Raw genomic sequence first — 125364 nt, forward strand, 5'->3', positions numbered from 1 at the left:
CCTCCAGTCTGTCATGTGCGCTCGCATGCGTGCTCAGTGCATGTGGCGGGCTGCGGCGAAAAACACAGACCCAGAGCCCGTTTTTAAACGGGCTTGGGTCTGCTAGTACATATATAATAAGCTACATACACAAATGTGATAACAGTCCGACCGCTTCAGCCAACGACCATGTGTGTATGTGTGTACAGCAGGCACCAATCAATAGTGTGTGTGTACATGTGTCATGGTGTACAGTGTGTATATGTGTGTGTGTATATATATATATATATATATATATATATATATATATATACACATATATATACATAGATATATATACTGTATGTGTATATGTGTGTGTATATATATAGTATATATATATATATATATATATATATATATATATATATCCTGGTCTACAGTGCATGTGTGAACATTGTCTGGTGTACAATGTGTGTTTGTGTGCATATGTCCTGGCATTCAGTGTGTGCATGTGTGTGTACATATGTTCTCTAGAATCACCTCCTCATATTCACGTTTACAAGATTTTTCATGTGCCTCACCCCTCCTCTGGAATCCCCTTCCAAAACATCCACCACTCTCCAACCTTTAAAATCTTTAGGCACTTCCTCAGAACTCACTTTTTAGGACAAGTATAGGGATGCTCATCCGGAATTCGCGGTATTGATATTTCCGCATTACCGGACGGAATTTGCATTTCCGTGTCGGTATGCGGAATCCGGAATTTATTTTAGGCGGAACCGGATTTCCGCGGAATTTCCGCAATTCCGCCAAGTGGTATTTTTAAGCGAATCAGTGGATTCGGAATGAATGAACCAATCAGTGTAAAAAAAAAAAAAAAAAAAAAAAAAATCCGGAATTCCAGAAAAAAAGGTGGACATTTACGAAAGTACGCTTCTGCCAAATTTACGGTATACACAACAACTTTATTGACAATACACTGTTACACACAATCTTGATGATCATCTTAAATGGCAGAAGAAACCAAAAACGATGTAGCAAATGAGCAACTGACGGACTGAGTAACACTTCCGAAAATTACGGAAATCCGGATAAAAATTACGGAAACATACATGCGGAATACCGCCAGAATGTAAAGGTAGCGGAATTTAGTAGCGTCGGTATGCGGAATTACCGCGGAACCGGAAGTTGGCATTCCGACCATGCCTAGACAAGTATACACAATTTAAAGGACAACTGAAGCAAAAGGGATATGGAGGCTGAGATATGTATTTCCTTTTAAGCAATACCAGTTGCCTGGCTATCCTGCTGATTCTCAGCCTCTAATACTTTTAGCCATAGACCCTGAACAAGCATGCAGCAGATCAGGTGTTTCTGGCATTATTGTCATATCTGACCAGATTACCTACATGCTTGTTTCTGGTATTATTCAGGCACTCATAGGCCTGGTGCACACCAAAAACCGCTAGCAGATCCGCAAAATGCTAGCAGATTTTGAAACGCTTTTTCTTATTTTTCTGCAGCGTTTCAGCTAGCATTTTGCGGTTTTGTGTAGCGGTTTTGGTAAAGTAGATTTCATGTATTGTTACAGTAAAGCTGTTACTGAACAGCTACTGTAACAAAAAACGCCTGGCAAACCGCTCTGAAGTGCCGTTTTTCAGAGCGGTTTACGTTTTTCCTATACTTAACATTGAGGCAGAAACGCATCCGCAATCCAAAATCTGCAGCAGCCCGGGAGTATGCGTTTCTGCAAAACGCCTCCTGCTCTGGTGTGCACCAGCCCATTGAAATACATTAACCTAGCGGATCCGCACCCGCAAGCAGATCGCAAACCGCAGCGGAAACGCTCCGGTGTGCACTAGGCCATAGAGCCAAATAGATCAGCAGGGCTTCCAGGCAACTGGTATTGTTTAAAAGGAAATGAATATGGCAGCCTTCATATTCTTCTCACTTCAGGTGTCCTTTAAGCCATTCCCCCTTGAACCTGGCTAAGTTATACTCCTTACTAGATAACTTAAAAATACACTGCCTCCAGGTATACATATTGTGTACTACCGCCACCTATTCCTTGTAATCTCGCAAGAGCCGGGCTCTGTCACTCTTTTGTGTATTTGCTATACAGTTTATTCAATATGTTACATTTGTCACTGTAATTACTATGTCTACCAATTCTGTATTTTGTACCAGCATTTGGTGTATAGCATTGTCTGCATTATTATGCACCCCACGTGTGTTTGTTACTTTGTGCAGCGTCACAGACTATGTTGGCACTTTGTAAAGCACTGAATTGGTGCTGGCTTACTGAACAGGAAGAGCCAAGATTTGAACCCTGGTCTCTTGGGTCAGAGGCAAAGCTAACCTAAACCCAATAAAAAAGAAAAATGAGTTTCGCTTACCTGGGGCTTGTACCAGGCATACATTTGAAATCAGCGCTGGTAGACTTGGGCCCCCTGCAGCCATTCTGTGCCCTCAACGTCTTTCCCGGATCCTCTGGTCTCCTGTTGCACCTGCAACGTGTACATAGATATGTGTTGACACCCGCTACAGTATCTTGTAACTATGGTAACGCATGCAATGATTCTCGTGGCGGCTCGCCGACTCCGAGTCAGTAAAAATGAAACTAGCTGGCAGCGGGTGTCCAGAGGATACGGGAGTGACGTTGAGGGCACAGGATGGCTGCAGGGGGCTGGCGCAAGCCCCAGGTAAGTGAAACTCTTTTATTTTAAATTGGGTTTAGGTTCCCTTTAACCACCCTGGCGTTCTATTAAGATCGCCAGGGCGGCTGCATGAGGGTTTTTTGTAAATAAAAAAAAAACTATTTCATGCAGCCAACTGAAAGTTGGCTGCATGAAAGCCCACTAGATGGCGCTCCGGAGGCGTTCTTCCGATCGCCTCCGGCGGCCAAAATTAACACGGAAGGCCGCAATGAGCAGCCTTCCGTGTTTGGCTTCTCCTGTCGCCATGGCGACGAGCGGAGTGACGTCATGGACGTCAGCCGACGTCCTGACGTCCGCCGCCTCCGATCCAGCCCTCAGCGCTGGCCGGAACTATTTGTTCCGGCTGCGCAGGGCTCAGGCGGCTGGGGGGACCCTCTTTCGCCGCTGCTCGCGGCGGATCGCCGCAGAGCGGCGGCGATCGGGCAGCACACGCGGCTGGCAAAGTGCCGGCTGCGTGTGCTGCTCTTTATTTCGTCAAAATCGGCCCAGCAGGGCCTGAGCGGCAGCCATCGGCGGTGATGGACGAGCTGAGCTCGTCCATACCGCTAAGATGGTTAAAGGAGACCTAAAGTAATAGAAAAATAAGCCAATTTAACTTACCTGGGGCTTCTACCGGCCCACTGCAGTTGCCATGTGCCTGCGCCACCACTGAGTGATGCTCCGGTTCTTGGCAGCACCCCACTTTTGGTTCGGCCATCGACTCAATGAGTCGATGGCCACAGCGCCTCCGCAGCCCTGGCTGGCCGCATGCGTCCTGAATTGTGCTCCTGTTGCTGGGAGCATCCTGCGCATGTGCAGTATAAGAAAATCTCTACTGCACATGCGCAGGACGCTCCCGGCGACGGGAGTGCAATTGAGGATGCATGCGGCCGGGGCCGCGCAGGCACTGTGGCCATCGACTCACTGAGTCTCCTGAACCGAAAGTGGGATGCTGCGAGGGACTGGAGTGGAGAAGTGCTCAGTGATGGCACAGGGTGGCTGCAGGGGGCCAGTAGAAGCCCCAGGTCACACTTTTCTGGATAACTGAAACTCACATAAATGTCATGTCTGAGCTCAATTAATTTCCTACTGATAAACTGTATTCAGGTTGAACAATTGTGGAGCCTTGTCCTATAGAAATTTGGACCTCCCGAGGTTAATTTCCATTTCCGCTGGGTTTTATCCTCACCATAGGAACGTTTTTTGGAGCAGTGACTCATCTGCAGATAGGACATGGTTATTGGAATTCACACAGGAATAACTTGTTCAGGACGAGGTCAAAAATGTAAACCTAACACCAAAAGCTACTGGACATGTCTAGCAAGTGCTAAGAAGACCATGCCCCCAAATGTAGTGTCCAGCATTTGATGATGGGTGACAGCAGTTTGAAAAGCAATGGGGCACAGGATTCTCTTCTCTCAGGCCTGGATTTAAATCACAGGAGCCAATAGGCACAGATGTCCTGGCACCCTAGACTTCTCCCTCCGCTGAACCTAGAGGAACCTCAGTATTAAGTAGCTAGAGGTGCCATCAAATGAGATCTGGTCAGTGGAATGCAAGAGCTGGGTGAGTAACCTCTCATTTATGATCTGCACAAGACTCTGCATAGGGAAGAAGGGAGGGAGGCACTAGGGGAGGGGAGTGAGAATCCTTTCCATCATCAGGCGCCTGTAGGCACATGCCTACAGTGCCCTATAGTAAATCTGGCCCTGTCCACACTTGATCTGTGCGGAACTGAGAGTTCTATGCACAGAGGGAGGTATTGCTTGTTTGGCAGTTGCAAAAAGCTGTTATTTCCCACAATGCAAGGAGATTGACACACAACAAACTGTCAGGACCATGGCCATGACATCACACTGTGGGAGGAATTTTACCATAATATGAGCCATACAGACACCCCTCCCTACCCCTATTGATCTGTTTGAGAAAAGGTAAAGATTTATCCTGGGAAAGAGGGTATCAGCTCCTGACTGGAATGAAGTTCAATCCTGGGTTAAAGTTACTCTTTAACCTATTTTGGTTCCTGGACGTAGAAACTACGTCCAGGAACCATGCGCGCTACCGTGCACGTGCATGCGCACTCCCTGCCACGGATTCGGTAGCCACGGAATCAATGTATCGGGCTATGGTGCCCGATCACTGATTCCTCTCCCCCGCTGAAAAAGCGACAGCTTCTCTCGGAAGCTGTGCTTTTTCTGGCTGTTTCCTCCCCGATGCGTCACTCTAAGCGTGTGTTACGCTTAGAGTGACGTCATGTAAACAAACTCATGGCCGCCATCTTGTGGCCAAAAAGTAATACTACACCTGAAAGTAAAAAAAAAAAAAAAATTAACACACATTTACATTATAAATCTATTGTTTACCTCCCACCCTCCCAAAACTACCCAAATAAAATGTTTACTATAAAAAAAAAAAAAAACATTACAATAAAAATAAAAAAAAAACATGTAAATATTTACCTAAGGGTCTAAACTTTTTAAATATCAATGTAAAGATGAAATATTTCTATATTTTTTTTTTATTTTAAACTTGTAAATAGTGATAGATGCAAAATGGAAAAAATGCACCTTTATTTCCAAATAAAATATTGTCGCCATACATTGTGATAGGGACATCATTTTAACGGTGTAATAACCGGGACATATGGGCAAATACAATACGTGAGTTTCAATTATGGAGGCATGTATTATTTTAAAACTATAATGGCTGAAAACTGAGAAATAATGAATTTTTCCATTTTTTTCTTATTCTTCCTGTTAAAATGCATTTACAGTAAAGTGGCTCTTAGCAAAATGTACCCCCCAAAGAAAGCCTAATTGGTGGTGGAAAAAACAAGATATAGATCAGTTCATTGTGATAAGTAGTGATAAAGTTATAGGCTAATGAATGGGAGGTGAACATTTCTCACGTGAAAACGACGGAATGCGAATGGGTTAAGGAACTAAAATATGGGAGGGGTTGCAGACGAGGAGACCGGGTTACCTTACTGACTGCGCTGTAATTGGCTGCTGCCATCCTTAGCTGTCCAATCACTGAGTTCCATAGGAGGAAAGTGCTTTGCAAATGTTGGCTCATTTCATTTCATGATTACTACACATGAAAATCAATACAGCTTTATCAGGCACTATTCAACACATATAAAGCATGGTTCAAGCAAAGCAGCTGCAGCGCCCGCCTGTGATGTGTATCTAAAAATCCATGTTAATGGGATCATTTCCAGATTATGTCAATCCCCATAAGTGAATCTGCCGCTGACTAACTGCTGTAAGTCTGGAGATGCGGCCGGAGACAGCCGAGTACTAATCTTCCCCAGGCTGCAGGGCCTGTTTATGTGTAATCCCATAATAGAGACATCGCATGTATAGAAGACTTTCACTGCCCGGGTTTATCCCTGAAGTGACGTTACAGAATCACTGTGTACATGGCTGAAAAAACGGGATAGAAAATTTTGCAAGGTGAAAATAAACTGATGAGATATACAATTGTATCTATCCTCCTTCTCCTAAAAATGACCTTTTCTTAGCTATCCCACGGTTTCATTTTATTTTTAAATCTGCTTTTTGAGTTTTTGCATTGTCTCTGCTCAATGACACATGCATTGAAGTATGCCTGAGCTAAAATCTATAAGCTATTTACCTTTTTTTTAATCTCTTTCCTGGTCTTAGAACCCATTTTCTACTAGGAAAGTGTTTAATGGCTGTAATTCCTTGTCAGTGTGGGTTATGCTATAGACCAACCCAGTTCTGAACCGGACAGAAATTGCTACTTGAATAACTGATGTTTAACTCTTTCTGGCTGAGAAAGAAAAAAAGAAAGCACATGTATATGTGTGCTTGGCACTGTACATACACATGTCTATCTCATCTAGGGCTTGATTCACTAATGGTATCGTTGCGAAACATTGAGAGTTATCAGCTGTTACGACCACTATAAAAGTAAGCATGCTTTAATTACTGTCATTGCATGCTACAAGCCCTATTGGCATCAAAGCGTGTGTAATGGGGGACCGGACAGCTGAATTGCAGCAGAGCGAACGCTATCAATGTAACACAGCTCCAATCCTCCCGGCATCATCACTAGTGGGTTCAGTTACATTAAAGGACTTGATCCCCGCACTCTGATTGGCCCAATAGGTTGTCTGTCAAGTGACATCACTTGATCCCCACACTCTGATTGGCCCAATAGGCTGTCTGTCAAACCCCCATGTCATATGTCACCTTGTGTATCCTTTAAAAGGAACCTAAATTGAAAGGAAAAAAAACCAAGTTTAACTTACCTGGGGCTACTACCAGCCCCTGCAGCCGCCCTGTGCCTGCGCCGTCACCGAGCGATCCTCCAGTCCCCCGCAGCGCCCCTTTTTGTTCTGGATGTGCAGCCTCAGTCTGCTTGCCTCCTGATCGTGTTCCCATGGATGGGAGCTCTCTGCGCATGTGCAGTACGGGGGAAATCTCTACTGTGCATGCGCAGAACGCTCCTGGCAACAATCAAGGATCTTCCCCTCTGGAAGATCATGACCTGTGGCTGGGTCAAGATTTTGTTGCACGGGTGCACCGCCCAAAGGGTATTGAACTGCGCAAGTGCAGAGTGCTCCCTGCGACGGGAGCGCAATCACAAGTGGTGCGCAGCGCGCCCGCGCAGATGATCCTGACCCAGCCGCGGAGGGGAGAGCGGAGTCCTGGCTCAGAGAGGAACTTCGGCATGGGACCTAACAGGCTTCTTTTGGAGTTATTGGAGTGCCTCCTTCACTTGCACAAAAAGGGTATGGCATTTTTGTTTTTGAGAGGCTTATGGTTTCCTTATGTGGACATAAAAATGATGAGACTTGTAAAAGAGGAACTATCAAATAAATTGTCCTTCTGTAACTCCACATACCTATAGAGCTTTTAGCCAGCAACAATAGAACGTTTTTCAGAAGTCTCTGATCACAGCCTGTATGGAAAAAAAAAACCTTGTGTATCAGCTTGTGTATAAGCTTTTTGTAACAAAGTCGGCGTGGGGGCTAGAGCTGTACCATGTAAATAGGTTCCAAATCTCTGTCAAAATTCACAGAGGAATAGTTACTGTTTGTTTCTGCCCTGCTTACACACAAACACACACACACACACTGCTTTCTCACTGATCATATTAGAACACCTGAGAGATATTTCAGCTACAGAGAAAGGATCTGAAGAGAAGGACCTGTACTTTTTTCTGTACTTGCATGCTTCCCCCTCCCCCCGCCCAATTAAAATGAGCTCTTCCTGGCTGAAATCTCTGTTTACTTTACACTGCGTGAGGAAGACAGAGACACAGGAACAGCTGATGAGTTATTCACACACTATTTGAAGCTATATTTCTGCTTTCTATCATTCTGAAGACATTTTACTCACAGGATTACGATCAGTGAAGATTGTTTCTGTATGCTGGATGAGCTGGACACAGTCCTCCATAGTAATGCCCACAGTGTAAACTGTTCTCTGTAAATGTCATATTTTCTTTACATAAAAACTGAAAAGATGGAAAAAAAAAAAGCATTTGTATTGCTATTTTCTAGTAATTACTGGAAATATACAGTATGGGGCATTTAAAATTTTAGTTAATTTTGATAGTTGTCCTTTAAAGACACGCCGCCTTTGTCTCATCTGTCCTAAAGACATCCTCCCAAAAGCATTGTGGCTCCCCAATATGTGTTTTAACAAATTCAATCTGATTTTTTTTATGTTTTCCTTCAGCAATGGAGGCCTTCTGAGTCCATTCCATTGGGCTCACTGTCCCTCAAACAGCTGGACATGGTGTAATCAGACGTTGATGGACCTTCACCTTGGAGTATATCTCTCTGTCAAGTTGTCCTTGGCTGTTTGCCTACCATGATCATTCTGACCGTTGTGAGGTTGATTCTTCTTGTGTGGCTACGTACAGGGAGGTTGGCTACAGTTTTTGGACCTGAAATTTCTTGGTAGCAGAAAATTTGCAGCTGTCGCCGCAGCAACATTGGGCTGCTTGGAGATGTTTTTATAACTTTTGATCTCAATCTGCTTTTCTACTCTGCCTCGATGGCTCTCAGCGGCGATCAGCATTCTTCACTCCCGCAGGGAGACATGGAGGATCAGCGGTAAACGACCCTGGAAGCAATCTGTTGGGTTGTCCAGGGTCGGCTCAAACGATAAGATAAATAGGGATAACAATGTGGCGTTTGTGCCGACGACATTAAACTGCGGGAAACAGCGACCATGCGGCTGGTATTTACTGCCATGCAAGCGTCCGTGTGAACTGGGCTTTATGCTGGGTTCACACGATGCGTTTTTTCGGTCGATTTTCCGTCTAATCGATTTCCCCACTCGTTTCTCTTATCTTTTCCTATCTATTTCCATTCATTTCAATGAGAAATCGAGCGGTAAAAATGATCGAAAGCAAGACATGTCGGAAATTATCTAACGAACTATCTATCTGCCGAAAAAAACGTATGGTGTATTCCCAGCATTACACATTACACAGAGTCACGCCTCATACGCATGCTTGAGGGAATTTGGCCCAAGCGGCCATTCAGGGCCATCTCGGGCGAGAATCTAGCATGTGTATGGCCGGCCTCCTGACGTCATTTAAAGAGAACCAGAGATGAAGCACCCTCATGTATTTTACCTTATAAATCAGTGGGAACATGACAGTAAACACCTAATCTGCTCTTTGTTACATTGTTCTCTGTTTAATTTGCCTGTTATCACCTCTAAGATAAGAATCCCGACTAAGCAGTCGGTCTGGCTTTGCTACAGAATAATTATAGCTGAGACTGTGTTCTTTTGTGTCTTTTCAAGTCCAAGCCTGCCCCCTGCTGGCTTTGCTCAGGAATCATTATAGCTGAGTCATTATAGCAAAGCCAGAATCAATGCTCAGTCCGGGATTCTTATCTCAGCTAGATAACAGACACTTTTAGCAGTGAGGATGGAACAGAGAGCAGGGTAGGTGTTTTCTCTAATGTTCCCACTGATTTCTATGGTAAAATACACAAGGGTGCTTCGTCTCTGGTTCACTTTAAAGATCTATAAACTGGTTCTTTAAATGACAGAAACAAATGAGCGCATTGTCGTCAACTCCAGTTAAAGTAATCTAAGGACCTGGGAGCTCCAACATCAAAGCGGACCTGAACTCAGTACGTCCTCTCTGCTCTAAAATATACACAACAGCATAATAACCTTTAAACAAAAAAAACATTTCTTTGTTACAGCTGATACAAATCCTGAAATAAATCTGCACAGTTTCTACTTCCTGATTCATTGTTTACAGCCTGTGCTTTGAAATGGGCTTATCTGCCATCTCTACCATGGCAGTCATGTGACAGAGGGGAGAGATCAAATCACAACTTGTGATTAGACACAAAAGAGTTTGAATTACACAGGCTAAACTCTTTAAATACATACAGGGTGCATTTCTGTTATGTTTTCCTTGTGTTTGTGCAAAAGTTCAGGTTCACTTTAAATATATAAAATGAACCTCCATGTAAGGCAGGTGGAAAATGGTATGGGCTTTGAGTGGAGGGGGGGGGGGGGGGTGAGGGCAGCAAGCATGCACTTACCTACAGAGGTCTGCTCTGCTCCATAGACCCCCTCTCCAATCTATATGAGAGCCTCCATTTTCTCTGTCCCTACAGTGGGTTGCAAAAGTATTCAGTCCCCTTGAAGTTTTCCACATTTTGTCATATTACTTCCACAAACATGCATCAATTTTATTGGAATTCCACGTGAAAGACCAATACAAAGTGGTGTACACGTGAGAAGTGGAAGGAAAATCATACATGATTCCAAACATTTTTTACAAATAAATAACTGCAAAGTGGGGTGTGCGTAATTATTCGGCCCCGAGTCAATACTTTGTAGAACCACCTTTTGCTGCAATTACAGCTGCCAGTCTTTTAGGGTATGTCTCTACCAGATTTGCACATCTAGAGACTGAAATCCTTGCCCATTCTTCTTTGCAAAACAGCTCCAGCTCAGTCAGATTAGATGGACAGCATTTGTGAACAGCAGTTTTCAGATCTTGCCACAGATTCTCGATTGGATTTAGATCTGGACTTTGACTGGGCCATTCTAACACATAGATATGTTTTGTTTTAAACCATTCCATTGTTGCCCTGGCTTTATGTTTAGGGTCATTGTCCTGCTGGAAGGTGAACCTCCGCCCCAGTCTCAAGTCTTTTGCAGTATCCAAGAGGTTTTCTTCCAAGTTTGCCCTGTATTTGGCTCCATTCATCTTCCCATCAACTCTGACCAGCTTCCCTGTCCCTGCTGAAGAGAAGCACCCTCGAGCATAATGCTGCCACCACCATATTTGACAGTGGGGATGGTGTGTTCAGAGTGATGTGCAGTGTTAGTTTTCTGCCACACACAGCGTTTTGCATTTTGGCCAAAAAGTTCCATTTTGGTCTCATCTGACCAGAGCACCTTCTTCCACATGTTTGCTGTGTCCCCCACATGGCTTGTGGCAAACTGCAAACAGGACTTTTTATGCTTTCTGTTAACAATGCCTTTCATCTTGCCACTCTTCCATAAAGGCCAACTTTGTACAGTGCATGACTAATAGTTGTCCTATGGACAGAGTCTCCCACCTGAGCTGTAGATCTCTGCAGCTCGTCCAGTCACCATGGGCCTCTTGACTGCATTTCTGATCAGCGCTCTCCTTGTTCGGCCTGCGAGTTTAGGTGGATGGCCTTGTCTTGGTAGGTTTACAGTTGTGCCATACTCCTTCCATTTCTGAATGATTGCTTGAACAGTGCTCCGTGGGATGTTCAAGGCTTTGGAAATCTTTTTGTAGCCTAAGCCTGCTTTAAATTTCTCAATAACCTGATCCCTGACCTGTCTTGTGTGTTCTTTGGACTTCACAGTGTTGTTGCTCCCAATATTCTCTTAGACAACCTCTGAGGCCCTCACAGAGCAGCTGTATTTGTACTGACATTAGATTACACACAGGTGCACTCTATTTAGTCATTAGCACTCATCAGGCAATGTCTATAGGCAACTGACTGCACTCAGATCAAAGGGGGCAGAATAATTATGCACACCCCACTTTGCAGTTATTTACTTGTAAAAAATGTTTAGAATCATGTATGATTTTTGTTCCACTTCTCGTGTACACCACTGTGTGTTGGTCTTTCATGTGGAATTCCAATAAAATTGATTCATGTTTGTGGCAGGGTAAAGTACCCGCATACCCGCAATGATGTTGCACATCCCTGGCTGCCGCACTGCATGCAGAGAGATGTAGTTCATTAATGTAATGATCAATGAGGCCAAGCGAGGCACTGCATCCTGCTAATGAGTAAGTTTAATCACAGCATAGGACAGACAGTGGGGGTGATGGAGCCTGACCGCGCAAAGATGCCCTTCCTCAAAGGCTACTAGCCTCTAAGGAGCTGTCAGCCTCCATCACCCCCACTGTCTGTCCTGAGCTGTGATTAAAGTTGCTTGTTTGCAGGATGCAGTGCCTCGCATGTCCTCATTGATCATTGCATTGATTATCTGCTTCCACTGAGTGCACGCTCCTGCGGGTTCAATGCAGCCTCGCCGGTCCTAGGCCACAGCCGCATCTAGTGCCAGTCTTTACCTGCTTCCTCACATAGTTCATTCATGTGAGTACATCTCCCAGCGGAGACATGCAATCACATTAATGGACTACATCTCCCAGCATGCATTGCGGCAGCTATTTCAATCTGGGGCACAGGGACAGAAGAGATAGAAGCCTGCATATAGATGGGTGGATCTGGAGCAGCATCTCCCCCCCCGGTAAGTGAATGCTCGCTGCCCCCCTAAAAGCTCAACCAACAGATTTGTAAAGCTACATACTAACCACAGTGATGTAGGAAGATGTATCCAGCAACATCCCTCCGCGACGATTGCTCCCTGATCTGCCTTCCTGCCGGCGGGTATGCGCACCATCACGCAACGTTACACGATGGCCGCAAACGAGACTTCAAGCGATCGCATTACTTTGCACTGAGTTGTCGGGGAGCTTAAAGATCCAATCCGCCATGACAGTCGCTAAAGCCGTGTGTTGCTAAACACCGTTAGCGCGCCTGCACCCACGTTACAAGATCGCGGAATCGATCACTCATCCCTTGAAAAATTGGCAATTGTCGGGAGAATCGTGTGGTGAGTACGGGCTTTAAGAGTTTTTTAACTCCTTCAGCTGGGCACTTTTAATGATGGGGACAGATGTTGGATTTTTCACTGTAGAAGCCGCATTTGCAATATATATATATAAAATGTAACATATGCCCGTTCCTTGGGTTTTTAAGAGCTAGGCTGGGTGTAAATGCTACCTTCAGCAATCCATTATTCTCAGTCAGGGCCTCCTTTTATTAATGTAATATCGCCCCCTAGTGATGGCAACGCTAAAGTTAAAATCTTATACTGTTATATATACTGCACTAAATTCCACAGCTGTAGCAAATGGACGTTTACCTAAAAAAAAAAAAAAAATCCCTTGTGTTTGCCTGGGTGTGCTCAGTGCAACAGGACATCACAAAATAACTAAGTGTATGGAAATCATGGTTCGACCCACGTGTTGGCTGCAAACTGTTTTCTTTACACATGGTAAAGAGAACCAGAGATGAAGCACCCTCATGTATTTTCCCATATATATCAATGGGAACCTGACAGTTAACACCTACTCTGCTATTTGTTTCATTTTTCACTGCTCAATCTGCCTGTTATCAACTCTGATAAGAATCTCCGACTGAGCATTCAGTCTAGCTTTGCCCCGAATGATTATTCGGCAACACCAGGGGGAGTGGTTAAACAAATGAAAAGTACACAGAAACCAAACACCAAAAATCAGTTTATACTGTATGTCCAAATCTAAACTTGTCTAGTAAATCATTTATCCACATTTCCATATGTATAACACTGTAATGTTCTAATTTTGTAAACAATATTTATCGGCTCCTTTTTCTGCTTTTTTTGCCGTATTAACGATAATTTAGTTATTAACGATAATTGCCGTATTAACGATAAAGAGTCTATGGCGGTGCCCTTTTCGTCCAGCCTCAGCCGGCGCCCTTTTTTCCTGCTACCATTTTATCACTTACTAGCCGACCCGCGTCGTAGCATACGCCGCATCTTCTATCTATCTAACAGAGTACGTGCCTCAACCTTGAAGCAAGAAGAATAAAGGTGGGTACACACATCAGATAAAAGTCTTTGGAAAATCAAAGATCACAGACCAATGTTACCCCCTTCCATGTAGTATGAGATCCATACCTACACAGTCTATTCTATGGAGCTGAACTCCCCATCAGACAGAATTCTTTGCAAGATGCTGCACACACAGATGCTGCACACATGCAACAGATCAGTATCTGCAAAATATCAGTACCTACAAAATACATTCATAGTCTATATCTGCAGATCTCATACACACTTTGTTTAACGGACAATCATCTGCAGATCAGATCAACCAGGATGGATCTTTGGATCTGCAGATGATTGTGTGACCTGCATATGAATGTCCGTCAAACAAGGTGTGTATTATGCTGGGCATACATGGTACGTTTTCTACCGTGTAATCGAGCCGCTGGCTCGATTCCCGCTCGTCTCCGCGGGCGCCCGGATCGATTCCCGCTCGTTCCCGCAAGCACTTTCTTATTTTCCACTTGTTTCTTCTTTTGTCCTGCCCGCTGGTATCGAGCGCAGAATCGATCCGGCGGGGTATTGGGCACGTCGGAAATTATCAATCGAGCCTTCAGCGGCTCGATTTCATGGTAGAAAACATACCGTGTATGCCCAGCATGAGATCTTCAGATATCATAGACTATGAATGCATTTTGCAGAAACTGATTTTTTGCAGGAACAGATCTTTTGCAGATACTGATCTGTTGCATGTGTACAGCATCTTTGTGTGCAGCATCTTGCAAAAAATTTTATCTGATGGGGAGTTCAGCTCCATAGAATAGACTGTGTAGGTATGGCTCTCATACTACATGGAAGGGGGTAACATTGGTCTGTGATCTTTCATTTTCCAAAGACTTTTATCTGATGTGTGTACTCACCTTTCGGCTTTCCATTAGAAAATGTATGCATGCTCAAACACCAAGTTTAACCCTAGCAAGTCTGGCTTTCCAAATCTGGCCTAATTGGCTATTCATGAGGCAATGCTCATGCAAATATGCATTTGCTTTCGCATGCCAAACTATGCAGGGTCAAAAAACCAATACTGCAAAGCGGTCGCCCTGCGGGAATAAGTTCATGCTACATTAGCACTATCCAGGAGCGCCACGGGGAGGATTCCCAATGCCCCCCTTTTTATACAACCGGGGGGACCGCAGGGTCCCAGGCTCTCTCACTGCCTGGAAACCACAGCGGCACCCCGGAGGGGGAGGCTGGGTGGCGCAGCCGCCCCTCCCAAGTGTGGCCAGCGCCAGGGAGAGCCGTCCGCACCCACCTCCCAATATTAAAAACAGGCACTTACCTTAACGTCCATTGCGTTCTGCTACATGCACATTAATTTTCTCATGGAAAGCATTTTTGCAGTTTGTATCCTTTGGAGGCAGGTGGTGGATGGCTTGCTCCGGCGGTGTAAGCCCTGGAGTTAGTTGTCTGTGCTTGTCCTCCCCCCCCCCCCCTCGGAGTGTTGTATATGAGCCAGCCCTGAGCGGGGTGCGTTTTCGACCAGCATCGAAAATTCATTGTATGCGGATACTTATGCCCTTATGCAGAAAAATGTCCACAATAATCCACATGGAAATTCAGTCTATGCGGACGTTTATACGGAAAAATGTCCGCAATAATGCGCAAGAAACTTCTCTGAATGCGGACGCTAATGCCCTTATGCGGAAAATGTCAGCAATAATACGCAAGTAACGTGAAAATGACTGGCATTAGGCGAAAATTGCCTATCAAAACGAAATTAGGCCAAAATTCGGCAAAAAATTGTCGAAACAAATTTTTGCATTTTCGCTCATCACTGGCATGTAGCAGGGCGACCGCTTTGCGGTATTGTTTTTTTGACCCTGCATAGTTTGGCACGCAAAAGCAAATTTGCATAAGCATTGCCTCATGAATAGCCAATTAAGCCAGATTTGCAAAGCCAGACTTGCTAGGGTAGGCCTCTTTTCCATGGACAGTTGATAGGCAGTAAAATGCCTCTCAAACTCTTACAACTGCTCACTACTGCCCGGTAACAGCTTGTTGCTGCCCGGTAACAGCTTGTTGCTGCCCGGTAACAGCTTGCTGCTGCCCGGTAACTGCTTGCTGCTACCTGGTAACTGCTTGCTGCTGCCTGGTAACTGTTTGCTGCTGCCTGGTAACTGCTTGCTGCTGCCTGGTAACTGCTTGCTGCTGCCTGGTAACTGCTTGCTGAGCACACAGCTCAACAGTCCGTGGAAAAGAGGCCTTAAACTTGGTGTTTGAGCACGCATACATTTTCTCATGCAAAGTACTTCTTCTTCTTGCTCGAAGGTTGAGGCACTTACTCTATTATATATATAGATTTTTGTTGTTACATGCTGCAGTATTGTATAAAATGTTGTAAGTAGTTTAAAACAAATGAAAAGTACACAGAAAACAACCAAAAAACACAGTTTATACTATATGTCCAAATTTATTCGATTGATAAGGAACATCGCCGCCGCATCTACGCGTGTAGATGCAGCTTTACAAACAAATTCAACTTACAAAGGGAATGCCTTAATCTGTTTTTTCTTGCAGGTTTCGCCTTGGGAACACTTGTGAACAAGTGAGTGCAATGACTCCCTCTGCTGGTCCAACATGTCATTGCAGCTGATACCCGAGAGAGAATCTTATCACAGAATACCCAGTAATCTCATGGTGACCCAAAACCACTAGGAAAGTATAGGGAACTAAAAGAGACAAAAAAGCCCTCTTAATAAAAAGCAATGCTCAGTGTAGTTTGTAATTTTCAATAATTCAGCTTTAACCAGTTGACTCAAACTGGACGTTTATATGCATCCAGGTTGATTCTTTTTAAATCAATCAGGACATATATATATATAGTGGGCACTTACCCGTAATCGCCAAAGATTGCCAGCACAATGTTAACTAAATGGCATTGATCTCACTGCTGCGATTAGCGGTGATCACAACTGTGCTACATGCAACATTTTTCTGCAATTTTAGCACGATCGCAATTGCAATGCTAAAAAAACGCTAATCGCGATTGCTCAAAAATCGCAAGTGTACAGTGAAATTTATGCCTCAATCGCGTAAAAATAACGCACGCAAAACGCTAGTGCTAATCGTTGGCGTTTTGCGTTTGCAAGTGTGAATGGGCCCTAAAACTGTAATATCGCCCACTTGAGCCATAGGGAAACAAGGATATCCCTTGCACATAGGGTGTCCTTTGGGTTATAACTGACAGCAACTGATATATTTCAGTTTAGAACTGGAAGGAATCGTTGTTGGAAAAAAAAGGTGAGCTTCTGAGAGGAACTGACGGTGAGGTTAATATGTAATATTCATTTGCAGCTACGTCATCTGTTTATTGAAAATAATTTTACTCGGTTCAGATTCACTTTAAAGTGAACCAGAGACAAGGCACCCTCATGTATTTGACCATATATATCATTGGGAACATTAGAGAAAACACCTACCCTGCTCTCTGTTTTATCCTTCACTGCTCAGCCTGCTTCTTATCAGCCCTGATAAAATCCCAGACTGAGCATTCAGTCTGGCTTTGCTCAGGAATCATTATAGCTGAGTCATTATAGCAGAGCCGGAAGGGGGCAGGCTTGGGCTTGAAAAGACATCAGAGAAGACAGACTCAGCTATAATGATACCTGAGCAAAGCCAGACTGAATGCTCAGTCGGGGATTTTATCAGGGCTGATAACACGCAGGCTGAGCAGTGAAGGATAAAACAGAGAGCAGGGTATGTGTTTTCTCTAATGTTCCCACTGATATATATGGTAGAATGCATGAGGGTGCTTCGTCTCTGATTCACATTAAGTGAGCAGCTGTGGTTTCCCATGATGCATCACTCTGGAATATGCAAGTTATCTCTTTATGTCACATCAAGAACCGCTGGTGTATAGCCCCCTATACTTTCCTAGTGGTTCTGGGTCACCATGAGCTATTTGGGTATTCTGTAGTACTGGTCTAATGCTGGATACACGCGGTGCGTTCCCGCACTCGATGCGCCGCTCAATTCCCATCGATTCGCGTAGACTCGATTATTTCCGACATCTCAGATTCGCGTTTCGATGGGTCGTTAGGTCGATTTGGCTCACTTTACATGTGAATCGACCTAACAATCATCTAAATCATCTAAATGCGATCGGAAATGCTCGGAAATAATAGAGTGGCTGGAAATCGAGCGGCGCATCGAGTGCTGGAATGCACCGTGTGTACCCAGCATAAGACCTAGTTTGCAATTTGCATATATGTATCAGCGCCAAGGAAACAAAGTGGCTGAGAGAAGAACAATGTCCAGAGTTCACAAACAGGTAAATTATATATGCTCAGCGCAGAGTCCAAAAACAAAAGACGAGTGTGAGGAAACGCGGAAAAGCCGCCGTCTCTCAGGGTGAGGCGGCTGTTTCCGCGTCCAGCATGACGTCACAGCGCGGAAAAACCGCTGCATGCCGCATAGGCAGAGCGGCGGAATCCGCATTGGGAACGGCGGAATCCGCATTGGAAGCGGCGAAATCCGCATTAGAGGCGGCTCCCACGCTCGGTTCACTGGATACATTGCAAGGCAGTACTGGTGTGGCTGGGACTGATAGTCCTCCAAGATTCAGAGTGGCACGCGCGCGCGCACTGAGGCAAAGCTTATATAGCAGCCAGAAGTAGGTCAGCTGACTAAGCTGGTCAGCTGACAATTCTGGGCCCTCTCATTGGTCCAGCACTTAGGGAGGGGCTGGAGAGTGGCTGTGTATATATACTGCTGGCTGTTCAGTTGCTGGTTGTCTGGCGTTGCGATCATTACGTGGTAGCACGCAGACCTGAGTCAGATCCGAAAGTGTGCCGGGACCAGCTGGAGCTGTAATCCTACACTTAGCTAGATTTGTTGATAGTTTAAAGTACTAGTTTGATTGTGATTATCTGTTATGACCTTCTGCCTGCCTGACCATTCTCCTGAATTCTGATCCTGTACCTTGTCTTTCTGATACTCTGTTGCCGAACCCCGGCTCGTCCTTAGACTCTGCATCTGCCTTCTGATTTTGTACCTCGATATTTCTGATACCCTGTTGCCGAACCCTGCTTGTACTTCAGACTTTCGCCTCTGCCTTCTGAATCTGTACTTTATCTGTCCGTGTGTTTACGACCTGGCTTGTCCGACCTCGAGAACCGACCTTACTGTTAGAGGCGGTTCCCAGTCCTGATAGTGACACTCCCTCTTGAGTGTCACTCTCGTTCTATCGTTCCTTTTCTCAGCCTGACTCCTCCCTCCGGGAGAGTCCAGAAGGAATTGGGCAGTACTCCTTACTGCTCTGAGGCTCAGTCCTCTCATTACTACTGTTTGCACCAAACACTCTGCTTAGGTGTCCAGAGGTTAGCTTGTATATCGGATTATCAGTGATACTGCAGATCATCTATAATCGGGTATATATCTGTATTTCCAGTGATACTGCAGATCACCGGTAATCAGATCCTCTCTGTGCTACACCGATCGTTACAGAATGCCAGACCTAAAAAACAGATGGAGGAACGGGCTGATCCTCTGGGTGTGCTTGCCACTTCGGTGGATAACATCCATCAAGCACTGGGCCAGCACAAAGCATTAATTGATGCCTTATCAGGCTCTGTGCGAACCCTCCAGACGTCAGTTGATTCGGTGCGATCCCCTCATAGTGATGACATGCGTATGCCCGTACCTGATAAATTTTCCGGCCACAAGTCTGACTTTCGGAATTTTAAGAGTAGAGTGTTATCATATTTCGAGTTGAGACCCCGATCCTCGGGGACTGAGACCCAACGGGTCATATTTATTAAAACCTTGTTATCTGGTGACTCCCAGACCTGGGCGTACAATTTGCCTGCCGGTGACTTAGCTCTTACCTCGGTGGAGGAATTCTTTAAAGCCATGGCGGTAATTTACGACGACCCAGACCTTGCCTCGACTTCTGAGCGGAAGCTCAAGTTTTTACGTCAAGGCAAGGGTCCGGTCGAAGATTACGCGGCCGAATTTAGGAGGTGGTCAGTTACGGCCAGGTGGGACACTTACGCCCTGCTAGATAGTTTTTTGTCAGGGCTGTCCGATGAGGTCTCTGACCTGATGCTAAGTCAGCCCGAGCCCAGAACAGTCGATGAGGCCATCTCAGCGGCCATCCGAATTGACCGTAGGCTGCGCTACCAAAAACAAACCAGGGGTAGTCAACGCGTCAGAGTAGTGTCTTACGCTACACCTCAGGCAGCATCATCTTCTTCAGTCTCATCTGCTCCGGTCTTACCTCCACCCGAGCCTATGCAGATAGGTCGATCAAAATTATCCCAGGTGGAGCGAAGACGGAGGATGACGGAACAGTTGTGCCTGTATTGCACTGAGGGGGGGCATAGGGTACGAAACTGTCCTAATAAGCCGGGAAACGCTACCGCCTAGGAGTTGTAGGGGGTAACACCCTAGGCGTCCGTTTTATACCCCTAAAAGAAAAACGTTTGCTCCTTCCATGTACGATTACATGGGGGGGGGACAAATCTGAAGCCACAGAGGCCTTTGTTGATTCAGGCTCAGCGGCTAATTTTATGAGTTCCAAATTTGCAATGAAGTTGAGCATTCCGCTCACCCCAGTAGAACCACCTATCCAGGTTACTGCCGTGGACGACTCCCCGCTTCAAAGGGACCGTCCGCTGTCTCAGACACCAGAGGTGGAAGTCACTATTGGGGTACTGCATGGGGAGAGATTGAGTTTTTTTGTTTTACACTTGACCACCTCCACAATTGTCTTAGGTATGCCCTGGCTGCAGCTTCACTCGCCACAGATTAATTGGGCTGCAGGACAATAACCAGTTGGTCAGACTTTTGTTCCCAGCAGTGTCTAGGGAAAGTGACATTAGGTCAGACCAAGATTCAAGTGGAGGGGGTTCCCGAGCAATACTCTGAATTCTCGGATGTATTCTGTCCCAAGGCTGCTGATAAGTTACCTCCTCATCGCCCTTTCGATTGCCCCATCGATCTCCATGCCGGTTGTATGCCCCCCCCGAGGTCACCTGTATAATTTGTCTGGACTGGAGAAAGTGGCCATGCAAGAATACATCCGTGACAATCTAGCCAAAGGGTTCATTCGCCCCTCCCGGTCGCCTGCAGGGGCCAGTTTCTTTTTTGTTAAGAAAAAAGATGGAGGTCATCGACCTTGCAACGATTACCGAGGCCTGAATAAAATCACGGTGAAGAATCGTTATCCGCTACCATTGATAGACGATTTGTTCACACAGGTCACTAACGCTAAGATCTTCTCAAAGTTAGATCTGAGGGGTGCATACAACCTGATCCACATTAGAAAGGGCGATGAATGGAAGACGGCCTTCAACACACCCGACGGGCATTACGAATACTTAGTGATGCCGTTCGGGTTGTGTAATGCGCCAGCCGTCTTCCAAGAATTAATTAATGAGGTATTCAGAGAGGTGTTGGGCAGATTTGTTCTGGTATATCTCGATGATATACTGATTTACTCTGACAATCTCTCTGAACACAGGAGCCATGTCAAAATTGTGCTGGACAAGCTGAGACAAAATATGCTGTTCGCCAAGTTGGAAAAATGTATTTTTGAGGTGACATCCGTCACGTTTCTGGGGTATGTGATTTCTACCTCAGGTCTGTCAATGGACCCTGCTAAAGTCACAGCTGTCCTGGAATGGCCGCAACCTGTGGGGTTGAAAGCCCTCCAGCGATTCCTGGGGTTTGCGAATTACTATAGGAGGTTTATAAAAGGGTACTCCACGATCATTGCACCCCTTACCAGTCTCACAAAGAAGGGGGCAGATACTACCCACTGGTCTCCTGAAGCTCAGAATGCATTCTCCACTTTGAAGGAATTGTTTTGTTCCGCACCGATCCTAAGACATGTTGACACCTCTTATCCTTTCATTGTTGAGGTTGACGCCTCGGAGGTCGGGGTAGGGGCTGTGCTGTCTAAGCGGTCAGGGTTACAGGGAAGACTACATCCCTGTGCTTACTTTTCTCGTAGGTTCTCTCCGGCAGAGAAGAACTACGACATAGGCAACAGAGAGCTCCTGGCCATTAAACTGGCCTTAGAAGAGTGGCGTCACTGGCTCGAAGGAGCAGAGCACACTATCACGGTCTTCACGGACCACAAGAATTTAGAATACATCGAGGGAGCTAAGAGATTAAGTCCCCGTCAGGCCTGATGGTCGTTATTCTTTACAAGGTTCAGATTCATAATTACTTACACTCCAGGCAGCAAAAACGTTAAGGCAGACGCTTTGTCCAGGTGCTTTGAGCCAGAGACAGCACAGCCCTCCATCCCTGAGTCTATTGTTCCGCAGAAATTGGTGCTGGCTGCAACCGATACTTGGGAAGACTGGAAGGAGACATTAAGCCCCTTCCAGCAGGACATTCCGGAAGGGAAGCCTGAAGGGGTTATGTTCATTCCCCTGCCCTTCCGTCTCCAGATCCTAGAGATGTTCCATGCGCATAAGAATGCTGGACATCCCGGAGCAGCCAGAACGCAGGATCTTTTAGCCAGGTGTGCCTGGTGGCCCTCCCTGTCAGCTGATTGCAAGGAGTTTGTTAGGAAATGTGCAATTTGTGCAAAAAGTAAGCCCTCCCGGCTGGCACCTGGCGGTACCTTACAGCCCTTGCCCGCCCCGAGTGAACCATGGACCCACTTGTCCATGGATTTTGTGGGTGAGCTCCCCAGATCTGAAGGCATGTCGGTCATTTGGGTGGTAGTCGACCGCTTCAGCAAGATGGCCCATTTCGCGCCCTTGAAAGGACTCCCCTCGGCCCAGGAATTGGCCGACCTATTCATCATCCACATTTTCCGGCTGCATGGCATTCCGGAAAACAGTGTCGGATCGGGGAGTCCAATTCATCTCTAGATTCTGGAGGGCATTTTGCCACCAAATTGGCATGAAGTTGTCTTTCTCGTCAGGCTACCACCAACAGACTAATGGGCAGACTGAACGGATTAATCAGTCTTTGGAGCAGTTTTTAAGATGTTACGTTGCGGAGGCACAAGATGACTGGGTAAAATTTCTGGCCTTCGCAGAATTCGCACAGAATAATTTTAAGAGTTCTTCTTCTGGTTTTTCTCCGTTCCAGATTGTAACAGGGAGGTCGCCCAAATTCTCCCCTTTGCCAGTTGCCTCCTCTCCGTTTCCAACCCTGGAAGCTTGGCAAAGGGCATTTAAAGACATCTGGTGGACGGTGAAGAGTAATTTGGAAAGGGCATTCCAGAGTCAAAAGGGTCAGGCTGACAAGAGACGCTCGTTAGAGTGGAGGTTCCAGCCAGGAGACTTGGTCTGGGTGTCCACACGTCACTTGACTCTGAGACAGCCCTCAGATAAGCTAGGTCCCAGGTTTGTGGGTCCGTTACCAGTGGCTAAGAAGATCAACAACGTTACGTATTCTGTTGATCTTCCCGCCAGCATGCGTGGGGTAAGGTGCTTTCACGTATCCCTGCTCAAACCAGCAGTCCATGTGAGCTCCACTCCTCCTCCTCCTGTGATGGTAGATGAAGGACCTGAATATGAGGTAGAGAAAATATTAGATTCACGCACTGTACAGAACTCAGTACAATATCTGGTGCACTGGAAAGGGTATGGCATTGAGGAGAGACAATGGGTACCTGGGAGTCGCATGCATGCGGACGAATTAAGGAAGGAGTTTCACGCCTTACATCCCGAGAAACCTGGTAGGAGTTGTCCGGAGTCCACTCCTCGGGGGGGGTTACTGTGAGGAAACGCGGAAAAGCCGCCGTCTCTCAGGGTGAGGCGGCTGTTTCCGCGTCCAGCATGACGTCACAACGCGGAAAAACCGCCGCATGCCGCATAGGCAGAGCGGCGGAATCCGCATTGGGAACGGCGGAATCCGCATTAGAGGCGGCTCCCACGCTCGGTTCACTGGATACATTGCAAGGCAGTACTGGTGTGGCTGGGACTGATAGTCCTCCAAGATTCAGAGTGACACGCGCGCGCGCACTGATGCAAAGCTTATATAGCAGCCAGAAGTAGGTCAGCTGACCAAGCTGGTCAGCTGACAATTCTGAACCCTCTCATTGGTCCAGCACTAAGGGAGGGGCTGGAGAGCGGCTGTGTATATATACTGCTGGCTGTTCAGTTGCTGGTTGTCTGGCGTTGCGATCATTACGTGGTAGCACGCAGACCTGAGTCAGATCCGAAAGTGTGCCGGGACCAGCTGGAGCTGTAATCCTACACTTAGCTAGATTTGTTGATAGTTTAAAGTACTAGTTTGATTGTGATTATCTGTTATGACCTTCTGCCTGCCTGACAATTCTCCTGAATTCTGATCCTGTTCCTTGTCTTTCTGATACTCTGTTGCCGAACCCCGGCTCGTCCTTAGACTGTGCATCTGCCTTCTGATTTTGTACCTCGATATTTCTGATACCCTGTTGCCTAACCCTGCTTGTACTTCAGACTTTCGCCTCTGCCTTCTGAATCTGTACTTTATCTGTCCGTGTGTTTACGACCTGGCTTGTCCGACCTCGAGAACCGACCTTACTGTTAGAGGCGGTTCCAAGTCCTGATAGTGACACTCCCTCGAGTCTCACTCTCGTTCTGTCGTTCCTTCTCTCAGCCTGACTCCTCCCTCCGGGAGAGTCCAGAAGGAATTGGGCAGTACTCCTTACTGCTCTGAGGCTCAGTCCTCTCATTACTACTGTTTGCACCAAACACTCTGCTTAGGTGTCCAGAGGTTAGCTTGTATATCGGATTATCGGTGATACTGCAGATCATCTATAATCGGGTATATATCTGTATTTCCAGTGATACTGCAGATCATCTGTAATCAGATCCTCTCTGTGCTACACCGATCGTTACAACGAGTCTTCAACAAAGAATAAGAGCAGGTAAATCTCCACCACAATAAGTTAGTTTGCGAAACCGGTCGGGAAGGAGACAGGCGGCACCTTTATACTGTCCTTCACTGCTGACCCATACACGTGTGCAACTTTCTCGGGGTTCCCATTGCATGGGCCCCGTATGTAAGTTTTGTTTTTATGTTATTTTTAAGCTGTTTTTACTATAAAAACCTCTATATTAAACGGTTTACACTTAGAGTTGCCGTTTGTTCGTTTTTTATGATGTTTACTGATATCCATTCGTGAGATGAATCATTGCTGAATTGGTGGATCCTGGACAGACTGTTGCTTCCTGATGTCCTACCAAATCATTGATACAACCTTATAATGTGGGTTGTCACCAGCTGGTAAGCCTCTTTCCTTTTTGTGGGTATCCATGATTGCAGAGCTGTGCCGTAACCCCCATACTTATTGTGGTGGAGATTTACCTGCTCTTATTCTTTGTTGAAGACTCGTCTTTTGTTTTTGGACTCTGCGCTGATCATATATAATTTACCAGCATAAGACCTAGCCCATAGAACCATATCAATCCATGCCATGGACTGAGGAGGAACAGAAGGTCTGCATGTTACAATACAATACAATAACATTTCTATAGCGCTTTTCTCCCATAGGACTCAAAGCGCTTAGGCTCTCTCAGATTCAGTAATTGGTAGTAGGATGAAGTATTCACACAACAAAAGTTATAATTCTGCAAATGCCAAACTGAACAGGTGGGTTTTCAGTCTGGATTTACACACGGCCAGGGATGGAGCTGTCCTGATCTGTTGAGGTAGGGAGTTCCAAAACGTAGGGGCAGCATGACAGAAGGCTCTGGGACCAAAAGTTTCCAAGTGGACTCTGGGTATGACTAGATTATTAGAGCCTGTGGATCTGAGAATGCGGGGATTGCTACGCAGCTGCAACATATCTTTCATGTATCCAGGGCCCAGATTATTCAGGGATTTAAATGTCAGTAGGCCGATCTTGAATAGGACCCTCCATTCTATAGGTAGCCAGTGAAGGGAGTGCAGGACTGGCGTTATGTGGCAGTGACGGGGTTGGTTGGTTAGCAGTCTGGCAGCAGTATTCTGTATCAGCTGTAGGCGGTACAAGACATTTTTTGGAAGGCCAGTGTAGAGAGCATTACAGTAGTCCAGTCGGGATGTGATGAAGGCATGGACTAAGGTTGGCAGATCTTCTGGGGGGATGAGGTGCTTGATTTTTGCAATGTTCTTCAGGTGAAAATAGGATGATTTCACCACAGCAGAGATTTGAGTTCTGAAGTTTAAATTCCCATCAATTAGAACTCCCAGGCTACGCACATGATCAGAGCTGTGTAGATCCGTGCCTCCTATTCCCAGTGATGAAGACTGCAAGTTAAGTTGTTTTGTTATCATGCTCTGCCCTCCAATCAGAAGGACTTCAGTTTTGTCTGCATTTAGTTTCAGCCAGTTGTCATTCATCCATTGCTGTAGTTCACGTAAGCAGGCGTTTATAGTTAGAGTTGGGTCAGTCACACCAGGCTTGAAGGAAAGAAATAGTTGGGTGTCGTCTGCATAGCAGTGGTATGTCAGGCCATGTTTTTGGATTAGTTTTCCAAGCGGTAACATGTAAATTGTGAAAAGCAGGGGAGAGAGGATTGAGCCCTGGGGCACCCCATACTTAAGTGATACAGGGGTGGACAGGAAGGGCCCCATAGACACTTTGTGGGTTCTGCCACTCAAGAAGGATTGGAACCACTGAAGAACTATGCCATCAATGCCGCAGTATTCCTGTAGCCTGTTTATCAAGATGTCATGGTCAACTGTATCAAAGGCTGCAGAAAGGGCTAGCAGTATGAGGATCGAGCACTCTCCTCTGTCTCTTGCCATGAGCAGGTGGTTGCATATTTGGATGAGGGCAGTTTCAGTGCTGTTGTGTTTCCTGAAGCCAGACTGGAATGGGTCATAACTGTTGTTTTGTAGGATTTTGGCTTCTAGCTGGAGGTAAACCGCTTTTTCAATTAGCTTGCCCAGAAAGGGGAGGTTAGAGACAGGTCTGTAGCTGGTCATTGCATCTGGGTCCAGGGAGGGTTTTTTGAGGAGAGGCCTGATGATTGCTTCCTTCAGTAAAGCAGGAAATATCCCTGATTGTAAGGAACAGTTAACAATTTTGAGGAATACCGGTACGAACAGGTCAGGGCAGTTCAACATGAACTGTGTTGGGCCAGGATTCAGGTCACAGGTAGTTAGGCGGAGGTGAAGGAGGATGCTTGATGTGACTTCTTCATCAATTTCTTTGAAGTTTGACCAATGTGTTATGTTGTCTCTGCTAATGGTCTTCGGCGCTATATTAGGCTCAGATGCTGTAAGTTGGATGGTGGACCTTATAGCGGAGACTTTGTCTGTGAAGAAATGGGCAAATTGGTCACAGAGGTCCTTTGAAGACTCGATATTAAGTTTTTGACATGCCGGGTTGCAGAGTTTTTCCACTGTGCGGAACAGTTGGGCTGGTTTGTTAACTGCATTTGCAATCTCTTGTGATAGAAAGGATGATTTTTTTCCCGTGATTACCTTGGGTTGATGTCGCTCCGTAAAATATATGAGCTATAGGCTGTCTATACAACAGCGGTTCTGGATGTACAGCCTGGCTTCAGAGGCAGAGAGAGATAATTTGCATATTCAGTAGTGATGCACTGTGGGAAAACACAGTTGCTCACTTAAAGCTGAATTATCACAAATACCATTTGTTTTAAAGGGAGGATTTCCTCCATCCCCATCCGCTCGGATCGCTCCCACGTTGCCGTCCTCTGCTGGCTGCAGCTTCGGGAACCGGGTCCCGTCACTGTCGTCAGTCGCGGCCAGCTACGCAGGAGAAGTGCGCCCTCTACGTATCTCTCCAGCGGCTGCCAGGGAGATACGCAAACAGCGTACTTCTCCTACGCTAGACTGGCTCCGACTGACGGAAGGGCGGGGACTCGGTTCCTGAAGCTACGGGCAGCGGAGGACGGCGGCGTGAGTGAGATCCGAGCGAATGGGGATGGAGGAAGCCCCAGGTATGTATCTTTTTAATATGTAAGCTCTGGTACACTTTAAAGGGACACTTAAGTAAAAAAAAATGAGTTTTACTCACCTGGGGCTTCCAATAGCCCCCTGCAGCTGTCCGGTGCCCTCGCCGTCTCCCTCCAATCCTCCTGGCCCCGCCGGCAGCCACTTCCTGTTTCGGTGACAGGAGCTGACAGGCTGGGGACGCGAGTGATTCTTCGCGTTCCTGGACACAATAGCGCCATCTATGCTGCTATAGCATATATCATATACCATATAGCAGCATAGAGGGTGCTAATGTGTCTTGGAACGCGAAGAATCACTCGCGTCCCCAGCCTGTCAGCTCCTGTTACCGAAACAGGAAGTGGCTGCCGGCGGGGCCAGGGGGATCGGAGGGAGACGGCGAGGGCAGCGGAGAGCTTCAGGGGGCTATTGGAAGCTCTAGTTGAGTAAAACTATTTTTTTTTGTTTGACTTAAGTGTCCCTTTAAGAAGGCAAATTACACTGATCATTATACATCAGAGATAGCTTACACAGCACACAATTAAAAAATAACCACTGCTTCTCAGCATATAAGCAATCCAAAAAAATGAAAGTTGATACACTTTCCACACATATCCCCCTATAAGATGGCTGCTATGCTATTCTTTCTATAAAGTAAATAAAACAAAACCAGCAAGCATGAATAACCAAGCAGTGTACTTTTTTTTTTACAAATCACACAGATTTAATCTCCTCACAGATTTACAAGGCAGCATGTTTAAAGTTTTTTGCACAAAACTATAAAAAATTTACACACAAAATACGACTGAAAAATTATTTCGGCGCATATTTGGTCCCTGATTTTTCAGCTATGGGCGGATGCTGGCGAGCTTAGATTTGTTGCAGATTTAGCACAATTCTCCGCTAGCTTTGCCCATTTTGTGAAATAAATGAAAACTACCTCACTTTGGCTGCTATAAGTAGGCGGAGTCGGGAACTCTGGCCGGGAGAGATCACCACTTAATTCATGTGATACATTGGAAGAAAGTGCAGATTGGCACATGCAATTCTCCTTTGTTAAAACACAGCTTTATTGTGTCCGGCTGTACATCGTTAAAAAACAGGATAAATTCCTAGTATTGATAAGAAAGTTCCTACCCAGTCCAGTATCCGGTGGGGTGAAGTGGGAGCGGTGGCTTGCCTGACGCACGTTTCGCTCGTAAGAGCGTCTTCTGAGGTGTGCGCAGAGCCTCAGAAGACGCTCTTACGAGCGAAACGTGCGTCAGGCAAGCCACCGCTCCCACTTCACCCCACCGGATACTGGACTGGGTAGGAACTTTCTTATCAATACTAGGAATTTATCCTGTTTTTTAACGATGTACAGCCGGACACAATAAAGCTGTGTTTTAACAAAGGAGAATTGCATGTGCCAATCTGCACTTTCTTCCAATGTGACATATATATTCTGTATCTTTTGCGGATTAGAGCACGCTATCCTTGACTATCGCAGACCCAGCCAGTGTTACAGCATTCCATTCGATGATACCTATTGAATTTCTGTTATTGCAGTGCCTGTTGTTTTCTTTATCTGTGTCTACATTTAATTCATGTGATGTTGGCCAATGACTCAGCCATCCACCATCTACCATAACTTAAAGAGAACCAGAGACGAAGCACACTCATGTATTTTACCATATATATCAATGGGAACATGACAGTAAACACCTACCCTGCTCTCTGTTTTATTCTTCTCTGTTAAATCTGCCTGTTATCAACCCTGATAAGAATCCCGACTGAGCATTCAGTCTGGCTTTGCTTGGAATGATTATAGCTGAGTCAGTCTTCTGTGAGGTCTTTTCAAGCCCAAGTCTGCCCCCTTGTGGCTCTGCCTTGCTGCTACGAAGATAAATAGCAGGAAATCAAAGCCACAAGGGGGCAGACTTGGGCTTGAAAAGACATCACACAAGACAGACTCAGCTATAATCATTCCAGGCAAAGCTAGACTGAATGCTCAGTCGGGGATTCTTATCAAGGCTGATAACAGGCAGATTTAGCAGAGAAGAATGAAACAGAGAGCAGGGTAGGTGTTTACTGTCATGTTCCCATTGATATATATGGCAAAATACACGTGGGTGCTTCAACTCTGGTTCACTTTAAAGGAGAACTTTGTGAAGCGTCATTTATTAGGGCCCTGAATAGGAATATGTAATGTATTTTAAATAGTTTGATCCTTCCAAATTCTAAAAGAGGCACTGTAGAGAAATATAGAAAATGCAGTAAATTATTCAGGAGTCCAGGTAGATTTTGCACTGGCTTCAGAACTCTCAGTAAACTTACATTTCGCAGAGCTGCACCTGACAGGACTAATAATGTCACCACGAGTGAAACATTTCTGAATGCAAATAAGGGTAGGGAGAGATTTTACAATAGGCAAACACTGATTAAATCATTTATAAATGATTCTTGTAAGCGACATTTGTATTCATTGTGTTATTGTCACCACACATCCTCTTTAAATTCAAAGTGCTGTAACTCATATAACTCAGGATTTACTTGTGACACCCCCAGAGTTCTCCTTTAAATAAATGGTCAATGAGATGCTAATAATTACGAGTTGATGCAAATTGTATGCAGCTTGGTAATAAACCAATTAAATACAGCGGGTCGATTTCCAAGCTGCATAACTTTGAATACAATTTTCATAATATTGATATCAACTCAAGGCTATTTGCCTTTAAAGGGAACCAGAGACGAAGCACCCTTGTGTATTTTACCATATATATCAGTGGGAACATTAGAGAAAACACTTACCCTGCTCTCTGTTTCATCCTCACTGCTAAAAGTGTCTGTTACCAGCTGTGATAAGAATCCCTGACTGAGCATTCAGTCTGGCTTTGCAGGGAATAATTATAGCTGAGTCATTATAGCAGAGCCACAAGGGGGCAGGCTTGGGCTTGAAAAGACACCAGAGAAGACAGACTCATCTATAATCTTTCCGTAGCAAAGCTAGACTGAGTGCTCAGTCGGGGATTCTTAATAGAGGTGATAACAGTCAGATTAAACAGAGAACAATGAAACAAAGAGCAGATTAGGTGTTTACTGTCATGTTCCCACTGATTTATAAGGTAAAATACAAGAGGGTGCTTTATCTCTGGTTCTCTTTAAAGAGAACCTGAACTGAAAATGAAAAGTCAAAATAAACATAAACACATCATACTTACCTCCCCTGTAGTCTACTCCTCAATCTCTTTCTCCTCTCCTGTGTCCTGTTTGTACACTGTGATTAATGGAATTCTCTGTCCTCCATTTTGAAAATGGCCATTACCCCATAACAGCTTCCTGGTCAGCACACTGTTAAACTGTAACATCGTCCACTTGAGCCATAGGGAAACATGGACATTACCTTACACATTCAGTTGTAACTGACAGCAACTGATATATAACTGACAGCAACTGGTATATTTAAGTTCTGACAAAATATTGTCAGAATTGGAAGGGATCACAGTAAGAAGAAAATGGTGAGCTTCTGAGAGGAACTGACGGTGAGGTAAGTATGTAATATTCATTTGCAGCTACGTCATGTGTTTATTTTAAATCATTTTACTCAGTTCAGGTTCCCTTTAAGGAAGTTTGCAGTCACCCTAGCGCCCCCTACAGGGTGGGCAGCAGGAGGGCAGTGAATATGAGGTTGCCTCCGTTACACAACAAGGACAGCAGGTTGCACAGAGACGAGATGCCGTGGTAGCGCAGGAAGCTTTTCCGCAAGGCCTGGTATTTCGGATCCTTCTCCTTGAGACGCTTGTAGCCTTCAGCATCAGCGCTGAGCCCCACCCCCTTTCCCAGGCCGTGCTCCCGCTCAATGCTGTACATCTTATGCATGATGCTGGTGGTGGCGGGCGAGAGCCAGCGGGCGTTCAGAGCAGACGTGATGAGCGATGTGAAGAAGAGAGCGATCTGTTGGGGGGAAATAAAAAATAAGCGTAAGACAAGGAATCAGTGTTGCCAACTCATCCCTTTAAATACGGACACTTATGAATTATACATGTTTGTGGCTAGTTAGAGGCAGTTTAGGCACTGATTATGTGTGAGAAGCCCCAGAACCTGTATAACTTAAATGTGTAAGTATTTAAAGGGATGAGTTGGCAACCCTACAAGGAATCTCAGAAGACCAGGAATGGTGAGACACAATAGAAGTAAGAGGAATTGCTGTGACATGAAAATCCATCTTTAGATATGCATGTTTATTTAGATACAGGGCTGGATCTACCAATAGGCATGGTAAGCAGGTATACAGGGTATACAGGGCTGGATCTGCCAATAGGCACAGTAGGCAGGTATACAGGACGTAATCTTCCAATAGACGCAGTAGGCAGGTTTACAGGGCTGGATCTGCCATCAGGCACAGTAGGCAGGTATACAGGGCTGAATCTACCAATAGACGCACTAGGCAGGTAAACAGGGCTGGATTAGGCTAGGATAGAGGGCTTGCTCTGCCAATAGGCACAGAAGGCAGAAATACACGGCTGGATCTGCCAATAGGCACAGTAGGCAGGTATACAGGGCTGGCTCTGCCAATAGGCACAGTAGGCTAGGATAGAGGGCTGGCTCTGCCAATAGGCACAGTAGGCAGAGATACAGGGCTGGATCTGCCAATAGGCACAGTAGGCAGAGATACATCGCTGGATCTGCCAATAGGCACAGAAGGCAACGAATACAGGGCTGGAGCTACAAATACACGCAATAAGCAGGTGTCTAGAGGAAACTGAATAAGGTCAGCCCCGCCTTCTTCTACTCCTTTGTTGCTATCTGCCTGCTCATCTCACATTTCAGTTTAGAGATGTAGCAAGGAAGCACACTGAGCTGTGCACAAAGACTCAGTGCTACTGCAGCATAAGTAATGGCTTACTGTATGTATTACAGTACACTTTCCTCTTCTTTTTAGTTAATTTATTCCAGCTTAAGATTTTGTTGTGTTTATAAGGCCAAAGAAGGCATGACTAAGGCTACTTTCCCACCAAGACGTTGCGTTTTAGGGGACGTTATGGTCATGGGCGCCGCGCCGAAAGTCTGGGGTGGTGTATGTGCGCCCAAAAACGGGGCTACGTCATTACGCGCGCCGCGCCGAAAAATGGGTGTGGTCATGAACCAGAATGTGGGTGTGGTCGTGGGTGGAGACAAGTTTACATGAACTAAGCAATAGTGGGACTATAGATTAGGACAGTGGTGGCGAACCTTTTGGAGGTCGAGTGTCCAAACTGCAAAGTCACTTTACTATCACAAAGTGCCAACAGCAATTTAAACTAAATACAAACGTTTTAACTCATACATGAACATTATGGAAAATCCAAGTTGAAAATAAACTGTGAAGATAAACAATTTCATCCATCGTACTCCTGAAAAATGTATTCATTTTTTTAGAACTCCCAGTTTCATTTTCTGTTTTAAAAAGCGGAAAAAGTAGGTTTAATGCTATTGTCTCATATGATGATGATTCAGCTTTTTCCATAGTCTCGCAGTTAGCAATCATGTGACCTCCAACAAGACAAATTCAGCAATCATGAGGCCCCCAACAAATCATGAGGCCTCAACAAGACAAAGTCAGTAACCATGAGGCCCCCAACAAGACAAATTCAGCAGTCATGAGGCACATAAATAGACAGCATTTCACATAAATAGGCAGAATGCCCCCTTAATATGGTAGACACCTCTCACCTGGCAGCAGTTCCCCAAAATATTATTATTATTATTATTTAGTATTTATATAGCGCCGACATATTACGCAGCGCTGTACAGTGTATGTATATATATTGTCTTGTCACTAACTGTCCCTCAAAGGAGCTCACAATCTAACCCCTACCATTGCCATATGTCTATATTACGTAGTGTAAGTACTGTAGTCTAGGGCCAATTTTAGAGGGAGCCAATTAACTTATCTGTATGTTTTTGGAATGTGGGAGGAAACCGGAGTGCCCGGAGGAAACCCACGCAGACACGGAGAGAACATACAAACTCTTTGCAGATAGTGCCCTGGCTGGGATTTGAACCAGGGATCCAGCGCTACAAGGTGAGAGAGCTAACCACTACGCCACCGTGCTGCCCACTCAATCTGACAGCAGTGGTTCCCCAAAAATAGGTAGCCCCAGGTCTATAGGTGTCCCCAGAATAGGTGGCCAGGGGTATAGATGTCCCCAGAACTGGTAGCCAGGGGTAAAGATGTCCCCAGAACAGGTAGCCAGGGGTATATGTGCCCAGTATATGTAGGCAGGGGTATATGTGCCCAGTATATGTAGCCAGAGGTATATGTGCCCAGTATATGTAGGCAGGGGTATATGTGCCCAGTATATGTAGGCAGGGGTATATATGCCCAGTATATGTAGGCAGGGGTATATGTGCCCAGTATATGTAGGCAGGGGTATATGTGCCCAGTATATGTAGGCAGGGGTATATGTGCCCAGTATATGTAGCCAGGGGTATATGTGCCCAGTATATGTAGCCAGGGGTATATGTAGCCAGGGGTATATGTGCCCAGTATATGTAGCCAGGGGTATATGTGCCCAGTATATGTAGGCAGGGGTATATGTGCCCAGTATATGTAGGCAGGGGTATATGTGCCCAGTATATGTAGGCAGGTGTATATGTCCCAGTATATGTAGCCAGGGGTATATGTGCCCAGTATATGTAGTCAGGGGTATATGTGCCCAGTATATGTAGGCAGTGGTATATGTGCCCAGTATATGTAGGCAGGGGTATATGTGCCCAGTATATGTAGGCAGGGGTATATGTGCCCAGTATATGTAGGCAGGGGTATATGTGCCCAGTATATGTAGGCAGTGGTATATGTGCCCAGTATATGTAGTCAGGGGTATATGTGCCCAGTATATGTAGGCAGGGGTATATGTGCCCAGTATATGTAGTCAGGGGTATATGTGCCCAGTATATGTAGGCAGCGGTATATGTGCCCAGTATATGTAGTCAGGGGTATATGTGCCCAGTATATGTAGGCAGCGGTATATGTGCCCAGTATATGTAGGCAGAGGTATATGTGCCCAGTATATGTAGGCAGAGGTATATGTGCCCAGTATATGTAGGCAGCGGTATATGTGCCCAGTATATGTAGGCAGGGGTATATGTCCCCAGAATAAGTAGCCAGGTGTGCCCTAGCAGGAGGGGAGCAGCAGAGAGAAGAGAGAGAGCTATGGGCACAGTGGGGAAGGGGGGTCATCTCCCCCCCTTCCCTCACCTTAGGGGGCTCTCTCTCCCTCGCTCGCTCTCCCCTCCGGAACGAAGTGTGCAGCGGCTGGGCAGTGGGCGGAACTTACCTCGTCTCGTCGCACGCGCCGGATGGATTAGCCGCTACTCTGGTCTGGTCCAGACCAGAGTGCGGCACCGGAACTTCCGGCGCAGGAGCGAGATGAGGTAAGTTCCGCTCGCTGCCCAGGCACTGCACACTTCGTTCTGGAGCGAGGGAGAGAGAGCCTCCTAAGGTGAGGGAAGGGGGGGAGACGTCCGCCCTTCCCCACTGTGCCCATAGCTCTCTCTCTTCTCTGCGCTGCTCCCCTCCTGCTGGCTGCACTGGCACGCGGCCAGGGGGGGGGCAGCGGGCGGCCAGGGTTGGGCAGATGCCCGGTTTTGCCATATGTGCGGACGCCCATGGTTATGGTCGCATAACGTGCCCCTAACGCAATGCATGGTGGTGTTGAAGTTGGACTTCAGATTGAGCTGCGTTATGCAGCTCTCAAAGCAGCCACTCCAGGTTAGTGATAGGAAGTCCGGATCTTTTTAAGGATTTGGATCATTTGAACCGGATCATTGAAAAGATCCGGATCTTTGAACCAAATCGTCTGAATCATTTTGCTAGGGAAGCAGACTGGGTGAAATGACTAGCAGGACAGGACTTTCCCTGCACTGTACATTCTGTGTTCCTGTTTCTTCCAGACAGACATCCACTGTGAACCGAATCTTTCATTGTGATGATCCGGATGATTAGACTCACAAAAAAGATCCGGATCAAATGAACGATTCGTTCATGATCCGGACAACACTACAGTCCCACCACAGTCACCACAGTGCAGTGAATATTAATTAGCCATGTGGCTCGCCGCGGAGGAGGAGGGGAGACCTCCTCCTCCAACATTACTGAACATGTGCAAACAGTCTAACTTGGCTTAGCCCAGTATAACTACAGCATGCAGCACTTTGTTTAACCACTTGCCGACCGCCCACAGCCCATGGGCGGCGGCAAAGTGGATGCCTTAAGGACCGCAATACGCCTGACGGCGGCGGGTCCTTAAGGCGTGTCCGGGGAGCGATCGCGTCATCTATGACGCGCGCTCCCCGCGGCGAAAGGTCCCGCCCACCTTGCCCGATACCCCGCCGGCCAATTAGCAGCGCCGGCGGGGTTTAAAATTACGATCTGGGCCAATGAAATAGTATAATACACTTTGTTTACATGACAAACTGTATGATACTGGCTGCCTCCTCCTCCTCTGCACTCTTCGTCGCACGGATCTCGGAGGAGGAGGCAGCCCTGTGCGGGAGCAGCAGAAAACAGTTTGTGAACCCACAGATCCCCCCGATCGCCCACCCCAGCCCTCAGGACCCCCCCTGACCACCCCAGCACAGCAATAGTTGCACCCAAGCACCCCCCAATAAAGCCATCAATCACCCCCTGCCACTATCTGCCGACGCTATCATTTAGGTTAGGTCCCTAACTGCCCCCTAGGGTCCCTTGATCACCCCCCCTACCCTCAGATCCCCCCAGACCCCCCCCCCCCAGACCCCCAGCCCTGTATACTGTATACTACTGTATACATCTGCCTCACCCACTGACCACCTGTCTATCACCTGTCTGTCACTTGTCTATCACCCCTTGTCACCACCACCCATCAGAGCAGACCCTAAACTGTCCCTTGGGGGCACCTGATCACCCACCCAGACCCCCAGATTGTCCTCAGACCCCCCCCCCCTGATAACCTCCCCAGTGCATTGTTTACATCTATTCTCCCCTGTAATCACTCACTGACCTCCCATCGGTCACCCCCTGTGTCTGCCACCCATCAGATCAGGACCCAATCTGCCCCGTGCGGGCACCTAATCAACTCCCCTCACCCTCAGATCGCCCTCAGACCCCCCCCCCCCCCCCCCAATCACCTTCCCAGTGCATTGTATTTGATTGTGCTGTCATTGTATTTCATTGTGCTGTCATTGTATTTCATTGTCCCGTGATTGTATTTGATTGTCCCGTGATTGGCCTGTGATTGTCCCGTGATTGGCCTGTGATTGTCCCGTGATTGGCCTGTGATTGTCCCGTGATTGGCCTGTGATTGGCCCGTGATTGGCCCGTGATTGTCCCGTGATTGGCCTGTGATTGTCCCGTGATTGGCCTGTGATTGTCCCGTGATTGGCCTGTGATTGGCCTGTGATTGGCCTGTGATTGTCCCGTGATTGGCCTGTGATTGGCCTGTGATTGGCCTGTGATTGTCCCGTGATTGGCCTGTGATTGTCCCGTGATTGGCTGTGATTGGCTTTGATTGTCCCGTGATTGGCTGTGATTGCCCTGTGATTGCCCTGTGATTGGCCTGTGATTGTCCCGTGATTGTCCCGTGATTGTCCCGTGATCACAGCTTTCTACCGCTCAAATACTCCCTTTCGCTAAGTAGGTGCTCTTTTTTCTGGGTAGTCTCAGAGGAATACCCCCTAAATTTAGCAGTCCACCATGGCAAGAAAGGGGTATTCCGATGATGAGGTTCTCAGGTACATGGCCCAGTCGGATGAGGACGATTGGGACGAACCATTCGACGAATCATCTGGGTCAGAGTTTGTACCTGAATTGAGCAGTGGCTCACTGACCGATAGTGATGACGAGGTTGAGGTCCCGGCTAGAGCCAGCCGTACCACACCCCATGTCGTTGGACCGCAGGTGGCGCAGGATCAGCCTCAAGGGCAGCAGAGTGGTGCTCGTGCTGGTCTGAGATTTCATGGTGGGGCAGGCAGCACAGCATCTCCTGGACCTAGAACCAGTACTTCCGTACACCCTGGTGAAGTGGCGAGCACCAGCGTGGAAGTTGAAACTGGTTCGGTGGCACGTGTAGTAACACCCCAGTCGCAGCCATCAAGTAGACGGGCCCGTACTACCCCTAGTTTACCAGAGGTGCTGGCAAATCCAAATTGGCAATCCCCTGATACCGCCGCACCCGTACTGCCCCCTTTCACCGCCCAGTCTGGAGTCCAGGTGATGACAGATAATCTAGGATCGCCCCTAGACTTTTTTTATCTGTTCATCACCCAGGATCTCTTAGACCTAGTCGTGGCAGAGACCAACCGTAAAGCCACACAATTTCTAACCGCCAATCCGAATGTCTTCCTTGCCCAGCCATTTCGGTGGAAACCAGTCCAAGTTTCCGAACTTAAAATTTTTTTGAGCCTTCTCTTAAACATGGGTCAAATCAAACAAAATGTGTTGCGGTCTTATTGGTCTACAGACCCATCACAACATGTTCCCTTGTACTCTGCTGCCATGTCCAGGACACTATTTGAGAACATCCTGCGCTTCCTGCACTTCAATGATGATGAAACCTGTCATGAAAGTGACCACCCTGCTTTTGACCGGCTCCACAAAATGCGGCCCCTCATAGACCACCTGTCATCAAAATTTGCAGATGCTTATACCCCTGAACAGCAAATCTGCGTAGATGAGTCCCTCATACGTTTTACCGGGCGCCTTGGCATCAAACAGTACATCCCAAGCAAGCGCGCCCGGTATGGGGTGAAACTGTATAAGCTCTGTGAAAGGGCCACAGGCTATACATCTTATTTTAGGGTCTATGAGGGAAAAGACTCCAAATTGGAGCCGGTCGGATGCCCTGACTACCTGGGGAGCAGTGGAAAGGTTGTGTGGGACTTGGCGTCACCCTTGTTCCAGAAGGGGTACCATCTTTATGTGGACAATTACTACTCAAGTGTGGCCCTCTATCAGCACTTAAAGTTAGAAGGAATCCGATGCTGTGGCACCGTGCGGCATAGTCGCCGGGGCTTCCCCCAACGGCTCATTACCACCAAACTTCAACGGGGGCAGAGGGCCGCATTGAGTGCTGACGACCTGCTCGCGGTGAAATGGAAGGACAAGAGGGACGTTTACTTTCTGTCCACCATTCACGCAGACACGACAGTCCATATTCAACGGCGAACTGAGGTCATTGAAAAACCCCTTGTCGTCCACGAGTATAATACCAACATGGGAGGGGTGGACTTCAATGACCAGAGGTTAGCGCCCTATTTACTATCCTGCAAAACAAGGCGCTGGTATAAAAAAGTGTCCTTTTATTTAATTCAATTGGCAGTTTACAACAGCTTTGTTCTCTACAGTAAGGCTGGGAGAACTGGATCGTTTCTACAATTTCAGAGACAGATCACTATGGAACTCCTGTATCCAGGAGGTGCCCGGGCCCAACCCCAAGATGCAACTAGCAGGCTGCATGGAAGGCATTACGCCTATCCGATTCCAAGTACCCCAGGTCACCGAATCCGAAGAAAACGCTGTCGTGTCTGCAGCAGGGCTGGAACAAGGCGTGACACCACTGTTTATTGTCCCCGCTGCCCTGACCAGCCTGGACTATGCCTAGGGGAGTGTTTTGAGAGGTACCATGAGCAGATACACTATTAGAGAGTAGGGAACTACAGACACAGCGGTAGGCACACAAGGGTCTCTCAGTGCTATTTCACACTGCTGTGATGCGTTAGGGCAAAATGCCTAGCGAAAGTCACACTTTGCGGTCCCCCCCTACGCCGGAAGTGCTTGACTTAACACTAGTGCATGCCTACGTTACTGCGTGGCTTCTGTGGCAATTTCGATCGGCCCGGAAGTCATGTTAGTCTATGGCGACGCAGTTCATTACTAGGCCGAATGCTACTCTTGTGGTATTCCCTGAAGGTCTGTTTTGGACGATACGGTGCGGCGGGCTCGACCCACCGGATATGTCAATATGCAGTGTGAAACCAAACATCTGGTTTTGAGAGAGCGTAATACACAGGGCTGCCAGAAACCTCTCCTTTCACTTGGGACAAAATGCGTAATGTACTTCGCCACAACTCTGTGCGATTTGCACTTCGCACATTGTCCCATGGGGGAGGAGAGGTTTGTCCTCGGGAGGTAAGTTAAAAAAAACAAAAAAAAACAAAAAACAGGTAAGCAAAGAAGCTAATGTTTAGTTTGCAATGTTAAGGTTTTTATTAAAAAAAGTTCAGTTTATTAATGTTAATGAAGTAATTGCTTTGCTGCTTGCCTGTTTTTTGTTTTTTGTTTGTATTTTTTTTCCTTTTTCCATCCAATAACCTTCCAGGTGGACCGAGCGAACGACTAACCAGCTGCAGCACTGATGGTGCATCCTGACAGAACATTGCGCGTCTGTCAGCTTACACATAAGTCGGTGCATGCAGCGCTGCAGGACGAGATTTCTCCTCCGCAGTCAAAAAGATACATTTGCCAAGGCATATGGGCCGAAGAGTGGTGTTGGGGATTCATATGCTTTGGCAAACACTTTGTATCAAAAAAGAACTCTGGCAATGATTTGTTCATCCACATCGATCGGTGTGAATGGATAAATCAGGTTTGCCAGGGCATACGAGCTGGTGGGTTCGGATTTTTGGGGCGGCAGCTCCTATGTCCTGGCAGACGCCTTCTCCTCCTTTTTGTATTGTTTTGTCTTTTTTCTTCTCTCTTTTTTCTATCCAGACCGACCAATCAGCTGCAGCACTGATGGTGCATCCTGACAGAACAATGCGCGTCTGTCAGCTTACACATAAGTCGGTGCATGCAGCGCTGCAGGACGAGATTTCTCCTCCGCAGTCAAAAAGATACGTTTGCCGAGGCATATGGGCCGAGGAGTGGTGTTGGGGATTCATATGCTTTGGCAAACACTTTGTATCAAAAAAGAACTCTGGCAATGATTTGTTCATCCACATCGATCGGTGTGAATGGATAAATCAGGTTTGCCAGGGCATACGAGCTGGTGGGTTTGGATTTTTGGGGCGGCAGCTCCTATGTCCTGGCAGACGCCTTCCTCTTTTTTTTTTTTTTTTTTTTCTCCAAAATTTTTTGGCAGATATTTTTTCATCCACATTGATTGATTGTTTGACGTTCATTTTTCCTTTCAGCCCACAGTGCATTACCCTTATGCCCAATATAAGGAGTATAGCAGAAACTCCTAATACTGGCCATACATGTAATGATTGCAGAGACCCTAAAATGCCAGGACAGACCCCACGAATGATGCCATTTTGGAAAGAGGACACCCAAAAGTATTCCGTGAGGTGCATGGTGAGTTCATAGAATGTTTTATTTTTTGTCACAAGTTAGCAGAAATTGTGGTTTTGTGGTTTTTTTTTTGTTTTTTCACAAAATGTCATTTTCCGCTAACTTGTGACAAAAAATAACATTTTCTATGAACTCACCATGGCCCTCATGGAATACCTTAGCGTGTATTCTTTCCAAAATGGGGTCATTTGTGGGGTTTGTTAACTGTCCTGGCAAGTGGGCGGGGTGCTAAATTTTGAGCACCCCTGTAAAGCCTAAAGGTACTCATTGGACTCTGGGCCCCTTAGCGCAGTTAGGGTGCAAAAAAGTGCCACACATGTGGTATCGCCGTACTCGGGAGAAGTAGTACAATGTGTTTTGGGGTGTATTTTTACACATACCCATGCTGGGTGGTAGAAATACCTCTGTAAATGACAATCTTTTGATTTTTTTACACACAATTGTCCATTTACAGAGTTATTTCTCCCACCCAGCATGGGTATGTGTAAAAATACACCCCAAAACACATTGTACTACTTCTCCCGAGTACGGCGATACCACATGTGTGGCACTTTTTTGCACCCTAACTGCGCTAAAGGGCCCAAAGTCCAATGAGTACCTTTAGGATTTCACAGGTCATTTTGCGGAATTTGATTTCCAGACTACTCCTCACGGTTTAGGGCCCCTAAAATGCCAGGGCAGTATAGGAACCCCACAAATGACCCCATTTTAGAAAGAAGACACCCCAAGGTATTCCGTTAGGAGTATGGTGAGTTCATAGAAGATTTTATTTTTTGTCAAAAGTTAGCGGAAAATTGATTTTTATTGTTTTTTTCACAAAGTGTCATTTTCCACTAACTTGTGACAAAAAATAAAATCTTCTATGAACTCACCATACTCCTAACGGAATACCTTGGGGTGTCTTCTTTCTAAAATGGGGTCATTTGTGGGGTTCCTATACTGCCCTGGCATTTTAGGGGCCCTAAACCGTGAGGAGTAGTCTGGAAATCAAATTCCGCAAAATGACCTGTGAAATCCTAAAGGTACTCATTGGACTTTGGGCCCTTTAGCGCAGTTAGGGTGCAAAAAAGTGCCAACATGTGGTATTGCCGTACTCGGGAGAAGTAGTAAAATGTGTTTTGGGGTGTATTTTTACACATACCCATGCTGGGTGGGAGAAATAACTCTGTAAATGGACAATTGTGTGTAAAAAAAATCAAAAGATTGTCATTTACAGAGGTATTTCTCCCACCCAGCATGGGTATGTGTAAAAATACACCCCAAAACACATTGTACTACTTCTCCCGAGTACGGCGATACCACATGTGTGGCACTTTTTTGCACCCTAACTGCGCTAAAGGGCCCAAAGTCCAATGAGTACCTTTAGGATTTCACAGGTCATTTTGCGGAATTTGATTTCCAGACTACTCCTCACGGTTTAGGGCCCCTAAAATGCCAGGGCAGTATAGGAACCCCACAAATGACCCCATTTTAGAAAGAAGACACCCCAAGGTATTCCGTTAGGAGTATGGTAAGTTCATAGAAGATTTTATTTTTTGTCAAAAATTAGCGGAAAATTGATTTTTATTGTTTTTTTCACAAAGTGTCATTTTCCACTAACTTGTGACAAAAAATAAAATCTTCTATGAACTCGCCATACACCTAACGGAATACCTTGGGGTGTCTTCTTTCTAAAATGGGGTCATTTGTGGGGTTCCTATACTGCCCTGGCATTTTAGGGGCCCTAAACCGTGAGGAGTAGTCTGGAAATCAAATTCCGCAAAATGACCTGTGAAATCCTAAAGGTACTCATTGGACTTTGGGCCCTTTAGCGCAGTTAGGGTGCAAAAAAGTGCCACACATGTGGTATCGCCGTACTCGGGAGAAGTAGTACAATGTGTTTTGTGGTGTATTTTTACACATACCCATGCTGGGTGGGAGAAATACCTCTGTAAATGACAATCTTTTGATTTTTTTACACACAATTGTCCATTTACAGAGTTATTTCTCCCACCCAGCATGGGTATGTGTAAAAATACACCCCAAAACACATTTTACTACTTCTCCCGAGTACGGCAATACCACATGTGTGGCACTTTGTTGCACCCTAACTGCGCTAAAGGGCCCAAAGTCCAATGAGTACCTTTAGGATTTCACAGGTCATTTTGCGGAATTTGATTTCCAGACTACTCCTCACGGTTTAGGGCCCCTAAAATGCCAGGGCAGTATAGGAACCCCACAAATGACCCCATTTTAGAAAGAAGACACCCCAAGGTATTCAGTTAGGTGTATGGTGAGTTCATAGAAGATTTTATTTTTTGTCACAAGTTAGTGGAAAATGACACTTTGTGAAAAAAACAATAAAAATCAATTTTCTGCTAATTTTTGACAAAAAATAAAATCTTCTATGAACTTACCATACTCCTAACGGAATACCTTGGGGTGTCTTCTTTCTAAAATGGGGTCATTTGTGGGGTTCCTATACTGCCCTGGCATTTTAGGGGCCCTAAACCGTGAGGAGTAGTCTGGAAATCAAATTCCGCAAAATGACCTGTGAAATCCTAAAGGTACTCATTGGACTTTGGGCCCTTTAGCGCAGTTAGGGTGCAAAAAAGTGCCACACATGTGGTATCGCCGTACTCGGGAGAAGTAGTACAATGTGTTTTGGGGTGTATTTTTACACATACCCATGCTGGGTGGGAGAAATAACTCTGTAAATGGACAATTGTGTGTAAAAAAATCAAAAGATTGTCATTTACAGAGGTATTTCTCCCACCCAGCATGGGTATGTGTAAAAATACACCCCAAAACACATTATAGTACTTCTACTGAGTATGGCAATACCACATGTGTGGCACTTTTTTGCACCCTAACTGCGCTAAGGGGTCCAAAGTCCAATGAGCACCTTTAGGCTTTACAGGGGTGCTTACAATTTAGCACCCCCCAAAATGTCAGGACAGTAAACACACCCCACAAATGACCCCATTTTGGAAAGTAGACACTTCAAGGTATTCAGAGAGGGGCATGGTGAGTCCGTGGCAGATTTCATTTTTTTTTTGTCGCAAGTTAGCAGAAATGGAAACTTTTTTTTTTTTTTGTCATTAAGTGTCATTTTCCGCTTACTTGTGACAAAAAATAATATCTTCTATGAACTCACTATGCCTCTCAGTGAATACTTTGGGATGTTTTCTTTCCAAAATGGGGTCATTTGGGGGGTATTTATATTATCCTGGAATTCTAGCCCCTCATGAAACATGACAGGGGGTCAGAAAAGTCATAGATGCTTGAAAATGGGAAAATTCACTTTTTGCACCATAGTTTGTAAACGCTATAACTTTTACCCAAACCAATAAATATACACTGAATGGGGTTTTTTTTTATCAAAAACATGTTTGTGCACATTTTTCGCGCTGCATGTATACAGAAATTTTACTTTATTTGAAAACTGTCAGCACAGAAAGTTAAAAAAATCATTTTTTTGCCAAAATTCATGTCTTTTTTGATGAATATAATAAAAAGTAAAAATCGCAGGAGCAATCAAATAGCACCAAAAGAAAGCTTTATTAGTGACAAGAAAAGGAGCCAAAATTCATTTAGGTGGTAGGTTGTATGAGCGAGCAATAAACCGTGAAAGCTGCAGTGGTCTGAATGGAAAAAAAGTGCCTGGTCCTTAAGGTTTAGAAAGACTGTGGTCCTCAAGTGGTTAACCAGTTCACCCCCAAGGGTTTTTATCCTAACGGACCAGAGCAATTTTCAGTTGTCAGCGCTCCTCCCTTTTATTCCCTAATAACTTTATTACTACTTATCACAAGAAAATGATCTATACCTCGTTTTTTTCGCCACCAATTAGGCTTTCTGTGGATAGTACATTTTGCTAAGAATTTTTTTATTCTAAATGCATTTTAATGAGAAAAACAGAAAAAAAAGAAAAAAAATCATTATTTCTCAGTGTTCAGCCTTTATAGTTTTAAAATTAAACATTCTCCTGTGGATAAAACAAACACGTTTTATTTTCCCAGTGGTCCCGATAATTAAACCGTTTAGATTATGTCCCTACCACAATGTATGGCGACAGTATATTATTTTGAAATATAAGTGGTTATTTTTCTGTTTGTTCTGGCCATAATTACAAGCCCCTATGTAATAAATTAAAATTAATTTTCCCCCATAAAATATAGAATAAAAAAAGCTGAGTCCCTAAGGCAACTATTTATTTATTTTTTTTAAGCTGATTTTTTTTTTACAAGTGTTTTTTTTGGGGGGGAGGGTTGGAAGTGTAATTTTATTAATGATGTGTATATACTTGAAAATGTATGTATTTTGTAGGTGTAATATACTTTTTGGCCACAAGATGGCGCTAGTGAACACTCAGAGGCCGTGTTCATTTTTTTTTTTTTTTTTTTTACACTTTATTAAACTGTTACATTTCCTGTTTATGTGAATGGACGTAGCCGCTGTTCGCGGTCACGTCCATTCACTCCAGGCACTGCGATTGGGTAGAGGACTGTTCGGTCCTCTTCCCCAATCACCCAGCACGGGATCCCGACGGTAATGGCGGCGGTAGCGGCGGACACACGGCGGTAGCAGCGGCGGGAATGCGCGACGTATTAAAACGTCATGTTGCTGTTAATAGCGGTAAGCATGACGTTTTAATACGTTAGGATGGCGGTAAATGGTTAAATGTGCTGCGTTCCAATGTAACGCAACGTGGGCACTGTGAACAGCACATTGATTTTACAGTGCTGTGAGTTAGGCTGCGTTACTCGCTGCTGTAATGTCCCACTGGGAAACCAGCCTTAGGGTGTGGGATCCATTCACCCTTAACGGACAACTGAAGTGAGAGCGATATGGAGGCAGCCATGTTTATTTCCTTTTAAACAATATCAGTTACCTGGCAGCCCTGGCTGCAGTAGTGTCTGAATCATACCAAAAAGAAGCATGTAGCTAATCAGATCTGACAATAATGTCAGAAACACCTGCGGTGAGGGCACAGGACAGCTGCCAAGGGCTGGAGGAAGCCTCAGGTAAGTAGATTTTTATTTTTTAACTACCTTAAATGTATCTTTTAAGGGCTGGTTCGCACTCGGCTGATTCTTCATCGCTTTGCTGATCGCCGGCGATCAGCAAAGCGCTGCTACAATGTATCTCAACGGATACATTCACACAGCAGTGATTTCGATCAATCGCAAACGTGTTTCGGGGCGATTGCTCTGTGATTTCCTTCTATCACAAGCGCAAATCGTGCAGAATCGCAAGATTTTGTTAAAACCGCAATCGCGGAGCCAAACGTGATCATGGGCTAGCGGCAGTCCAAGCGGCGAGTATGAACTTGCCCTAAATCAGTTGTCAGTTATAACTGAACAACCGGTGTGCAACCCAGGTACAAGGAATGCCCATGATTCCCCAAAATGCACTGCTGCAGAACAACCGATTAGTTACAACTTAGTTTTTCAGCGATCATTGAAATCCAGCTCAAAATGCATCTCAAAAATACTGTGCAAGATATGAGTTACATTACTTTTTAAAAGACAACTGTAGTGAGAGATGTATGGATGTTGCCATATTTATTTCCTTTTAACCACTTGAGGACCACAGTCTTTCTACCCCTTAAGGACCGGCCACTTTTTTTCCATTCAGACCACTGCAGCTTTCACGGTTTATTGCTCGCTCATACAACCTACCACCTAAATGAATTTTGGCTCCTTTTCTTGTCACTAATAAAGCTTTCTTTTGGTGCTATTTGATTGCTCCTGCGATTTTTACTTTTTATTATATTCATCAAAAAAGACATGAATTTTGGCAAAAAAATGATTTTTTTAACTTTCTGTGCTGACAATTTTCAAATAAAGTAAAATTTCTGTATACATGCAGCGCGAAAAATGTGGACAAACATGTTTTTAATAAAAAAAAAACCATTCAGTGTATATTTATTGGTTTGGGTAAAAGTTATAGCGTTTACAAACTATGGTGCAAAAAGTGAATTTTGCCATTTTCAAGCATCTATGACTTTTCTGACCCCCTGTCATGTTTCATGAGGGGCTAGAATTCCAGGATAGTATAAATACCCCCCAAATGACCCCATTTTGGAAAGAAGACATCCCAAAGTATTCACTGAGAGGCATAGTGAGTTCATAGAAGATATTATTTTTTGTCACAAGTAAGGGGAAAATGACACTTTGTGACAAAAAAAAAGAAAAAAAAAAAGAATCCATTTCTTCTAACTTGCGACAAAAAAAAATGAAATCTGCCACGGACTCACCATGCCCCTCTCTGAATACCTTGAAGTGTCTACTTTCCAAAATGGGGTCATTTGTGGGGTGTGTTTACTGTCCTCGCATTTTGGGGGGTGCTAATTTGTAAGCACCCCTGTAGAGCCTAAAGGTGCTCATTGGACTTTGGGCCCCTTAGCGCAGTTAGGCTGCAAAAAAGTGCCACACATGTGGTATTGCCGTACTCAAGAGAAGTAGTAGAATGTGTTTTGGGGTGTATTTTTACACATACCCATGCTGGGTGGGAGAAATATCTCTGTAAATGACAATTTTTTCATTTTTTTTACACACAATTGTCCATTTACAGAGTTATTTCTCCCACCCAGCATGGGTATGTGTAAAAATACACCCCAAAACACATTCTACTACTTCTCTTGAGTACGGCAATACCACATGTGTGGCACTTTTTTGCACCCTAACTGCGCTAAAGGGCCCAAAGTCCAATGAGTACCTTTAGGATTTCACAAGTCATTTTGCGGAATTTGATTTCCAGACTACTCCTCACGGTTTAGGGCCCCTAAAATGCCAGGGCAGTATAGGAACCCCACAAATGACCCCATTTTAGAAAGAAGACACCCCAAGGTATTCCGTTAGGAGTATGGTGAGTTCATAGAAGATTTTATTTTTTGTCAAAAGTTAGCGGAAAATTGATTTTTATTGTTTTTTTCACAAAGTGTCATTTTCCAGTAACTTGTGACAAAAAATAAAATCTTCTATGAACTCACCATACTCCTAACGGAATACCTTGAGGTGTCTTCTTTCTAAAATAGGGTCATTTGTGGGGTTCCTATACTGCCCTGGCATTTTAGGGGCCCTAAACCGTGAGGAGTAGTCTGGAAATCAAATTCCGCAAAATGACCTGTGAAATCCTAAAGGTACTCATTGGACTTTGGGCCCTTTAGCGCAGTTAGGGTGCAAAAAAGTGCCACACATGTGGTATCGCCGTACTCGGGAGAAGTAGTACAATGTGTTTTGGGGTGTATTTTTACACATACCCATGCTGGGTGGGAGAAATAACTCTGTAAATGGACAATTGTGTGTAAAAAAATCAAAAGATTGTCATTTACAGAGGTATTTCTCCCACCCAGCATGGGTATGTGTAAAAATACACCCCAAAACACATTGTACTACTTCTCCCGAGTATGGCAATACCACATGTGTGGCACTTTTTTGCACCCTAACTGCGCTAAAGGGCCCAAAGTCCAATGAGTACCTTTAGGATTTCACAGGTCATTTTGAGAAATTTCGTTTCAAGACTACTCCTCACGGTTTAGGGCCCCTAAAATGCCAGTTCAGTATAGGAACCCCACAAATGACCCCATTTTAGAAAGAAGACACCCCAAGGTATTCCGTTAGGAGTATGGTGAGTTCATAGAAGATTTTATTTTTTGTCAAAAGTTAGTGGAAAATGACACTTTGTGAAAAAAACAATAAAAATCAATTTTCCGCTAACTTTTGACAAAAAATAAAATCTTCTATGAACTCACCATACTCCTAACGGAATACCTTTGGGTGTCTTCTTTCTAGAATGGGGTCATTTGTGGGGTTACTATACTGCCCTGGCATTTTAGGGGCCCTAAACCGTGAGGAGTAGTCTTGAAACCAAATGTCGCAAAATGACCTGTGAAATCCTAAAGGTACTCATTGGACTTTGGGCCCCTTAGCGTACTTAGGGTGTAAAAAAGTGCCACACATGTGGTACCGCCGTACTCAGGAGAAGTAGTATCATGTGTTTTGGGGTGTATTTTTACACATACCCATGCTAAGTGGGAGAAATATCTCTGTAAATGACAATTGTTTGATTTGTTTTACACACAATTGACCATTTACATAGAAATTTCTCCCACCCAGCATGGGTATGTGTAAAAATACACCCCAAAACACATTATACTACTTTTCCTGAGTACGGCGGTACCACATGTGTGACACTTTTTTGCAGCCTAGGTGCGCTAAGGGGCCCAACGTCCTATTCACGGGTCATTTTGAGGCATTTGTTTTCTAGACTACTCCTCGCGGTTTAGGGCCCCTAAAATGCCAGGGCAGTATAGGAACCCCACAAGTGACCCCATTTTAGAAAGAAGACACCCCAAGGTATTCCGTTAGGTGTATGGCGAGTTCATAGAAGATTTTATTTTTTGTCACAAGTTAGTGAAAAATGACACTTTGTGAAAAAAACCCAATAAAAATCAATTTCCGCTAACTTTTGACAAAAAATAAAATCTTCTATGAACTCGTCATACACCTAACAGAATACCTTGGGGTGTCTTTTTTTCTAAAATGGGGTCACTTGTGGGGTTCCTATACCGCCCTGGCATTTTACGGGCCCAAAACCGTGAGTAGCCTGGAAACCAAATGTCTCAAAATGACTGTTCAGGGGTATAAGCATCTGCAAATTTTGATGACAGGTGGTCTATGAGGGGGCGAATTTTGTGGAACCGGTCATAAGCAGGGTGGCCTTTTAGATGACAGGTTGTATTGGGCCTGATCTGATGGATAGGAGTGCTAGGGGGGTGACAGGAGGTGATTGATGGGTGTCTCAGGGGGTGGTTAGAGGGGAAAATAGATGCAATCAATGCACTGGGGAGGTGATCGGAAGGGGGTCTGAGGGGGATCTGAGGGTTTGGCCGAGTGATCAGGAGCCCACACGGGGCAAATTAGGGCCTGATCTGATGGGTAGGTGTGCTAGGGGGTGACAGGAGGTGATTGATGGGTGTCTCAAGGTGTGATTAGAGGGGGGAATAGATGCAAGCAATGCACTGGCGAGGTGATCAGGGCTGGGGTCTGAGGGCATTCTGAGGGTGTGGGCGGGTGATTGAGTGCCCTAGGGGCAGATAGGGGTCTAATCTGATAGGTAGCAGTGACAGGGGGTGATTGATGGGTAATTAGTGGGTGTTTAGGGTAGAGAACAGATGTGAACACTGCACTTGGGAGGTGATCGGACGTCGGATCTGCGGGCGATCTATTGGTGTGGGTGGGTGATCAGATTGCCCGCAAGGGGCAGGTTAGGGGCTGATTGAGGGGTGGCAGTGACAGCGGGTGATTGATGGGTGGCAGTGACAGCGGGTGATTGATGGGTGGCAGTGACAGGGGGTGATTGATGGGTGATTGATAGGTGATTGACAGGTGATCAGTGGGTTATTACAGGGAAGGACAGATGTAAATAATGCCCTGGCGAATTGATAAGGGGGGTCTGAGGGCAATCTGAGCGTGTAGGCGGGTGATTGGGTGCCCGCAAGGGGCAGATTAGGGTCTGATCTGATGGGTAACAGTGACAGGTGGTGATAGGGGGTGATTGATGGGTAATTAGTGGGTGTTTAGAGGAGAGAATAGATGGAAACACTGCGCTTGGGTGGTGATCTGATGTCGGATCTGCGGGCGATCTATTGGTGTGGGTGGGTGATCAGTTTGCCCGTAAGGGGCAGGTTAGGGGCTGATTGATGGGTGGCAGTGACAGGGGTGATTGATGGGTGGCAGTGACAGGGGGTGATTGATGGGTGATTGACAGGTGATCAGTGGGTTATTACAGGGAAGGACAGATGTAAATAATGCCCTGGCGAATTGATAAGGGGGGGTCTGAGGGCAATCTGAGCGTGTAGGCGGGTGATTGGGTGCCCGCAAGGGGCAGATTAGGGTCTGATCTGATGGGTAACAGTGACAGGTGGTGATAGGGGGTGATTGATGGGTAATTAGTGGGTGTTTAGAGGAGAGAATAGATGGAAACACTGCGCTTGGGTGGTGATCTGATGTCGGATCTGCGGGCGATCTATTGGTGTGGGTGGGTGATCAGTTTGCCCGCAAGGGCGGGTTAGGGGCTGATTGTTGGGTGGCAGTGACAGGGGGTGATTGATGGGTGATAGGTGATTGGCAGGTGATTGACAGGTGATCAGTGGGTTATTACAGGGAAGGACAGATGTAATTAATGCACTGGTAAATTGATAAGGGGGGGGGGGGGGTCTGAGGGCAATCTGAGCGTGTGGGCGGGTGATTGGGTGCCCGCAAGGGGCAGCTTAGGGTCTGATCTGATAGGTAACAGTGACAGGTGGTGATAGGGGGTGATTGATGGGTGATTGATGGGTAATTAGTGGGTGTTTAGAGAAGATAACAGATGTAAACAATACATTTGGGAGGTAATCTGACGGCGGGTTTGCGGGCGATCTAATGGTGTGGGTGGGTGATCAGATTGCCCGCAAGGGGCAGGTTAGGGGCTGATTGATGGGTGGCAGTGACAGGGGGTGACAGGGGGTGATTGATGGGTGATAGGTGATTGGCAGGTGATTGACAGGTGATCAGTGGGTTATTACAGGGAAGAACAGATGTAATTAATGCACTGGCGAATTGATAAGGGGGGGTCAGAGGGCAATCTGAGCGTGTTGGCGGGTGATTGGGTGCCCGCAAGGGGCAGATTAGGGTCTGATCTGATAGGTAAAAGTGACAGGTGGTGATAGGGGGTGATTGATGGGTGATTGATGGGTAATTAGTGGGTGTTTAGAGGAGAGAATAGATGTAAACAATGGATTTGGGAGGTGATCTGATGTCGGATCTGCGGGCGATCTATTGGTGTGGGTGGGTGATCAGATTGCCCGCAAGGGGCAGGTTAGGGGCTGATTGTTGGGTGGCAGTGACAGGGGGTGATTGATGGGTGATTGATGGGTGATTGATGGGTGATTGACGGGTGATTGACAGGTTATCAGGGAAGATAGATGCATACAGTACACAGGGGGGGGGGGGGGGGGTCTGGGGAGAATCTGAGGGGTGGGGGGGTGATCAGGAGGGGGCAGGGGGGGGGGGGGGGGAAATAGCGTTGACAGATAGTGACAGGGAGTGATTGATGGGTTATTAGGGGGGTGATTGGGTGCAAACAGGGGTCTGGGGGGTGGGCAGGGGGGGGTCTGAGGGGTGCTGTGGGCGATCAGTGGGCGGGGGGGGGGGGCAGATCAGTGTGTTTGGGTGCAGACTAGGGTGGCTGCAGCCTGCCCTGGTGGTCCCTCGGACACTGGGATCACCAGGGCAGGAGGCAGCCTGTATAATACACTTTGTATACATTACAAAGTGTATTATACACTTTGTAGCGGCGATCGCGGGGTTAACATCCCGCCGGCGCTTCCGTATGGCCGGCGGGATGTTACGGCGGGTGGGCGGAGCCAGTTGCCGGGGGAAGCGCGCGTCATCAATGACGCGATCGCTCCCCCGGCATGCCTAAAGGACGCGCCGCCTGAAGGCGTATTGCGGTCCTTTAGGCGTCCACTTTGCCGCCGCCCATGGGCTGTGGGCGGTCGGCAAGTGGTTAAGCTACACCAGTTGCCTGGCAGCCCTGCTGATCCTCTGCCCGTAATACTTTTAGCCACAGACCCTGAACAAGCATGCATCAGATCCGGTGTTTCTAACATCACTGCCCGATCTGACAAGATTAGCTGCATGCTTGTTTCTGGTATAATTCAGACACTACTGCAGCCCTATAGACCATCAGGGCTACCAGATAACTGGTATTGCTTAAAAATAAGTAAATATGGCAGCCTCCATATACCTCTCACTTCAGTTGTCCTTTAATTTTACAGAATGATTTCACACTATTTCTATGACATTAGGAGACAATTTGCGAGTTCAGTCACGGAATAGGAGAGATGCACCATGGGAGATCTTTCTTGCTCAAATAAAGCTGAACAATTGCTAATTCCTTCTGTTTTAAGAAGATGTATATTTAGCAAGGATTTTTCCTCATTACTTTCTGCTGTGGCAAAGTCATGAGGGGTCCTTTGTAAAATGGCAACTAAAGGGTTCGTGTTAGAAGTAAGGATCTTTTGCCCCGATGGCCGGTCTGTCTGATCCAGCGTCTTGTTATGCTCGTATGATCTCATTATTGTTCAGCATACTGCTGGGAACATGATGACTAATCTGACTGGTAATACAGTCAGCAATGCGAGCATCATTAAGGCTGGTTTCACACCAGGACGTTGCGTTTTAGGGGACGTTATGGTCGCACAACGTGCCCCTAACGCAACGCCTAGTGCTCCCTGCTTTGGACGTCAGAGTGAGCTGCGTTGTGCAGCTCACTCTGGCGTCCGTGATGCCGTGATGCGCACTCTTGGACGCATGCGGCATCACGTGGTCCCGCCGGCCAATCGGACGCTCCAGGAAGTAAACACTGCACGTCACTGAGTGCAGTGAATATTATTAGCCATGTGCCTGGCCGCTCTCCGCTCCTCCCCAACGTTACTGAGCATGTGCAAACAGTCTTACGCGGCTCTGCCGCTTACAAAATACTGCATGCAGTACGTTATATCATGGCGCAGCGTTACACTGTAACGCTATGTGGGCACTGTGAACAGCCCATTGATTTTTCATTGCTGTGCGGTGGGGTGCGTTACAGGCTGCTCTAACGTGCGCCTGTAACGTCCCACTGTGAAACCAGCCTTATCCCTGTCTAAGGCCCAAGTAAATGGCTGCATTTCTGTCAGCTCTTTACCAGGACTGGGGAAACTTTTTTGGCTGCATGCCCCATTCTTCTTCTTCAAGTGGCCCACATATCTCCCCGCCTCCTTCAGGCCGGCTTCACGCTGCAGTTTGGGGGGCCGCACTGCCAAAAACAGGCCCTCAGGGATCACTGCATTAGTAACTGGTAATCCACGTCTGGCATGCAGCCAAGTGACGCTCGCTTCCCGTTGGGCAATCGATGACGTGCGCAGAAGCGTATCTCTAAAATATGCTTCCGCACCTGTTGAAAACTCTGTCTGTTTTTTTAAAAGATAGGCACGTTGCCATAGACTTACATGATTTCCGGTCCGACGCAGGTCACCGGAGGAGCCGCACGGGAACGCAAGTTTGTAAGCATGTGTATTGAAGAAATTCTGAGCGCCCCCTCCCTCACCTCGGGGTTCTCCTCTCTGCGCTCCCCTCCAGCTGAATGAGTGTCCGGGCAGCAGCGGGCAGCGGCAGGGAACGGCTGATACATACCTTCCGTCTTCCGTGTGCTCCAGCATGCGTTCCTCACTCTAGTGTCTGACGCGACTTCCTGTTTTATACAGGAAGTCGCATCAGAGACTAGAGTGAGGAACGCACGCTGGAGCGCACGGAAGACGGAAGGTATGTATCAGCCGTTCCCTGCCGCTGCCCGCTGCTGCCCGGACACTCATTCAGCTGGAGGGGAGCGCAGAGAGGAGAGCCCCGAGGTGAGGGAGGAGGGGGACCATCCCCCCTCCCCGCCGACTGTGGGCATGTCTTTCCCCTCATGCTACGACCCCTCCAGCCCCCCAAAATGGCCCCGAGCGGGCCCCGCGGGAGGGGGGTCTCATCCCCTATTGTTGCACCAGCGAGTGTAAACTCCCCAATAGACTTTCAGTAGGCTGCAGTGGGGTGCAGTAAATTTACTGCACTTGGTCTACAATTCAGTTGCAGCCTATGAGCGCTGTCATTTGTTTGAAATGTACCGCACTGCCTCAATGTGAAAGGGCCCTCAGAGTTCTGAGCATGCGTAACTATGGGTTTAACTCAGCTTCCAGCGGTGATCACCATGGCAATGGTGGAGTCATGTGACACGCTGGTACGTACTGACGGGGCTCACATGATGCTGTCATTGGTAATCATGCTCTAAAGTTTTTGAGAAAAGAAGGACCATTAAAGTTCTCACCTGCACGCTCTCAGTGGTGGACAGCAGCTCCCGCGGGTGATACACCGCATACACCGCCAGGTTCACAAAGGCGAGGCCCATGACTATGTGATTATAGAATGGGAACAGCTTACTCTGTACCAGGCCAAATGTGTGCCTATTCACCCCTCTGATCAACACAAACCCTGCAGGAGAAACACTGAGAGTTAGAACGTACAGCCCACTGAGAAATGAGGAGAAAGAGAACAAGTAGAGTAGGTTCACACTTGTTTTAAAAACGTATCCGTGGCTCCGTTTTTTGGCCCGGATCAAAAACGGAGCCACGCATACCAATGTCAAAAATAGCAGCATTCTACACTCAGTTTCAAAACGGATCCGTCTGTGTTCCGGGGGATCCGTGTCCGGATTTGCAAGATTTTCACAGACCCCGGAAACACAGAGGGGTAGTGAACATCAATAGAGAAACGGATCCCGCTCTACACAGGCAGCTTTGGACACAGAAACTGATCCTTTTTTGTGTCCCAGCCAGTGGTCCCAGTTGCTATAATGTAATGTATGCAGCGAGCAGGGAAGCTTACCTTCCTTACTTCCTTTGCTTGCTTCGTCACTTCCTGCAATGCCGCCCTCCGAAGTATAGAGAGCGGCATTGCAGTAAGTCAAGCGGTGGAACGCAAGGAAAGAAGGTAAGCTTCCCCGCTCGCTGTCTACATACATTATAACAATTTTTGCGCAAGTAACTGGAGGGGGAGCAGGGACGGGGGACCCAGGTGAGGGAGGGGGGGCGACCCCCTTCCCGTCGCCACCACCATTCCTGGCTGTTACCCCTTCCAGCATGGCGGGCCCCCTCCCCACCCCCACGGCTGGGCATACGTTTCCACGGACTGGAAACGCATGCGGCAAAAATGCATTTTTAGGAAAAACGGGGAGAAATTGTTTTTTACAAAAACGGATCTGTTTGTAACGGATCCAATCTGCAAGCGGACCAGTGTGGACCTAGCCTTACAGTACAGCACCCCTGAACTGTGCCAAAAAATGTGACTTTTACTTCCCTGAGGCCGGTTTCACACTGTAAACTGGCGGCATTGATGCGGTGTGTGTCGCTTCCACAACGTTTGAAACATGCCTTTGCGCACTTGTAATGATAAAGACAAACGAAATACAGAGAGCCCAATATAGTGTAGTATGCAAAACAAAGGGTTGGAAATGAAAAGTATATAATGTATATACTCACAAACGTGGGTTACCTCCTAGGTAACCACTGTATAGGCAGGTGAGGAGATTAGACCTGTCCTCACTCAGGATTAAAAGTCGCTCTCTGTAGATAAGGAAATAAGGGGCAACACCCCTCCACCAGAGGTGGATATTGATAATGTAACAGTGAACAGAGGCGCCAGCAGGATAAAATGTTCTAAAAGTCTTAAAATCCCTCAGGAGGTGGTGGTGGACTCACCTCCACGAAGCAGACAAGATACCGTCAGTTTTATGACAACAGGTTTATTAATATACTCCAAAACAAACAGTGCAACGCGTTTCACGGGTATGTTCCCCCTTCCTCAGGCAATAAACAGATAGGAGTACACAGTATAGTCTCAAGGTCACGAATTGCGCACTTGTGGTCACTTCCTGCTTCGGGGTATGCAGAAGTGCACGGAAGCGTATTGTAAAGATGTGCACACGCGCCGTGGCAGCGCGTCAGTAATTTGTTAAAAATCCCAGCGTTGCCATAGACTAACATGACTTCCAGGCCAACGCAGCTTGCCATAAAAGACACACGGTTGCATAGTTCTGGAGCTGCGTCAGTGATGTGGGAAAAAAGTCACTTCCATTGCATCGCGCCGTAATGTGGAAGTATGAAAGTCTCCATAGACTTTCAATGCCGTAAAAATACCGCCCCACCGCAATGTGAAAGAGCCCTGAGGCTTCTTAACTCTATTGTGCTGCTGTCCCCCAAAGAAATATTTCCAATTCTTAAGGCTGGTTCAGATGGATACCTGTGTGTTAAAAGCCGCAATTTCATTGCAAGTCGAAAGCGTCATTTAAAGGGGTCTACCGCCATTCCATTCATCTAAATGTGAGCGTTTTTTGCATGCATTTGCATGCTTTCAAAAAAATCTGTGGATGATCCTGTCATCTCATCTCCGCTTGGACCCTACACATAGCTTCTACAAGTCATTTCTGCAGCGTCACCGCGTCCCCCTGCGGGAATGAAAAACGCAGATCACCGCAGAAAGCCGGCAAAAACCATCAAATGCTTTTCTGCACACTTGCCGAAAACCATTTGACCGAGATGCCGCAGGACGCCCAGCAGTCGCCCGTGCGAACCAACCCTTGGTCACAAGCTACTGAGCATGCACAAACCCCATTTGCGCACCTCCACAATCACCGTCCAGTCTTCAGAGCGTTCTTCTCAAAAGAATTGGACTGCACAAAGGAAGAACACTCCTGGGCATGGGAGCGTGATCAAGGAGGCGTGTATACGGGACTGCACATGCACAGTACCCTGCAAACTGAGTATTGTCGGAGATCTGTCTGAGGGGGAGAGCGGGAGAATGGAGTGGACAGAGAAGAAAGTGAAGGACATGAAAGACTACAGGAGGGCTTGAAGAAGCCCTAGGACCCTAGGTAAAAAAAGTCAAATTTTTGGCACAGTTCAGGTGTGCTTTAAAGAGAACCCGAGGTGGGGTTCTGACAATGCAATCCACATACAGAGACTGGGTCTGCCTATACTGCCCAGCCTCTGTTGCTATTTCAATCCCCCCTAAGCCCTCCCCCCGTGCTTTGCTATCCCCCATAAATCACAGCCGTGCTGTCGACACACAGCGTGTTTATCTCTGTACTGTCAGTCTGCCGCTCCCCCCACCTCCTGCATAGCTCCGGTCCCCGCCCACATCCCTTCCCTCCCCGCTGATTGGAGGGAAGGGACGCGGGCGGGACCAGAGCTATGCAGGACGCGGGGGGAGCACGCAGATTGACAGTGCAGATGTAAACACAGCCCGCACAGCGCGGCTGTGATTTATGGGGGATTGAAGAGCGCGGGGGGAACTTAGGGGGGATTGAAATAGCAACAGAGGCTGGACAGTATAGGCAGACCCAGTCTCTGTATGTGGATTGCATTGTCAGAACCCCACCTCGGGTTCTCTTTATCAGTGTTCCCCAACCCTGTCCTCAAGGCCCACCAACAGTGCATGTTTTGTATAAAGCTACAGAGGTAGGTAATCAGCTCAGCTGAGACACTAATTACCTCACCTGTGAATGTTTGTGGTTTCCTGCAAAACATGTACTGTTGGTGGGGCTTGAGGACAGGGTTGGGAAACTCTGCAAGGACAACTGAAGCGAGAGGGATATGGAGGCTGCCATATTTATTTCCTATTAAGTAATACTAGTTGCCTGACTATCCTGCTGATCCTCTGCTTCTAACCCCTGAACAAGCATGCAGATCAGATGATTCTGACTGAAGTCAGACTGGATTAGCTACATACTTGTTTCTGATGTTATTCAGACAATCCTGCAGCCAAATACTGTAGATCAGCAAGGCTACCAAGAAACTGGTGTTGTTTAAAAGGAAATAAATATGGCAGCCTCCATATTCTTCTCACTACAGTTGTCCTTTAAAAAACACATATTCAAGAAAGTAAAAAAGTGCAGTTACCTGCTACAAAAGTGACCCAGCACTGCATCCCCCATGATGCTGAAAGTACAAGAAGATAGAAGACTTTCACCAGACTTCCTGGCTCTCCTTCTGTCACCATCCTGCAGAGACACAAACATAGGGACAGTGATTACCCCAGCTTCCAGGAGCAGGTTAGAGGGGTCCCCAGGCTACTCGGGGCCCCACTGTAGCTAGACCCAGCCCTGTAACCTAGCTCCTGGGTGCCTTATTACCCTTGTGGCATTGTAGATGGAGAGTGAAGCTCCAGGCAGCCCCCTGCCCAGTGTCTGGATATGGTGTTATGAGATCACAGACAGCCAGGAGCTGCTGAGTCATCTCCCCAGATGGAGGACTGGCCCACAGATAAGGAGGGAGCAGTTACCAAATACACATAAAGGCTTTAACAAGCCCAGCCCATGTACTGTGACGCCCACATTACCTGGATTATTCCACACATAAGGTATGTGATTTCAAAATACAGGAATAATTACAGCAAATTATTCTCATTAGATGCTGTTCTGCACCTTATGTGTCAAAGCACCGTTATGCTGCTCCTCCAGAGGCAAGTCTGGTACACACCTTCAATATTGGCCAATCACAGACCAATTTTACCGCCTGACTGTAGAGTCAGTGTCCAATGGTTATACACCTCTAGTGTCAGTGTCCAATGGTTATACACCTCTAGTGTCAGTGTTTAATGGTTATGCACCTCTCGTGTCAGTGACAAATGGTTATACACCTCTAGTGTCAGTGTCCAATGGTTATATTCCTCTAGTGTCAGTGTTTAATGGTTATACACCTCTCGTGTCAGTGACAAATGGTTATGCACCTCTAGCTCAGTGACAAATGGTTATGCACCTCTAGCTCAGTGACAAATGGTTATGCACCTCTAGCTCAGTGACAAATGGTTATACACCTCTAGTGTCAGTGTTTAATGGTTATGCACCTCTAGTGTCAGTGTTTAATGGTTATGCACCTCTAGTGTCAGTGTTTAATGGTTATGCACCTCTAGTGTCAGTGTTTAATGGTTATGCACCTCTAGTGTTAGTGTTTAATGGGTATGCACCTCTAGTGTTAGTGTTTAATGGTTATATGCCTCTAGTGTCAGTGTCCAATGGTTATAAACCTCTAGTGTCAGTGTTTAATGGTTATATGCCTCTAGTGTCAGTGTTTAATGGTTATACACCTCTCATGTCAGTGTCCAATGGTTATACACCTCTAGTGTCAGTGTCCAATGGTTATATACCTCTAGTGTCAGTGTTTAATGGTTATGCACCTCTAGTGTCAGTGTTTAATGGTTATGCACCTCTAGTGTTAGTGTTTAATGGTTATGCACCTCTAGTGTTAGTGTTTAATGGTTATATGCCTCTAGTGTCAGTGTCCAATGGTTATACACCTCTAGTGTCAGTGTTTAATGGTTATGCACCTCTAGTGTCAGTGTTTAATGGTTATATGCCTCTAGTGTCAGTGTTTAATGGTTATACACCTCTCGTGTCAGTGTCCAATGGTTATACACCTCTAGTGTCAGTGTTTAATGGTTATGCACCTCTAGTGTCAGTGTCCAATGGTTATGCACCTCTAGTGTCAGTGTCCAATAGTTATATTCGTCTAGTGTCAGTGTCCAATGGTTATGCACCTCTAGTGTCAGTGTCCAATGGTTATACACCTCTAGTGTCAGTGTCCAATGGTTATACACCTCTAGTGTCAGTGTCCAATGGTTATATTCCTCTAGTGTCAGTGTTTAATGGTTATACACCTCTCGTGTCAGTGTCCAATGGTTATACACCTCTAGTGTCAGTGTTTAATGGTTATGCACCTCTAGTGTCAGTGTCCAATGGTTATGCACCTCTAGTGTCAGTGTCCAATGGTTATATTCCTCTAGTGTCAGTGTCCAATGGTTATGCACCTCTAGTGTCAGTGTCCAATGGTTATACACCTCTAGTGTCAGTGTCCAATGGTTATACACCTCTAGTGTCAGTGTCCAATGGTTATACACCTCTAGTGTCAGTGTCCAATGGTTATATTCCTCTAGTGTCAGTGTTTAATGGTTATACACCTCTCGTGTCAGTGTCCAATGGTTATATTCCTCTAGTGTCAGTGTTTAATGGTTATACACCTCTCGTGTCAGTGATAAATGGTTATGCACCTCTAGCTCAGTGACAAATGCTTATACACCTCTAGCTCAGTGACAAATGGTTATGCACCTCTAGCTCAGTGACAAATGGTTATGCACCTCTAGCTCAGTGACAAATGGTTATATTCCTCTAGTGTCAGTATTTAATGGTTATACACCTCTAGTGTCAGTGTTTAACCACTTGAGGACCTAGGGCTTTCTACCCCTTAAGGACCGGCCACTTTTTTTCCATTCAGACCACTGCAGCTTTCACGGTTTATTGCTCGCTCATACAACCTACCACCTAAATGAATTTTGGCTCCTTTTCTTGTCACTAATAAAGCTTTCTTTTGATGCTATTTGATTGCTCCTGCGATTTTTACTTTTTATTATATTCATCAAAAAAGACATGAATTTTGGCAAAAAAATGATTTTTTTAACTTTCTGTGCTGACATTTTTCAAATAAAGTAAAATTTCTGTATACATGCAGCGCGAAAAATGTGGACAAACATGTTTTTGATAAAAAAAAACCCCATTCAGTGTATATTTATTGGTTTGGGTAAAAGTTATAGCGTTTACAAACTATGGTGCCAAAAGTGAATTTTCCCATTTTCAAGCATCTCTGACTTTTCTGACCCCCTGTCATGTTTCATGAGGGGCTAGAATTCCAGGATAGTATAAATACCCCCCAAATGACCCCATTTTGGAAAGAAGACATCCCAAAGTATTCACTGAGAGGCATAGTGAGTTCATAGAAGATATTATTTTTTGTCACAAGTAAGCGGAAAATGACACTTTGTGAGAAAAAAAAAAAAAAAAAAAGTTTCCATTTCTTCTAAATTGCGACAAAAAAAAATGAAATCTGCCACGGACTCACCATGCCCCTCTCTGAATACCTTGAAGGGTCTACTTTCCAAAATGGGATCATTTGTGGGGTGTGTTTACTGTCCTGACATTTTGGGGGGTGCTAAATTGTAAGCACCCCTGTAAAGCCTAAAGGTGCTCATTGGACTTTGGACCCCTTAGCGCAGTTAGGCTGCAAAAAAGTGCCACACATGTGGTATTGCCGTACTCAGGAGAAGTAGTATAATGTGTTTTGGGGTGTATTTTTACACATACCCATGCTGGGTGGGAGAAATATCTCTGTAAATGACAATTTGTTAATTTTTTTTACACACAATTGTCCATTTACAGAGATATTTCTCCCACTCAGCATGGGTATGTGTAAAAATACACCACAAAACACATTATACTACTTCTCCTGAGTACGGCGATACCACATGTGTGGCACTTTTTTGCACCCTAACTGCGCTAAAGGGCCCAAAGTCCAATGAGTACCTTTAGGATTTCACAGGTCATTTTGAGAAATTTCGTTTCAAGACTACTCCTCACGGTTTAGGGCCCCTAAAATGCCAGGGCAGTATAGGAACCCCACAAATGACCCCATTTTAGAAAGAAGACACCCCAAGGTATTCCGTTAGTAGTATGGCGAGTTCATAGAAGATTTTATTTTTTGTCACAAGTTAGCGGAAAATGACACTTTGTGAAAAAACACAATTAAAATCAATTTCCGCTAACTTTTGACAAAAAATAAAATCTTCTATGAACTCACCATACTCCTAACGGAATACCTTGGGGTGTCTTCTTTCTAAAATGGGGTCATTTGTGGGGTTCCTATACTGCCCTGGCATTTTAGGGGCCCTAAACCGTGAGGAGTAGTCTTGAAACGAAATTTCTCAAAATGACCTGTGAAATCCTAAAGGTACTCATTGGACTTTGGGCCCTTTAGCGCAGTTAGGGTGCAAAAAAGTGCCACACATGTGGTATCGCCATACTCGGGAGAAGTAGTACAATGTGTTTTGGGGTGTATTTTTACACATACCCATGCTGGGTGGGAGAAATACCTCTGTAAATGGACAATTGTGTGTAAAAAAATCAAAAGATTGTCATTTACAGAGGTATTTCTCCCACCCAGCATGGGTATGTGTAAAAATACACCCCAAAACACATTGTACTACTTCTCCCGAGTACGGCGATACCACATGTGTGGCACTTTTTTGCACCCTAACTGCACTAAGGGGCCCAAAGTCCAATGAGTACCTTTAGGATTTCACAGGTCATTTTTGTTTCAAGACTACTCCTCACGGTTTAGGGCCCCTAAAATGCCAGGGCAGTATAGGAACCCCACTAATGACCCCATTTTAGAAAGAAGACACCCCAAGGTATTCCGTTAGGAGTATGGTGAGTTCATAGAAGTTTTTATTTTTTTGTCACAAGTTAGCGGAAATTGATTTTAATAGTTTTTTTTCACAAAGTGTCATTTTCCGCTAACTTGTGACAAAAAATAAAATCTTCTATGAACTCACCATACTCCGTACGGAATACCTTTGGGTGTCTTCTTTCTAGAATGGGGTCATTTGTGGGGTTCCTATACTGCCCTGGCATTTTAGGGGCCCTAAACCGTGAGGAGTAGTCTTGAAACCAAATGTCGCAAAATGACCTGTGAAATCCTAAAGGTACTCATTGGACTTTGGGCCCCTTAGCGTACTTAGGGTGTAAAAAAGTGCCACACATGTGGTACCGCTGTACTCAGGAGAAGTAGTATAATGCGTTTTGGGGTGTATTTTTACACATACCCATGCTAAGTGGGAGAAATATCTCTGTAAATGACAATTGTTTGATTTTTTTACACACAATTGTCCATTTACATAGAAATTTCTCCCACCCAGCATGGGTATGTGTAAAAATACACCCCAAAACACATTATACTACTTTTCCTGAGTACGGCGGTACCACATGTGTGACACTTTTTTGCAGCCTAGGTGCGCTAAGGGGCCCAACGTCCTATTCACAGGTCATTTTGAAGCATTTGTTTTCTAGACTACTCTTCGCGGTTTAGGGCCCCTAAAATGCCAGGGCAGTATAGGAACCCCACAAGTGACCCCATTTTAGAAAGAAGACACCCCAAGGTATTCCGTTAGGTGTATGGCGAGTTCATAGAAGATTTTATTTTTTGTCACAAGTTAGTGAAAAATGACACTTTGTGAAAAAAAACCAATAAAAATTAATTTCCGCTAACTTTTGACAAAAAATTAAATCTTCTATGAACTCGTCATACACCTAACATAATACCTTGGGGTGTCTTTTTTTTCTAAAATGGGGTCACTTGTGGGGTTCCTATACCGCCCTGGCATTTTACAGGCCCAAAACCGTGAGTAGTCTGGAAACCAAATGTCTCAAAATGACTGTTCAGGGGTATAAGCATCTGCAAATTTTGATGACAGGTGGTCTATGAGGGGGCGAATTTTGTGGAACCGGTCATAAGCAGGGTGGCCTTTTAGATGACAGGTTGTATTGGGCCTGATCTGATGGATAGGAGTGCTAGGGGGGTGACAGGAGGTGATTGATGGGTGTCTCAGGGGGTGGTTAGAGGGGAAAATAGATGCAATCCATGCACTGGGGAGGTGATCGGAAGGGGGTCTGAGGGTTTGGCCGAGTGATCAGGAGCCCACACGGGGCAAATTGGGGCCTGATCTGATGGGTAGGTGTGCTAGGGGGTGACAGGAGGTGATTGATGGGTGTCTCAAGGTGTGATTAGAGGGGGGAATGGATGCAAGCAATGCACTGGCGAGGTGATCAGGGCTGGGGTCTGAGGGCATTCTGAGGGTGTGGGCGGGTGATTGAGTGCCCTAGGGGCAGATAGGGGTCTAATCTGATAGGTAGCAGTGACAGGGGGTGATTGATGGGTAATTAGTGGGTGTTTAGGGTAGAGAATAGATGGAAACACTGCGCTTGGGTGGTGATCTGATGTCGGATCTGCGGGCGATCTATTGGTGTGGGTGGGTGATCAGTTTGCCCGCAAGGGGCAGGTTAGGGGCTGATTGATGGGTGGCAGTGACAGCGGGTGATTGATGGGTGGCAGTGACAGGGGGTGATTGATGGGTGGCAGTGACAGGGGGTGATTGATGGGTGATTGATAGGTGATTGACAGGTAATCAGTGGGTTATTACAGGGGAGAACAGATGTAAATATTGCACTGGCGAATTGATAAGGGGGGGTCTGAGGGCAATCTGAGCGTGTAGGCGGTCGATTGGGTGCCCGCAAGGGGCAGATTAGGGTCTGATCTGATAGGTAACAGTGACAGGTGGTGATAGGGAGTGATTGATGGGTGATTGATGGGTAATTAGTGGGTGTTTAGAGGAGAGAATAGATGGAAACACTGCGCTTGGGTGGTGATCTGATGTCGGATCTGCGGGCGATCTATTGGTGTGGGTGGGTGATCAGATTGCCCGCAAGGGGCAGGTTAGGGGCTGATTGTTGGGTGGCAGTGACAGGGGGTGATTGATGGGTGATAGGTGATTGGCAGGTGATTGACAGGTGATCAGTGGGTTATTACAGGGAAGGACAGATGTAATTAATGCACTGGCGAATTGATAAGGGGGGGGGGGGTCTGAGGGCAATCTGAGCGTGTGGGCGGGTGATTGGGTGCCCGCAAGGGGCAGATTAGGGTCTGATCTGATAGGTAACAGTGACAGGTGGTGATAGGGGGTGATTGATGGGTAATTAGTGGGTGTTTAGAGAAGATAACAGATGTAAACGATACATTTGGGAGGTAATCTGACGGCGGGTTTGCGGGCGATCTAATGGTGTGGGTGGGTGATCAGATTGCCCGCAAGGGGCAGGTTAGGGGCTGATTGATGGGTGGCAGTGACAGGGGGTGACAGGGGGTGATTGATGGGTGATAGGTGATTGGCAGGTGATTGACAGGTGATCAGTGGGTTATTACAGGGAAGAACAGATGTAATTAATGCACTGGTGAATTGATAAGGGGGGGTCAGAGGGCAATCTGAGCGTGTGGGCGGGTGATTGGGTGCCCGCAAGGGGCAGATTAGGGTCTGATCTGATAGGTAACAGTGACAGGTGGTGATAGGGGGTGATTGATGGGTAATTAGTGGGTGTTTAGAGAAGATAAAAGATGTAAACGATACATTTGGGAGGTAATCTGACGGCGGGTTTGCGGGCGATCTAATGGTGTGGGTGGGTGATCAGATTGCCCGCAAGGGGCAGGTTAGGGGCTGATTGATGGGTGGCAGTGACAGGGGGTGATTGATGGGTGATAGGTGATTGGCAGGTAATTGACAGGTGATCAGTGGGTTATTACAGGGAAGAACAGATGTAATTAATGCACTGGTGAATTGATAAGGGGGGGTCAGAGGGCAATCTGAGCGTGTGGGCGGGTGATTGGGTGCCCGCAAGGGGCAGATTAGGGTCTGATCTGATAGGTAAAAGTGACAAGTGGTGATAGGGGGTGATTGATGGGTGATTGATGGGTAATTAGTGGGTGTTTAGAGGAGAGAATAGATGTAAACAATGGATTTGGGAGGTGATCTGATGTCGGATCTGTGGGCGATCTATTGGTGTGGGGGGGTGATCAGATTGCCCGCAAGGGGCAGGTTAGGGGCTGATTGATGGGTGGCAGTGACAGGGGGTGATTGATGGGTGATTGATGGGTGATTGACGGGTGATTGACGGGTGATTGACAGGTGATTGACAGGTGATTGACAGGTGATCAGGGGGATAGATGCATACAGTAAACAGGGGGGGGTGGTCTGGGGGGGGGGTCTGGGGAGAATCTGAGGGGTGGGGGGTGATCAGGAGGGGGCAGGGAGCAGGGGGGGGGGATAAAAAAAAATAGCGTTGACAGATAGTGACAGGGAGTGATTGATGGGTGATTAGGGGGGTGATTGGGTGCAAACAGGGGTCTGGGGGGTGGGCAGGGGGGGGGTCTGATGGGTGCTGTGGGCGATCTGGGGCAGGGGGGGGAGAAATCAGTGTGCTTGGGTGCAGACTAGGGTGGCTGCAGCCTGCCCTGGTGGTCCCTCGGACACTGGGACCACCAGGGCAGGAGGCAGCCTGTATAATACACTTTGTAAACATTACAAAGTGTATTATACACTTTGTATGCGGCGATCGCGGGGTTAACATCCCGCCGGCGCTTCCGTATAGCCGGCGGGATGTTGCGGCGAGCGAGCGGTGACAGGCGCCGGCGGAGGATCGCGTCACGGATGACGCGATCGCTCCGCCCATGCCCTTAAATGGACCGCCGCCTCTGTGGGTGAGGCCGTCCTGCAGGGCTCCACTTCCCCGCCGCCCCTGTGTAGTGGGCGGTCGGGAAGTGGTTAATGGTTATACACCTCTAGTGTCAGTGTTTAATGGTTATACACCTCTAGCTCAGTGACAAATGGTTATACACCTCTAGTGTCAGTGTCCAATGGTTATGCACCTCTAGTGTCAGTGTCCAATGGTTATGCACCTCTAGTGTCAGTATCCAATATGATAAAATCCCAGACTGAGCATTCAGTCTGGCTTTGCTCAGGAATCATTATAGCTGAGTCTGTCTTCTCTGATGTCTTTTCAAGCCCAAGCCTGCCCCCTTCTGGCTCTGCTTTCCCCTTTCTGTATACTTGCAGCATCACAGAGAGCTGTGATGAGATGGGAGGAGCTGCTAATATAAGGGTTTATTGAAAAACATTTTTTTTAATCTATATTTGTTAGTCATAAGAGGTTTTTAGAAATGGTGATTTAATTTTGCACAAAGGCCACTAAATAATACGCTTTTCTGATGAACTGTGTTTTGCATGGAGTTTTAGTAAAAAAAAAAAAAAAAAGGCACACCAGAGCAGCAAAAATACCAGATATAGTATTTATTTTGGAAAATCTATTGGGAGATATGTTTATTTTGTGCCAAAGCGTTCATCTCTGGTTTCCTTGAGGGCTCGTTTCCACTATAGCGAATCCGCATGCGGGCACTGCATGCGGATTCGCATACTTAATGTTAGTGGATGGGGCTGTTTCCACGTGTGCGGCGGCGGCGGCGTTTTTCGGTGCGGGGAAAATCTGCACGACAGGGTCGTGCAGATTCGCGTGCGGCAGGAATGCGGGCGAATCGCCGCTAATGTATTCAATAGGGAAATTGCATGCGGCTTTGTCATGCGGATTTCCCCGCGATTTCGCATGCGATTTCGCATGAAAGCCAATGGAACTTAACACAGGCAGTGACATGGTTAAATTCGCATGGCTCCTTGCGATGCGAAATCGCATGCGAAATCGCGGGGAAATCTGCATGCGGAAACGCAGCCGCATGCGATTTCTTCAGCGGTGGAATCCAGGCGATTCCGCACCGCTACAGTGGAAACAAGCCCTTAAAGGTGGCCATACACTGGTCGATTTGCCATCAGATTCGACCAAAAGATAGATTCCTCTATGATCGAATCTGATCAGAGAGGGATCTTATGGCCACCTTTACTGCAAACGATTTCAGCCTGAAACCGATCACCATCTGTGGAGCTGCCGCCGCCCCCCGCATACATTACCTGTTTCGGCCGGCGCGAGTCCCCTGGTCCACCGCTGTCTTCTCCGCTGGTCCCGGCATCTTCTCCGCATCGGCTCCCGGGTGGCATCTTCTCCCATCGACTTCCGCATCACACATCCGGCATCCGCGTATAACTTTCTGTCACTCCAGTGACAGCGGAAGTTCAAATAGAGCACCCTCTATTTGTACTTTCGCTGTCACTGCAGTGACACAGGAAGTTATGCCGGATGCCGTGATGCGAAAAAGATGCCAGCCGAGAGCCGGGAGGTGACAGCGGGGACTCGCGTCGGCGGAGCAGGTGATGTATCTCCGCTGTATTGCGTCGGTAGTCGGGCATACGAACGTCGCTATCGAAGCACTCCCGACCCGCGGGCGATCGAGAAAAATCTTCCGCACGGATGGATCGACGGGAACGATGGATTTCGGACGGAAATTGATTGTTCTGTCAGTGGTGTGCGCGACGATTTCACGGCCGTTTCGATCACTGTGATCGAAACGGCCGTATTTCGGCGGGAAAATCGTTAGGTGTATGGGCCCCTTTAGCGGTGTCCATGGGACCGAAAAAATGTGTAGTGACTGGGAGATCAGCAGAATTGTTAATGGTGAACCAGGGTCTGTTCATCCGTTTACACAGAGTTTGTCCAGTTTCTCTCACGTAAGTTCCTTTGGAGCATTTTGCACACATGTGAGACTATAGCTGATACTAGCTTATAATTACAGTGGTCGCACCTTCCTCACTATGCCCACACCCTACAGATCAGGCTCACTTCAAATCACTAACATAATAATTAAAAAAAAAAAAAAGGCACTATAATAGTTCAAAATAATACCACGATAACATAAAGAGTACGCATGGCAATTTATTTTCACTACTACACTTAAAAGCAAACGTGCAAGGGGGAAGGGGAGTACTACTACTGACTACTTACCTCAGTAGTGAGAAGCCTTTGGATGGTCCAGTGGTTTTCCAGGTGTGAAGGAAAAGACCTCTTTGACCCCATGGTTCCTCCACTGGACCCTCTTCTTGAGGCTGAGCTCCCACCGCGAACAATTCAATGCGTACTGGCCATGCACAACTAAGGGCCATGTATACCCAGTAGAACAAAGCACTCATGCGCAGAAGAAAAAAGCCACGCTCGAGTGGCTTTGTTCTTTTGGGTATGCACAGTATGGATGCGCTGCCACAAAAAGCGTATCCAACAAGGGACCCAGTGCTAGAACGGGGGCTGCAAGAGGGTCAGGAAGCCTCTGGACTATCCAGAGGCTTCCCACTACTGAGGTAAGCTGTAGCCTGTATATACTCGAGTATAAGCCAAGTTTTTAGGAACCAAAAAGTGGCCCAAATGTCTCTGTTTATACTCGACTCACTAACTGCAAATCCCCTAAGTGCACCCCCCATAGGCACAGCCAAGCTGAGCAGTGACGGCTATTGCACATGCAGATCTGTGAGCTGTGTGCCGCCGTCCTGTCCTCAGAGCAGAGCAGCATGTATAGTTGCTATGGTGATGGAGTGTATGCCTGCGGCGTGTAGTGAGGAGAGGCCTAGCGACATTGTTGGCTGCTGCCCGGGCCTTGGCATGTGCTCTACTTCTCCCGCGGTGTCTCTGCTCTTCCTGTGCTCCCTCACGCCACTCTTCCTCGCTCTGTCAGTGAGTCAGAGCTCCTATGTAAAGCTGAGTACACACGTACGATAACGATCGTTCAAAAACGAACGATAACGACAATCGGAACGATAATCGTGCGTTCAAAAAGTGTGAACGATCGTTTTTGTGAACGATAACGATCGTTATCGTTCAATCGGACCGATCCAACCCGGCGGATTTTTTCGAAAGATAATCGTTCAATCGTTGCAGTGTGTACAAAGATCGTCCGATAACGCATGTTCTTATTGCCTGTCATAACGTCACTTCCGTTTGCGCACGCATTTTTTTATCGTTCGTCGTTCAGTACTTTATACTTATATCGTTCACGTGTGTACACAATCGTTCATTACGAACGATCTTTTCAGTCTAATTTGAATATCGTGTAAACGTCACGAATCGTTCGTAACGAACGATCTTTATCGGACGTGTATACGAACCTTAACTGTCAGTCATTTATTTTGACTATTGAAACTCACCAGTAGCTGCTGCATTTTCTACTCCAGGCTTATACTTGAGTCAATCTTTTTTCCACTTTTTTAAGGTAAAAGCTGGGGGTTGGATTATATTTGAGTCGGCTTATACACAAGTATATATGGTATATAATTTTTTTGTTTTATTCTCATTTCAGGTATGCTGTAAAAAGAAGATATGGTTTTAAAAACTGTCTTAGCAAAAATAAATTTTTTAATGCAACTAGGGCTGATTTCTCCTTTGTATTGTATTGCAGAAGGTGTGGAACATGGAGGAATCATGTGCTCCTACTCATACAACTTGGATGAAACTTAAAGAGACTCCGTAACAAAAATTGCATCCTGTTTTTTATCATCCTACAAGTTCAAAAAGCTATTCTAATGTGTTCTGGCTTACTGCAGCACTTTATACTATCACTGTCTCTGTAATAAATCAATGTATCTTTCCCCTGTCAGACTTGTTGGCCTGTGTCTGGAAGGCTGCCAAGTTCTTCAGTGTTGTGGTTCTGCTATGAACTCCCCCTTCCAGGCCCCTCTATGCACACTGCCTGTGTGTTATTTAGATTAGGGCAGCTTCTCTCTTCTCTCTTATCTTTTACAAGCTGGATAAATCGTCCTCTGAGCTGGCTGGGCTTTCACATACTGAAGAATTACAGACAAGGGCAAAGCTGTTTGCAGGAAGAAAAGAGCAGCCTGAAACTTCAGTGCATGAGAGATGCAGGGGGAAAGAAACACACAAATGATCTCTTGAGATTCAAAAGGAATGCTGTATACAGCCTGCTTGTGTATGGATGTATTTTCTATGTGTGGACATGCTGTACTTCAACCTACTTCTTGTTTTGGTGGCCATTTTGTTTGTTTATAAACAAACTTTTTAAAACTGTTTTTAACCACTTTTAATGCGGCGAGGAGCGGCGAAATCAGAGGGTAATAGGAGATGACGCACTGGTATGTTTACTTTTGAGCGATTTTAACAATACAGATTCTCTTTAACCTCACAAAACCCTGTATTACCACCCGCACCACTGAAAGCAAAGGAAATACCTTACAAAACTTTGTAATGCCACCAGCACCTCTGAAAGAAAACGAAATTCCACTATATCAGTGTTTCTCAACATTATTATGATGCATATACTCCTTTATTAACCTCCCTGCCGTTATAAAAAAATTGCTGCGCACGGCAGGGAGGGTGTTTTTTGGCTTTTTTTTTTTTTTTTTTTGTAGCATGTAGCTAGCCTAGCGCTAGCTACATGCTTCCCCCCTCCCTGCGGCGTCCCTTCCGAATGCGCCAATCGCCGCCGGCGCATTTACCCATCCGGAAATCCCGTTCTGAACGGGATTTCCAGGAGGGCTTCCCCCGTCGCCATGGCGACGGGCGCGATGACGTCACCGACGTCATCGACGTCGTGACGTCAGAGGGAGTCCCGAACCACCCCTCGACGCTGCCTGGCACTGATTGGCCAGGCAGAGCACGGGTCTCGGGGGGGGGGGGGGGGGCACCCTCTGATGCGGCGGGTGGCGGCGAATCGGCGCGGAGCGGCGGCGATCGTAAGTTACACGCAGCTAGCACTTTGTAACAAAAAAAAAATTATGCAAATCGGCCCAGCAGGGCCTGAGGAATCCTCCGCGGCAGGTTACCCCGAGCTGAGCTCGGGATAACCGGCAGGGAGGTTAAAGGACATCTGAGGTGAAAATAAACGGATGAGTAAAACAATTGTATCTATCCTCCTTCTCCTAAAAATGACTTTTTAGGGCCCGTTTCCACTAGCGCGAATCCGCATGCAGTCAACGCATGCGGATTCGCATAAGCAATACAAGTGGATGGGACTGTTTCCACTTGTCAGTTTTCATTTGCGTTTTTATGTGCAGGATTTTTCTGCACGGTAGACCCTGCAGAATTCGCCTGCGTGTGGAATGCAGGCGAATCGCAGGCAATGTATTTAATAGGGAAATCGCATGCGTTTTTTTGCATGCGTTTTTTCCCGCGATTTCGCATTGAAAGTAATGTAAATTGACACAGGCAGTGACATGGTTAAAATCGCATATACCCTGCCTATGCGAAATCGCGGCAAAAAACGCATGCGGAATCGCATCCGCATGCGATTTTGTCAGCGGTGATACGTAGCGATTCCGCACCGCACTAGTGGAAACGGGCCCTTAGATATCTCACGGTTTTATTTTATATTTGAATTTGGTTTTTAAGTGTTTACTGTTTTATTGTCTCTGCTCAATGACACCTTCAGTGAAGTATGCCAGAGCTCATATCTATGAATTATTGACCCTTGTTATCTCTTTCCTGCTCCAGGAAGCCATTTACAGACAGGAAAGTATTTTATGGCTGTAATTACTTATCAATGCGGGTTATGCTATAGTCTGACCCAGTCCAACCCAGACAGAAACTGTCACTTGCATACCTGATTTTAACTCTTTCAGGCAGAGAAAAAAAAAACACACAGCCTAATTATTTGTGTGCTTGGCACTGTGCATACACATGTCTGTCTCATCATGTCACATGTCATCTCGGTTGTCCTTTAACCACTTTACCGCCACTTGTGTGGATATCTCCGTCCCTTTTTCCATCCTTTCACCCCCAGGGACGGAGATATCCACACCTCCCACGCTACCGCCGCTGTCCGCGCTCCCGCTCACTCGCGCGCGCGCTCCTGCCGCTCGTGCGCGCCGCCGCCCGCTCGCACGGAGATCAATGAACGGGAAAAAACGTTCCCGTTCATTGATCTAAGCCCCTGCAATGATCGGCTGCTTCTATGAGAAGCAGCGCGATCATTGTGATTTTCCCAGCCTCATTGTGCATCCTGCAAGCGTACTTCCGGACGCTTACAGGTCGCATGAACAAAAAATCACTGTGGCCATCTTGTGGCCAAGTAGTAAAACTACACCCTAAAGCATTTTTCATATACACATACATTCGTTTTACACAATAAATTAACTCATTACCTCCCACACTCACCAATTTTTTTTTTTTTTTGTAATTAAAAAAAAAAGAAAAATTACAATTAAAAAAAAACTATAAATAGTTACCTTAGGGACTGAACTTTTTAAATATTTATGTCAAGAGGGTATAACACTGTTACTTTATAAACTATGGGCTTGTAATTAGGGATGGATGCAAAACTGAAAAAAATGCACCTTTATTTCCAAATAAAATATTGGCGCCAAACATTGTGATAGGGACATAATTTAAACGGTTTTATAACCGGGACAAATGGGCAAATACATTTCATGGGTTTTAATTACAGTAGCATGCATTATTTAAAAACTATAATGGCCGGAAACTAAAAAATAATGATTTTTTTCCCCACATTTTTTCCTATTTTCCCATTAAAACACAGTTAGAATAAAATAATTCTTGGCATAATGTCCCACCTAAAGAAAGCCTAAATGGTGGCGAAAAAAACAAGATATAGTTAATTTAATTGCGATAATAATAACGTTATAGACGAATGAATGGAAGGAGCGATGAAAGGTGAAAATTGCTCCAGTGTTCAAGGGGTAAAACCCCTCAGTGGTCAAGTGGTTAAAGACAGTGCTGGGGAAGTAACTCCTTCTGTGGGTAACATCATCATCATCGCAAGCATATGTTGTATATGTGTTAGGTATGGTCTACAACTGCATGAATTCTTTTCAAACATTCCTTTAGGGCTCTTTCACATTAGGGCAGATTTTCTGCGTTTCAACGCAAAGGGTAAAGTTTGCGTTACCCAAGGTGAAATGAAAGTCCATAGACTTTCATTTTAGCTTTCACATATAACGCAGCCTTTTTGTGCGTTGCGTTACACTGCACCCAGCCGCAGTTTTTCGGCCGACACTAGGTTTATGCGTTACAATGTTAGTCAATGTAAAACGCACACTATGCGCGTTTTTAATCCGTTAATGCAGGCAATCAGTCCCAGAATGCAACAGAGGAACAATGTAGAAAGTTGAAAACTAAAAGAAAAAAAAATTACTTATGTTTTTCTATGTGCTGTAACGCATTGAAAACTGATTAAAAATGCACACTCACTGCAGTGCAACGCGCATTAAAACGCATACAGCAAAACGTATGCTTTGAGTGTTCTCCAACGCAAGCTCTGATGTGAAAGAGCCCTTATGCTTTCATGTTTAAAAAGCAAAATGCTTTGGCCTCATTCCACTGGGTTCTCATGATCCTGTTTAGCTATTCTGTGACACTTTATAGAGGTTAATAAAGTTTAAAGCAGCATTACACTCTGTTAGAACAGGCGTCTTTCCACATAGCAGAGCAAAGTGCGCCTATTACACTGCGCCCTTCAACCTACTATGCTAGAGGGTTGGTTGTAGGTGTGTTATTTCATGAGGTGAACTGTAACGCTGGCCATAGACACAATACCTCAGCCTGGAAGAAAAAGAAAAACTGCAATGACTACTGAAACTATTGACCATAAAACCTCAGCGCCATCTGTGATGAGGTAGAACTAGAAATCCACTATTCAACCACTAGGTGGTGCTGTCACAGAAATGCAACGCTCAAGGCTTGGTCAAAAGAGTTCACCTCAGCAGAAATAAATTTGGGGCGGAGAATTGTGCTGTGACTGTAGTATTGGCCAATGGCTGCAGACAGTTTATCTTTCACCAGATGAGGGTAGAGATGGGTGAACTATGCTAACAAGGAGAGAATGGTCCCTTTCCTGACTACCTCATGTGAGGGATGATCGGATATGGGGAGGAGTCTGGACAGCTTTGTCTCCAGTAAACCTGCACTGCTGTGCAGGTCATATTAATACATTTATTGCAAAAAGAACAGACAATTTAAGCCCAAAACTTTGTGCACTGCTAATAACTGCAGAGTTAATTTGCAGGTTATTTACTAAAGCAAGTACATCACAAACTTTCCCTGTGTTTATGTCAAACAAGCAATCAGGTACAGAGACAAGGGAATAAGTTATTAGCTACATGTGACAGTATGTTTAAAGTAAGAGCCTTTTTGTTTATTCAACCGCTCAGATACAAAAAGTTATATACCTAAGAGGAACTGTAGTGAAAATAACAATGAATAAAATTGCTTTTTTTTTTTTTTTCTTACAATATTCATTTATAGATTACCGTATTTAGCCAGAGTTTTCCCATTGTAAAATCTTTCCTCTCTCTGATTTTCATACTGAAATCCATCACTGATAGAGGCATCTTTAGTTCTGCCAGGTAATCTGTACGGAATGTTCGTTATTGAGAGTTCTAAGCATAGGAGGCTATACTGCTTGTTTGGCAGTTGGAAACAGCCGTTTTTATAGTATTACGACACCTCCCTCCCCCTTTTATCTTCAGGAAATGGCTAATGCAATTGCACCGTGGCTAACTGCAAGCATGCAAAAATTGCACAGAAACACACCGAACATTGAGTTTGTAAATACTTTTAAACTGTGATCAGATTGCAGCCCGTTTGTGAATATGATCGTAATTATGTCGTGCAACATTGCTCTTAGCTTGGGTCATACATGTGTGGTGTGGGCCATTCCAACATAAGTGAATGGGGACCACCCATCTAAAAGGTAAGAATGCAACCAACTGAATTTTTTTTTTCTGTAACACTCTTTGGGCTTGATTCACAAAAGGGTGCTAACTTAGTTTGAACGCCTAAAAGCCCCTTAGCACGCCTAAACCCATTTAAGACGTGCAAATTTTTGCGCGCAAAGTTTAAGCGCTGCAAGCGAAACGACGCACCAGGTGCGCCTAAAACGTCGCACCTGGTGCGCTCGTAACGGCGCATAGTGCAACGTTTTTAGGCGCTCCCGGTGCAACGTTTTGCGTGCATCGTGCAGCGCTGAACTTTGCGCGAACTTTGGCAGGAATTGTTAAAACTGCTGTGCAGTTCATGGATGTGCTGGTGCTATCTACATATAATAACTACTGATCAACCCGACAAGCAGTTTTCACGGACTACTTTTGATTACTACACATTTTCTCATCAGGCCACTTTAAGGCACCCCTGCCACCTATACAGACTGAGTATAGGTGGCAGGGGTGCGGTGCGGCCCCGCCAAAAACAGGCCTTCGGGGATTACCACGTTAGTATGGGTCTGCTTTAACACATTACCTGTAAGGATAAGCGAGTCCAGTTTCATGAAATATGAAACTGCTCTGAGGTGTATGGGAGCCAGTGCCGCAGCGGAGATGGTTAACTCACCCGTGTCACCGCCTTTTGCCGCTGCTCTCCATCTTCTTGACATTTCCGCCTGGTGGAAGTGTCAGGAAGATGGAGAGTAGGGCTGCACGATTTTGGGTAAAAATCGAAATTGCGATTTTCCTCTCAGAAATTGTGATTTCGATTTATTCACGATTCGTTTTAAAAACAAGCTTTAGCGGGGGCGGGGTCAGTGTCTGTCACTGTCAGGTTGATGGGGCGTACGGGACTCTGCTTATGAGCCGGGCAGGGGGTGGGACGGTTAGTGTCAAGACGATCTGATCGTCAGTATCCTCGTTTTTTTTCTGTAGTGCCCGCACACTTCTCTGGCCCGCCTACCACTGCGCGCGGATTGGCCAGAAGCAGTGAATATGTATTAGTGGTAATGAGCGGGGGGCAGATCCACTCAAGCGAGCGGCCGGGCACACACAACTTTACCAATCGCTGGATAGCGATGGAATGCCGGCAGCGGTAGGTGTAGCTGTACGCAGCAGGCGGGCACTATGAAAAAAACCGAGGATACTGACGATCAGTAGATCGTCTTGACACCAACCGCGGTTTCTGTTTTAAACCGAAAAACCGTCCAGCCCTAATGGAGAGCACCATGCAGTGCCTGGTGGAAGTGTCGGGAAGATGGAGAGCACCATGCAGCACCTGGCAGAAGTGTCGGAAAGATGGAGAGCACCATGCAGTGCCTGGCAGAAGTGTCGAGAAGATGGAGAGCATCATGCAGCGCCTGGCGGAAGTGTCGGGAAGATGGAGAGCACCATGCAGCGCCTGGTAAAAATGTCAGGAAGATGGAGAGCACCATGCAGCGCCTGGCAGAAGTGTCAAGAAGATGGAGAGCACCATGCAGCGCCTGGTAAAAGTGTCAGGAAGATGGAGAGCAGCATGCAGCGCCTGGTAAAAGTGTCAGGGAGATGGAGAGCACCATGCAGCGCCTGGCAGAAGTGTCAGGAAGATGGAGAGCACCATGCAGCGCCTGGCAGAAGTGTCGGGAAGATGGAGAGCACCATGCAGCGCCTGGTAAAAGTGTCAGGAAGATGGAAAGCACCATGCAGCGCCTGGTAAAAGTGTCAGGAAGATGGAGAGCACCATGCAGCGCCTGGTAAAAGTGTCGGGAAGATGGAGAGCACCATGCAGCGACTGGGGGAAGTGTTGGGAAGATGGAGAGCACCATGCAGCGCCTGGTAAAAGTGTCGGGAAGATGGAGAGCACCATGCAGCGACTGGGGGAAGTGTTGGGAAGATGGAGAGCACCATGCAGCACCTGGTAAAAGTGTCAGGAAGATGGAGAGCACCATGCAGCGCGTGGCAGAAGTGTCAGGAAGATGGAGAGCACCATGCAGCGCCTGGCAGAAGTGTCAGGAAGATGGAGAGCACCATGCAGCGCGTGGCAGAAGTGTCAGGAAGATGGAGAGCACCATGCAGCGCCTGGCAGAAGTGTCAGGAAGATGGAGAGCACCATGCAGCGCCTGGCAGAAGTGTCTTGAAGATGGAGAGCACCATGCAGCGCCTGGTAAAAGTGTTGGGAAGATGGAGAGCACCATGCAGCGACTGGGGGAAGTGTTGGGAAGATGGAGAGCACCATGCAGCGCCTGGTAAAAGTGTCGGGAAGATGGAGAGCACCATGCATCGACTGGGGGAAGTGTTGGGAAGATGGAGAGCACCATGCAGCACCTGGTAAAAGTGTCAGGAAGATGGAGAGCACCATGCAGCGCCTGGCAGAAGTGTCAGAAAGATGGAGAGCACCATGCAGCGCCTGGTGGAAGTGTCAGGAAGATGGAGAGCACCATGCAGCACCTGGTAAAAGTGTCAGGAAGATGGAGAGCACCATGCAGCGCCTAGCAGAAGTGTCAGGAAGATGGAGAGCACCATGCAGCGCCTAGCAGAAGTGTCAGGAAGATGGAGAGCACCATGCTGCGCCTGGCAGAAGTGTCGGGAAGATGGAGAGCACCATGCAGCGCCTGGTAAAAGTGTCAGGAAGATGGAGAGCACCATGCAGCACCTGGTAAAAGTGTCAGGAAGATGGAGAGCACCATGCAGCGCCTAGCAGAAGTGTCAGGAAGATGGAGAGCACCATGCAGCGCCTAGCAGAAGTGTCAGGAAGATGGAGAGCACCATGCAGGGCCTGGCAGAAGTGTCGGGAAGATGGAGAGCACCATGCAGCGCCTGGTAAAAGTGTCAGGAAGATGGAGAGCACCATGCAGCGCCTGGTAAAAGTGTCGGGAAGATGGAGAGCACCATGCAGCGCCTGGTAAAAGTGTCGGGAAGATGGAGAGCACCATGCAGCGCCTGGTAAAAGTGTCAGAAGATGGAGAGCACCATTGAGCGCATCGGTGAAAGGAGGTGACACAGGTCAGTTAACCCTCTCACCCCAGAACAATTTCATATCTTGTAAAACTGGTCTCGCTCATCCCTTATTAGCAATAAGTTATTACCTACATGCATGGCCGGTCTTTGATGTCGCTCAGGGTGCTTCCAGGGGGGGCACACGTTATGTGCATTCAACTTTCCCTGGCCGCATTTCTAACTGCTGACTGCGGGCTCCTGGGTCCGTCTGTGGCTGCTGCGTGTGGTAGCTCCACCCCGTGGTGCCGATGGGGTTGATGGGGGCGAAGACTCCAGGAACCTGCCTCTTGCTGAGTCTGTGTGACCCGTGTGTGCCAGTAGCGCCGCTCCTCACTCACAAGCGCTGTGTGCGCTGTGCACTAATTAGAGAGAGAACTGCTTGTCACTCCTGGCCATCTTCTGTCCCCAGCTACAAGCAGAAAAGTAAGATCCCCCAACTGTCTCTCGGTTGGGGAAGTAAAACAAAAGTTTGCTTTCCTAAAACAGAAAGAATTTGCGATAATTCAGGTTGGAGTGAGCTCGAGATGTCTCCCAGGCACCACTGCTGAATATATGCAAATTAACCATTGTACCCTTAGAAGCTAAACACACCTCCAGAACCGCTGGAATGCAATGATGTGTCAGCTTGTTAATATGTACAGAGCCATAATAATCCAACATGCATACAGACTGTTTCGGATTGTTTGATCCTCATCAGTGCATGGCATGGATTAATTTGGCTCTATGGAGTAGGGCTTGTAAATCCGAGAGGCACAGACTAACCAGCAAGCTCATGGTGACCCAGAACTCATTGGGGTGTGTAAGGGACTACAATGGTCCTAAAAGCCCCCTTACTAAGATGTTAAGAAAAACAAAAGTTTGCTTTCCTAAAACAGAAAGAATTTGCGATAATTCAGGTTGGGGAAGTGAGGGGGGGTGCCTATATACGCCAAAGGAGGATCTGCTTGTATGCTATACACTATTTATCTGCCTAGCTATATACACTAAAAGGGGGATCTGTTTATATATACTAAGGAGGGGGGTCTGCCTTTATACACTAAAGGAGATCTTGCACATGGGTGTGTGTGTGCGGGTGCGCGCGATGAGGATGAATGGGGGAAGGCGGCACCAAAATCTGGTTATGCTCAGGGCGCTGTGAAACCTAAGGCCGGCCTGCCTTCATGGACACAACGGTTTGACTAACACAACAAGTGAATGCGCCTATTTATACTGTATAGGGATGAACCAGTAAATATATAGATAAAATAAATATAGTGCAATTTCTAATGAAATAATGCTATTATTCAGATTGCTGTATTCATGAAAAGAGTCATTTTTATAGTCTAATTGGCAATGGAGATGCAAATGATTTCAGCTGGCTAATCGCCCCTTTGTACATTATGATCTTATTATAAAAGCAGTGGTCACATGAAGAACAGACAAGTGGCTAACTGATAACACATCATCATTTTTATGAAGGCCCCTCAGAACTAGCTGGTATTAATACACAATGAGATTTGTAGGTACATAATGATGCACATTATAACCAGGAACTATTACCTACACTGTGGGTACAGTGCCCACACATTGCTGGGACACCTTATGCAGGCTGTTATTCACATAACATGCTCACTGCAACATTAGCAGCTTGATACAGGCAGCAGCACACCTTGGCATGCTGGGAATTGTAGTCCCTAGTGCATTCAAGCCAGCAGTACAAATATGTAACGTCACGATTATTTCCCCGCCCCACTTACCTCGCTGCTGTTCGCTGCACAGACAGAGCACAGTCCAGATGGGCAGACACTGACAGACACTTCCGGGTGCACAAAGGATCCAGTGAGAATATGTCCAATCACTATCCAGCACAGCTGGGCGACTGGCCGCGCCCCCAGCTGCTTGCTACGCCAATTAATTATAAGCTTCCTCAATCCTCGGTAACTCTTTTGTGGACGGAGAGCCATGTGAATCAAAATTACTATTCCTGCGGTTTTCACATCATGTGGTTGACTTGACGTTTGTTCTTCTTCAGGGAGCGCATTGTTGCAGATGAATTTGCAGGAATGATAGGAGATAAGGCTACCTTTACACGACACATTGCTTTGGACAATATGATCGGTTGGTAAACATGATGAGGTGGCCATACAGCTAGCAATTTTGCGGCCGATCGATCTTTTGATTCAGTATTGTCGAATCGGAAAGTCGGTGCCACAAAAAGTATGCCCGATCAATGATTAGACCGATGATTTTGGGCTAAAATCAGTCAAATGTATTGATCGATCAAGCTTGAAAATCCATCATCAAGGTCGATAGGACCATGTGTGGTGGTAACTAACGGCGTGTGATATCGGGATGAGATGAACACGACAGAACTGGCCGCTGTCCCCCTAATCCCCAGAATCCCCCGTAACGCTACCCCTTCCTCAGTGTCCGTGCATTAAGATTCAGCTGCTTCTGCATATTCGGGTCCCACAGGGCTGCCACACTGGCAGCCATGTGGAAGGGACACGAATGATACAATTTGGTTGCCAGTTTTTATAGCGCCAACATATTCTGCAGCGCTTGCTTTACAGAGTATATTGTGGATGTAAGAGGAAACCGGAGTGCCCGAAGGAAACCCATACAGACACTGGGAGTACATACAATCTACGGTATTATATGCAATTATTTTTGAATTGATGGCTGACTATGCCTATGTTATCCTCGAATGCACATGAACGCACGCACACACACGCGGTACAAACCCATGTATATGTTACACTTTATTTCTATATGTTTTTTCCAATTTCACATCACATACATATCCTTTCTTACTTCTTTGGTTTTGAATCCAATCCAAGCAATAGACTGCCAGACTGAATCCTCCTAGAACGACGTCCCCTCCAAGAGATGGTGTGGGCTGCATCCCGACGCAGGCTCCACTTTTCTGGGATGCAATGGACCATTAACAGCAAGGTCACAGATGATTTTTTTTTTCTTACTACCATTATGCTAACATATATTTTTTTTTCTTTATTACCCCTACAGTAGATATCATTTCTCCTAAGAGGATTCTATTAAAATACATACTTTGATAGTTGTCCTTTAAAGAGAACCCAAGGTGGGCTCAAAACATGAAAATAAAGTAGGCTACCTGATCTGCGAGGCTGAGCGGATCAGGTAGCCGCAAAAACCGATGTTTCCGTGGGCCGCAATGGCCCACTTTCACTTTTGTGACCTCTGGTTCACGACGCTGCAAGGAGAGACTGTGTGTCTCTCAGTGTGCAGGGAGGTGGGGGAGCGGTAGGGCACGCAGCCACGGAGAGAGAGCTGCCCTATGGCAGCTCAGGAAACCCTGCAGGAACACCCCTGGCAGGCGTTTTGAACAGGGAATTCCTCTCCCCTGTGTTTACCTCAGAGTTAGCCACAAATCTTGTTGCTAAACTCGGGGGTTATAGTGGGGGGGGGGGGGGCAGAGAGCAGCGGTGTGGGCAGGGACACAGAGGCATGTCATGAGGCAGAGAACATACCTCTGTGTCCCATCTGCCTCCTGAAGATCCACCTTAGGTTCTCTTTAAAGCTAGAGCCCCCAAACTCGGCAGTGTGGGTGACTGGGCTTAAAGAGACTCTGAAGTCTCAAAAAAATGTCTTTTTATTTAACAAATATGTTTAATACTGTAGCCCTAACTAAACCGCTGCATCCCCGCCTCTGTACGCTATCTAAATACCCCCTAACTCCCTGGGGGGCAATCCATGCAGCGCTTCCGTGTGAGGCAGAGCTATGACCCGCAGCCCTGCCTCACACGCGTCTATCAGCCCGGATCACCGCCTCTCCCCTCCCCTCTTAGTCTTCCTTCGCTGAGAGGGGCGGGGGAGAGGCGGAGATCCGCCGCTGACAGACGCATGTGAGGCAGGGCTGCGGGTCATAGCTCTGCCTCACACGGCAGACTAGAGGGCAGCAAAATCCACGACCAAGAAAGTTGTGGATTTTGCAGGGGTGAGGGAGGGCGAGTTAGGGGAGATTTAGATTTATAGCGGCGGGAATGCGACGGTTTAGTTGGGGCTAAAGTATTAAACATATAACACGTTTTTTTTTTGAGACTTCAGTGTCTCTTTAAAATTTTTAAAAGTGGGCAGAGCCACATACAACCAATCAGATTGATTACATCTCCAGCATTTTCAAGCAAACATTGTGTGCTTTCTTCAGAGATGACACCCTCTAGTTTGATCACATTCTTCTTTGACAAAGTCATTTGGTCAATCCAACTGGCTAAGAGTAAAACAAAAATTTTGGCCGATAGGATTGCAAGCCTGCTCACCTCAGCAAGGTAGACTCTTTTAAGGCGGAGTGGTGGATGGATGGAAGTGGGAAAGGGCAGGCGATCATAATGGGGATCCCTCTTACACTCTGGAGTAAAAAGCATGAGAAATTGACAGTCACCCGAGAGCGAAGGTTTCAGGGGTTTGTCGGGCCTTGCCAGGGCCGGCGCTACCATTAAGGCAAAGGAGGCAGCTGCCCCAGGGCCCCAGAGCTTGTAGGGGCCCCCAGTGGCTACAAGAGGAAAAAAAAAATTTCAAATCGGCCTTATAGTTTTTGAGAAAATCGATTTTAAAGTTTCAAAGGAAAAAAAAAAACACATTTAAAAACCTGCCGACTTTAATGGTTAATAGCAAATCCACCTTAAATGCTAGAAACCCTAAATTTGCAGGATACGTTAAGGAGATCATTCGGAATAAGAGGAAAAAACAATTTTTAAAAAAGACCTTATAGTTTTTGAGAAAATCGATTTTAAAGTTTCAAAGGAAAAAAGTATACTTTTAAATGCGGTAAATGTCACTTTTAGTAGCAAACCTAACGGTAGTGTAATTTTCCATGCATCAAACGAAAGCGCAATAAATTTCCTGACGGGGTTTCCAGGGGGTCTATACGCAGCCGCAGCGCTTTGGCCAGGGATCGCTATACAGCCGCAAAATGGCTGTATGAAGATCCCTGGCATTTTTTTTTTATTTTCCCAATTTTTTTTTATGATTAGAGTGTAGGAATTTTTTTTTTTTTTTTTAAATTATGTGGGGTCCCCCCTCCTGAAACTTTTTAACCCCTTGTCCCCCATGCAGGCTGGGATAGCCAGAATGTGGAGCTCTGATCGATTGGGACTTCACACCCTGACTATACCAGCTGCAAAAAAGGTCCCCTAATGCCGATTTTTGTTCCGGGGTATATGTTGGGGGGGCCCCCCAGGTTTATTTTGCTCTAGGGCCCCATTGTTGCTTAAACCGGCCCTGGGCCTTGCCACTGGATGACTGAACTACCTGCTCAGCGAGCTCCCTAAAAGCCATTCTTAGACTGTTAACAGTAGGGGCCTCAAACTTGGCACAGTCGGCCGAAGGGGGACTGGGGTCATGACTGGATTTGTGCAATGTATTTCGATAAATCTAATTGGTCCAATCACACAATGTAATTGTTCCAATGTGATTGATCCGATATTATTGGTCCAACTGTGCAATGTGATTGGTCCAGTTGTGCAATTTCGAATGGCCCAATCAGATTGGTCCAATCAAACAATGTAATTGGTAATTTCTGACTGGTCCACGCAATTTAGTTGGTCAAATCTGATTGATAGAGTCGTGCAATTCCATTGATCTAGCTTGATTGGCCCGACCATGCAATTCCATTAGTTCAATCAGATTGGTACAATCTAATAAGTCCAGTTGTACAAGCTGAGTTGGTGTTTGACGTCCGTAGAGTTGACGTAAACCCAATGGCCCACCCAGCACAGCAGGCATTACTAGCTAGTTAGGGAAATATGTTTTTATTGTTATCTTTATATTCCAGAATAGTTTAATGAGTTTTCACCTTTTCTCTGCTCTGTTTCCTCCCCTCTATAAGCTTATGTAAGGGCTGTTTGTTAGTTACCGACAGCTCCAGGCTGGAGATTAAAGAGACTCTGAAGCGAAAATAAATCTCGCTTCAGAGCTCATAGTTAGCAGGGGCATGTGTGCCCCTGCTAAAACGCCTTTATCCCGTGGCTAAACGGGGGTCCCTTCACCGACAAACCCACCCCGCAAAATCTACGACCAACTTGGTCGTAGATTTTGCTCTTCCTGGAGGCAGGGCTAATGGCTGCAGCCCTGCCTCACAGCGCATCACCGCCTCTCCCCCGCCCCTCTCAGTGAAGGAAGACTGAGAGGGGCGGGAGAGAGGCGGAGGTACGCGTCTGATAGACGCGCATGAGGCAGGGCTGCGGCGGTTAGCCCTGAACCAATGCGGAAGCGCTCCCTCGCTGCACGGAGGGGATTTGGGGGATCAGGGACCCCCGTTAAGCCGCGGGATAGCGGCGTTTTAGCGGGGGCACACATGCCCCTGCTATCTATGAGGTCTGAAGCAAGATTTATTCTCGCTTCAGACTCTCTTTAATATATACCTGCTTCAGCAATGTGTTCTGTCTTGTCTGTTCGTCCTGGCAGTCGCACGCTCTGTGCCTACTTCCCTTCTTCTCCTGATCACATGACATGTATTCATAGCCAGAGGTATGCAGCATAGAGCATGTGGCTGTCAGGAAGATCAGAGGAGACCTGAAGAAGCACTGAAACAGGAAAATATCCAACTCCTCCAGTGGGCTACTCTGCAGAAGGGGGTGGTCGCTATGGTTACACTACTGAGTTTGAGAATGTTCACTAAGGCTCTGTTCACATCTAAAATCGAAATTGCTGACGGACGCGTTTTGCGATTTTTGGGCACGATTTTTTTACCCTCCCGGCGCTTACCTGCGCACTACGATTTTGTGTAAAGTGCTTTTTCAAAGCGCTTTTGCAGAGCGATTTCTTTTTTCACTTCCTGACGAAAGTCAAGAAGTGAACTCTTTGACCAGGAAAATAATAAATACAATGGGCTTCATTCACTAAACCGTGATAACTCATATCACGGCCGTTTTCGTGTGCATTTTCGCGTTTGCACACGATTGTGAATTAACGGATGCAATCATGAATTATCACGCCAAAACATGATTCATTTTGCGCTTTCCTATACCTTCCATTGTAGCAAAATCGCCCCGAAAATGGTACAGGCAGCACTTTGGTCAGTGGAAATCTAACGCAATGCGCTAATATGAACTGTCCCTTAAAGAGAACCTGAACTGAAAATAAAAAGTCAAAATAAGCATACACAGGTCATACTTAACTCCCATGTAGTCTACTCCTGAATCTCTTTCACCTCTCCTGCATCCCATTTGTCCTCTGTGATCAATGAAATTCTCCTTCCTCCATTTTAAAAATGGCCACTACCCCATAACAGCTTCCTGGTAAGTACACTGTTAAACTGTTATATCGCCCACCTGAGCCATAGAGAAACATGGACATTACCTTGCACATTCAGTTGTAACTGACAGCTGTTGATATATAACTGACAGCAACTGGTATATTTGAGTTCTGACAAAATATTGTCAGAATTGGAAGGGATCGCTGTAAGAAGAAAATATTGAGCTTCTGAGAGGAACTGACGGTGAGGTTAGTATGTAATATTCATTTGCAGCTACGTCATGTGTTTGTTTTAAATAATTTTGCTCATTTCAGGTTCCCTTTAAGGAATAATTGCACAAGCGCTTTTAAGGCGATTTTGAAAATCGCCGGTGCTGAAAAAAATGGCAAAAACACCCTAGGTGTAAACAAGCCCTAAATGTTAAAACTTAACAATTTAGCCAACAATTTTGACTAGGTTTTAGATTTTGGCCACTTCCGCGACTGAGTTTGACACCCCTGATATACAGAAGAACACTCTGCGCTTGTTTTTTTTCTGTTAGATTTTATCCCAACTCCATTAAATTGGTTTTATCGCTTGTACAAAAAAAATTCATTTTCCTGGATACAGAGATGGCGGCATACTCTTGGGTTAGGCTCCGCCCCCTGACCCCATAGGACAGATTGCTTATAAATTAAACAACCCCCCCCCCCCCCCCGCCACTCTCTTTTTTTCTGTCCTCGTATGGACAGCTTTGTTTTTTTTTTTCTCTGCCACTTTTTGTTACCTTTTGTTTCTTTTTTTTTGAAAGGCAGTTTGGGGCGGGTTCAGCCTCTCCCGCTTCGCGGCGAGCATTGCGGCCTCTAAAGGGGGCTTACAGATGCAGGGAGGACCTTCCCTTAGAGCCGCTCGCTGGTGCTGGAAGCAGATGTTTCTGCTTGTAGCTGCGGATTCTTCCGCCCTCGCTTCCTCTCACTACATTCCTCCTTCAGGGTGACGTCACAGATCTCGCGAGACTTCGGCTGCCTACATCATTGGCCGGACATCAGAGGAGATCAGCGCATTCCCGGAAGCGACCAGAGCGGGTGTCAGCGTGTCAGCTGCGGTACCGCTCAGGCAAACATTGCAGGAGTCGTGGGGGTTCTTGACAGCCTGTCCTTTCCACTGTGCCTGGTCCTAGCCGTTGTCTGGTGTATGAAGGTAGGGGGGGCACGGAGATGACTCTTCAAGACAGGTAATATGCATTATTCCTGGTTATTTATGCCTGTATATGTGTTTTCTCTTTTTCAAAGATGGAGGATTCTCAAGAGATTCCTAATGCTCAGGAGAGGTATTTGAGTGAGGTTTTCTTGTTATTTCAGCACCAGGGTGTTTTTATAGTGTATATTTGTGCACATGGGAAAAAGAGAGCTATCTCCCTTAGAATATGAAGCAGATGTTTTAAGTGGAAACATATTCTTTTTTTATGTCTCCACAGTCCGCAAGAGGGAGGAATGAGGAGCATGGGGTCTAAAAGTCGCCAATCCTCTGATGTGCCTCGTTCTCGTTCAAAGTCTAGAAGAGAGGAGAGAGCATCAAGAAAAAAGTCTCCAAAGAAATATGACAAGAAGTCTGATAAGAAAAGACAATCGCCCCAGAGGCGTCAATCTAATAGACGATCTCCAAGTAGGAGCAGGTCTCCTAGGAGATATTATTCTAGTAGATATTATGGTTCCCGCAGGAGCCATTCACCAAGACGTGGACATTATCATAGAAGATCCCCTTCAAGGGATTATTCTCCAGAGTATAGATCTTACAGATATAGATCAAATAGACGGTCACCTAGTCCTTATCAGAGGCATAGGTCTCCAGGAGAGCAAGATCAAGCTGCTAGATATGTCCAGCCCGAAAAGTCGGCTTGCTGGTCATGTGGTCAACCGGCGATGCCGGATAAAATGGTGTGTGAATCCTGTTTTATGGAATTAGGAAGGGAGAAGGAATCTGACAATCAGCAGATAATGTCCTTCATCCAGCAAGCAGTGCAGGAGTCATTTAATAAACTCTCGGCTGCTCAAGCAACTTCTGTAACACAACAGGCCCAATCTGAGGGGGCTTCATCCTCAGCAGTGCCATCACCGGTGGGGTTTGACTTCGCTTTGATCCCAGCTTTTGTGTCTGAAATAAAATCAGCAATAGGTTGGGAGGGAGACAAAGCGACGCTACAAGAGCCTGATAAATACTATCCTCATTTGGATAGACAGCCGAGTAACTTTCCCTTTATGAAGGTAATTAAAGAAATCTTTACGAAGGAATGGAGTAAAGTTGATTAAAAGCCATCGCTTTCAAATCGCTTTGCGAAACTATACCCATTAAGTGATGAGGACGCAAAAATAATGGAATCTGCACCAGTGGTGGATGCATCAATCATGAGGCTGGCACGTCATGTAACTCTCTATGGATGACGCTTTGTCCTTCAGCAACCCTCTTGACAGAAAAGTTGATACAGATATCAAGAAGGCGTTTCTGGCGGCCGGGGCAGCTTGCAGGCCGGCTGTAGCTTTAACCTCTTTGGCAAAGGCTGCTAAAGTATGGATAGAGAATATTGAACTGGCTCTAAATTCTGGTAGTGATACACAAGATATAGTAAAGGCCTTAGATGAATTAAAATTAACCAGTGAGTTTATGGGAGAGGCGGCCATAGACACCATTAGGTCATCGGCGAGAGCAATGCTTCATAATGTAACGGCAAGAAGAGCACTTTGGCTAAATCCATGGTCGGCAGACCAGTCGTCTAGGAACAATTGGTGCAGGATACCTTTTGATGGGAAGCATCTCTTTGGCCCAGAAATGGATGAAGCAATTTTAAAAGTGACGGGGGGAAAATCGGGTTTGCTACCCCAGGATAGAAGAACCCGTCCTTTTCGTCAGCAAGTATCCAGAAAGCAAACCTCAACGAGATTTCAACAAGCAAAATCTTATAAGCCAGGAAAACAGTTCAACAGGAACTGGAAGGGTTCACAGTCATCATTTCTCAAAACAGGAAAACCAAAGTCTCCCCTTAGCTCAGGAAGTCAGAAAACATTCTGAAGGTGCGCCACCCAGTCACCCCCGGTAGGAGCAAGATTGTGCTACTTTTGGAAGAACTGGGTGGAAGCAGTAGACGATCCCTGGGTTCAAAGGACACTAGAAAAGGGGCACTCTTATAAATTCAAGAAGACTCCTCCCCGAGCAAGGTTTGTGGAAACAAGATTGCCAAGGAATATGCAAAAACGTCTGGTTCTGGAGGAGTATGTCAACTCCCTAGTACAAGTAGAAGCAGTACTACCGGTGTCCACCGGAGACAGGTTCAGAGGGATTTATTCTCCCTTATTCTTAGTGCCAAAGACATCAGGGGGTTGGAGGCCGGTCCTAGACCTAAAGTTCCTAAACAAGTATATAAAAATAAGACATTTCAGGATGGAGTCTTTGCAAACCATTATAAGGATGGTGAAGATAGGAGATTGGATGTCAACGGTCGATCTCTCGGATGCATACCTACACATACCAATCAGACACAGCTTTCAGAAATACCTAAGGTTCTCAATCAACAACAAGCATTGGCAATTCCAAAGTTTGCCATTCGGTCTCTCGACAGCCCCCAGAACCTTTTCCAAGGTTCTTCTTCCTGTAATAGCATCCTTAAGACAGAGGGGTCTAAGAGATTTCCACTACCTAGACGATATCTTACTTGTCAATCAGAGTCGGACAGTGTTATTGCAACATCAACAGCTGTCTCTAGAGGAATTACAGAAATTAGGATGGCTGGTGAACTTCCAGAAGAGCCAGCTGACTCCGTCACAGGACATGATATTCTTGGGTGCCAGGTTCATCACGAAAGAGAACAAAGTGTGTTTGCCAACACAGAAGATCATTATGATTCAGCAGAAAGTGAGGGTAGTGTTGTCACAATGCACAATTCTAGCAAAACAGTGCCTAAGTCTTTTGGGGAAGTTCTCTTCAGTTATTCCAATGGTAAAATGGGCCCATTGGAATTTAAGAGTGTTCCAGAACTTTTTTCTCAGGGCATGGAACAAGAAGAATTTGCTGCAGAAGTTCATCCTACCTTTGTCAGTAAGGAACTCTCTTTATTGGTGGACTTGCGAGCACCATCTGCGGTTATGCCATCAGATTCAACAGGAGGAGGCTGTGGTGATCACAACAGACGCAAGTTTGAAAGGCTGGGGGGCACACTGCAAGGATGTGTGTGTCCAGGAGAAGTGGAGAATCTTTCCTCATCAGATTCCGTCAAACATTCTGGAGCTCAGAGCAGCCTTCTTAGCACTCAGAGCCTTCCGCCACTTGATATTAGGCAGGTCAGTTCTACTCCAAATAGACAATACAACGGCGGTCTCCTATGTCAGAAGGCAAGGGGGGACAAGGAGTCAGGCTATGTTGAGGGAGACTACGCACATCATGAATTGGGCACAGAGCAATCTTTCCGTTCTATTAGCAACTTACCTTCCAGGATGTTGCAATACTCTAGCACAGGGGTGCCCACACTTTTTCGGCTCGCGAGCTACTTTAAAATTTGCCGAGGCCAGGAGATCTACCAATGTCTAGGCATGCCATTCCCCCCCCCCCCCCCGCGTAGGTTAGCCAGGTATTTGTGCCTGCAGCATAGGTTACGTGCCCTCAGTATAGGTTGGCCAGGTATATGGGCCCCCAGTGTAGGTTATCCAGGTATATGGGCCCCCAGTGTAGGTTAGCCAGGTATATGGGCCCTCAGTGTAGGTTAGCCAGGTATATGGGCTCTCAGTGTAGGTTAGCCAGGCATATGGGCCCTCAGTGTAGGTTAGCCAGGTATATGGGCCCCCAGTGTAGGTTAGCCAGGTATATGGGCCCCCAGTGTAGGTTAGCCAGGTATATGGGCCCTCAGTGTAGGTTAGCCGGGTATATGGGCCCTCAGTGTAGGTTAGCCGGGTATATGGGCCCCCAGTGTAGGTTAGCCGGGTATATGGGCCCCCAGTGTAGTTAGCCGGGTGTATGGGCCCTCAGTGTAGTTAGCCGGGTGTATGGGCCCTCAGTGTAGTTAGCCGGGTGTATGGGCCCTCAGTGTAGTTAGCCGGGTGTATGGGCCCTCAATGTAGTTAGCCGGGTGTATGGGCCCTCAGTGTAGTTAGCCGGGTGTATGGGCCCTCAGTGTAGTTAGCCGGGTGTATGGGCCCTCAGTGTAGTTAGCCGGGTGTATGGGCCCCCAGTGTAGGCTAGCCAGGTATATGTACCTGCAGGCAGTCAGAGGAGAAGAGGCGGCGAGGAGAGACTCTGGCAGGCCAATGGGATGCAGGGGAGAAGCGGCGGTGAAGAGAGAGGCGGCGCGGCCGCTACGTCATGGCTGGGGGCGGCGCCGGGTACGTTACAAGCACGCACGTTGCAGGCTGCCCGTCGCCGCCCCCAGCCATGACGTAGCGGCCGCGCCGCCTCTCTCCTCCCTCTCTCCTCGCATGCATCCTTATTGGCCAGCAGCTAAACACGGGCTGCTGGCCGCAACAAATTTTACGAGATGCGGCCGAGAGGCCGCGATCTACCAAGAAGGCGGTCGCGATGTACCGGTAGATCGCGATCGACCTATTGGGCAGCCCTGCTCTAGCAGATCAACTCAGCAGGCAGTTCTCCAATGCTCACGAGTGAGCCCTGAACCCGAGTGAGTTTCAGAAGATTGTGCAGAAATGGGGTCTCTCGCAGGTAGACCTCTTCGCGTCTCACGAGAATGTGAAGTTGAAGAACTTTTTCTCTCGGCATCACCATCCAGCCACTTTAGGGACGGATTGTGTAGCGCACCCCTGGACATTCGAGTTGGGATATGCCTTCCCTCCATTCCCAGTGATTACGAAGTTCGTCCAGAAGCTATTGAAAGAGTCATGCATGATCATAGCTATATTACCTTATTGGCCAAGGAGGCCGTGGTTCACGCTTCTATGGGAGATGAGTGTGGAGGAACCATGGCAGTTTCCAGCAATACCGGACCTGCTTTGTCAAGGGAATCTGCTATATCCCAACAGCAGCAACCTCAGTTTAATGGCATGGAGGTTGAGAGGAGGAAATATAGAGATCTAGGGTGTTCAGACGAAGTGACCGCTACTTTATTGAGGGCAAGAAAAACATCCACCAATACCACGTATCACAGAATATGGGAGAGGTTTGCCTCCTTTGCTATCTCAGAGAACTTTGATATGCTTAAACCAAAAGTACAAGAGGTCCTTAGCTTCCTTCAAACAGGTGTCGATAAGCAATTAAGCCTATCTGCCATTAAAGTGCAGATATCGGCCTTGTCGGCATTGACTAACAAGAAATGGGCCTTTGACCCGCTGGTAATGCAGTTTGTTCAGGGAGTACAGAAGATGAGGCCTCCTAGAAAGCCTTTTTTCCCGCAGTGGGATTTATGTGTGGTCCTGGACGTTCTGAAGAGTCCTCCCTTTCATCCGGTGGAATCTGCTTCTTTATGGAATGTAGCTCTTAAAACAGTCTTCCTGGTCGCCATAGCATCTGCAAAAAGGGTTTCGGATTTGCAGGCTCTGGGATGTTCTCAGAACCTGCTGCAATTCTATCCGTATAGACTTGTCATCAGACCAGTACTTCAGCATATCCCGAAAGTAGCATCATCCTTTCACATAAATCAGGAATTAACATTGCCAACGTTCCCAGTGGACCATGAGTGTTACCCATTGGACGTGGGAAGAAGTGTGAGAGCTTATCTAGACAAAACGATGGAATTTAGGGCCTCAGACCATCTCTTTGTGAATGTGCAGGGCCCTAGAAAAGGGTATCCAGTAACATCCAGAACCATTGCTAACTGGCTGGTGAAAATGATTCAGCAGGGATACAGAATTAAAGGCTTAGATGTACCAGAGCAGATCCATGCTCATTCAACAAGAGGAATGGCCGCCTCATGGGCATCTTTTTCTAAAGTATCAGTAGAATCCATTTGTAGGGCAGCTAGCTGGTCTTCGTCTCATACTTTCCTTATGCATTATCATGTTGATCCTGCCTCTCTTACTACTCTTGATTTGGAAAAGCTGTATTGTCTGCAGTGGATAAATAAATTGTTTCTTTTGCATTCCCTCCCTCTTGTGTGATATTTTATGTCCCAAGAGTATGCCGCCATCTCTGTATCCAGGAAACAGGAAAATTGAATACTCACCTTTCGGTAATTTTCCTTTCCTGGAACAGAAGATGGCGGCATACGAATCCCTCCCTCCTGTCCATTCGAGGACTGATTTTCATGAGAATGGCGGGGGGGGGCGGGGTTGTTTAATTCATAAGCAATCTGTCCTATGGGGTCAGGGAGCAGAGCCTAACCCAAGAGTATGCCGCCATCTTCTGTTCCAGGAAAGGAAAATTACCGAAAGGTGAGTATTCAATTTTCCTGTATTTTGATCAGGAAATCTGATCAAATTTCCTGCTTTTCCTGATTTTTTTGAGAATGGACGTGGTGGAAAATTACAACCAACTTTACCAAGAATTGTATGGTGTGTGTTGGATGGATTGTCAAATTGTATTCAACTAGAATACATTCTATGTAACTATTCAGTACATAGCAAACTTTGTTTTTTTTGTACACACAACAAAGGGAACAATTTCGTCAACTGAAAAATTGTATCAGATTGGTCAAATTGAGTTAAAAGAGAAAAAAATTGCACCGTGTGTAGCCACATTAACAACATGATGAGCAATGGCTGTGAGGGCTCGTTCCTACTATGGGCGTTTTCCGCCGTTTTTCAAGCCCAGGCGATTTTTAAAATCGCCCACAAAACGCTTGTGCAATGATTCCCTATGAGAGAGTTCACAGCTGAGCGGTTCAATTCCGATCCGCTTAGCAAAGTGCTGCCTGCACCATTTTTTAGGCATTTTTGCTATAATGAAAGGTATAGGAAAAACGTTCACAAAATAGTTTTGTGCGGCGTTTGCGTTCGCCTTTTTAAGAATAAATACATTATATTTATTTTTTTCCGGGTCAAAGAGTTCACTTCCTGACTTGCGTCATGGAGTGAATTACATAACCGCTCTGAAAAAGCGCTTACAAAAGCGCTTTTTACAAAAACGCAGCGTGCAGTGGAGTGCCGAGAGGGGGGGGGGGAACAACGACTCAAAACGCTTGCATTTTCGTGTTTAGGTGTGAATGAGGCCTGAAAGTACTAATATACTGCAGTGCAGCCTGTCCAATATCCATGAATTGTGCGATGTTTGTGACTTATCTGCTGAGTGACTTTCTGCAGATGGGCAGTAGGGGGCGATGGCTCTGATAAGCTGTTCTCAGGTACAGAAATGTGGGGTGTTAAAAATCACAAAGCATATGCCGTCAGCTTACTAATGAATCCCCCACAGCTGTTTCCACTCCTCCTCCTCTGCCCTCCATCGCTGTATTCCTCTCATTGTTCCCCCCTCCATCTCCTACACCTCCATTCCTCTATCTAATATCCCATCATGGTTATCTTTCTGCACTGATCTTCTTATATTCCCTTCATCAAGTCTGATCCATTCTATCTCCATCTCCCTATTCCATCCTCATCCTATTCATTCCTTCACCCCCCCCCCCCCCCCCCCCCTCCTCTCCTGTGTCTTTTCCTCGCAGCCTCTCCGCTCTCCGTTGGGAGGGAGGCAGAATGGCAGCGAGCTGTGTCGGCTGCCTCTGAACTGATACCCCGGAGCGTGGTAGGGAGGGAACATCTGGATCATGCCAGCAGGTCTGTAATAAGATGGCGGGCTGGAGGGGGTGCGCTGCTTTCCCATTTACCCCAAGCTGCAAAACGCTATTCACTGCGAGTCAAAGTCTCCACCTTGTTCACATGATTTCACTTGCTCAGCCTACAGGGTGCCTAATTAACACTAAACCCCTAAGTGCCCTATTACACCTGTAACACCTTATTACAGTAACCCAGCCTGAGTGTCTTATGTACCCCTGTAACCCCTTATTACAGTAACTCAGCTCCTGAGTGTCTTATTACCCCTGTAACCCCTTATTACAGTAACCCAGCCCCTGAGTGTAATATTACCCCTGTAACCCCTTATTACAGTAACCCAGCCCCTGAGTGTATTATTACCCCTGTAACCCCTTATTACAGTAACCCAGCGCCTGAGTGTCTTATTACCCCTGTAACCCCTTATTACAGTAACCCAGCCCCTGAGTGTCTTATTACCCCTGTAACACCTTATTACAGTAACCTAGCTCCTGAGTCTTATTTACCCCTGTAACCCCTTATTACAGTAACCAGCTCCTGAGTGTCTTATTACCCCTGTAACACCTTATTACAGTAACCCAACTCCTGAGTGTCTTATTACCCCTGTAACACCTTATTACTGTAACCCGGCCCCTGAGTGTCTTATTACCCCTGTAACCCCTTATTACAGTACCCAGCCCCCTGAGTGTCTTATTACCCCTGTAACACCTTATTACAGTAACCAAGCCCCTGAGTGTCTTATTACCCCTGTAACTCTTTACTACAGTAACCCAGCCCCTGAGTGTCTTATTACCCCTGTAACCCCTTATTACAGTAACCCAGCTCCTGAGTGTCTTATTACCCCTGTAACCCCTTATTACAGTAACCCAGCCCCTGAGTGTCTTATTACCCCTGTAACCCCTTATTACAGTAACCCAGCCCCTGAGTGTATTATTACCCCTGTAACCTCTTATTACAGTAACCCAGCGCCTGAGTGTCTTATTACCCCTGTAACCCCTTATTACAGTAACCCAGCCCTTGAGTGTCTTATTACCCCTGTAACACCTTATTACAGTAACCTAGCTCCTGAGTCTTATTTACCCCTGTAACCCCTTATTACATGTAACCAGCTCCTGAGTGTCTTATTACCCCTGTAACACCTTATTACAGTAACCCAACTCCTGAGTGTCTTATTACCCCTGTAACCCCTTATTACTGTAACCCGGCCCCTGAGTGTCTTATTACCCCTGTAACCCCTTATTACAGTAACCCCAGCCCCTGAGTGTCTTATTACCCCTGTAACACCTTATTACAGTAACCAAGCCCCTGAGTGTCTTATTACCCCTGTAACTCTTTACTACAGTAACCCAGCCCCTGAGTGTCTTATTACCCCTGTAACCCCTTATTACAGTAACCCAGCCCCTGAGTGTCTTATTACCCCTGTAACCCCTTATTACAGTAACCCAGCTCCTGAGTGTCTATATTACCCCTGTAACCCCTTATTACAGTAACTCAGCTCCTGAGTGTCTTATTACCCCTGTAACCCCTTATTACAGTAACCCAGCCCCTGAGTGTCTTATTACCCCTGTAACCCCTTATTACAGTAACCCAGCTCCTGAGTGTCTTATTACCCCTGTAACCCCTTATTACAGTAACCCAGCCCCTGAGTGTCTTATTACCCCTGTAACCCCTTATTACAGTAACCCAGCTCCTGAGTGTCTTATTACCCCTGTAACCCCCTTATTACAGTAACTCAGCTCCTGAGTGTCTTATTACCCCTGTAACCCCTTATTACAGTAACCCAGTCCCTGAGTGTCTTATTACCCCTGTAACCAGGGGCGTAGCAATAGGGGGTGCAGAGGTAGCGACCGCACCGGGGGCCCTTGGGCCAGAGGGGCCCCGAAGGGTCCACCCTCTATCACAGTATTAGCTCTCTATTGGTCCTGTGCTGGTAATAATCACTTCTATAGATGCTTTGAATAGTAGTAATCCTTAACACACTGCTTCCCATCCCCCTTCTTGCACCTCTGACACTGTCCTTGGCAAGTTTTGGTGCGCTGTATCAATTGCTATGTATAAAGTTCTTGGGGGGGCCCCATGTAAAACCTGCACCAGGCCCACAGCTCCTTAGCTACGCCACTGCGGCTGTAACCCCTTATTACAGTAACCCAGCCCCTGAGTGTCTTATTACCCCTGTAACCCCTTATTACAGTAACCAGCTCCTGAGTGTCTTATTACCCCTGTAACCCCTTATTACAGTAATACGGCTCCTGAGTGTCTTATTACCCCTGTAACCCCTTATTACAGTAATACGGCTCCTGAGTGTCTTATTACCCCTGTAACACCTTATTAGGGGTAACAAGCTATTAAATACTGTATGTTATTACAGTCTAATTCCAACGCTGAGCGTAGATTGGGTTTACTTATTGATAGGGAATAAAACTTCAGAATCAAATTTCAGCTGTTGTGAAACATTCCTTTTTCAACCTAAGGAATTTTGCAAAAACTAAGCACCTCATTCTTAGTTCACATCTTCATCACATCACAACTCGACTATTGCAATGCCCTCTATGCAGGCGTTCCAATAAAGACTACACCACCTGCAGCTAGTAGAGACTGCTGCCTCAAGACTGTTAAAATGCCAACCCCGGCATTGCCACATAACACCAATCCTTTGCTCACTACACTAGCTGCCCATAAAATGGAGAATCCTTTCAAAATTGGCATTTAAATCCCTACATGACCTAGGCTCTGGATACCTGATGGATTTGTTGCAACTGCCTTACACCTCCCATAACCTCAGATTAGAAGGAATCCAACTAAGAACCTTTGGAGGTTTCTGTCATGCTGCCCCTACCCTTTGGAATGCCTTGCCAAACTTAATCAAGACAGCTCCAACTAGGGCTGCACGATTTTGGGTAAAAATCAAAATTGCGATTTTTCTCTTAGAAATTGTGATTTCGATGTATTCACGATTTTTTTTTTAAACAAGCTTTAGCGGAGGGCGGGATCAGTGTCTGTCACTGTCAGGTTGATCAAGGGGCTGAACGACAATGTGCGGCGTACGGGACTCTGCTTATGAGCCGGGCAGCAGGGTGGATCCACTGGCAGAAGCTGTGTATATTTATGACTGCTAATGAGCTGGGCAGGGGGGGGGGGGGGGGGGGGGGGGAGGGGGGGGCGAGTCCAGTCCGGAGCGGCACACACAGCTTCACCAATCGCTGGATAGCGATGGTATGACGGCAGCGGTAGGTGGAGCTGTACAGAGCGTGGACTGGAATCGCCACCCCCCCCCCCCCGCCCCCTGCCCGGCTCATTAACATCTGAAATAAGCACTGCTTCTGTGGCTCGGCACAGCGGTAGGCGGGCACTAAAACCCGAAAACCGCCGCATACTGACGATCCCCAGATCGTCTTTACAGGAACCGTGGTTTCGGTGTAAAACCGAGAAATCGTGCAGCCCTAGCTCCAACCCTGGACACGGTTAAATCAAAACTGGAAAGCCACCTATTTAGTCTGGCATTTATGATCACATAACTTTCCCCCCTGTACACGTCACTATGTACTGATCTGAGACAAGCTTATGGGCTTTGGGTCCTACGAGAGAAAAGCACTTTACAAATGTTTTGTTGTTGTTGTGGTGTCTAGCGGTCATATCTTGTTGGAATGCTGCTGTGCTGTGTTCCTGTAGCATTTAATAGAATTCTACCGCAGTCCTGTCCACTCTGCTGGCTCCGGAGTGACGTTGCTCTGTATATGTATTGCATACATGCCTTTGTGCACATTGTATCTAATGAGATTCAGCCTTTTAATCTGTGTGTCATTGCTGCAGGTTATGCTGGAGCTGGCTGCGCCTCACACATGGCTGCCCAGGAGCCGGAGATTAAGAGCAGCACCTCCATCATCCCCTGCTTCCTGTTTGTGGAGGTATTTCCTCTCATAATGTTTCCCTCGTGACATGGTCATCATCTTATCTCCCCATCTCTTATTCCTTCATCCCAGGTCTCCCCCCCTTCCCCCTGCCGGTGCCCTCACCATGCTTATGATGTAACTGATTGTGCATCGGAGTGTGAACAGACAGCCTGGTGAGCGAGGGTCGTCATGCCAGTTTGCGTGGATGTGTTCTGACATTAAATGGATAAGATGGATGGATGGTGGTTGCCAGGAAGGAGGTAGTGTGGCTGATAAGGGACATTTGTCAAAGTCAACATGAAAGAGCCACAATACATAAAATGCCCTCAGGGCCCCATTTGGAGAGACGGACCTAAATTTAATTTTGACTCATTTCCATTGGCAAAGCAGACCTGAAAGAGAACATGGCAGTCGGTCCAAAAAGGATAAGGCAAATTTAAAGAGGAGCCGAGTTTTAAAACAACGTTGACTTTATTCCACCCACAAGCAGGGCCAAATTTCTAGAAAAGGTCACAAAGGCCTGGGCCTTGGGCGGCTGCAGCCACAGGGCGGACCTGGATATAAGAGGGATTGCTACATATGAAGGAGGAGGGAGAAAATAGGGAGGAACACTTGAAAAGGGAAACTGATGCTCAAGGGATCTGTTCATGAAAGAGGGGCTGCAGTACATGAATGATACACATGTAAAAGGGGGCTGCACATGGAATGGGAGGGGCTGCAGTACATGGATGATACACATGGAAGAGGGGGCAGTACATGGAATGGGAGGGGCTGCTGTACATGGATGATACACATGGAAGAGGGGGCAGTACATGGAATGGGAGGGGCTGCTGTACATGGATGATACACATGGAAGAGGGGGCGGTACATGGAATGGGAGGGGCTGCTGTACATGGATGTTACACATGGAAGAGGGCTGCACATGGAATGGGAGGGGCTGCTGTACATGGATGATACACATGGAAGAGGGGGCTGCACATGGAATGGGAGGGGCTGCTGTACATGGATGATACACATGGAAGAGGGGGCAGTACATGGAATGGGAGGGGCTGCAGTACATGGATGATACACATGGAAAAGGGGGCTGCACATGGAATGGGAGGGGCTGCACTACATGGATAATACACATGGAAGAGGGGGCGGTACATGGAATGGGAGGGGCTGCTGTACATGGATGATACACATGGAAGAGGGGGGCGGTACATGGAATGGGAGGGGCTGCACTACATGGATGATACACATAGAAGAGGGGGCGGCACATGGAATGGGAGGGGCGCTGCTGTACATGGATGATATACATGGAAGAGGAGGCTGCACATGGAATGGGAGGGGCTGCAGTACATGGATGATACACATGGAAGAGGGGGCTGCACATGGAATGGGAGAGGGGCTGCAGTACATGGATGATACACATGTAAGAGGGGGCTGCACATGGAATGGGAGAGGGGCTGCAGTACATGGATGATACACATGGAAGAGGGGGCGGTACATGGAATGGGGGGGGGCTGCTGTACATGGATGATACACATGGAAGAGGGGGCTGCACATGGAATGGGAGAAGGGCTGCAGTACATGGATGTTACACATGGAAGAGGGGGCTGCACATGGAATGGGAGGGGCTGCTGTACATGGATGATACACATGAAAGAGGGGGCTGCACATGGAATGGGAGAATGGCTGCAGTACATGGATGATACACATGTAAGAGGGGGCTGCACATGGAATGGGAGAGGGGCTGCAGTACATGGATGTTACACATGGAAGAGGGGGCGGTACATGGAATGGGAGGGGCTGCAGTACATGAATGATACACATGGAAGAGGGGGCTGCACATGGAATGGGAGGGGGGCTGCAGTACATGGATGATACACATGGAAGAGGGGGCTGCACATGGAATGGGAGGGGGGCTGCAGTACATGGATGATACACATGGAAGAGGGGGCTACACATGGAATGGGAGGGGGGCTGCAGTACATGGATGTTACACATGGAAGGGGGGGGCTGCACATGTAATGGGGGATGAGGGCGCTGCAGCACAAAAAAGGGTAGTTGCAACATATTTGGCCTAGGAGCACACAAAGTATATATCTGACCTTACCCACAACATTATACAGTATATAGAAAGTATGACAGTTCTACCTAGCTAAACCAGCATGGCGGCGTAGTGGATAGCACTCTTGTCTTTGGGTTGACAGTTCGTATCCCAACCAGGGAACTATCTGTAATGAGTTTGTATTTTCTCCCCATGTCTGCTTGGTTTCCTCTGGGCACTCTGGTTTCCTCCCACACCCCAAAAACATACAGATAAGATAAGTTCATTGGCTTCCCCCTAAAATTGGCCGTAGACTACAATAGGCACATGACTATGGTAGGGATTAGATTGTGATCTCTTCTGAGGGACAGTTAGTGATAAAACTGTGTACTCTGTAAAGTGCTGTGTAAGATGTTGACGCTATATAAATACTAAATAATAATAATAATAAACCTTAACATTTCTCATAAGTGGGTTCCTGTATCAAATTAAGGTTATCAACATGATAAAAATGCAACTGCAAAAATGCTAACACAAGGGAGAACTTGTGATCTTGGAACCAAGAGCTCTAAGGAACGAGAGATGAGGGGGAGAGGCTAATTACATTGCATTAGAGGGTAACAGGAGAGTGGAAAAACATTTTGGGGTAACAATTTAGTATTTAATACTGTATACGTGAGAAGGCCATTAGTAATAACTGGGCATTTTATTTCAAATCCACCCCTAGCAGAATGTAAAAGATTCAAATGTAATGTAAAAGATTTTTAAAATACACTGTTCAAAAAATAAAGGGAACACTTAGGGCCCTTTTCCACCTGCAATCGCTAGCGTTCATGCTGAACGCTAGCGATTGCTGAATCGCAAAACCGGCGATTCCCCCGACGTTTGCGGCCGCGATTTTGCTATGCTATGCACTGCATAGCAAAATCGCGGCAATTATCGCTCCGCCGCGCGTTCGCGTTCCCGACAAAAGCGAATCGCGGTAGTGGAAATGACCTACCGCGATTCCTATGTTAAAAAGCAAACCGTAGCGATTGTAAAATCGCTAGCGGTTTGCGGTTTTGCGATTCAGCCAGCGCAAACGCGCTGGTGGAAAAGGGCCCTTAAAGCGGATCCGAGATGAAAAGCTAACTATAACAAGTAACTTGTCTATATATCTTATCGAAAGTTTAGATAGTTTACACAGTATATCTATCTGCAAACAGCTTCAACAGTTTATGATTATGTATTCCTGTGATACAATGAGGGCAGCCATGTTCTGTTTGTCACATTGTCACAGGCTGAGGACTGGAGATGCTATCAGCTTGCCTGTGTGTAAATTCAGTCCCCTCTCCTCCTCCCTCCTCCCCTCTGCCTCTAACATCAATGGCTAGTAACCTCCTCCTGCCCAGACTGAGCTCCCATAAGCCCTTGCTACAGTGCCAAGGCACAAAAGGAGCTGTGGTAGTGGCTTATTTAGTTTATAGGGAATTGGAGTATTAAAACAAAACAAATAAAGTATTTGGCTTGAGGAATGCCCTATAAACTATATGAAAGGAACTCAATTATGCAATGAGTAAAAGTTTATCTAGGATCCACTTTAACCACTTCGCCACTGAGGGGTTTTACCCCCTGACCACCAGAGCAATTTTCACCTTTCAGCGCTCCTTCCATTCATTCGTCTATAACTTTATTATTACTTATCGCAATGAAATGAACTATATCTTGTTTTTTTCGCCACCAATTAGGCTTTCTTTAGGTGGGACATTATGCCAAGAATTATTTTTTTCTAAATGTGTTTTAATGGGAAAATAGGAAAAATGTGGGGAAAAAAATAATTATTTTTCAGTTTTCGGCCATTATAGTTTTTAAATAATGCATGCTACTGTAATTAAAACCCATGAAACGTATTTGCCCTTTTGTCCCGGTTATAAAACCATTTAAATTATGTCCCTATCACAATGTTTGGCGCCAATATTTTATTTGGAAATAAAGGTGCATTTTTTTCAGTTTTGCGTCCATCCCTAATTACAAGCCCATAGTTTATAAAGTAACAGTGTTATACCCTCTTGACATAAATATTTAAAAAGTTCAGTCCCTAAGGTAACTATTTATGTATTTTTTTTAATTGTAAATTTTTTAATTTTTTTTAATTACAAAAAAAAAAAAAAATGGGGAGTGTGGGAGGTAATGAGTTAATTTTATGTGTAAAAGTCATTTATTTGTATGTGAAAAATGTGTAGGGTGTAGTTTACTATTTGGCCACAAGATGGCCACAGTAACTTTTTGTTTTAATGCGACCTCCAAGCTTCCTTCCGGAAGCTTGGAGGAAGAATAAGGAGGCTGGACACGTGAGTTTTTTCTCACAATGATCGCGCTGCCCATAGGAGAGCAGCTGATCATTGCGGGGCTTAGATCAACGAACGGGAATGGATTTTCCCGTTCATTGATCTCTGGGCGAGCGGGCGGCGGCGGTTTTACTAGCGGCGGGCGGCGTGTTTACGAGCGGGAGCGCGGGCAGCGTCGGGAACGCGGAAAGTACGTGTTTCTCCGTCCCTGGTTTTTAAAGGATGGAAAAAGGGGCGGAGAAATACGTACGCGCGGGGGTAAAGTGGTTAAACAACACAATGTAACTCCAAGTCAATCACACTTCTGTGAAATCAAACCGTCCACTTAGGTAGCAACACTGATTGACAATCAATTTCACATGTTGTTGTTCAAATGGAATAGACAACAGGTGGAAATTATAGGCAATTAGCAAGACATCCCCAATAAAGGAGCGGTTCTGCAGGTGGTGACCAGACCACTTCTCTGTTCCTATACTTTCTGGCTGATGTTTTGGTCACTTTTGAATGCTGGCGTGGCTTTCACTCTAGTGGTAGCATGAGAGTCTACAACCCACACAAGTGGCTCAGGTAGTGCAGCTCATCCAGAATGGCACATCAGTGCGAGCTGTGGCAAGGTTTGCCCAGTATGGGGCCAGAAATTTTTGAAAGCGGCTCTGGGGTGACAATATGTGGATGATGGGGGTAGCGTCTGACATGATGGGGGGGGGGGGGGTGACAATATGTGGATGTTGGAGTGACGTGTGACATGGGGGGGGGCAGGTGACAATATGGAGAGAGGTGTATTTGTCATGACATGAAGACTGCTCCAGTGGTTCTCATCCCCCCTCCCGCCCCCACGCTGCTGTGACACATTATTCAGTCTTCATCTTCCTATTGTTTTTCATTTAAATCATCTCTTGTCATTGTGAACTTTGCATCAGCAGTTATGGCATTTGCATTACATCGTCTTTGATTCACTGGCAGCTAAGTTGTGTCATTGTTTCCTCTGCCTCTTTATCACCCCCTGATCCCCCCTCTTCCTGATCCCCCAATCTTCTCTCTCTTCCTTGCCTCCGCTGGTCTCTCTTATCTTCCTGTTGCCCTTTTTCTGTCTCATTTGCTTTACATTACTGCCACTCTGCGCGGACATCGGCATTCCTCCTACTGCTCCCCAGTCACTGTCGTTTCTTCCTTATCTGTGTTACCTACTCTCTTACATAATCACGGATCATTATCTTCATTCTCTATCCATCATTCCAAATCACAGAGGAAATTTCTCTCACTGTGTGTCAGTGTGTGCGTCAGTGTGTGTGTGTGTGTCAGTGTGTGTGTGTCAGTGTGTGTGTGTCAGTGTGTGTGTGTCAGTGTGTGCGGCTGTGCGTGCTGCACTTCGCTCACTCCTCTGCTGTCACCTTCACTGCATGGCTAGCTTACTGCCCCCTTTTTGAACTTTCTTCATTCTACTTCTCCCCTTTTCAGTGTTTCATCTACTTTGTTTATTTGTTGTTTATTTCAGCTTGTCGCTTTCTTTATGGTCTTCTTCTTTTCGCTCTTTTTACATTTTTGAATCTGCTCCTCTGTCGCTGTCAGTTTCTCTGCTGCCTCTTCAGTCGCTCTTTATTACCTGTCTGTCTCCTTTCTCTGTTCTTTGCTCATTTTAAATGTTATTTTGCTTTTATATACACAGATTTGTTTGCTATTTCCTTAAGCTCTTTCTGTACACCTTGTTTTCTTCTCTCTGCTTTGTGTTGGTTGTGATCTTTGAATAGCACTATTTCCTCTTTCTCTGCCTTTGCGCTGCCTAGCTGTCTGTATTAGCTCCTCAATCACAAGGCATTACCGTTTACATTTTATTTCCCTTACCCTCCACATCCACTTTTGTCTCCGCCTTGTCCCACATTTGAGTCTTTCTTCCATTCATCATTGTAGTTGTCACTGCGTTCAGTCGTTTCTCCTCTGGTTATTGCCCTTGTTGCCAGTCTCTTGAGAAAATGCTTTATTTCCAGCTGGTGCTAATGGCTGGTACTGTCATCCTCTCGTACCACTTTGAGTACACAGACACCTTTCCGGTACACTCGCAGGGATTCTTCTGCTACGACACCAGCTTGTCTAAGCCATACCCGGGTCCTGAGAGCGCCAGCCGGGCTCCGCCACGCCTGCTGTACCCTCTGGTCACCGTGCTGCCGGTCCTGACGGTGAGTATGATGCCAGTTGTGTGGAGATTGTAAGAAGGGAGCCTCTTCCATGGCTGTGTACTGTATGCAGGGCAGGCTCACTTGACAGTAATTCAGTTTGGCAGTATGGCAGCAGATGTCGTCCCCTCCTCACACATAGGACTGGGCAGTGGTACTCTGGTATGCTAGTTGTGCACGCGTCTGGATGGCCTAGGGCAGCTGTAGTTCATTTCCCTTGTTCCTAGATGTCTCTGTGTATTAGAGAGCAGACGTCTTTCTCTGTATCCATGCTCCATGCTACTGAGGTGGAACTGCAAAATTCAATCAAATGAAATGTATGGAAAGAAAGCAATGGGCAGTATACCTGTTTCATGGGGCAATGCACTTAGATCTACTCAGTACAGCAGATCCTCATCCTGGTTCTGGGTCAGTCATTTAGAAAGTGTTACCAGCAGCAGATCAGCTCCGCAGCCATTAAAGTGGGATTGTCAACCATAAAATCAAATTCCTATTACCCACTGCTCTGTGTTTATTATGTAGTTTACATCCAGGACCCTACATGGCAAACATTCCAATATAACCATAAATGTGTCTACTGTAATGAATCTTATCTTAGTCAGTCTGGCTCTTTTCTCGTACATTGCCAGGGAGAGGGAAGCTTGTTATCTTCCCTTCTTTCCCTCCCACATTCCTGCTCCTTACTGACTGGCTGAGGGGAGTTCAGTGTGACAAGCTGAGAAGGGAAATAGAAGTTAAATCACCACACCCCTCTGCAGAAGCTGCTGAAATCAGATCTGTGTTCTGCTTACATGTTTACAAAGGAAACTAGATATGGCAGTGCAGTTCTGAATACACCATTTCAGGCAGAGGACTAAGGTAGGAAATGACATCAGGATTGGCTTCAGTCAGAGGCAGTAAATATGGAAAATGCCTGGAACAGTTTTCTCTTTATTTACTATATATACAGTAAAATTCACTGAAATCAAAATGTGGACAGTACAATACATGTGTTATGTAAGTATTTATCTACGTATATATGTTCTGTTTTTCCTGGGATAGTATGGCTGTCCCTGCTGCTTTAAAAAGAAACTCCAATTTGCTAATATATTAGCAATCCCTTCAGTTCTGCTCTATACATTAAATGGTATTAAATGCTAGCACCATATTTAACCTCTTTAAGATCGATTTACGCCAATTGGCGTGGACGTGGCGGCAGCCCCAGGACTGCTCAACGCCAATTGGCGTCAAGTCCTAGGGTGAGGTTTTGAAGGAGATCGCACGCCGATGCATGCGCATCGCTGCTTGAATGACGTAGATCCGCTCCGTCATCAGTCTCCCAGTGGCGATCGCCGCTAGTAGACTGTTAGATGGCGAAACTGCCGTCTATTTACACTGTACAGAGCTGCGATCTATGACAGCGCTATACTGGGGACAGCCATGTGACACGGCTGTCCCCCTGGGAGGCAGGAGAGCGATCGGCTGTCATAGGCTGATTCCTATGACAGCCGATCTCTGTGATTGGCTGGCGGGGGGAGGGAGGGAGGGATGGAAGGAAACATAATTTAAAAAAGGGGTAAATTTATTTAAAAACAAACAAACAAATATATATATATATGTATATATAAAAATAAACAAACATGCAGAAGTCTCTGTTGGTGGGCAGAAAAGGAGCAGGATAACTTTCTAGATTGTAAGGACAGGTCTCTCTCCCCTTTTGTATCCTGTCATTGTTTTATGGGTTGCTAGACAGCTGTCTGTAGTAGTTAATCTTACATTTATGCACCCATGGCCATGATTGTCTGCTACTTTGCGAGATGTTGGTGCTACAGAAACCATTTAAAATAGTAATAATTTCTGTTCCCCTCAGATCCTGCTGGGAGAGGTGTATTCTGTCCTCATTAATCCACGCTGGAGAAGCAGAGAGAAGATCATCTCATGTGGCGACTGCTGCTTCTTCAACCCTCTGCTGCGCCGTGTGGTCCGGATCTTGGGTGAGTATTCTGCGCTGGCTTGTCTGCCTCCCTGCTGTCTCCTCACAAGAAGCTGGAATGTAGCTTACATTATAAGCTAGGACAATGGTCACAGTTTCCTTTTGAATCAATTTTTGTTTTTCTCAATGCTATCTTCTAGAGGCAAATCTATTAAAAAAAGGGGGGGGGGGGTGTAAGCCCGACAATTTAATTGTTCCCCCCCTCCCCGGGTTCCTCCATGTCTCCCTCTCCCCTCCCCCCCCCCCCCTCGCGACTCCTCTTATTCTTACCTTAGCAAGTGAGGTCATCACCCCCCCCCATCTCCCCAACATATGTGTCTGCCATAACCACCACCTCACCCCACAACATGGGTGCTCATCACAATCACTATAACGGCTTTCATGTAAATATAAAGATATAAAGCGGGGGAGGGGGGGAGTCAGATACTCACCTTGAGTGGGAAGGCTATAATCCCATAGAGCCTTCCTGATCCTCTCTCTGTGTCCTCAGTACCTGGTGGAGTTATGCACCTTCGGGACTTCTCAGCAATCTTCAGACGTACTTATGGTACTTCTTCCTGGCATCTCTGTTTTTCGCTTTATTAACTTTACAATACGTCCCACCATCCATCCTGCCGTTCTGTACTGAAAGGGTGCTGAACCACATGGTGCCAAAATCGAACTCCAAGGGGAGTGGTAGGGTAAATACCGCAATGCTGGTAGGGAAAATAAAAATTTTCACAGGTGCGGTAAAAGTTCGGTGAATTACCGAAGCCCATTGACAAAAACCTGTTACTAACAGCAGGAGAGAGCTACAAGCTTGTCCATGTAGTGAGGGCATTACAATAGAAGAGGCATCCCAGACATCCCTTTAGATGTACATGTTTGGTTGTACTGCCTCTGCTTGCTCTGAATCTATTAGTCTTTCTTAATATTCTATTTAATTGCCACAGCTTATATTAACTTCTGTCAAAGGAATTTAGGGTTAATCTTCTTAAGTACTTGAAGATTCCAATTGCCAATGCCAGATGTTGTGATTGTTTTACACGCGTGGAATTCTGATACCAGTTTTACATGAGTAACTTACCCCAAGTTCAACCAATACCAGAATTGAAGAATCTATTGTCTGCGTTGATTATTGTAATGCCTTTGGGTGTGGTCTTTGGGTGCTGTCATCTGACCTGTGTAGAACAATCATCTCATCACATCGTATGCTACTGTCCGCATCCCTTTCTATGGTTCCACCTTTCTGCAGTAGCTTCTTGTCCTATTAAAATATTGGTTTCATTCTTTGCACACGTTTCCCTGTTTGCACTCAGGTTCCCTGTGTGCACACGATTCTTTCTGCAGACATCTTGAGTTTCTGTATGATATCATCATATTGGTATTTCCTGTAAAGATATAAACTTCCAAGAAACTTTACACATGTCATGCTTAAGTTATTTACCACACTAGCTCCTACACATCTTCAAACAGGAACCCAAGAGGTTAAACAGCCACACAGCCTAAGGTATTCAGGGGAAGACTGTTTTGTTCCGATCTTGCTCTGCTGTTGCCTGGGGAGTTTAAAAGCTTGTCACGCCAGCGAAGGCTGCAGGTCCTATCAGGTTCCATCATTCAGACTTGCATGAGAACAGGCGCTGTTTCTATTGGCTCCCTGCTCCTGTCAGTCACAGTTCTCACTGCTTCTGCTTGTGAGTCACGGCTTCCAGCACAGTCTCCTCGCACAGTCTCTGCATTCTTTTCACCACTTCAAAGCAGACAGTATTATTTTTGCCTTTACCGCATGTTGTAGGCTTTATGAATTGACATTTTCTGACATGTGTTGAGGTAATTACCGCACAAGGCGGTATTTTACCTCACTGCTTGGTAATTTCAGCTTTTCATGCGGTAATAGCTTTTATGAATTGACATTTTCCTAAGTGCTCGGTAAAGTCAGCTGTTTTCTGCATTACAAAATGCAGTAATGCTTTATGAATCGACCCCCAACACTAATCTCCGGACTCAGAGAAATGGATCAGTCACCCAGCTGGATAGAGAGAATGTCTGAAGTGGGATTATACTCCCAAAACAAAAATGTAATTAACTACTCTTAGTTACATAAAAGAACATTCAAAAAGCATTCCAGAACATTACCTATATGTAAAATTGTTTATTTCATTGCAGAGAGCAGGAGAAATTTGCTTATCTGTGGTCATCTGCAAATGTAATCATCACTGGCTGAAGCTCTCCGAGGCATGTGTCTTCACTCTGCCCCCTCCCTCTGCTGAATAGACACATCGCCCTGGCAACAGCTGAGTCACTTCAGCGAAAAAGGAGGGGGGCAGAGTGAAGACACCTGCACAGGGAGATTTTTGCCTTTGCCAATGACCAGATCATAAGCAAGCCTGTACTACTCTCCGCAGTGAAAACATTTTTACACACAGAGGATGCTTGGAAATGCATTCAAATGTTCTTCTATGTAACTAAGAGTTGGTACTGAAATTTTAGTTTTGGGAGTATAATCACACTTTAAAACAGCTGTTAACGTCTGAAGAAGGTAAATGACAAAGGTTCCTGTAGTGTGCCCAGCCCAACGATGCTTCAACATGTCCTTTTTACATTTCCTTCAGAGTTCCCCTTTAATAAACGTGCTGCAGTTTCCTCTGCACTTTCAAGGGAAACATTGGGAAATGTGTGTATAAGCAGGAGTAGACATGACCCCATTTTCCTCTCTGTTGTGCAGGACTCTTCTCCTTCGGCCTGTTCTGCACGGTGATCTTTGCCGGAGCTGTCCAAACTGTCACTGGTAACCAAGCTCCTCACTTCCTATCCGTATGCCGCCCTAATTACACTGCACTGGGCTGCACCTCCTACTTACAGTACGTGTCCTCGCCATACGCCTGCAATGGGGACCCCGACATCATCACAGAGGCTCGCAAGGCTTTCCCCTCCAAGCCGGCAGCCCTGGGAGCCTACGCTGCTGTCTACACAACGGTATGTCTTTCTAGGTTTTATGTATGAAAACTCTATGTGTTCTACTCAGTTCTGTACCAGCCAATCAGATTACAGCTATTTTTTTAGTGCCTGAAAAAAGTAAAATATTTGCATCAACTTGGAAGAATTTGCATATCTCTGATCATCCCTAGTGTGGAGGCTGACATATTTATTGCCTGAACAAGGGGTTCTTTCCCATCTCCAGTACCCGGGATAAGGTGAGGGCCTTAAAGGGAACTTGAACCGAATACAATTATTTAAAATAAACACATGATGTACCTGCAAATGAATATTACTTACCTTGCCATCAGTTCCTCTCAGGAGCTCACCATTTTCTTCTAACAATGATTCCCTCCAGTTCTGACAAAATTATGTCAGAAATAAAATATATCAGTTGCTGTTAGTTATATATCAGTTACTGTCAGTTACAACTGAAATGACAATTCATGGGCAAGGTAATGTCCATGGTTTCCTATGGCTCATGAGGGCAATATTGCAGTTTAACAGTCTGCTGACCTGGAAGTTGTTACCGGGTCATCGCCATTTTTAAAATGGAGAACAGAGAATTCCATCGATCACAGTGGACAAACAGGACGCAGGAGAGGAGAAAGAGATAGATGAGTAGACTACACGGGAGGTAAGTATGATGTGTGTATGTTTATTTTGACTTTTAATTTTCGGTTCAGGTTTTCTGTAATGGGGTGGAGGGGAGGGGGGACATGTTGGAATGATTTTGGCCTCCCCAAATCCCTGCTCTCCCTATTTGAAATGGGTATAGGAGTACTAATGTACCCCTTACCTCCCCAAATCCCTGCTCTCCCTATTTGAAATGGGTATAGGAGTACTAATGTACCAAGTTAAATAAAAAAAAGAACAGCAAAAAAAGTCCTTTATCGCTCTTAGTTTTACTGTTCTTAAATACCCATGAATACTTACAGTTATTTAATGATCCCACAGCAGTATCCTCTGAAATGATCCCATGCCGTTATCCTCTGGATGTTGGCTGAAGATCCCCACTTGCACTTTCTATACTAATGTTTAGTTAGCCCTGGCATAAGCATCTTTAAAATATGTTCCCTGTTCCCTGATATGCCTCTGTGTCCTCAGACGTTACTCTCTGCTCCCCCTTCTCTCTGCTGCCTCCACTCCCCCGAATCTACCGACAACAGCTTGTCGGTAGCCTAATAGGGGGAGGGGCATCCTTTGCAGGAAAGACACCCCTACAAAACACCCCCTCTGACAATAGGAACTCCCCTTCCCCTCCCCACAAACGGTGGGCAGATTTTTCCGGCGGACGAACAGAGCAATGTGGGACAGCGACAAGCAGATTGTTGGAGTCGGAGGAGAGCTCTTTCAGGTAGTATGTTGTTTTTTTTTTTTATTTACCTTCCTGCTCAGGTTGTCTCTAAATTTTGCATGAATGTGGCCCTGAACTTTTGCACGGGACATAAGGAGCAATGCACCCTGTGTGTTTTTAGAGAGAAGAGTCTGTCTAATCCCATCTCATCTTTAAGTAATCACAAGTGTAAATTCATTTTTCAGCAGTGTCAGCAAAGAAATTTGGCAGTCCTCGGCAGACACAGCTAATATGTAAACACAGGATGTTGAACTTTTCTCTGCTTCCATGAAAGCAAGAAGTAGAAACACTGCAGATTTATTGCAGTAGTTCTGTATGCTGTAACAAAGAAACATTTTTCTTTAAAAGTTGTTATGCCCTTGTTTATCTTTTAGAGCAGAGAGGAAGTTCTGAGTTCAGGTCCACTTTAAATTTCTTTAAAAAGGGATTATACTCCCAAAACTAAAATGTTGGTAACTACTCTTAGTTATATAAAAGATCATTTGAAAGCATTCCCAAACATTCCCTGTGTGTATACAAACTTAGCTTATCTTGAACCTTTCTCTGCAGTGAAAGTAAATGTTTTTACACACAGGGAAAGCTTGGGAATCCATTTAAATGTTATTTTGTGTAACTAAGTGTAGTTACTGACATTTTAATTTTTGGAGTATATATCCCACTTCAAGCATCTGCCTAAATTGCCTTGTGGATAATCCGGCTGTAATGGGACTGTATTGCTGTAAGCATTCACAATAATATGTTGTAACTTGTCTGCTTTTCTAGATGTATGTCACCCTGGTGCTGAAGATCAAGGGATCCAGGCTGGTAAAGCCTTCCTTATGCCTGGCTCTTCTGTCTCCTTCATGGCTGCTCTGCTTGCTGCGGGTGGCCGAGTACCGCAACCACTGGAGAGATGTTCTTGCTGGTACTGTGGTTGGAGCCGCCATTGCTGTTTTCCTGGTGAGGATCCCTGGCGGGAGAATGCAGAAGACAACAGCAGTGTGGTGCAGCGGCTCCACACTTATGCAGCAGTCATTATTGATTGTGTGTGTTTTTAGTCTGTACGTGATGCGCACAGAGGCGTAGCTATGGGGGGGTCAAGGAGGGACATATGTCCCTGGGCGCAACAGTGTGAGTGCGATCAGCACGGCTGCTGCACCCCCACGTGCGTGAGAGGCAGTTCCCTGGCTGCCCGAAGTGCCCTTGCTTCTCTCCCTCCTTCTGCAGAGGAGTGCAAAAACGTTAACAGCAGTGGAAAAAGCAGGGCACATCTGGCTATTTATATGGGGGCACATCTGGATATCTAACGGGGGGGCATATTTGGCTATTTTAAGTGGACCTGAAGTTAGTAAAAAAAATTAAAAAAAAAAATGTTTCACTTACTTGGGGCTTCTACCAGCCCCCTGTAGCCACCCAGTTCCCCACCACGTTACCAAATGATCCTCCGATCCCCTGGCGCAGCTGTTTCTTTACTGCAAGTTTACAGCCACTGCACCTGTGCGGCCCTGGCCATGCTCGTCCTCACTCCTGCTCACGTTCCCGGGAGAGAGAACCTCGTACTGCGCCTGCAAAGGACACCCCCGACAATACGAGCTGGAGCGAGGACGCATGTGGCCAGGGCCACACAGGTACAGTGGCCCACCGACTCACAAACCAAAAGTGAGTCGCGGCAAGGGAACGTTTTGCCCCAGCACGGGCACAGGACGTCTTCAGGGGGCCGGTAGAAGCCCCACGTAAGTTAAAACGTTTTTTTCAACTGACAGTTTTCTTTTAAAACTTTAAAACATCTGGCTATCTGAACAGTGGAAGGGGGGCACATCTGGTTATCTAAACAGTATTTGTACATTTGACTCCACCCATGACCACGACCACATTCTGATGCATGGCCCAGCAGGTGGGGGAGGGGGAGCAAAAACTGTCTTTGTCCCTGGGTGCTGAAAGCCCTAGCTACACCTCTGGCTGCACACAGTCAGATCCTTCTTATGGTGCCCATACACGGTACAATAAAAAGCGTTCGATCTCCCTGTTTTTTCGCCCAGAACGATGGAATTGAATGACAGTTCAAATCTGTTTTTTTTCGATCATGAAAAACGAACGATTATCCAGTTTTTTCAATAAAAAATTTGATCAGACATGTTGGAAAAATCTTTATATTCGATCTAACAGAATAATCGAACACAATTATCTAATCAGGAAAAAAATAAAAATTGTACCATGTATGGGCAACTTTACTCAGTATAGGCTGCTGTGTTGCTGGGCTAGAAATCTGAGGGTAGGCCCAGGATGCAGCAGGAAACTTTACTCAGTATAAGCTGCTGTGTTGCTGGGATAGAAATCTGAGGGTAGGCCCAGGATGCAGCAGGAAACTTTGGGGATTTTGGTCAGTAAGTAAGGTAATCTAGGTGTTCTGATATATGTAGAGTTAGTTATGTAGACAGGCAGTGCGGAGAGGGCTTTGTGCTGCAGGAGTACTTAGACAATGGTGTCAGCCGTCTTCTGATATCGCCATTTAGAAGTACAATTAGTAACTACTGGTCACAGAGGTGAATTGATAATGATAAATATTGACACAGAAAAGAAGTGTTGGTTTGCACAGATCTAACAATGCTTTTCATGACGGTTTATACCTATATCAGGTGACCTGCGTATTGAATAACTTTGAGAGCTCCGCCCCCAAGGAGAAGGACTTCCCGCAGAAGGAAGTAGAGGATATCCCCATACCCGAGAACCCGCCTCCTCCACCACGAGAAAAGTTAAGTGTGGTACAGGTAAGGGGGAGACCCCACCAATGTAGATGTTTGGGGTACACTAATGGTTCTTATTTGTTGCAGTATCTCCAGGAGATCTCTGGCCCACACACATTTTATTGTGTCTAATAAACGACTTGTTTAAATCTATGGGTATAGCCTACTAACATACACAAAGAATAATAACTGTGCATCCTTTTTGCGTTTTTAAAGTGGGATAAAACTCTAACATAACATTCAATAAAAATGTGTTTTCCCACTTTTTTATTACCCATACAGTTACCATATTTGCTTTTGTGCACAGGTAATATTGTCTGTTTACAAATTACAAATTCCCAAAGTACAGTTTATCTGCTCTGAAAGCTGCCGTTGCAGTTTATTGCATAACTGCTGTATTTATATATTAACATCTATCCAGTAATTACTTCTCAGCTCTTTCTGCTTCTAAGCTGAGTACATATATCTGACAAAGGAATGTTTTCCCCTTTTTGGTTGCAGCCAGAAGTTTTCCACTGAAGAACAAAGCGCTGTGTTTAAAGTGAACCAGAGAGGAAGCACCGTCATGTATTTGACCATATATATCAGTGGGAATATTAGAGAAAGCACCTACCCTGCTCTCTGTTTCATCCTTCGCTGCTCAGCCTGCTTGTTATCAACCCTGATAAAATCCCCGACTGAGCATTCAGTCTGGCTTTGCTCAGGAATCATTATAGCTGAGTCATTATAGCAGAGCCAGAAGTGGGCAGGCTTGGGCCTGAAAAGACATCAGAGAAAACAGACTCAGCTATAATGATTCCAGAGCAAAGCCAGGCTGAATGCTCAGTCTGGGATTTTATCAGGGCTGATAACAAGCAGGCTCAGCAGTGAAGGATGAAACAGAGAGCAGGGTATGTGTTTTCTCTAATGTTCCCACTGATGTATGTGGTAAAATACATGAGGGTGCTTCGTCTCTGGTTCACTTCAGCTGAATGCTTATCTGCTACAATTTTTTATTGTTGCAGTAGATTGTATGCTGCAAATAATCTTTTAGAACAAAAAGGAAATGCTGATTTTCATACCATTTTATAGTAATTTATTGCTACTACAAGGAACTTCTTTAGTCTAAAGAAGTCTAAAGTGAGTCTAAAGCCTACCCCCCCCCCCCCCCCCCAAAAAAAAAAACAGATAGTCACCTATGGAGGAGGATGGCTCTGGGTCCTATAGAGCCTTCCCGTTCCTCCTAAGGTCCCCGCATTCCACCGCTGTCTCCCCCGTTAGTGGTCTCTGACCCATTGTTTTGGAGACTGCTCTCTTCCGCCACTGTGAGAGGCTGCAGCAATCTTCGGGAGTCCAACTGCTCGCGAACACGGCCACTTTGTTCTGCGCATGCGTGAGTGAGTAAAAGTATCACCTAAACAACCTTTTGTTATATCTTCAGAGTAATATCCTAGTGTCTAAATCTATGATATGATGTATATATTTGTGGATGAGCAGTTGTAACAGTCTCTCTCTATCTCCTTCTTTCTTTGTTTCCTACAACAGGTTTGTGGAATTTCACCCCCACATGTCACCTGACCCTCCTCCATGCCTTGTTCCTGTCACACCTGACGTTCTCATACCATCAAACTGTATGACCAGCCAAGTCTAGGGCCCAACAATGCTCACCTGCGGTGGAGGATGCGGGCACAGTTCACACAGTAACTAAGCCAGCAGCGTAAATTCTTTGCACTGAATACCCAATACGCACATCAGAGACAATCTCCACCCTCTACCACCTCCCCGACGTCGGTATTCTAATGTGAGACAATTTCTAGCTTTTGACCCCATTTTTCCAAGAACAAAAAGCGACCTCACCTTGATAGTGTTATCACTAAACCTATTTGCTACTGATATGTAAGCATCCATACTTGTCTGTTAGAACACACCCCTACCCATGCATTTTCTGTTGTGATTATGAACGCCCCTTGCGTTGTAGCAGTTCACCACAAAAAACTTTGGGCCCAATTTAAAAAAAAAACAACAACACATTTTTCCACAGGAATTATCAGTTTCTGTCGTTGCGCCTGTTAATGGAACCACTCAGTGATCTATATTCACTTTTTTCATTATTTTGACAGTGCAAAATGAGTTTGTAGTGAAATTTCCTGAGTTTATAGAGATTTTCCTCTGTACTGTGTATTTCCGCTGTATCTAGCTTTCCTTTATACTTCTCTGCAACCACATACACATTTTTTATGCATTTTTTAGAGCTTAGTAAGAAAAAAAGGTGATAATAGTTTGTGGGAAACAAGTTATTTCATAGACTATGGGCTTGATTCACAAAAGAGTGCTAACTGTTAGCACGGGCGTTTTCACACGAATTGTCGCGTTTGCATGTGATTGCGAATTTTCGTGCGCAATTAAACGGTTTCGTGCGCAAACCCGTTTTTTTTGGTGCGAAATCGGTATTGTTTTTGTGCGCAAACGCGTTTTTTTGCGCGAAAACGTAATGATTTCGCGCCAAAATTCGCGTTTGCGCAAGAAACCGTTTAATTGCGCGTGTAAATTCGCGATCGCGCGCAAACGCGAAAATTCGCACTAAAACGGCCGTGCTAACAGTTAGCACTCTTTTGTGAATCAAGACTTATGTGTCTCTTAAAGTACACCTTGCTCTCATACAAACAGTTTTCAAATAAGAAACCAGACTTAATACACAGGAGTTAAGATCAACGTTCGTCGAGGTCCCGTACAAAAGTAAATGGCTGCAAATGCTAAGGGGTGTAAAGATCACCAAATTATTTTACACAGATTGCTTAAAAAGACAACAAGTGTAGCAAAGCAATTAGCAAAATCCTGCTCACACAAACAGGATTGCAACAAAGCAAATCTGAAGCAAAAGTAAACTCATGAGATAATTAATTGTATGTGTAGTACAGCTAAGAAACAGAACATTAGTAGCAAAGAAAGTAATCTCGTATTATTCTCCAGTACAGGAAGAGTTAAAAAAAACTTCAGTTGTTATCTATGCAAAACAGCTTCTCTAAGCTTTTTGGTCCACTGGGTCGAATACAGTCCTGTGTTTTGAAGCACTTAAAGAGACACTGAAGCGAAAAAAAAATTATGATATTATAATTTGTATGTGTAGTACAGCTAAGAAATAAAACATTAAGATCAGATACATCAGTCTAATTGTTTCCAGTACAGGAAGAGTTGAGAAACTCCAGTTGTTATCTCTATGCAAACAAGCCATTAAGCTCTCCGACTTATGCTTCATACACACTTGAGATAAAAGTCTTTGGAAAAGGCAAGATCACAGACCAATCTTACCACCCTTCATGTAGTATGAGAGCCATACTCTACACAGTCTATTCTATGGAGCTGCACTCCCCAACAAATAAAATCTTTGCAGGATGCTGCACACACAGATGCCCGTACACACTCAAAAGATCATTATCTGCAAAAGATCTGTTCCTGCAAAATATCCATTCCATGCAAAATGCATTATAGTCTATGAGATCTGCAGATCATCATACACACTTGGTTTAACAGACAATCATCTGCAGATCATCTGCAGATCAGATTCAACAGGGTGGATTTTCAGATCTGCAGATGATTGCCAGATATGCAGATGAAGTCTGTTAAACCAAGTGTGTATGATGATCTGCAGATCTCATAGACTATAATGCATTTTGCATGGAATGGATCTTTTGCAGGAACAGATCTTTTGCAGATAATGATCTTTTGAGTGTGTACGGGCATCTTTGTGTGCAGCTTCTTGCAAAGATTTTATCTGATGGGGAGTGCAGCTCCATAGAATAGACTGTGTAGAGTATGGCTCTCATACTACATGGAATGGGGTAAAATTGGTCTGTGATCTTTCATTTTCCAAAGACTGTTATCTCAAGTGTGTATGAAGCATAAGTTAGTTGTGGAGAGGGCTGTTATCTGACTTTTATTATCTCAACTTTAAGTGAACTGTTTAATTTTTCTCTGCTAGAGGAGAGGTCATTACTTCACAGACTGCTCTGAAAGACTCATTTTGAATGCTGAGTGTTGTGTAATCTGCACATATTATAGAATAATGCAATGTTAGAAAAAACACTATATACCTGAAAATAAAAGTATGAGAATATTTTCATTACTGCTAATCTTCTAGTAATTATTCATAGTACACAACCAATTCATTATATCATATTTTTTTTTCGCTTCAGTGTCTCTTTAAACAGCTAAGAAACAGTGAGAGACAGCTTGAGATAAGCTTTAAGGGCTGGTGCACACCAAAACGCAAAACGCTAGCAGATTTTTAAACGCTTTTTTTTATTTTTATGAGGCGTTTTGCTAGCGTTTTGCGGATTGCTGCTGCGGTTTTCAGTATAGTAGATTTCATATATTGTTACAGTAAAGCTGTTACTGGACAGCTTCTGTAACAAAAACGCCTGCAAAACCGCTCTGAAGTGCCGTTTTTCAGAGCGGTTTGCGTTTTTCCTATACTTAACATTGAGGCAGAAACGCATCCGCAATCCAAAAAATGCCTCACCCAGGCATTTTTCGCTTCTGCAAAACGCCTGCCGCTCTGGTGTGCACCACCCCATTGAGATACATTGACCAAGCAGATCCGCAGCCGCAAGCGGATCTGAAAACGCCCAAAAAGCCGCTCGGTGTGCACCAGCCCTTACTCCAGGAAAGTTCAAAGGGTCATTATTTCTGCTTTGTTTTATAGCTTAAAAGACAGTGTGGTTTTAAAACTGCAACTGTGGCAGTCTGATGCAATGTTATAAAAAAAAAGCTGATAACAAAAATATAAGACTCTTTTCTTTACTACTAATGTTCTATTCATTATGCGTACTACACATACAATTTATTATATTATACTTTTTTTTCGCTTCAGGTTAGTTTTAATGAAAGAAAGCATAAATATAATTCACTTAGCAGCTAGCCGTGGAGTGTGATGAGAAGGGCAGATGTGCAAGCAGTTAAAGGGAACCTTAACTGAACGGGGGGTAAAGAGTTTTACTTACCTGGGGCTATTACCAGCCCCCTGCAGCAGTCCTGTGCCCTCGGCGCCGCTCTGGAATCCTCTGGTCCCCCTCTGTCACTTAGTTTCGTTTTTGACGACTCACCAGTCGCCGGCCGCCATGCGTATTATTGGACGAATTCACCAATGCAATTAGCGCTATTGCGGACCGCGTTGCCGCATTCCGCACGCGTAGATATGCGGCAACGCGTATTTTTGTACGCGTTGCAGTCTGCAATAGCGCTAATTGCATTGGTGAATGCGTCCAATAATACGCATGGCAGCCGGCGACTTGTGAGTCGTCAAAAACGAAACTAAGTGACAGCGGGGGACCAGAGGATTCCAGAGCGGCGCCGAGGGCACAGGACTGCTGCAGGGGGCTGGTAATAGCCCCAGGTAAGTAAAACTCTTTACCTCCCGTTCAGTTAAGGTTCCCTTTAAGGATTCCTATGACTTCTATACAGAGGAGCTTTATGTCTTTGGTAGGAATGGCCAAGACGAAAAAGAAAAAATGTGAGCCAGCATCCAATCAAAGATGATCTTCATCCCCATAACTAATGAGGCTGGACTTTCTTGGGTTTCAAGGTAAAGGAAACTGAGCTGTCTTATTGTTCTGTTTCACCAGTTTAGTGATCAAGCTTGATTCTAGGGCAGCTCTGTGGGCAATGACCGCCATACAGACATGTTGCTCATGCTCAGGTATAGCCATGCAGGGGGCACTACTTGTATGGAGAGCAGCAAGGGGTCACATGAAGGAGTGGCTTCCAGTGGGCAGGATAAGCGCTCATCTGTGTTGTTTAGAGATCTCTAAATGACCTTGGGGGACACCTATACACATAATAGATTCTCAGATGAGATGGCCCCAAACGGCTGCCTTGGGTGACTTCAATCTAGCGTGTGTACGAGGCATTATACTGGCTGACACAAATGAATTGTTACCAGTCCTGTGGTCTGGAGCATTTCTGCCCATTGACGGTCCCATCTGCGCACGCACCATGACCGCACTCCCATGGCTGGAAGCATTTTGTGCATGCATGATTCATTCTTTTGAGAACTGCCCAGGGACAGGAGTGTGATCATGGAGTGTGCATGGACAAGACTGCACACGCACAGTCGGCGCAACTGGAGCTTGAGTTGGAGGGTTTTCAAAGCTGCCAGTGGGAGGACAGAGGGGACCCAAAGGACGTTGAGGGACCTGCTGGACTATTGGGAGCTGGAATAAGCTTCAGGTAAGTTAAAATTCCCAGATTTAGTCCCAGGTCAGGTGTGCTTTAAAATCCTGTGTATTCTCCCTGGTTGATGCTTGGTACTGCCATCGCTAACAACATGGCAGCTCCCATGCAGGCAAAGTTACAGGAAGCAGTAATCAGCTAGGGAAAAGTAACAGGGAAACAGAGGCGGGACAAGGTCCTCCAGCACCCAAGGCTGAGACACCAAAGTGCGCCCCTCCATCCCACCCACCCCAGCCGTCACACACTGATTGCTATTAGACTAAGAGGTGCCACAGGGCCCACAACCTCCCCAACACCTTAATATCTAGTTATCTGGCTTGCAGTCACTGCTATGTATCCCCTTTTCTTATTTCTTTCTGCTTCAAACACAATTAGGAATGACAGCTGAATGGATTGTGCGCCCCCTCCTACACTGCGCCCTGAGGCTGGAGCCTCTCCAGCCTATGCCTCGGCCCGGCCCTGCAGGGAAAGCATACTGTGGCAGGCATGATTGTTACCTTGAAGTATGTCATGTTAAGTGAAGATTTGCTGTAATTTGGGAAATGTTAGTTCCAAGGAGAGAGCGTAAGTAGCATATGCTCACATTTTTAGGTTTGATGTAGAAACCTAGGCAAAAAATTTATATTACCTTTCAAGTATGGATGTAACGTGTGTGTATTATTGGAACTGATTGTCAGCAGTATTCTTTGCAGGACTGTTATGCATCTTTTGTTGAGTCTCAGACAGCCCCTTGTAGGCTTGTGAAGCTGGGCACAGGGTGATGATGTCATCACATCTCCCCTCCTCCACACCTCCTGCAGTTGCATTGGGAAGGCCCTGGTTTACAGAGAGTTTAAGGCAGTGGAGGCATTTTTACTTTAACCTCTTGAGGACTGCAGTATTGAACCCCCCCTAAAAACCAGGCAATTTTTTGAGAAATTGGCCACTGCAGCTTTAAGGCCAAGCTGCAGGGCCACACGACACAGCACACTAGTGATCCCCTTCCCCCTTTTCTCCCCACCAACAGAGCTCTCTGTTGGTGGGCTCTGATCGCCCCCCAGATGTTTGTTTATTTGTGTGTATTTTTTTATAAAAAAGTGTGTGTTTTTTAATTTATGTATTCCCCCCGCCAGCCAATCCCCGTGATGAGCTGTCATAGGCTTCAGCCTATGACAGCCAATCACCCCTGTGCCTCTGGAGGGGCAGCCGTGTCACACGGCTGTCCCCAGTACAGAGCTGCTGCTGATCGCAGCGCTGTACCAGTGATTAGACGGCGGTTTCGCCTAACAGTCTCCCACCAAGCAGGAGATGCCCGTGCAGCCTGCGTGCGATCTCCTGCAAAACAGAGCCCCAGGACTTTATGCTGATCGGTGTTAGACTGTCCTGGGGCTGCCGCCGCGGCCACGCCTATCGGCGTGATGCGGTCGGCTACAGGTTAAGTCTTAAAAATAGGTAGAGCCCAATCCAATTCAAGTTTTTTTCCTTAGGTGACGTTTTCACATTTTATCGCTAAAATTACTTTGAAGTCCCCAGCAAGCAAGCAAATACTCAGAATAATTTTAACAGCACCTTTTCACCTACCTTTTGGTACTTTTTCAATTGCAGAATGCTGAAAAGTTATTTTAAACAGAAGATGAAAAATTATCTCCTAGGAGAAAGCTTAGGAGAAAAACTGATTTGGATCAGGCCCATAGTGTCTAAATGGAATGTTCGGTGTATATGTTACGGCCAGAACCCGAAGTGTGGCCACTTCGGGTTCTGGCCGGCCAATGTGCTGAGCGGCCGCAGCGCAGCGGACAATGTTAGAAATGTTATGTTTACGCCGTCTCGCTGCAGCCAAATTTATGACAACTTGCTTAATTTAATGAAATATAGCCGGCGGCAATGTGATAGGTGAAGCCGCCGGCTTTCACACTGCCTCTCTCCTCTCCCCCCCCCCCCCTCTCTCTCTCCTCTCCCCGCCTCCCATACAATAAGTAGCAGCCGGGGCTCTGCTGCCCCTGCCGCGACGAACGACTCTCCGGCTGCATGTCCCCGCCGGCTGCTACTTATTGTATGGGAGGCGGGGAGAGGAGAGAGGCGGGGGGAGGAGAGAGGCAGTGCGAAAGCCGGCGGCTTCATCTATTACATTGCCGCCGACTATATTTCATTCAATTAAGCAAGTTGTCATAAATAAACATAACATTTCTAACATTGGCGCTGCGCTGCGGCCACTTCGCACATTGGCCGGCCAGAACCCGAAGTGGCCGGCCAGAACGCGAAGTGGCCACGCTACGTGTTCTGGCCGTAACATATACAATTTTTTTACCTGTAAACCTGAGATTCTATATATTACATCATAATACATGCCCAAGAGTGGTCTACAGTTGCATATGCAAGTTATCTTCTGCATGCAGAACAACGCAACTCCAGTTTCTGAGCAGTGCATCATTGGGCTGCGTGGGCGGAGCTTAGTGAAGCCTGTTTATCTCGCACACCTATGAGATGGACGTCCCTGGGTCTACTTGATTGAAGATACAGTCTTCTGTTGGTTGCATGTGCCTGCACTGCACTGCACTTCCTGTGTTGCTTTGTGCTAAGGCCTTTCAATCTATTTAGTTAACTGATTACAAATAGTCCACCACGGAACTGCAAACCGGAAGTGATACTTATGGGCGTAACTACAATCATGTAGACCCTGCGACGGCCATTTTGCACGCATACCTGCAGTCACCTCTGCCCACATGGCAGTGGATGGAGTTCTACTTTAATACTGAAGTGAGAGATCATAACACCCCCATAGGCAGATGAAAGCATCCCCTTGAGTGAGTGCAGCTCTATTACATCACATCCCTCCTTCTAGTGATGGGTCGTTCGCGAACGAGCCGGCTCTAAGAGCCGGCTCTTTGCTGCGAACGACAAGAGCCGGCTCTCAGTTTTGAAAGAGCCGATGCCTCAGCCGCCCCACACAGCTCTGCTTTGCTGTGTAATAAAGGGCGCTGAGGCATGCTGGGAGATGTAGTCCTCCTCGTGCAGCTTGTAGGCGTGTATGGGGCGGAGCAGAGCAGTAGCAAGGGGGATTGCCGGAGCCAGAGAAGCAGTCTGGAGTTGTCATGGAGACGGGGGCGGGGCTTTTACTCCGATTCTGAGTGGCATCTAGTGAAATTTAATGAAGAGCCGATTGAGAGCCGTAAGAGCCGGCTCTTTAATGGGAGCCGATTCAGAAGAGCCGATTCTCCAAGAAGAGCCGGAATTCCCATCACTACCTCCTTCCCCATGGTAATGTCAGGGCTGATACCACTCACTACTGTCAGTATAGCTGCATCCATCACAGAACAGGAGCAACTGTATATTTTGCCCATAAACCATGTAATGGCCTATTCACCTCCAGACATAGTGGAGCCGGGTTCCTTCCCCAAGGAACAGCATGGAGAAGGTGTATATAATGACATGTAAATACTAATGTCCAAGCTGGGTAGAGGGGGCAGGACTGAGTTCTTCACCGGGGCTTTATGGATGTTCCATCACCCAAAGTATATAAGGTGACCCTGACTTCTCAGCCACACATCTCACACATTCCATTTAAAGCAAAGCTGAAGAAGACATAAATGAAGCATGTGCTCTGATGCAGCTTATCCATCAGTAGATTTATCTCTAGAATGACACGTTGATCTCAGAAGAGGACTGCAGCCACCTTAATCTGACATTTCCTGGATAACAAAACTGACTTCAGCCCACTATGTGAGATGAGTGACGGAGGTTCTCAGGGCCTTCATTCTACAAAAAGGTGGTGAAATTGCATAAGGCTGCACAATCAACATTGTATGGTGTATGGCCAGCTTGGCATATCACTGAAGATCTAGAGAGGGGAGATCTCGGACAAGAGGCAATAGCCTATCATTCCCAGAGCTGGATGTTATCATTGCTGTGCTAGAATTGTTTCCTTGGGTTGAGTCATGGAAGACGCCAGTCCTGGATGGGTGTCTGGGGCAGATAACAGCCGTCCTGGAAGGCTCAGTCCTGGAGTGAACCACTAGGGGGCAGCCAAGGACAAGCAGTCTGCGATCTCAGAGCGGATGCGGAAGCTCAATGAGAGGTCTTGGAAATGACTGACATGGACTTTGCAGTGAGCCACTGATGGAGATAGATAAGGGTTCTATTGCTGTTATACCCGCCTCCCAGGGCCGTAACTATAGGGGAGTAGTCACTGCAACTGCAGGGGGCCCAGAGCTGTGGGGGGCCCAACTTCTCACCTTCCTTTCTCTGATACTTCAGATCAGGTGTTTTTGTGGCTACACTTGTTATGGGTGTGAAGATCCTGATGGCCACAGTTGTTTTATGAGCCTTGTAAGATGGGCCCCAGGCTGTGAGGGTCACCAAGGAGAGGCAGAGGAAGGGTTGTGAACATTAAGGGCCTATCATATTTTTGCTGGGGATGGCCCCATGATTTGCAGTTCCGCCCCTGCCGCCTCCCCCTCCTAGGTCCTCCCCTCTCTACTTGTATCCAGGTGGAGTCGCACTGATACTTCAACCACTCTGTGTTGTGGCATGGTGCAGCTATGTACACGGATTTATCCTAGTTGGGTCTCTTTCTATTCCTGTGATTTCTATGATTTGTACATTTTTGTATGTGCTCCACGCAATGGTGGCTTCTATTAAATCTGATAATGTCTTCTAACCATTCAGACTTGGAGTTATTATTGTGGATGCATGAAAAACACTTCTACATAAGTCTATGCACGGGGTGAGCTTAATGCAATTGTGTGAGTTAAAGAGGGACTGTAGTGGAAAAAAAAATAATGGCTTCAATTCACAAAGGGCTGTTCGATGAAAAAAATCAGGTCTATAAAATACTGCATTCGGTATTTTAGACTTTTTGGGCAATTCATGGCTTCAATTCACAAAGACCTGTTCGGTAATGATGGCATACAAGGCCGGCTTAAGGGGCTCCGGGGCCCTGGGGCAAATTAAATGGGGGGGCCCCTACCCGAACACCCACTACCTCCCCCCCCCCCTTTCCCGGCGATTACCTCTGCTGCTCCCCGGGGCTCTTGCTAACAACCTGCAGCAGCAATTACCTCTTCAGGCGGACAGCACAGTCCTGACACTCTTGCCATGTTGTCCTCCACCTCCTCTATGATCCGGCGCGCGTTATTTGTATACACGCGCCGGGTCATAGAGGAGGTGGAGGACAACATGGCAAGAGTGCCCGGACTGTGCCGCCCCCCGGAGGAGGTGAGAAATTGCTGCTGCAGCTTGTTAGCAAGGACCCCGGGAAGCAGAGCGAGGGAGCAGGCAGCATTAAGCAGGGCCGGCAGCATGGGGCCTCTGCAGAGGTCGGGG

The 125364-nt window shown here is 46.2% G+C and overlaps 2 protein-coding genes across 8 annotated transcripts; one reads left to right on the forward strand and one right to left on the reverse strand.

Annotated features, from left to right (window-relative positions):
- Positions 1-31184: 31184 nt before the first annotated feature.
- TMEM205 (transmembrane protein 205) lies at positions 31185-104719 on the reverse strand. Of its 3 annotated transcripts, none has more exons than XM_068274245.1 (4): positions 104521-104719; positions 58441-58541; positions 54813-54976; positions 31185-31582 (listed from the first exon to the last, which is right to left on the reverse strand). In XM_068274245.1, exons 2-4 carry the CDS (start codon positions 58538-58540, stop codon positions 31280-31282), a joined length of 567 nt encoding a protein of 188 aa, XP_068130346.1. In that variant the 5' UTR covers position 58541; positions 104521-104719; the 3' UTR covers positions 31185-31279. The 3 variants fall into 3 exon arrangements, with proteins under 3 accessions (XP_068130346.1, XP_068130345.1, XP_068130344.1); XM_068274244.1 differs by lacking the exon at positions 104521-104719 and adding an exon at positions 80281-80360; XM_068274243.1 differs by lacking the exon at positions 104521-104719 and adding an exon at positions 58674-58803.
- PLPPR2 (phospholipid phosphatase related 2) lies at positions 80526-117123 on the forward strand. 5 transcript variants are annotated; one of them, XM_068274237.1, is made up of 8 exons: positions 80526-80641; positions 98240-98334; positions 104664-104852; positions 106699-106822; positions 109526-109776; positions 111896-112072; positions 113749-113864; positions 115381-117123. In XM_068274237.1, exons 1-8 carry the CDS (start codon positions 80587-80589, stop codon positions 115484-115486), a joined length of 1113 nt encoding a protein of 370 aa, XP_068130338.1. In that variant the 5' UTR covers positions 80526-80586; the 3' UTR covers positions 115487-117123. The 5 variants fall into 5 exon arrangements, with proteins under 5 accessions (XP_068130338.1, XP_068130342.1, XP_068130341.1 ...); XM_068274239.1 differs by lacking the exon at positions 80526-80641 and adding an exon at positions 81131-81174; XM_068274238.1 differs by lacking the exon at positions 80526-80641 and adding an exon at positions 94087-94435.
- The last annotated feature ends 8241 nt before the right edge of the window (positions 117124-125364 follow it).

The sequence above is a fragment of the Hyperolius riggenbachi genome, chromosome 3 (genome assembly GCF_040937935.1).
Source record: "Hyperolius riggenbachi isolate aHypRig1 chromosome 3, aHypRig1.pri, whole genome shotgun sequence".
Taxonomy (NCBI): domain Eukaryota; kingdom Metazoa; phylum Chordata; class Amphibia; order Anura; family Hyperoliidae; genus Hyperolius; species Hyperolius riggenbachi.

What these genes read in the sequence shown, in the direction of transcription:
- TMEM205 (XM_068274243.1), bottom strand. An exon ending in CTGGGTCACTTTTGTAGCAG is followed by an intron (nt 54,977 to 58,440) that starts GTAACTGCACTT and finishes TTTCTCCTGCAG; the next exon opens with GGTTTGTGTTGATCAGAGGG. An exon ending in CCACCACTGAGAGCGTGCAG is followed by an intron (nt 31,583 to 54,812) that starts GTGAGAACTTTA and finishes TCCCCCCAACAG; the next exon opens with ATCGCTCTCTTCTTCACATC.
- PLPPR2 (XM_068274237.1), top strand. Translation starts at nt 80,587, where the DNA reads ATGATAGGAGATAAGGCTACCTTTACACGACACATTGCTTTGGACAAT. An exon ending in CCGTGCTGCCGGTCCTGACG is followed by an intron (nt 104,853 to 106,698) that starts GTGAGTATGATG and finishes TGTTCCCCTCAG; the next exon opens with ATCCTGCTGGGAGAGGTGTA. An exon ending in ACGCTGCTGTCTACACAACG is followed by an intron (nt 109,777 to 111,895) that starts GTATGTCTTTCT and finishes CTGCTTTTCTAG; the next exon opens with ATGTATGTCACCCTGGTGCT.